This window comes from Mesocricetus auratus, unplaced genomic scaffold (genome assembly GCF_017639785.1).
Source record: "Mesocricetus auratus isolate SY011 unplaced genomic scaffold, BCM_Maur_2.0 Super-Scaffold_100010, whole genome shotgun sequence".
NCBI classification, from domain to species: domain Eukaryota; kingdom Metazoa; phylum Chordata; class Mammalia; order Rodentia; family Cricetidae; genus Mesocricetus; species Mesocricetus auratus.
Window position 1 is genome coordinate 23,443,329 of NW_024429194.1, and position 142,180 is coordinate 23,585,508.

The 142,180-nt window shown below is 47.5% G+C and overlaps 4 protein-coding genes across 8 annotated transcripts; 1 reads left to right on the forward strand and 3 right to left on the reverse strand.

The window, feature by feature from the left end:
• Positions 1–770: 770 nt before the first annotated feature.
• On the reverse strand, positions 771–29,000 carry Cops7b (COP9 signalosome subunit 7B). 3 transcript variants are annotated; one of them, XM_040753122.1, is made up of 7 exons: positions 28,784–29,000; positions 21,046–21,223; positions 16,636–16,711; positions 11,156–11,244; positions 8,497–8,699; positions 6,363–6,468; positions 771–2,573 (listed from the first exon to the last, which is right to left on the reverse strand). In XM_040753122.1, the coding sequence occupies exons 2-7, from the start codon at positions 21,205–21,207 to the stop codon at positions 2,415–2,417; spliced, it is 795 nt and encodes a 264-aa protein (XP_040609056.1). In that variant the 5' UTR covers positions 21,208–21,223; positions 28,784–29,000; the 3' UTR covers positions 771–2,414. The 3 variants fall into 3 exon arrangements, with proteins under 3 accessions (XP_040609056.1, XP_040609055.1, XP_040609057.1); XM_040753121.1 differs by lacking the exon at positions 28,784–29,000 and adding an exon at positions 24,587–24,744; XM_040753123.1 differs by lacking the exons at positions 11,156–11,244; positions 21,046–21,223; positions 28,784–29,000 and having other exon boundaries at positions 16,636–16,693.
• A 356-nt stretch (positions 29,001–29,356) lies between these two features.
• Pde6d (phosphodiesterase 6D) lies at positions 29,357–67,875 on the forward strand. Of its 3 annotated transcripts, none has more exons than XM_040753125.1 (5): positions 29,357–29,666; positions 62,438–62,526; positions 63,454–63,579; positions 64,338–64,443; positions 67,305–67,875. In XM_040753125.1, exons 1-5 carry the CDS (start codon positions 29,530–29,532, stop codon positions 67,384–67,386), a joined length of 540 nt encoding a protein of 179 aa, XP_040609059.1. In that variant the 5' UTR covers positions 29,357–29,529; the 3' UTR covers positions 67,387–67,875. The 3 variants fall into 3 exon arrangements, with proteins under 3 accessions (XP_040609059.1, XP_005082308.1, XP_040609060.1); XM_005082251.3 differs by having other exon boundaries at positions 29,364–29,579; XM_040753126.1 differs by lacking the exon at positions 29,357–29,666 and having other exon boundaries at positions 62,495–62,617.
• Positions 67,876–80,992: 13,117 nt separating this feature from the next.
• Positions 80,993–84,997, reverse strand: Ptma (prothymosin alpha). Its single transcript, XM_005082252.4, has 5 exons — positions 84,777–84,997; positions 82,594–82,665; positions 82,285–82,381; positions 81,929–82,002; positions 80,993–81,727 (listed from the first exon to the last, which is right to left on the reverse strand). The coding sequence occupies exons 1-5, from the start codon at positions 84,819–84,821 to the stop codon at positions 81,680–81,682; spliced, it is 336 nt and encodes a 111-aa protein (XP_005082309.1). The 5' UTR covers positions 84,822–84,997; the 3' UTR covers positions 80,993–81,679.
• A 12,081-nt stretch (positions 84,998–97,078) lies between these two features.
• LOC121142763 (40S ribosomal protein SA-like) lies at positions 97,079–98,110 on the reverse strand. Its single transcript, XM_040753127.1, has one exon. The coding sequence runs from the start codon at positions 98,012–98,014 to the stop codon at positions 97,127–97,129; it is 888 nt and encodes a 295-aa protein (XP_040609061.1). The 5' UTR covers positions 98,015–98,110; the 3' UTR covers positions 97,079–97,126.
• Between the last annotated feature and the right edge of the window lie 44,070 nt (positions 98,111–142,180).

The window sequence follows — 142,180 nt, forward strand, 5'->3', positions numbered from 1 at the left end:
TGGAGGGCAGATTTTTAAACTAGAATGTCACACCAAGATAATGGCAGGACACACGAAGTTTAGAATCTGGAGTCTTCTTTTTTGTCACTTACCTCCAGACCCTTTGAATATTTGAGTTTCCTCCAATGTAAACTGAAGATAACAACAATAACACCGTTACTGGTATCAAAAGATTGGAAAAGGACTGAACATTATGTCATAACTTTGGCAGTGTATTGTCATCAGCATCACTTCCTGGAAGCAGCAAGCCGGGAAGACAACCCTTAGAGTCATAGACTGCCAAACAAATGGGCACCTGAGGCATACAAATCCCACTTCCTGCCCGGTGGTGATGATGCACACCTTTAATCCCAGAGGCAGGCAGATCTCTGAGTTCCAGGACAGCCTGGTCTACAGAGCGAGTTCCAGGACAGCCAAGGCTACACAGAGAAACCCTATCTCAAAAAATGTTTTTAAATTAAATTAAAAATAAAACCATTTCCCAATAGACTTTCCAGTGGAAGAAGAAAGAATGAACAGAAGTTTGCTCACAAAGTGTCCCGTCTGGGGTTCAGAAAGAGTAATGGGGAAAAAAATTCTATGAAAAGCAGAGAATTGTTCTGCATCTCTTAGGGTTTTTGAGAAGTACATGTTTCCCAAAACTTGCCCAAAATGTATCCCATTAGAATACCAATACCCAAAAAAATCTGGTGGAGAAATCAGTGTGGATGGGTTTTAGCCACAGGATGCCTCCAAGACCTTAGTAATGAATTTCCAGTGAGGATATGGGATTCAGGGAGTGCCACATTTATTTAATAACAGGACCCCTCTTCCATAGAGATGTGATCTGGGGATTCATCAGACACACTTTAGGAATCAAACTTAACTTTTGGTTAGGCATAGTGTTATATCAGCAAATGGACCAACATAAAAGGAAAACAATACTTTTAACACTGCATCAACCCACTTTTTAACTATGCTACTAAAACAGAGTCACATTCTCTAAACCACCCAAATTACTGCTCTCCAAACCCACCGGTACAACCCCATAATGCACAGTCACATATGCCAAATCTACACTTCTGTTCTTTTTTTCTAAAATGTGCTTTTTCTTCAATGAAGTTTTCATCAGTTCAGGGCCTCCACCTCCCCTTAGGAAAACAACATACATACATACATACATACATACATACATACACACACACACACACACACACACACACACACACACACACACACTTCTCCTTAGAAAAACAAAACATACATACATACATACATACACACACACACACACACACACACACACACACACACACACTCACACACACTGCCTCCCTCCCTCCGACCAGGTGAGAAATTCCCGGCGATTAGACTATAACAATCATTGACACAAAAGGAGAAAAAAGCATGTTGAAATGTATTAGAATCAACCTGTACAAAAAAAAAATTAAAATATAACCTGAAACTGTTCAAGTTCAGAAAGTCTAGTCAAGTCCTTTTGTCTGGCCAGGAGTATGATGTCATCAGAGGGCTCTGGGTCACCAGCCAGGGAGGGGCAGGAAGGAGAGAGAAAAGCAGCAATGGTCCTTCACCAGTCTGAGGGTCCTCGGCATCACCATTCCTACCCCAGGGGCAGCCGGAGGCATGACAGATCTCAGGAGAGCAAATGTTGGCAGATAATCCCAGTGGGCAACTGGGTCTAAGTGCCAAATCAAGGTTGAGCAGTCAAAGACAGCAGAAGGAGTGGCCAGCAGAGGACACCAGGCCAGGAGAAACACCTTCTGCCGCCCATGGACCCCACGCAACCTCTACTCATACTCAGACACCAGAGGTGAGTCAGCCCAGTGCTCCCAACTTGGTGAGAGATCCTGGCTGGGCTTAAGAGGCTGAAAACCCAAAGGTTTAGTAAACAGAGCCCAGCACCACATCTCTCCACAGCCTGAACTAGCACTGCCAACAGGGGTAAGGCCGGAGAGGGAACAACGTGGCTACCTGACTAGAGACACTTGCACCTTTGTGGGTACCGTGGCACATGGGGCTGGGGAAGCAAGGCCACCTCTTCACTCAGAGTCATCCCTCAGGGCTGGGTAAACTGCCTCCAGCTTAGAACCAGCCTGACAAAATGACACGGAGCAAAAGAACGACTGGGAGGGAGGCAGCCCATACACAGAGACAAGGAACCCTGGAGGGAAGCTGGGCAGTGTCGGACCCTGGTAGCATGGCATCCATTGAGCCCCTGAGTCTGAAGGGGACAACTAGGGAAGGAGGTGAAGGAGGAGCACTCGTTTTCCACAATGGTACCAATGGATGGGGAGGTACTGGTGAGGGGTGGGCAGGTCTGGAACTCACTGCAGGTAGAGAGAGGAGGAATAGGCCCTGGGTATCCCCTCCCCACCTGACCCAGGCCTGGTGAGTACCAGCTGCCCCAGCCAGCCCTAGTGGCGGCTGGAGACCAGACCTTTCACTTTGGACATCTTCTTAGTGGGCTGCCTCTGCTCAGTATGAGGGGGGCACTCTCGCTCAGCCAGCTGTTGTTCCATTTCCTGAGCTGAGGAGGATGCTGTTGCTTTGAGTGTCTTCTTGATGTTGCTAACCTAGAAGAAGAAACAAAACTTGTGTGACCTGCCTATACATACCTGAAACTCACCAAATCCTGCTCACTACAGGACCACCCGGAGAAGCAGCCCAAATCCTCTGCAACAAAATCTAAAATGATTCAGAAACCCAGAAGACAAACAGGCTACTTATAGATGAAATGGAAATGAGTTCAGCAAAAACATGGAGCTAGGAGCTGGAAAGATGGCCTCAGAGACTAGAAAAGGGCATCAGTTCTCGCAGAGCTGGAGCTACAGGGACTTGTGAGTCACCCATGGTGCTGTGAACTGAACTTGAGTCCTCTGAAGAACAGCAAGCATCCTTTCCTGCTGAGCCATCTCCCCAGTCCACATGTTTCTAGTTTAAGAATTAATGTTTCGTACTAGCATAAACAGCCTTCTATTTACCTCACTCTGGGAACATCTCAGAGTAAGCTTTCCAGGTCAAAGTGGATGCAAGTTACATAATGAATCAGTATCACTATGTAGGTTGAGTATCCAGTATCTGAAATGACTCAAACCTGGGATGTTCAAAATTCAGTGCTTTTCAGGATTTGGGAATACATTTTATGATGTTCAAAAGTTTCTTCAGATTGAGGCTGGAGAGATGGCTCAGCAGTTAAGAGTACTTGCTGCTCGCCGGGCGGTGGTGGCGCACGCCTTTAATCCCAGCACTCGGGAGGCAGAGGCAGGCGGATCTCTGTGAGTTCGAGGCCAGGCTGGACCGACAGCCTCGAAAACAATACAGAGAAACCCTGTCTAGAAAAACCAAAAAAAAAAAAAAAAAAAAAAAGAGTACTTGCTGCTCTTGCAAAGGACCCTAGTTCAGTTCCCAGCATCCACATCTGGCAACTCATAATCAACCATAATTGTAGGGGATCTGACAACCTCTTTTGGCCTCCTCAGGTACCCAAATACATGTGGCATACACTCATATGGGCACACAATAGACACATAAACAAAGTGAAATCTTTTTTAAATGTCTTTGGCCAGACATGGTGGCACATACCTTTAATCCTAACGATGGGGAGATGAGGGTAGGCAGTTCTATGTGAGTTCAAGGCCAGCCTGATCTACACAGTGAGTTCTAGGCTAGCCAGGACTACACAGTAAGATCATGTCTAAAAGATAGTCTTTTAATAAAATCACAACTCTGTTTAAAAAAAAAATACACCTAGTAGGGTAAGGCAAAAATATGGTCAAGCAAAGTGCTTACCTTGCAAGCACAAGGGGAATTTGGTTCTAGAACCCATACAAAATACCAAGCATAGTAGAAGACATTTACATTCCAGTGCTCAGGTGGCAGAGATAGATCCCTGGTCCTCATTAACCAGTTAGCCTGGCCTACTTGGAGATTTCCAGGTCAAGGAGAGACTCAGTTTCAAAAAACAGTAGGAAAGTACCCAGGAATGACACCTGAGGTAGTTCACTGGGCACCTGTACCCACAAATATACACACAAAGGGAGAAAAATAGGTGACAGACAGAAAGACAGACAATGACAACTAGTGCTCCAGCCAGGCAGCACCGGACTGAGTGTAGACACTCATGTCCAGTACTCAAGAACAGCTGCCAGGCAGGTTTACCAGCTAAACCCATTTTAGCCTCAAAGACTTGAAGGTACCCAGTCATCTGCAACACATCTTTCTAACCAATTTGATAACAAGGACTCCCACAAGTATGTCTTCTTTGACCTAAATCTTTCAGGTTTCCTTCCTCAAGGACAGGTTTAGAGGCTGCCTCTGTCCCACCCCTACATGGGAAATCTAGAGTTCATAGAGCTTTTCAAAGCACAGGCACCAGGAATTTCTCAGTGGGGCACACCTGTTAATAAAATGTAGCCTGGTACTATCAGAGATCAGAGACCCTAAGACAAGCAAGAGAAATAAAGAGCTCCCCAGGGGAGGAAATTTGGGGAGGGAATGTGAGAGCTTAGGGCAGGTGTGAGAGACAGACAGGTGTGGTGACAGGTAAGTATAGTCCCAGTACTCCAGAGGCTGAGGCAGGAGGATAGAAAGCTTGAAGTGAGCCTGGGATGAATTTTAAAAAGCAAGAAAAAGCAAAAAAGAGCAAACAGAAATCAAGCCCACAGAAAATGCTATAGACACGTGAGCAATGGTAAGAATTGCTCTCTATAAGGTACCCAGGAGGCATGGATTTAGCACACTGTAACAACTTAACTCCTGAGGGATTTTCTACACAATAAAAAATAGCATTTACTCTTGTTCTATTACCTACGTGAGGGGAACATAGCCTATTTTGTGAATGTGTAACAATAGCTATATATTAACATTCCACAGAACACCATACGCAGGCACATTCAAATATAAAGAAAAACAGATTCCAAAGCAAATGTAATGAAGAGGATCTTTTTGGTGCTGCAAGCCATCATTCCTTTCCCCCCAGAATGCCTGCTCAGAGACACTGCAAAGCCTTGGAATGCTACTATATTTAAATAATGTTATTTCTATAAAAGGCTAAAACGAGATAATTCTTAGGCATTCTGTCATAGGTGACTGAACTCGGAGGGAGGCTCTAGAAGGCACAACTCACCAGGAAGTATTTGTTCTAAGATTTGGAAGGAAAACACCAAGTTTCTCCCCTTTGAGAACAGCAATGTAATTTAAGGACAAATGGGAAAAATTATATCTCACCTACTCAGTTGAAAAAATGGTGATAAATCTGAGTCAAGCATAAGAGAAGCAACACCACAGAAGGTCACAGAGTCTCCTTTGCTCTTTGTAGACACGTGTTCAGGTGAGGATACCATAAGCTGAAGCGTGGCTCAGCCAGGGGATGATGAGAACCATCAACAAGGCTCTGTACTCTGCCCTCTCTCCTACATCAGTCTGTCTAAGTTTCCTAGAAAGCCAGTACTTGTGGAACCAGGATTTATTCCCATTGCATGAGCTGGCTTTTTGGAGCCCATTCCCTTTGGAGGGATACCTTGCTCAGCCCAGATACAGAGGGGAGAGCCTCAGTCCTGCCTCAACTCAATGTGACTTTGTTGACTCGCCATGGGAGGAGTAGAAGAAGGGGAGGAAGGGGAACTAGGATGGGTTTGTAAAATAAAATTTAAACATTATTTTAAAAAACAAAATTAAATTTAAAAAAAAGCTAGTAATTAAGGCGAGGTGGTGGTTGCACACGCCTTTAATCCCAGCACTTGGGAAGCAGAGGCAGGCAGATCTCTGTGAGTTTGAGGCCAACCTGGTCTACAAAGCAAGTTCCAGGACAGTCAGGACTACACAGAAAAACCCTGTTTCAAAAAACAAACAAACAAACTAGTACTTAATAGGTTACTTAACTGGTATGAAGAGGTAACCTTGCCCTTTCCTCACATTTCCTTCAAATTTCAATATTTTCTAATATTTATTTTATGTGTATATGAGTGTGCCTGAGCATATATCTGTGTACATGTGAGAGCAAGCCATGGAGGCCAGAAGAAGGCACTGGATCCCCTGAAACTGGAGTTTCAGGTGATGAGCTGCCTTGTGGGTGCTGGTCCTGCAAGAGCAGTGAACCCACTTAACTGCTGAGCCATCTCTCCAGCTATCCATTTTTAAAACACATCTCCAACATTTCTCTTCCTCAGTAGCTGCAAAGTGTGTGTACACTGGAGAATTACGTATCCTATAGTCTCTGCTAAATCCCTACATTCCAGTACCAAACCCAAGGCATATTTAGGGGCTATTTGTTGCATTCACATGAAAGCACATGACAAAAACAAAAACACTGCAAACTAGTATCTAGGCCTAAAGAGAGGAACAAATGTCCCCTTTCTCTTTACCTCTGCCTCCACCTGCTGCTGAGTCCGGTGGTGGTTTTCTTTGTACTGGTTGGCTCTCAGAACTTGCTGTTCAATGCCCAACAGAACTGCCTCACAGCCATCACACCTGCAATGGAGACACCCAGCCATAAACGGCCGTGAAGCCAAATGGTTGCACCAGCCCCTTCTCTCCTTCCAAACAAGTTCATAGACACAGTGGCTTGTGGGGAGTTTCTTGGAATGCAGCTCCAGTTTCCAGCCTTTGCAGCCCACTAGAGACAGCTGTACAGACTAAGTCTGAATGAGGGACAAACGCTATAGGTAACCCTGACTGATCCCTTTCTCCAACAGAGAAAATACATTTTCTGAAAGCATACAATTCTAGAGACTGCCTTTTTCTTGAGAATTTGAAGCTATTTCCTAGTTACCAACAAATTCTCACTTTTATTTTCCCACTTTTTATTTAAAAATTTTAAAAACAGACTGGGCTCGGTGACATAGCCTTTAATTCCAGCACTCAGGAAACAGAGGCAGACAGATTACGGAGTTCAAGGTTAGACTGGTCAACACCAGCCAGGTCTGCAAACTGAGATCCTTTCTCAGAAACAAAAGTTTTGGAAAAGTGATATAATGAATATTCACATACCAGCCATATGGTCAACATTTTGCCATATTTGTACTTATCTCTCAGGACAATAATTCTGTTTCTAAATCACCTCTAACACCTAAATAGGAATTCTGTGAGCTTTTAGTGGCTGAAGTGATGGCTCAATGGTTAGGATACTTGCTGCTCTCACAGAGGATCTAAGTTCAGTTCCCAGCACTCATGCATAAACTCACAAGCATCCATAACTCCAGTTCCAGGAATCTGATGCCCTCTTCTGACCTCTATGGGTGACAGATAAACCCACAGTGCCCTCCTACACATGAAAGGAAGACACTTATAAAATAAAATACTTTTTTTTTTGCCCTGAGACAGGGTTTCTCTATATAGCATTGGCTATTCTGGAACTCACTCTGTAGACAAGGCTGGCTTCCAACTCACAGATATCTTCCTGCCTCTACCTTCTGAGGGACTAAAGGTATGTACCACTAATAAATAAATCTTCAAAAAAAAAATCTGGGTGTGGCAGCACTTGGGAGGCAAAGTCAGAGTTTAGGGCAAACCTTAAACTGGGTTTAAACCATGTATCCCTCAAACCTGGGATACACAATTCCAGGCAACCCTGGGCTAGAGAACAAATCCCTGTTACCCTGCCCCCCCCCACAAAAAAAAGCAAATTTCCCTATCTTCCAGCACAAAGTTGTCCACTTTCCTTAATGATATACAGCATGATACACCCCTATATGGGACACTCTCACCACTCCCAATAATGCTCTCTCCCTCAACTCTTCCTCATGGTACCCTAAGAAGCTCTGGCTTCATAAGCTCCAAATCACTTAAATCCCATAGCAAATCCTTATAGAACATATAACCACTTTTGCAAACATCAAATTCCACTAAAATAAGACTACATCTCAGAGTCCCAGTTCTCTTCCTAAATTAATTTACTTTTGGGGGGCAGGGGGGTCAGTTGGAAACTAGATTCTCCAACTGGCCATCAATTCATAATCCTTCTACTTCAGCACCCTGAGTGCTGGGATTATAGGCATGTACCACCATACCCAGTTGCCCAATTCTTTATATAATCAGACAGTTGTTAAATACTCTATGCATCTGTGTTCCAAATCACAAAGCCTGTTCACTGATACATCCCTCACAATGTGCCACCAGCACTAACTAGCTTAACATTAACTTCCTGATCTTGATCAAACTGAGTTTATGTTTGGAAGGTACAGACTTACTGCCACACAGTTAGGATGCAGAGTCTACCTGCATCTCCACATAAACAGTTTATAGCCCACTGTTAAACAAACCTGCTGCATTTAAAGACAGTTTTACAACCCAGGCACAAGGAAGGCTGGGATGACTCCTTTGTCACACAGCTGTAATTACAAACGCAGCCCTATTCTCTGTCTATGTGTCCTAAGGTCCAGTTTTCCTGGCTGCCCGCAAGGCCTACCACAAACACTTGGCTGACTTCTGAAGGTCACAGTTTTGTAAAGAGAGGCACAAAGGGCACACTAGAAGCTCCCCTCCATCTCCCAGGCTCACCACTCATGCAAGGTCTTGACAATATTATTGATATCTTTCTTTCGGATGTCACGGCCAATGCAGAAATCCACTTCCAGCAGCTGGTTTCGCTGGTCCAACTTGCCCTGGATGATGTCAGTATAGACAGCCTCAATGATAAGGTCTTCTAGCTCCCGAAGATTCCTCATCTCCAGGTCCTTCAGCAGCACAGAGTAGGGGATACACTGTAGATGGGTCATATGACAGTTATAGAAACCACTTGGCAAGCATTGTAAAGAAACAAAAACATTCAAGTATTACCCACAAAGGCAATAGCTGTCTCTCTGTGCTTAGGCAATGCAGGCCAGTGATAATCATCAATATCTTAGACAATAGGAGGTGGATAAATAAACTGTGGAACCTGTGACACCCAAACAAGACCCTACAGCCCCCAAGAAAGCACCTTCCTAGTTCTCTATATCCTGGACTTCACCTAGTTCTCAACCTCCACATTCATACTATGATAGATGCTAAACAAGCCTTCGGCAGGAAAGATATTCAGTATGTGCTACACTGCCACCTAATGGAGGCTTGAAGACTGCATAAAATGCTGAATGGTTGCAAGCCTCAAACAGATGCCAAACACTGAGCTGATAGTTTGTCCAGTAGAAGCATAGCAAAACAAACAAATAAACAAAAACCACACACACTCATACACACCACCAACAACAACAACAAAATCACCTTGAGGCCAGCATATCTACTACCTAGAGTGGCCAGGGAAGCTATCCTAAAGTTTGTGTTTGTTTCTCAAACTCTTGCAACCCATATCAACTCTCCAATACAGCCCTTCATACTAAAAACTGTATCTGAATACATGTACTGTACAAATCCTGAGATACCAGACTAGCTTAGAAATAAAGTGATTAGATAGGTAGAAGGGGGCAGGAGGATGGTGAGCACAGGAGAGAAACACAGCAAGCACACCTACAAGGGTTTTCTGTGGACTAAAGCACACTCTCTGGGGTGGCAGATGGGTATCAAATGCAGGCTTCGAAGGAAGAAGCGGTCTTCCTACTCTTTAGCATGCTTGAGAGTCCATGATCAGGAAAAGAAAAAGGTACTTGTGCCCCCATCCACCAGGAAAACAGGGCTGACTAGGCCACGAGAGTGGCACAATGGTGGAGCAGCAGACAACACACACAAGGCACTGAGCTCCAATCCCGAGTTAATCTCCACAACAAGGAGGGAAGGACAGAAAGCAAGGAGGAGCCTCCCGCCTGAAACACTAGGCTAACAACCGGAAATCCAGGATTAGATCAGATACAATTACATTAACAATGAAAAGACATCAAACACACAGCTCTTGATCACAGGAGAAAAGCCACCCTGTCAAAGGCATATTCTCACAGAGACAGACACAAGTAAGGAAGAGGCGAGCCAAAACCAACTATAAACTAATGGAGTCTGGCCCTTCTCTGTTAAAAGCTGAAAGTTACTAGCTGCAAGGCTTCTTCTAAACTGACCGAAGCAGAAAACCTGCAGTTATGATGTGGTGGAATTTGACAGGATAGTTCCTAACACTGGCATATGAAAATTAAATAAATAAAAACAAAGTTAGTAGATAAGGCATTTTTTAAAAATCCAATTAATGCAGTTAACCCTGAAAATCCCACAGAATAGATATCTATCTTGCCAGGCAAGCACATGCCTTTAACTCCAGCACTTGGGAGGCAGAGGCAGGTGGATCTATGTGAGTTTGAAGCCAGCCAGGTTTACAGAACGAGTTCCATAACAGCCAGAGCTACACATTAAAACCCTGTCTCAAAAGAAAAAAGAAAAGAAATATACCTGAACAAGTGAGTGGTTGTGGCTCCAGGATAAGAAGCACTTGCCTAACATGCACAAGTCTTAAGTTCAATCCCCAGCATCACCAAAATAAGTAAAATCCACTCAGCCAAGCATAGCAAGTCATTCCTTTAGCATTAGTGCAATGAATTTAGTACACTAGGAAATTCAGGAAGCTGTTAACTTGCTGTAAGAAGCCTTACTAAGGCCAAGCATGGTATGACACACCTTTAACCCAGTATGTATGAGAGGCTAAGGCAGGAGGATTGCCATGATTGTAAGTAAGGTCAATTTGTGCAACATAATGAGGATAGCCTGGACCACATAGTGAGAGTGGATATCACCATAACAAAAACAGTCAAAAAAAAGATACCTGCTGTAGACGTATCTTTTAAAAGCATTTAAGCAGCAGGCTCCTCTTAATCTGGCAAAGTGCTTTCCCTGCATGAAGTCGCACAGCTTGCCAGAACGAATCGATCAATGACTGCTGGGCTTGCTTTTCCAAAACAGAACGGGAAGTGACTGTCCACAAATTTTAGTAAATTTTTTAAAGATTTATGTATTTATTATGTATATAGTGTTCTGTCTGCATGAATCCCTGCAGGTCAGACGAAGGCACCAGATATCAGTACAGATGGTTATGTGGTTGCTGGGAATTGAACTCGGGACCTCGAGAAGACCGGCTAGTGTTCTTAACTACTGAGCCATCTCTTCAGCCCCTAGTTGTTATCTTTTTATCTGCCAAGCACATTTCACACATTTAGGATATGACTAGCTGCAAAGTCTTTCTTTGATGCCAATAAGATACCTGAGCTGGGGTTCAGATAAAGACAAGAAAAGTCTGGGACAGTACCTTCATCCTTGATGCCAAACTCACGATGGTAAGATGTTTCAACTTGTTCTGCTGAGCTGCGCTCAGTTCTGGCAGGCTCTCCTTGTTGGCTGCTCAGTCCCACCCACCACAAAAATCAAGACACAAAATAAAATTAGGATTTATTTTTAGGATAAGCTCATAAACCCCCGCCCCCTCCAAATCTACTACTGGATCACTGTCATGACTGTGCGCACTCGCTCAGCAGCCCCTACCTTCTCTGCCAGAACATATGTTCCCAGGGAGCAAAGACTCAGTCTCTACACAGGAGTTTAGTATGAAAGCCAGATATGAACAAACAAATGACATGATGAGCTATCTTAGTGGGAAACTGTTGGTGCCCCTTGTGAAACTCAATTAAGTTCAACATACCTTCATTGAGCATGTTATGTGCAATATACATATGTCTTACAGGGATTCAGGGAATAAGACTCAGGGCTTTGTCCAGGACTGTACCACACAACTCCAGGAGCACCAACTATGTGGAGTGACATAACTCAATAACTCTCGGGTTTGTCTTATTGCTAATTTTTTTTTTTTTGAGGGAAAAGGAGTTGAGACAGGGTTTTACGTTAACACAGGTTGGCCTGACGCTCATGTAGTCAAGGATAACCTTGACTTCCTGATCCACCTGCTTTTGCCTCTGCCTCTCAAGTGCTGGGATACAGGTGTAAGCCACCAAGTCCATCCTCAGTCTTACAATCCTCAGTCTTACAATCAGATGTTGCCCTATCTACAAATGCAAAGATAAAACTACCAGAAAGGATAGGTAGAGGGCAGGGAAGACAAAGAGACTAAAGGAAGAAAAGAAAAAAGGGGACAGAGAAAGAACAAACAAATACAATCTCATTTGGCAAGTACAAAAAAACAAAAAGCTTTCATGGAAGAAGAATTTGAGATGAACCTTGAGGGATGAACAAAATTAGTAATTACATCAATGATCACAGTTACAGCTACACATGACATAGTCACCACGGTCACAGAGCACACCCAGTCCAATTCACCCGTATGCACATGCAGCTCATCCTCACAGCCACTCCGTGAGACAAGACTTCAAATGCCCTCAGCCTCTTTAACCGTAATTCTGAACTCCAAGACACTCAATTTTGTTTTATTTGACTTTTGGTTTTTCGAGACAGGGCTTCTTCATGTAATCTTGGCTATCCTGTAACTTCACTCTGAGACCAGGCTAGACTTGAACTCAGAGATCCACCTGCCTCTGCCTCCTGAGTGCAGGGATTAAAGGCGTGCACCACCATCTGGCTGAATTTTTTTCCTAAGCATCCTGTTGAAATGCATCAAGCAGCAATTCCTGCCCTGAACTGACTCCAGTTTTACCCTACTTGTGAATATGCACCTGCTCTGTGGGAAAATAATGAGTGTGTTTAATGCCAGCTACTGCCACACCCCATGAGTTCACAGAAAAGGCACATCCATCACATTACCTTTCCTTAAAAACATCTTATTGATTGTAGTTATGTGCGTGTGTCTGTGTGTGTGCATCTGCACGTGTACAGGTACCTTTAGAGGCCAGCAGCATTGGATTCCTGGAACTGGAGTTTTGGAGATACTGAACTGCCTGATGTGGGTGCTGGGAACTGAACTCCAGCCCTCTGCAAAAGCAGCATGTAAGGCGGGCGTTGGCGGGTGGTGCACGCCTTTAGTCCCAGCACTCCGGAAGCAGAGGCAGGCAGATACCTGTGAGTTCAAGGACAGCCTGGTCTACAGAGCTAGTTCCTGGACAGCCTCCAAAACAATACAGAGAAATCTTATCTCAAAAACCAAAAAAAGCAGCATGTGCTCTTAACAGCTATCTCTCCAGCCACATGTTACATTTTTAAGTTCACAAAATTCTAAATCCTGAAAATATTTAGCCTAAAGACTCATATGCCAGGACACACAAACACACAACACACAGACACACACACACACCACAGACACGACACATGCCTTTAATCCCAGCACCTGGGAGTCAGAGGCTGTTGGATTTCTGTGAGTTTAAAGGCAGCCTGGTCTACAGAGTGAATCCTAGGACAGCCAGGGCTACATAAAGAAACCCTGCCTTGAAAAACAAAACAAGAGGCTGGAGAGATGGCTCAGTGGTTAAGAGCACTGGCTGCTCTTCCAGATGTCCTGAGTTCAATTCCCAGCAACCACATGGTGGCTTACAACATCCCTAAGTCGATCTGATGCCCTCTTCTGACCTGCAGGCAGAACACTATATACATAATAAATAAATAAATCTTTTTAAAAATTTTTGTAAAATTTCTCTCATTTTACAAATAGGAAAACTGAGGTACACATGTGATCATTTAATTTACTAAAAGACACAACTAGTAGAACTGGAGCTAGAATCTAACGCAGACAGTCTGGTTCTAGAATCTGTGTAATGCTGCCTCCTTAGACAGTGACAAAATATGTCCCGTACCCAGAAGGGGCAAATTCTTCAATGGGACAGTGACACAGAGTAAGTACAAGTGGTCAATGAGAGAAGAAGGAATGCCAAAGAAACAGGAGAGGGAGTCTTGAATACCAGGTTACTTTCATAGTATCAAAAGAGGAGAGAGAGGAAGAGGAGATGAAAGGAAAGGAAAATGAAACTAAGAAAGACAGAAAAATAAAGGTAGTTACAAATAAAGGTAACATTTGTTTTTTTTTTTGGTTTTTTTTTTTTTTTTTGGTTTTTCGAGACAGGGTTTCTCTGTATTGTTTTGGAGGCTGTCCTGGAACTCACTCTGTAGACCAGGCTGGCCTCGAACTCACAGAGATCCACCTGCCTCTGCCTCCCGAGTGCTGGGATTAAAGGCGTGCGCCACCAACGCCCGGCTCAACATTTGTTTTTTGTTGTTGTTGTTGTTTGGTTTTTTGGTTTTTGGGTTTTTGTTTTTTTTTTTGGTTTTTCCAGACATGGCTTCTCTGTATTGTTTTGGAGGCTGTCCTGGAACTCTCTCTGTAGACCAGGCTGGCCTCGAACTCACAGAGATCCGCCTGCCTCTGCCTCTCGAGTGCTGGGAGTAAAGGTGTGCACCACCAATGCCCGGCTAAAGGGTAACATTTGGATATGCAAGTACCTCACTCCTGATTATTTCATGTTTCTTCATATTTTACTTACTACTATTGTGTGGGTGTGCATAATGTGTGTGTGTGTGCACATTTGTGCTACAATGTGCATGTGGGGGTCAGGGAACAACTTTCCAGAGTCAGGGCTGAACAGAAGTTGTCAGCCTTGCACAGCAAGTACTATCATCTGCTAAACCATCTTGCCAGCCCACTCCTGATTTATGATTATAATTTAAATGCCCTATCAGAGACGCTTCTTCTTGGTAATTAACACAGAGACCCACAGACTTGGAAGCACTTGTCCCAAAGGGGATGTCTTCATCAGACTCTTCTCCCCTCAAAGTGCAGGGATCTACACAGAAGAGGAAGTGGAAAGACTTTCAGAGCCAGAAGTGGTAGACTACTCCAAGGAAAAGCTATCACCCAGACAGAACAGGACCACTGTGCATATGAACTTACAGAGACTGACAACAGACACAAAACCAGCACAGGTTCAAAACAGACAAAATCCCAACACTGAGAGGGAAAATAGACACAAGGCCTCGCACCTAACCAAGAAGCTGTTTGTAACTGATGCCTGCTGGGAAAGGGAAAATGAGTTTTCTTCAATGGAGAGTCACTGAGTATGTCAGCCGTACTCCAGGCAGATTCCATGTCCAGGAGTAGTGAGGTAACACAAAATGGACTCCATGGTTTTTTGAGAGCTTTTTGCTTTGTTTTTGTTTTGTTTCATTTTTTATCTTATTGTTTTTTGTTTTTTTCTTTTTTGAGAGAGAGAGAGAGAGAGAGAGAGAGAGAGAGAGAGAGAGAGAGAGAGAGAGAGAAACCATGAAGTTCAGTTCAGTGAATAGGGAGGTAGGTGGAAAGGATCTGGGAGGAGTTAGAGGGGAAAGAATAAGATTAAAATATATTGTATAAGAAATTTAACCAAAAAAATAACAAAAAATAAGTGAATTAAAATAAAAACATTTGCCGGGCGTTGGTGGTGCACTCCTTTAATCCCAGCAGTGGGGAGGCAGAGGCAGGTGGATCTTTGTGAGTTTGAGACCAGCCTGGTCTACAAGAGCTAGTTCTAGACAGCCTACAGAGAAACCCTGTCTCGAACCCCCCCAAAAATTAATTAATTAATTTAGTTGAAACACCAAAATGGGCTAGGAGTGTATCTCAGTGGCACAGTGGTTTGCTATGAAGCAGTAAAAACAAGTGCAGACTTGATGATACACATCTGTAAGATGAGAAACTGGGAGGCTGAGGCAGAAGCAACCAGAGTTTGAAATCAGCAACACAGCAAGACTCAAATTTATTAAATATCTTAAATATGAATGGGACAAAGATCTGGAAAAGGCAAACTATGATGAGACTGCATACACAGTGTAATTACACTTATACAACACAAAACAAGCAGAAGGGGAAAAAAACACCTAGCATCATAATCCTAATGGTAACTTAATGGTCTATAACGTTTTATAATTTTCCAAATTTTCTTCAATATAGTAATCTTATTTGGTAACATTCAAGTTGGGCATGGTGGGTCATCCTTGTAATCTCAGCACTCAAGAGAATAAAGCGGGAGAGTTTTGAGGTCAAGACCATCCTATGTTATACATAAGCCTATCTCAACAAAGAAAGCATAACAAGAACTTTTTTAAAATTGTGTGTGTGTGTGTGTGTGTGTGTGTGTGTGTGTGTGTATGCACATACCACAGTGTGCACTGTAGAGGTCAGAGGACAACCTGCAGGGGTCAGTTCTTTTACCATGTAGGTCCTAGAGATTGGACTCAAGCTATCAGGTGCCTTTACCCGCTGAGCTATCTCACCAGCACCCCTCAAAACACTTTTGATAACATTGAAAACCCTGAACTGACAGGAATGATGAAGTATGCCTTTAGTTCCAGCACTCAGGAGGCAGAGGTAGGTGTATCTCTATAAGTTCAAAGCCAGCCTGTTCTGTATAGTGAGTTCCATGCCAGCCAGGGCTACATAGTAAGACCCTGTCTCAGGTAGGTAGGTAGGTAGGTAGGTAGGTAGGTAGGATAGATAGATAGATAGATAGATAGATAGATAGATAGATAGATAGATAAAACACTGGATTATTTTGCTAGTTGAGTGCCCTACAAACACTAATTCTCAAGACACTGATATGGGAAATAAACAAGGGCTATGTTCATAGATGCACACACACATAATCCCCATTTTATGCCTAGGAAATTAAAAGGTTATCAGGGAAATCCTTTTGTGAAGTTACCTTCAGAACACAGAAGATGGAGATATAGTCAAGTCAATAATTAGACCTGCCTACTCTGCCCACACCCATATATTATAACTCAAACCTTAACTACCCTACAAACAGCTCAACAATTAAGACAATCTTAAGATCTTCTGAAGGATCTTAACCAACTCACCTATGTAATCTGGGTATGTTCCATAGGCAAACAGGTTCAGCAACTGCAAATATGCAGCATTAGCTCCTTCTGCAAGCTGAGGAAGGAAAAGAAAAGTTTACCGCACAACAAATTTCCACTAATCACTACAATATTCTAATAGAGGACATGTGACCAAATGCCAAAGACATCATGTCCATTTCTTCTATACTGTTTGTTTAGGAAGTTCCTAAGGTTCTTTCCACTTCTGATTCTTGGAGAAAAACTAAACAAGATTATTTAATGTCTGTCCTCAGGAAGACATTTTGCACAACATAGAAGACACTCAAGTAGCTTCTCCTCCCTTTCTCCCTGCCCCTTTGCCAGCCACTCCACCACAAAGCTTTATGCACTAGAAGCAGTTCAAGTCTTCTCAGAATCTCCCCTGCCTTAAAAGCAAACCCTGAGCCAGGCGTTGGTGGCGCACGCCTTTAATCCCAGCACTTGGGAGGCAGAGGCAGGCGGATCTCTGTGAGTTCGAGGCCATCCTGGTCTATAGATCGAGTTCCAGGACAGCCTCCAAAGCCACCGAGGAACCCTGTCTCGAAAAACCAAAAAAAAAAAAAAAAAAAAAAAAAAAAAAAGCAAACCCTGAAGGCTGGGGAGTCTTGCCTCGAATGCACGGAGCCAGGTTCAATTCATACTGCATAAACTGGCATGTTTAGTATATGCCTGCAATCCTCAGCAGGTAGACACAGCAGGGCCAGGAGGAGTTCAGCACCACCCTCAGCCACCTGCTGAGTTCAATGTCAGCCTGGGTGACTTGCAAATAGGAACTTGTCTCAGATGAAAAAACAAGAGTGTAGTGGTCCTATCTGCATGCCAACTTGGTATCCTTTTTGTTTGTTTCATTGTTGTTGTGTATGATATATGGATAATGTGTATGTGTGGTCATGTATGCAGTGCACATGTGTACAATCACAGAACAGCTCTGTGGAATCCACTTTCTCCTCCCACCTTTATGAAGGTTCTTGGAGATCAAACGCAGGTCATCAGGCTTATGTGGCACCTTTACCTACTGAACCATCTTGCCAGCCCCCAACTTAGTATTGTGGCATCCACTATCAATCAAATATGAACAAACTGTGTGGCTAGTTCCAAGTCTCAGCACTAAATATGAACTATGAACCCTGGCAACACTAGCACAGCATAAGTAAGGTGTGACAGAAGGGCTATACTGGAACAGTTATTTCCCTGAGTCAAATAAAAATGCTCATTAATTAATTTATTTCACTTATGCTGGTAGCAAAATGACATCCATGGTGGAAAACACAAAAAGCAGCTGAGTTGAGTCACACAAGCCTATAATCCCTGCTACTTGTAAAGCTAAAGGAAAGAGATCACAAGTTCAAAGCCGGCCTGAACTACAGGGTTGGGAAACTTAGCAAGACTCCGGCTCAAAATAAAAGTAAAAGGAAGACTTGAAGACTTGCACATAGTTCAGTGGCAGAGCACCTGCTTAGCATGCAGAATAGTGTAGGTTCAATCCTCAATAACACACACACACACACACACACACACACACACACACCACCTCTTCCAACTCACCAAAGTCCATGAAGCAACACAAGAACAACACTATTCTATTGTAGTTATCTGAAAAGAGAATTCCAGTAATTGCATCCATAATTTCAGAATGCTGAAAAGCAACTAGCTTATTCCTGGCTCAAAACAGGAACAACAGAAACAGCAGGCAGATAAAGGTGATTTGCTAAGCCCCAGTAAGTACCAATGTGAGTGCTAGCATTCTTATATACCTTAAGCTGCCCTTTCAAGTTATCATGAACTTCCTCAAGTCTCAGGATCAGAGTGGAAGAGATACAGTAAAGAACTCTGAATCAAGCCCCTACTTTTCACACAATTACAAAGCTAGCTGGAATAGACTATTTTCTCTAAGGCAGATACTCCAAAACTTTTCTGACTGGCTAAATCTTGCCAGCTTGTTTGTCCACCCATTTCTTCTTAGTTTTCAACAGTCAAAAAAAAAAATTACTTGGCATGTTCATTCAGGTTTTTTATGAATCTGAAGAAACACATTACAGCTGATCAGCTTTTCTATTGAAAAATGAGCCCAGCCAAGCACAGTGGCACACTCCTGTAATCCCAGCACATGGTTGGTAGAAGCAGGAGGAACAGGTTCAAGGCCAGCCTAGGAAACATGAGAGTCAGTCTCAAAAAAATAAATAAATAAATAAAACAAAACAAAAGGCCTAATTCTCAAATCCTCCTCAAAGAATTGATCAAATCTTTACTGAAAGTCTACTATGTGTCAGACCATGTACTCAGCCCAAGGAAGCAACAGTAAAAGCACAAAAGACTTTATCCTCACAGACCCTAGTATAACAAGCAAGAACTACATGAAACAAAAATTTGTAATTGGGCTGGGCAGTGGAGTGCACACCTTTAGTCCAGCACTCATGAGGCAGAGAAAGGCAGATCTCTGTGAATTTGAGGCCAGCCTGGTCTACAGAGTGAGTTCCAGGCCCACCAAGACTTTACTGAGAAACCCTGTCTTGAAAAAAACAAAATCCGATTTGTTACAATTAACAAAATAAGTCAGGCTGGCTGGGAATGTGGCTCATTGGAACAGTGCTTGCCTACCATGCATGCATGAAGCCCTAGGTTCGATTGTCAGCACCAAATAAAACCAGATGTGGTTGTATACATCTATAATCCCAGAGCAGAAGGACTGGAAGTTCAACTCATCTTCAGCTACATGCTAAGCTTAAGGCCACAATACAAACAAGATCCTGTCTCAAAAAAAAGAAAATTAAGTGGCTGTTAGTATTTGGGCATCTGTACTGGCCTGTCCTTGGGGTTCTGACAGAAGACATCTTCAGCTGCAGCCACTAAGAGCACCAGCTTTGCATATTCACTACGTTCCCTTTTAAAAGGGCCCTGCCCACCTCCCATCCTCCTCTCCCTCCCCTCCATCCTCTTTCTCTCCCTCTTTCTTCTCTCCCCTCTCCAGAGGCTGGTTCCCCCCCCCCTTTCCCCTTTTTATGATCCCTTTCCCTAATTTAAAAAAAACAGCCGGGCGTTGGTGGCGCATGCCTTTAATCCCAGTACTTGGGAGGCAGAAGCAGACGAATCTCTGTGAGTTCGAGACCAGCCTGGACTACCAAGGGAGTTCCAGGACAGCCTCCAAAGCCACAGAGAAACCCTGTCTTGAAAAAACCAAAATAAAAAATAAAAAATAAAAAAAAAACAAAAACCCTCTGCTTGAACCCTGTCTCATGGCATCTTTCTCTCACATGCTGCTTTTCTTAAATTCTAACAGTGGCTCCATTTCCATCCTGGCCATCATAGGAAGAAGAGCCACATGCAAGGTTGTCACAGTAACTCTAGTTCCCCAATCAAGAGAAATAAGCGGACAAATAGTACTGAGCCCAATAACCTGAAAGCCAACACCTCAGGTTACAATTGGCTCTGACAATAAAGCTGACAACAGATGGCAATGATGACATGGTGGCCATGAAGGTAAACTATCTAACTAATACCAACACATCCTTTCTGCAGACCACCAAGAACACCAGGGGCCACCTTCAGTGCATCCAAAAATAAAAACAACAAAAGAAAAAAATTCATGTCTAAAGTGAGAAGTAGAGGCTGAGAAGAAATTGTTTTGTCTTTTGGTTTTTCAAGACAGGGTTTCTCTGTGTAGCTTTGGAGTCTATCCTTGAACTAGCTCTGTAGACCAGGTTGGCCTTGAACTCACAGAGATCCAGCTGCCTTTGCCTCCTGAGTACTGGGATTAAAGTCGTGCATCACCACTGCCAGGATTGTTGTTATTACCGTCTACAAAAAGTGGTCTGTTATCAAATTTAATTCCAGCCCTAATATCCATCATCAGGTTTGCAACCTGGAGACCTGTGACCATTCTAATCTCTCCTACTATCTCAGTTAACAATTTCCTTTGTTTAATGACTTTATTTTTTTTTTATGTGCATTAGGTGTTTTGCCTGCATGTATATCTGTGTGAGAGTGTTAGACACCCTAGAACTTACAGGCAGTTGTGAGCTGCCAGATTGGTGCTAGGAATTGAACCTGGGTCTTCTGGAAGAGCAGCAAGTGCTCTTAACCACAGAGCCATCTCTCTAGCCCCAATTTACATATCGTTATTCTTCAACCAATCTCATTTTTAATGTACAATGACCAAAAACTGACTACAACAACACTACTTGAGTCAAGATCATTCGGACTTTCTTACTATCCAAGTTTAAGGGAACACTGGATAAAAACTAAGAGACCTTACCTTTGATCTCCTTCCCACCAATTCCAATTAACAGGGTACCAAACAAATCCACAAGCTTCAATGCTGAAATTTGCTGGAAACCTGGAGAATCAGAAAAATACAGCATAGAGAAGACAAACACTGAAAACTATTCTTACCTCCTGAACATTGGCCAACTCCAGCAGTTCTCCAAACACATATACTCCAGGAGCCTCCAGCACCTGACTTATGAGAGTGGTGAGGGCTGAGCCACTGGTACCTTTGGCTAATAAAATAAACTGCTCCAGGAGGTTGCTTGAGGGTTTCTGTTCACCTGCCATTCTCTGGTCTTGAGATCTGTCCAAAAGGAAAATGTGTCAGTCATTCCACCACCTTCTCCTTTCCAAAGTGTGAATTTAATGCTGGATCAGACACAAGAACACTTTTGTTTCACAACTCTTCATAAAAACAGCCCCTCAGTCTAGATACAATAACTACTTTGTGAAATGGGCATACTTCAAGGTAGAGTTAAAGATATTCTGTCCTCAATCCTGAAGTTGTTCTGAAATACACCTTCTAAATGACACTTCCCTATCTGTGCCCTCAGAAGCATCACCTTCTAAGTTCTTTTTTTTTTTTTTTTTTTTTTTTTTTTGGTTTTTCGAGACAGGGTTTCTCTGTGGCTTTGGAGGCTATCCTGGAACTCGCTCTGTAGACCAGGATGGCCTCGAACTCACAGAGATCCACCTGCCTCTGCCTCCCGAGTGCTGGGATTAAAGGCGTGCGCCACCAACGCCCGGCGCCTTCTAAGTTCTTAAAACTGGCCAGGACACAGTGGAGTTTCTTTATGTGTTGTATCTACCTCATTTCTAGGCTCTGGTTAAGAGACAGAGAATACTGCCCATGCATAGAGGCAATTTTTGTGTCATTAGAATTCTACCTACAGGGGCTGGAGAGACGGTACAGTGGTTAAGAGCACTCGCTGCCCTTCCAGAGGACTGGGTTCAATTCCCAGCACCCACATGACAGTTCACAACTGTCTGTAACTCAGTTCCAGGGAATCTGACACCCTCACACCAATGCACATAAAATTAAACAGTATAAAAAAAAAAGAATCCCACCTACAGCCAGGTACATATTGGAAACAAAGAGGACAAGAGTCACACTTGATTTAATAAAAAACCTCATTTTTAAGGGCTCCACAGTAAATTGATACTTAGCATAACATATAATGTTGTTTTTTTATACTTTGCTCTTACTCTTTGCTTTTTGGTCCTTTGGAGGCCTTCCACCCAGGTCCAAAATTGACTACACACACACACACACACACACACACACACACACACACACACACACACACACACAGTCTTATTCTTAATTATAAGTGCCTTAGGTTAGCTTGTTTCTTGCCAGTTTTTCTTAACTTTATATCTACTTTTTGCCTCTGGGATTTTTCTTTCTTATTCCTGTATACCTTTCTTTGTTTCTTACTCCACGGCTTGCTGGATGACTGGCCCCTGGAGTCTGAGTCCAAGTTCGAGTCCAAGTCCTCCTCCTCCTCCTCCTCTGGCTACTTCTTTTCTCCTTCCAGATTTCTCCTTTTATATAGTCTTTCTGCCTGCCAGACCCACCTATCCTTTCTCCTGCCTTGCTATTGGCTGTTCAGTTCTGTATTAGACCATCAGGCAAAATAATACAGCTTCACAGAGTTAAACAAATGCAGCACAAACAAAAGAAACACACCTTAAAATAATATTCTATCACAACACAAGGCACTGGGTTCCCCAGCAATGGGGAGAAGCCATTTCAGCATAGGAAAGTGGGAAAAATAATTACAAAATTAAGCAATGATAATTCAAATCTAACTAGGTGGTGGTAGTATACACCTTTAATACCAGCACTTGGGAGGCAGTGGCAGTCAGATCTCTGTGAGTTCAAGGCCAGCCTGGTCTACAAAGTGAGTTCCAGGGCTGTTACACAGAGAGACACTGTGGCAAAGAATAAAGGAAGGAAGGAAGGAAGGAAGGAAGGAAGGAAGGAAGGAAGGAAGGAAGGAGAAAAAAAAAAGACAATTCAAATCTAGAAAACACATTAAGCCAGAAAATGCATCTATTTGGCCTCCTGCTGATATAGACATTTTAAGAAACATTACTCCAGGACTGGAGAGATGACTCAGAGATGAGCACTGGCTGGTCTTCCAGAGGTCCTGATTTAATTCCCATCAACCACATGGTGTAGCTCACAACCATCTGTAATGAGATCTGGTGCCCTCTTCTGGTCTGCAGGTGTACATGTAGACAGAACACTAAAATAAATAAATAAATCTTAAAAAAAAAAGAAAAAAGAAAGATGACTTCAGAACTCATACAAAATTCTAATAACATTGTTTTTTAATTAATCAATTTTATCTACAAAAGCATTTCGTCTGCACATATGAATGTAAACCATGCTTGTGTCTGGTATCCACAAGACAGAAGAGGATATCAGATCCCCAGAGACTGCAGTTACAGATGGTTGTGAGCCATCATGTGGGTGTTAGAACTCAAACTCAGGTCCTTCGGAGGAGCAGCCAGTGTTCCTTAAAAAAAAAAAAAAAAAAAAGACAGGATTTCTCTGTGTAGCCCTGGCTGTCCTGAAACTTGATCTGTAGACCAGAGTGACCTCGAACTCAGAGATACGACCGCCTCTGCCTCCGGAGTGCTGGGATTAAAGGTGTGCACCACTGCAGCCTGGCCAGCCAGTGCTCTTAACAGCTGAGCCATCTCTCCAATATTGTATTGTCATGATCGATCAAGATATTAGGTTCAGAAGAGTTCATCAATTGTGTAATGTAAATATATTCTGAGTGTGTATGGGCTCTAAAGGAATGCCACATGACATTTGTTTTCCAGAAATGATACACACTGAAGAGAATGACAAAATAAATGAAAGTGGGTGTGTATGAATGATGAAAAAAATCAAAGAAGAGCCCTTTCAGGATATTAGAAAAAGTGTGTTGCCTCACTTACCGTTACCTAAGATCCTGTCAGAAACAGAAAAAGTGAAGTGCTAGAAAACAAAGAGTTCTGAGGAGAAAAAAGGAAAACTGAGGAATGGAAGAAGAAAATGAGAAGGGGAGAAGAGGAAGTCAGGTGAGAAGACGGCTAAGTTGGAAAATGAGAAACAAAACCTGGTCCGTCTGCCCCCGCCCCAATGCAGACACAACTGAGAACACTGATGGGACTCTCGGCCAACAGACTAAGTGGAAGACACAGAGTGGGAAAGGAGTTGGGGATGGGGAAAAACTCGGGTGCTTCTGAAAGATCTCAATCTCAAGAGCAAAGTCTGTGGGGACACTACGGTGGACGGAATAAGCCGGTGATCGACGTTTTTCTTCTGAAGTGGGAGGCTCCTCATGAAGCGGATAGAGATGGGAGTGGAGATGAATTCCCCTCTAGGGAAGACGCTATTCTGAAGCGCCAAAAAGGGTCAAAGGAAACAGCCTCTATGGGAAGGGGCGCATCGAGAGCAGCTATCCGCGTGGAAGATGACAGTCGCAAGCTAGAGTGGACGTCAGGACTGGTGGGCTTGCTCCTAGCCACCAGTACACAGTGAGGACCTCCCGGCGTCCTGCAACGGGGGCGGGGCGGCGGGGCCATCCGCTTTCTTGGGAAAGCCTGCGGGAAGGAAGCTGGAGGTCCAGCCAAGACCAGCGGGGCCTGCCCTCTTGCCGTCCCCTACCTGTCCGCGCCGACTCTCTGTCCTCTTCGCCGATGTCTCGGCCTCCCAGAGCCTGCCTGCAGGTTGTCAAGCTTCCATGATCAGCCGGGCGTCCGGCGCTTTTCTGTCTCCGCCGACCCGTCACTGGTGCTGTTCCCCCGGAAGCCTCCCACCGCTGCACTCCAGTTCCGCCTACGCAATGTTCCCGCTCGGCTTTCACAACCTCCCACCTAGAGTGATGCTGAGGCGAGAGAAGAGGGTCCCTGCCCAGCTACTGACCCCAAACTGGAACGAAAAGCAAGTAAAACATAAAGCCCGAGGAAAAGAATGTTGCCTAGGCAATTCTCCGGGCCTATATAGTAGCTGATATCATCACTGCCCTGGGCCAAAAAGCACCCCTTTGGCTAAACTTTCTTTACAGGGGACCCCTCAGGTAGCTGCGGCTACCCGGGAGTTCTGATACACTACTTATTGAACTATTTTTTCTGTTTGACACATGTCCATATTTATCTTGTCAGGTTCTCATAAAACTATGACGTAAATAAAATATTCTCATTTTCCTGTATGCTAACTAAGGCTAACAATTCAAGTCAGTAAGTGGCAATGTTGGAATCCAGGCTCATGGAAATGAAAGACGATATTCTTAACCTCTATTCTGATAAGCAGATGTAAGACTGGAGAGAGGGCTGAGCGGTTAAGAGCCTTTGCTGCTGCACAAGACTCAGGTTGAGTTCTCAGCACCTGCATGGCAGCATACACCAACATAGGAGCTTACACCCACAAGGAAGCCCAGACCCTGAGAGATCCAATGCCCTCTTCTGGTTTCTTAGGGACACTAGGCATGCACACGGTACACATTCATACATACAGGCAAAGCATACATACACATAAATAACTTTAAATATCTATTGTGTTGTAGCAGGAATTACAGAAGATTATATGATAACAAAACAGTTATTGCCCTCCAAAAGCTCCAATCTATTAAGTGCCATGAGAAAGATTAGAAGCATAGAAAAGAATACATTGGGGAAGAAAAACTAGATTTGGGGAAAGGGGTTGTTTTGGTTTGTTTTTTTGCGGTTAACACATGGAAATAGCCACGCATGGTGGAACATGGCTTTAATCCCAGCACTTAGAAGGCAGAGACAGGCAGATCTCTCTAGTCCCCCTCCTCCCAGTCTCATTTTTTTAATTTTTACAATGTTCTCTCATATTTTCCTATAAGAATTCTACTAACCATATACTTAATATTTCTTAAATTCAATGAAAAGAGCAATCTTTTTTTAAAAAGCTTAAAGTATTCTATTAAATTAGTCATTTCTGGTTATAGGCAGTACTCTAGTTATTGCCCAGCCTGTTGTTCTCTTACAATGTACTTAATAACTCTTTCTTTCTCTTAGAAATAAAAATGGGACTGGAGAAATAGTGCAGTAGTTAAGAGCTCTCATTGCTCTTGTAGAATACCTAGATTCAGTTCCAACCACACACATGGCAACCATCCATAACTCCAGTTCCAAAGGGATCTGACACCTTCTTCTGACCTCCAAGGAGACCAAGCACACATATAGTGCACATACACACTTGTAAGCAAAACACTCACGTACATAAAATAAATATTTTTGGCTATGAGCCTAGCCTTTAATGGCTGAGCCATCTCTCCAGCCCATACATAAAATAAATAATTAAATCTAAAGCAATTTTTTTAATCTGTACTGAGAACGGAATGTACGTGAATAGTAAAGCTATTGCCTATCATAGGCAAGGTCCTAGGTTCAATCCCCAACACTGACACAACAACGAGAAAGAGATAATTTCTATTTCAAAAAACACTAGTGGAGCCGGGCAGTGGTGGCACACACCTTTAATCCCAGCACTCGGAAGGCAGAGGCAGGTGGATCTCTGTGACTTAGAGACCAGCCTGGTCTACAAGAGCTAGTTCCAGGACAGCCTCCAAAGCCACAGAGAAACCCTGTCTCAAAAAACAAAAAACACTAGTGAGGGGCTGGAGAGATGGTTCAGAGGTTAAGAGCACTGGGGGCTCTTCCAGAGGTCCTGAGTTCAATTCCCAGCACCCACATAGTGGCTCATAACCACCTGTAATGAGATCTGACTCCCTCTTCTGACCTGCAGACATATACATGCAAGCAGAACACTGTATACAAAATATATTTTTAAAATCTTTAAAAAAACACTAGTGAGAAAATAAAGTCATGCCACAGCTTTGGAAAAGATATTTGCAAAGAATATATCAGAAAAAGAAATATGTAAGACCACATAAAACGAACTACAAAACAGTAGAAAGACAAATAAAAAAATAAGTTGGCAAAAGCCTTAGGCAGTTGGCAAAAAGACCATTCAAATAGGCAGTTAAGGTAGTCAGTATCAAAAAAATAGAAATGCATACTTTAAAGAAATAACACATTTAGCCAGATTGGCTAAAATTAAAAAGACTTGTGGCAAAACCCAGTGTCAACAAGAATGAACACCAACTAAAAGTTTCCTACATAGTGGCTGAAAACCTCAGTTCTCAATCACTTTGGAAAACTGGCCATATCTACTACCACTGACCAGTCACATATCTACAAGGCTAGCAACGTTTTTCCTAATATCTATGTAGCATGTCCACAAAAGGAAGCAAACAAGAACGTTCACTTCAGAATGCATTCCTGTCAATGACAAAATGCAGATGCCCATCAATTTTAGAATAGACAAACTGTGGTTTATACATACAAGTTGCCAACATAAAAAAGGTACAAAGGCAAAAATACTGATTAACAAGAAAGCCAGACATAGGGAAATCTACATACAAATTCAAATACAGACAAAATATCTAATAGCCATAAAACCAAGAGAGTGGTTGATTACCTCCAGATATGAGGATGCAGTACTGATTGAAAAGGGCATAATGAGTGCTCAAAATATTCTACATCTTGATTTAGGTGGTCCTGATAGGTTTATGTATCTCCTCTCATCAAATGTATGACATATTTCAGCAACAAAGATAGCTAAGCATAAAAAAAATCTAACATGGGGGAAAATCCTCATCCTTTAAGTCAGTGGTTCTCAACCTTCCTAATGCTTTAACGTATTAATGCAGTTCATGCTGTAGTGACACCCAAAATCACTTTCATTGCTATTTCCTAACTATAGTGTTGCTACTTTCATAAAGTGCAATTAAATATTTTTGGAAATAGGGGTTTGTCAAGGGGCCATGACAAACTGCTGTTTTAAGTTAAAAGGCCACTTTCACCATAAGGTTTTGTCAGCTGTTATAATCACTCCATCAACATCTCTAAGTCTACTACTTGATCTTCACCAAAAGTACAGGAAGTAATCCTCTGTGGTATTCTAATGTCTTTTTTTTATGTCATTATGAACTACATCTTGAATCTCCATATCTCCCTAAACGGTTATGTATCTCCCAAATGACAGTGACACATATCTTTCATTTAACTCAGTACCTGAACCACCAAAAAAAAAATTAAAAAAAGAAAAAGATTTGCTGAATCACTTGAAAGGGAAAAAAATGGGTGGGTGATCAAATGCATATAGTGGAAACAGAAATAGGAAAGAAGGCCTAGGGAAAGACACTGCCATCTTTAAAGAAACCGGGTTAAAATAACTTCACCTACTTTCTGGAAAAATCATATTAAATGTCAACTTGAATGACAAAAAAAGCAAATCAAAATAGCAAGACCTATTAGACTGAGGATATCACACTATCACACCATAGTTCCGTTCAGGAAATCCACCAAATAAACGCTTACCTATTCTCTAGGTGTTTCAACACTAGTTAGGAAAACTGTCATTAAAGAGAAAAACAATCACATTGTCATGCTGCTAAAAATATCGCCTCCCTAGCTAGGGTAGTGAAAAGCGAGTACGCTGCAGGTCAGTAGACTTAAAGCCGAATTCTAACTGTCTCAACTTGCTGTGACCTGTGACCAGTCTCTGCCTCTCCGGTCCTCAATTTTCTCATATTTAAAAACTAAAGATAAAAGTGATTGGGCTGACAAATCTTTTTTTTAAGTCTTCTATACTGACATTGAGTATACAATCCTTGGCTCTCCCAGTCCGAAGCTGAAACACAACATAAACCCTGCAAAACACGTAAAACTGCACCCCAGACTAATAAACTAGCACTATTTGAGGAAGTCATTTTGTTCTATTATCTTTCAAAGCTTAATCCGTGGTTTTGTTAGTTGTTTGCAGTCTTACCATGGTTTGCAGACTTCTGAGTTCCATGTAAACAGAAGTTAACTGTCGGTGGGCTGTCATGTCTCCAGGGAGAATAAGGACCTTCCCGCCGGATTTCAAGTAACGGGATTCAGAAACGAACCCTACAGAGGGATTCCAAATTTGCGCACACTGCGCGGCACACTGGAGCCTAAGTTAGAAAGACGGAGCGCAGGTTGTGCTGGGATTTGTAGTCCCTGGCTTCTAGTGGTGAACTGGGATAGCATACTCCCTGGGAGGCTGGGAAATGTAGTTTCTGCCACCTTGCACAGAGCAGCCTGCCATAGTCTCAGACCGCTAGTGTGCCCGACGACGGGAGCAGGCTCCTCAAGCCTCTGAAGATTTCAAGCCACCGCTCCGCTGGGACAAACTCTAGGCAACAACGCGAATGAAAATTCGGTCCTCCCGGACTCCTCCGGGAGGGCCTTTCCCACTGACGCTCTCCGTCCCTGAGCGAAGCCGCTGAGCGTTGCTATTGGCTATTCGGGATGCCACTCGCCGAGGCTGGCTTGCCATTGGTTTCAGGGCGGGAGCTCCTCGACTAGAGGGAAGGAGAAGGGATCAGGAGCGGGAGCTGAGGGGAGGGAGAGGCCGGTTCGGGTCTGGCCGCTACCGCAGCTTGCCTGAGGTGTCCGGCCCGGCAACAGCTCCGTCCTCGGTTCCTGGGTACCGTCTGCGAGGCCCCGCCGAGCCAGCGTGGGAGGGCCGCAGGCGGCAGGCGCCGCATCATGTCAGCCAAGGACGAGCGGGCCAGGGATATCCTGAGAGGCTTCAAACTGTATCCGCCCGGGAGCAGGGGCGGGGCCGGGGAGGACTTGGGAGGAGGCCGTGGCTTGCAGGAGCCGGGCAGTGGCCGGGGCGCCAGGTGGGCACCGGGGAAGAAGGGCTGCGAGAGGGGGCAGGAAAGAACGGCGTGCGGGCCGCCCGGGAGGGACTGCAAACGGGAGGCGGGCGCAGGGGCGCCCTGAGGGAGGAAGGGGACGTTGACGGAGCCTCAGGGGACGGAGGCGGAGGAGCCCCGGGACTGGCTGCGAGAGGTGTAGGCATCAAAAACCGGTGTCCTGTGAGGGCTAGTCGGGGCCCGAAGAGTGGGAGGGGGCTGTGGTCCGCATGCAGAGGCCGAGGGGGTGCGTCGAGCTGGCCTCCAGCCTGCCTAGGAGCATCTTTGGCGGGAAGCCCATGAGGGAGCCGGGGAAAGTGACCTTGCGTGGGATAAGTGTGCATGCTCTTGGGAACCCCATCTCACTCCACCCCCCCCGTCTCGCTTCCTCAACTTCTTTTCCTCACTTGTGGCTTCTTGTAGAGCATGAGTAGTGGGAAGGTGAGGAAAGAGAAATCTAAGCCCAACCCCACCTTAACATTTTCTTGGCCTTTGAAGCATTGGACGGTCCCTTTTCTCCTCAACCTCTTGAGTTCTCTTTCCAGCACGATGAGGAACATGAGCGTGTGTGAGAAATACCTTGAGGTACTTTGGTTTTGAACTGACTCCTGGCAAAACTTATCTTTGTTCCTTGGCATTGCTGCGGTTAATGCTTTCTTATGGGGGAGCTGTTCACAATTACTTGTGTTGAGGATACAAGCCATTGCCTCGGTGGACTTGGTGTTGAATGCCTGTTATCCCAGTACATGGTAGACAGAAGCCGGAGGATCAGAAATTCAGGTCATCCTCGGCTTCGAGGCCAGCCTGAGTTCCTGGAGACCCTCCTTCCAAAAGGAAGAGAAGTGAGGAGGCAGAGGAAGAAAAGATACAATTGCCTCAGGCCTGTTGTAGTTGTAGTGTGACTTTTGCAACCTCTATATAGTAAGGAAGGTTTGCAGGGCTTGTTTTGTTTTGGAGACAGGGTCACAAATGTGTACCTCTGGCTGACCCAGAACTGGATGTGTATACCAGGCTAGCCTTAAGTAGAGATCCACCTGCCTCTGTCTCCAAGTGCTGGAAGTGCTAGGATTCAGAGTGTGGGCCAGCACCTCCGGCTAGAAGCTTCGTATTTTTGTGGAATATTTGCCACCATAAAATGCAGATGGCGTGTATTGCAGCTTTGCATTCTGCTGACCTTGATCTCTGCTTACATCCCTTCCATACAGTGTGGAATACTCATAAGTTCCTCTCTCAGTGCAGTGTACCCATCTTTTACTGAGTTCCTTCCTCCATGAAGTTTAGGAGCACTGTTCTCTGAGCAACCTGTTGCATCTTCACAGGCCCCATTCCACCTCTTCCAGTATTTAATTGCTTTGTCATAGTTAGAATGGCCGGTCATGGTGGTGCATGCTTTTAATCTCATCACTTGGGAGGCAGAGGCAAGCAGATCTCTGTGAGTTCAAGGCTAACCGGGTCTACAGAGAGTTTTCCAGGAAGACATCCAGGCTACACAGAAAATCCCTATCTCAGGGGGAAAAAAAGCAGGGGGTGGGGGGACGGACCAAGGGTGATAGTAAAATTTAGAATGCTTGGCAAGGCATAATAGATCAGACTTATAATCCCCACACTTGGTGACTGGAGAAGGAAATTGTCATGAGTTCAAGACCAGTCTAGGCTATAGAGTGAGAGACCCTAAGTCCAAAATAGAAAAAGGACCAAAAAACAAAACAAAGCACCCGCATGTTTAAGGGGTGGAGGAGTGGACTGGAAATATGAACAAGGTCTTGAGTTTCACTAGCATCAGGGAGAAAAAGCCAACACAGGAAGTTCTGTGTGCAAAAATGAAAACTCTTGAAGTGCAAACTAATCTTCTGAGGTTTTGATAGTTTGGCCTTAAGGGCAAGCAAGCAGAGTGTGTCGAGAAGAAAAGAAACAGCTCCCTGTGACTGGGAGGGGACTGGAAAATGAGTTTCCTCTGCTATGCTTTTTAAAAACAGAAGGCAGAATCTCCTTACCTATTGCCATTCATGATAAATGCTCAATGTTTTTAGGCTGTGAAGTTTAGTAACAGACACTTTTATAGCTCCATGGAGGTTTCTGTTTGTCTTTATAATAGAACCCCAGATGTGGATAGCTAAACTGTTAGAAAAGCTATAGCATGCCGCCACTACCCCCACACTCCACTCCGGCTTCTGTCTTCCATAGGACATGGGTTTACTTTTAGAATGTTGTTTCATTGGTTCATTTCTTGCCCCATGCCTGTTATTGCTTGGGCTAAACCCCTAGTTTCACAGTATGGTTTCCGTATAGTTTCAGTGGGATTGTCATGACATGAATGTGTATCTATAAAGTGATAAGATCCCAAATAAATATTTGTGTCCCTTTTATTCACACAAAGCTTTGCTCATATGTCCATTATAGATAGCCAATAAGCTGCAAAACTCAGTTGTAGCTGTGAGAATTCATGGAACGTTTTGTATTTGTTATATTACTTCAAAAATAACTTACCAGGATTTCTTTTTCTTAGTATGTCTATCCCATCCCTCCTTACCTGTTTTTTTTTTGGGGGGGGGGGGGTTTTTTTTTGGTTTTTCGAGACAGGGTTTCTCTATAGCTTTGGAAGCTGTCCTGGAACTCACTTTGTAGACCAGGCTGGCCTCGAACTCACAGAGATTCACCTGCCTCTGCCTCCCGAGTGCTGGGAGTAAAGGCGTGCGCCACCAACGCCCGGCCTCCTTACCTGTTTTTATCCCATGTACACACACTAAGAGTCTTCTATTTCTTTGATTGTTAAAAGAACAACATTCTTAATTGTAAACAAAAATTATGAATGAAATATTTTGGGGGGCAAATGTAATTCTTCTACGTAGATTTTGGAGTGGATATTCCACGTTTATTTCATTTAACAAAGGTCTATTGGGTGGCTGTTATGCACAGGATACCCTACAGTTAAAGGCTACCAAATGAATGAAAGATTTCCCCCTTATTTCTATTTAGAAGGGATGTCTTTAACATGATGTTATTAGCTAGGCCTGGTGATTCAGGCCTGTAATCCCAGCGACTCAGAGACTAAGGCAGAAGCATTGAAAGTCCAAGGCCTTCCAGGTCAACTTGGTCTCAAAGTAAAAGTTTAAAATAAAATTAAAAGAGGCCAGTAAAAGAGTACTCACTTAGGTTCAATGTTTAGTACTGAAAGAAAATATTTTTAAATACCATTTTATTTTGCTGTTACATTTTATTGCAGTATTTTAATGTATTTGGTGTAGTTTGCAAATGTGGCTAATGTTTACTGTTACTTGCTTTTATAAAACTTAGAAATTTAGAGAATTGGAGGGAGGGGGCATGCTTTTACTCCCAGCATTCAGGAGACAGAGGCAGGTGGATCTCTGTGAGTTTGAGGTCAGCCTGATTACAAAATCAGTTCCAATAGAGAATTGTTTTGAAATGGTTTTACTCAAGTTTATCATATTCATAATTTCCAAAGATAGGTACTGTCAATTGCCTTCAGTGATACACATTTATCATGGTACTTTTCTGTTTAAGACAGGGTCTATTTGTTGTCTAGACTAGTCCTAACATAAAACACCCTTCCCTCTTAAGCATCCCAGTGACTGCTTCTACAGCAGGTTCACCATAGTATTCTTATACTACTGGGTTTTTCATATGGCTTCTATATTATTTTTACCTTTTTTGTTTGTTTGGTTGGTTGGTTGGTTGGTTGGTTGGTTGGTTGGTTTTTCAAGACAGGGTTTCTCTGTGGCTTTCGAGGCTGTCTTGCAACTAGCTCTTTTAGACCAGGCTGGTCTTGAACTCACAGAGATTCGCCTGCCTCTGCCTCCCAAGTGCTGAGATTAAAGGTGTGTGCCACCACTGTCCAGCTCCCTCAAGCCAGAGTTTTTAAAGATTTTTTATTGTAAGGAAAAAGGCTGTTAGAGAAGATTATGTTTTATGATTTCATTATCTTTAATTCACTGGGAATTTGCTTCTGTGTAGAAGTTTTGCTTTTGTTTTGAGACAGGGTCTTTCTACATAGCCCTGACTGCCCTAGAACTCACTATGTAGAACAGGCTAGTCTTGAACTCACAGAGAGCCTCCTGCCTCTGCCTCCCAAGTGCTAGGATTAAAAGACCATGCCCAACTAGGTTGCTTTTTTTTTTAACTTAGTTAATTATCTCCATTTGTTCATACTCTAGATATTAATACAATGTTCAGATGGAATATGAATTAAGAAAATAAACATTTAACTCAAAATAGAAAAAGAATATATTGGATACTTCCCAGAAGGAAAGAGCAATAAACAAATGAAAACATATTTCAAGCTTATTAAAACTGTCTTCTTGGGCTGGAGAGATGGCTCAAAGGTTAAGAGCACTGACTGCTCTTCCAGAGGTCCTGAGTTCAATTCCCAGCAACCACATGGTGGCTCACAACCATCCATAATGAGATCAGCGCCCTCTTCTGGTGTGCAGACATACATGAAGCAAGATGTTGTATTGATAATAAATAAATAAATCTTTAAAAAAAACTGTCTTCTTGCCTGGGCTACAGAGCGAGTGCCAGGATAGGCTCCAAAGCTACACGGAGAAACCCTGTCTCGGGGGGAAAAAACTGTCTTCTTAGTGACCATTAACTTACTTTGAGCAGCTTTGGAGGGAGAGGAGCACTAATGTGCTTTCTTATGTGTATATATGGAGCCTCTCTAGAGAGTACTTGCTAACTATCAAAATGTTGTATGTAACTGTTAGGCAAATAGAGCAAACTGTAAAATTGTAGGTTCAGACTTACCTGCAGCCTCATGACCTTCAACAGAGCACTCACACTCATCATGCCCCAGTTTCCACAACTCATTCTCAGAGGATTGTTACAAGAATGAGATGAAATTTAAATTTAACACAGTACCCAGCATATAGCAAGTAATAAATATTAACTGCAGTTATTCAATCTATTAATAATTATGAATAATAAGAGTAGTGAACTGGGAATGTAGCTTAGTTAATAGAGTGCTTGCCTAGCATTCGTGAATCCCTGGGCTTCACTTCCGGTACACAAAAGCCAGCCATGTGACACATGCCTGTAAGTCCCAGCACTCAGGAGTTGAAGGCAGGAGGATCAGAAGTTCAAGGTCATCGTCTCAGCTATGTATTAAATTCAAGGTTACCGTGGGCTGCAAGAGACCCTATCTCAAAAAAGTAAGTATTATTAGTGCAGATATGACTGTAAAGCTACCCAATCCTCTGAAATATAAGTAATGCCTTTATGCTATGGAGAACTATAATCTTTCTCTTTTGGGTCTGAAAAAATAATTAATGCGTTGTTGTCTAAGAATGCCATTCCAGTTGATGCTGCCATTTTTAATTAGCTATTTTTTTTAATTGATGCAGTTTGAATTTATTTCCTTGCTTTTCTCAGAGTTTGGTCTTGAAGCCTCTGTGGCCTCTTATTATTTGATCTTTGACTTTGCTTGCTTCAAGCTAAAAACAGTTGTCTTGGGCTGGGTAGTGTATCTCAGCGGTAAAGCACTTGCCTAGCCTGTACAGGGTGCTGGGATCAATTCCTACCACCAAACAAAAGTAATCTTTGCGTCTTCCATTTATTCACTAGGCTTCCTTATTAAGTATAGTATACTACTAAGTAGGTGTGGTAGGTCCCACCTGTAATCCTAGCACTTGTGTGACTAAGAATTGCTACACATTCAATCCAGCCTGGGCTACAGTGTGAGACAGTCTCAAGAATAAAAATAAAAGCCAGGCACTGTGGTGCACACCTTTAGTCCCAGCACTCAGAAGCAGAAGCAGGAGGCTCACATTAGTTCAAGGCCAGCATGGTCTACATAGCAAGTTCCAGGATTCCATATAGAGACCCTGTCTCAAAAAGAAAAGAAAGAGCCGAGCGTTGGTGGTGCACGCCTTTACTCCCAACACACGGGAGGCAGAGGCAGGTGAATCTCTGTGAGTTTGAGGCCAGCCTGGTCTACAGAGCAAGTTCAGGACAGCCTCCAAAACAATACAGAGAAACCCTGCCTCAAAAACCTTTAAAAAAAAGACTAGAACACATAATTTTTCTTAAATGTTAACATTGTCCATGTCAGTGTTGCCTACAATAATTACCTTGTCTAGGTTTTAGAAATGATAGTGATGTTTATGATTTCCTAAAACAAATTTTTAAAATCTGTCAAATTCTTGGAGAGCAACCAAAACATACCACCCATACAACCAATGAGCACTAACCACAGATTGTCTAATCATGGATTATCTTTAGATTGTGTTAGGTAGCTTACTTCCTCAGGAATTGTCTTATTCAGGATTTCTATTGCTATAATGAAACACTGTGACCAACAGTAATTTGGAGAGGAAAGGATTTATTTCGCTTAAACTTCCATATTGAAAGAAGGCAGGAGCTGATGCAGAAGCTATGGAGGGGTGCTGTTTAAAGGTTTGCTCCTCGTGGCTTGCTCAGCCTGCTTTCTTACAGAACCCAGGACCACCAGTCCAGACACAGCACCACTCACAATGGGCTGGGCCTGCCCACACCAGTCACTAATTAAGAAAATGCTCTAAGCCGGGCGTTGGTGGCTCACGCCTTTAATCCCAGCACTCGGGAGGCAGAGGCAGGCGGATCTCTGTGAGTTCGAGGCCAGCCTGGTCTACAAGAGCTAGTTCCAGGACAGCCTCCAAAGCCATAGAGAAACCCTGTCTCGAAAAACCAAAAAAAAAAAAAAAAAAAAAAGAAAATGCTCTACCAGCTTGCCTACAGCTTGATCTTATGAAGACATTTTTCCAGTTGATGTTTCCTTCTTTCAGATGACTCCAGCTGTGTCAAGTTGACACAAAACTAGCTGGGACAGGCATGGACTTAGAAATTGTTAGTCATGCTGAGTGGAATATAATTCTATTGATTTATTACTAGAGATTGTGCATGTGTGTTCAAGTGTGCATGTGTGTGAATACAGGTAGAAGCCAGTCTAAGGAGTTGATTCTCAGGCTTGTCTACCTTGTTTATTTTGAGGCAGGATCTGGAACTCACCAGTTGGCCTAGGTTAGGTGGCCAGGAGCCACCTGTTTTCCTTCTTCCCAGCACTTGGATTGCAAGCCTATGCCATCATGCCCAGCTTTTTTATGTGGATTACAGGATCAAACTTGGTTCGTACATGCTTGCCTGGCAAGCATTTTACCAACTGAGCTATTTCCGCATCTCTAAGAAGTCCTTTCTTGTCTTTTATGATTATTTGTATTTTATGTATATGTTTGGCTACATGTATGTATGGGCACACTGGTACCCTCAGGGGCCAGAAGGGGATGTGCAGTCCCCTGGGACTGGAGTTAGAGGCAGTTGTGAGCCACCTGATGTTGGTGCTAGGAACCAAGCCTGGGGCCTCTGCAAGAGCAGCCATGTTCTTAACTGCTGGGCCATCTCTCCAGTCCCCAGATTCATATTTAATTCAGGAATTATTATTTTCTATTGTACTTACATCCTCTATATTGTTTTTAGTTTTTCCTCGGCTCTCAGCAAAGTTCAGCCTGGGATAAGAAAGAATTTTTTAACAATTAATTGCCTGAGGAGTAAAGAGATACTTCCCCAAAAGTATTTATGCAGCAAATACATCTATTTTTTCAAGATTTTAGTGTGTTTGTGTGTGTGTGTGTGTGTATGTGTGTGTGTGCACGCGCATGCGTGCTCATGTGCACATATGCCTGAGTGTATGTGTAAGTACATCTAAATGTAGGAGCCTGTGTAGGTCAGAAGAGGATGTCACATCCCCTGGAACTGGAGTTAAGTGCAGCTGTGAGCTACCATCTGGATGCTGGCATATTTGAACCATGATCCTCAGAAAAGCAGTAAGCACTCTTAGTTACTGAGCCATTTCTCCAGTCCCAAATGAGTATATTCTTGTTTGCACATTTTTTTTTTTACATTTTAAACATTCTGTGGTAGAGAAATAGCCATTAGGTTTTACAGCAAAATTGTAGTTGTGACAGAATTCCCTTAATAGTGTGTAGTGCAAGAAGACCACCTTGTAAATAGCTCCAGTTATCTCCACTTCCCTCTGGAATCTTGTCTTTAAACATCTGTGAAAAAGTATCATGGTGTGGCACACCTTTAATCCCAGCTTTCGGGAGGCAGAAGCAGATGGATCTATGAATTACAGGCTAGCCTAGTCTACAGAGCTACTTCCAGGACAGCCAGGGCTACACAGAGAAACCCTCAAAACTCAAAAAAATAAAATAAAAGATCCCTTTAAGTATAGGTTGAGATAAGACTATAACAGACCATAACCTTTTGTTTTGTTTTCTTGAGATAAGATCGCACTATGTAGCCCTGGCTGACCTGGAACTTGCTATATAGACCAGGTTGGACTCAAATTTATAAATCGGCTTGAATACTAAGATTAAAAACATGTACCACCACACCTATCTTTTCTATAATTTTCTGTTTTGTTTTGTTTTTTTTTTTTAATGTGGTAAGGGCTAGAGTGATGGCTCAGAGTTAAAAGTACTTACTGCTCTTGCAGAGGACCTGGGTTCAGTTCCCAGAACCCACATGGTGGCTCACAACCATCTGTAACTCCAATTCCTGGGAATCTGACTCCTTCTGGTCTTCACAGCCACCAGGCAACACATGTGGTGCGTATACATACATACATACATACATACATACATACATACAAGTGAAATACTCATACATATAAAATAAAAATAAATATATATATTTAACGTGCCATGTGACAGATGAAGGGAAAGGAATCTTAGTGCTGTCATGGAACTAGAAGTGAGATACAGTAAGCCATAATTGCTCTTGAGCTGTCTTCTACACAAGAGTAAATGGAGAAAGTCTTTCTTATATTTTTGGTTGTGAGCCTAGCCTTTAACGGCTGAGCCATCTCTCCAGCCCGAGAAAGTCTTTCTATAGACTTCCTGACTTCTGCCTCATTTGTTTACAACTGCAAGTGGCATGTCATCCGCTAAACCCAAGAAGTGTAAAAATCATAAGTCTTCGTATCCAAAGATTTCCCAACTGGGTGTGGTGTGCATTTATGTGATATCAGCACTTTGGAGTAAAGACAAAAGGATTGCCACAAGTTTGAGGCCAGCCTAGTCTACATAACAAGTTCTGGACTATCTGGTGGTACATAATTAAGACTCTATCCCAGAAAAAAAGCAAACAAACAAACAAAAAATTATCTCTAGGCTAGGGAGATGGCTCAGTTGGCAAGCATATAGAAGTCCTAAATTCAGATCCCCAGTGCCCATATAAAAGCCAGGTGCAGCAGTGCACAGCTGTAATTCCTTCTCTGAGGATTCATCAGGGTTACTGGCCAGTAAGTCTGGCTACTCCAGAAGGTTCAGTAAGAGGCTGTCTTTAAAAATAAAGTAAATTAGCTAGGCAAAGTGGCACACCCCTTTAATCCCAGCACTTGGGAGGCAGAGGCATGTGGATTTCTGTGAGTTCAGTGCCGGCCTGATTTACATAGAGAATTCCAGGACAGCCAGGGCTACTTGGGGAAAAAAAATCCTGGCTCAAAAAAATAAGATGAAGTGATTGAGAAATATAGTTAACATCAACCTCTGACCTCCCCAAGACTTGTATAAGGGAGAGGGGAAGACTAACAGAATACGGTGTGATAAGTGCATAGCATTATCATAAGTGCTGGAAACACTCAGAGTGATTACTGCTGGGGGCGTTGTGGAAGACTTCAGAATTGTCATCGAAATAGAATCTTGAAAGATAGGAGTAGGTGTGAAGGAGTTTAATGTTTCAGATACTGGGGAATAACAGCAAAATGATGCATGAACAATTCAGAGGAGAATGCCAGGAGTGAGTTGGAGTCGAGCAAGGGAGCATAAAAATCAAAAGTCCTTGGAGTGCTGGAAATTTCATTCATTGACTATTTGAGACTATACTGAGAGTCTGAAAGCTTATACGTTAGTAGTGATCTTCTTAAGAATAATATCTAAGGAAACAAGATTAGCTATAATCTGCCAATATTAGAAGATGGATAATAGAGGAAATAAAGTCAGCAAAGATACATTATTCAAGAAATCTGGTGACAGAAAGCAAAGTTTAGGAAGTAACTTGAATCAAGTTATCGTGACTGGTGGGTGAGTATATGTGAAGTTGAGTGGTAGAACACTAGACTAGCATGAAGCCAGGGAGTCCTTCCCCTGAAGACATCAAGAGGATTCAGTTAAATAGTGAAAATCACTTTTTCAGTTATCCAGTTGTATGTTCATCATTTATTATCTGTAAGTACAGATTATGGCTTTTAAAGTGGGATGGCATAGCTCTTCAAATATATTGTGCTTACTGTTGTCATATTAGTCATTTAACTTTGCTTTAAAATTTAGAATTGCTTTTGCAATTTTGCCAGAGACTCAAAGATTCTCTTTTACACTGTCTTAGACCTCTGAAAGATTCCATTCATTAACCTGGGAAGTAATTGTCTTTTGAGTGAAAACAGATGAACCCCTGGGTCCTCTGGAAGAGCAGCCAGTGTTCTTAACCACTGAGCCATCTCTCCAGCCCCTCCTTTTATCTTTTTTAAGGGTTATAATTTAAGGAAATTGATTCCCCTCTCAGTACTGTAGCTCTTTTTTTTAATTAGGTGAAGTTCAAGAATGCTTGAATGTAGATTTTGATGGAATTCAAGAACATATTTCTATGATTCCAGATAATGTCAAGAATAGAAACCTTTGGAGGTGGGATGCAAGCAAGGTAAAGCTAGTTTCTAAAAACCTTTCAGATGTTTCTTCTGCCTTGTCTGAGGCTTCGGGGACTTACCTGCAAATCACTAGACTAGTGGAGTCTAGAAAAAGAAAGGTTTGTTTCTTTGTTTGACTTTGCTAGTGAGAAGACTGTGTCATGTTTCAAGTGGTGATCGCCTTCTCATTACTAAATTACTTACCTGCAGCGTTTCCCAGGCCAGTCTGGATTTTGATTGTCTCTTTTCCAAGCACAGGAGCGTTGCCAGAGCCAGAGTATTATTTCACAGTGATAGCACTACTTGTTACTGAATATTAAGTTTCAAGGATGCTAAAACCTGGGTTCTCAGGGACCTGTTTATACTTTCTCACCGTATCTCCTATAAACGGGAACACTCCTGAGAAATTATTTAGAAAAATTGGTTTAAATATGTGTCCGTTAGCCAGGTATAGTGGTAGTGGTGTACGCCTTTAGTCCCAACACCTGGGAGGCAGAGGCAGAGCCAGGTAGATCCCTGTGAGTCTGGGGCCAGCCTGGTCTACAAATCGAGTTCTAGAACAGCCAGGACTGTTACACAGAGAAACCTTGTCTTGAAAAATCAAAATAAATAAATGTCAATTAGAATTGGCTTTTAAGAATGTATTAGAAGATGGCCAGCAAGGCAGCTCAGTAGTTTAAAGTACTTGTTACCAAGCCCAATCATCTGAGCTTCATCCCCAGGACGCACGTAGAAGGAGAAAAGAACTGAGTCCCACAGTTGTCCTCTAATTCCACCTATGTCCAGTGCATACACACACACACACACACACACACACACACACACACACACACACACAATGAATGAATGAATGAATGAATATAACTTTTAAATTTTTTTTAGAAATGGCCTGGGGCCTGGAGAGATGGCTTAGTGGTTAAGAGTACTGGCTGCTCAGTGGGTGGTGGTGGCACATGCCTCTAATTCCAGCACTTGGGAGGCAGAGGCAGGCAGACCTCCGTGTGTTTGAGGCAATCCTGGTCTACAGATCAAGTTCCAAGACAGCTAGGGCTGTTACACAAAGAAACCCTGTCTTGAACTCCCTGGCTGCTCTGCTGGAGGACCTAGGTTCAATTCCAGCGTCCACATGGTGCCTTTACTACTGTCTGTACCTCCAGTTCGAGGATCATTTGACCCAGTTTCTCTCTTCTTCCGGCACTACACCAGGCATGCCCATTGTACACAGACATAACATGCAATCAAAATACCACAGCACATAGAAGAAAATAATAATTAAAAATAAAACAAGTACTAAAAGAATATACTAAAGGGCCTGCCCTATGTAGCAAATCCTAGGGCAGAAGCAGCATGAGGGCGCTGACAGAGTAGGTATGAAAGCAAAGAAGTTCAGGTGGAGAAAACATCACCACCAGAAAGTAGAAAAGCATTTCCATAATGAAAATGCTCAGGATGGATGCCACCAAATAGAAGCCTCCTTTGTTCACTGCCAGGCATTGCAGCTTCTCCCACCCCAAAGGAATGAGCAGAAAGGTTTTCTTCATGCCAATGACCTTGGTATGAAGCTTCGCCTCATACTGCTTTGGTCTGCAATGGCAGACATTAGCATATATCATTATATGCTTAGTCAGCATTTTGCCTGAAAAAAATCTACTTACCTTGAAATTACTCAGAGCCACATGCCCATACATAAATTACATATATAATTTACAAGGCCAAGTCTTGAATCAGGCCTAATGCAGAAAAGGCTTTTAAGGTCTGATATGTTTTACCTACAGTTCAGCTGACTTATTTAGCTTTCTCTTTAGAGATAGTGAGTGTTCAAGGTTTTAAGACTTTTCTAAATTAATGTGTGTATATGCATGCACATTTGTGTGCAGGCTCTCACAAAGGTCAGAGGCTCCTTAGAACTGGAGTTACAGGCAGTTGTGAGCCTCCTGATGTGGGTGCTTAGAATTGAACTCTGGTCCTCTGCAGAGCAATATGCACTCTTTTTTTTTTTTCTTTCTTTCTGTTTTTCTTCTGGTTCTTGGAGACAGGATTTCTGTGTAACTGCCTTATCTGTCTTGAAACTCACTCTATAGATCATGCTAGCCTGGAACTCACAGAGGTCTGCCTGCCTCTGCCTCCTGAGGGCTGGGCTTAAAGATGTGTACCACCACTGCCCAGCTAAAGCAGTATGCACTATTAACTACTAAGTCATCTCTCCATCCCTCCTTGGTTAATTAGTTTTTTGTGGCATAGCAGTCTTATTTTTCCCTTCTACAACTTGATGATCCCTGAGTAAGCCACTCCCTGATCTGCTTCTTAGACACTTTTTAGTAAACCTTGCTTTCTGGGTGTTAATCTGAGGGAGAATTCCCATCAACCCTCTGACTTTGCTCTCTGATGTTCACTTGTGGTTCAGTCCATATCTGAGTGTTTAATTGTGTTGAGTACTAAAAGGATGGTCAGAAAACCTGGGTGGAATTTGATTTACAAACTTAGATAGACACAGCACACTGATACCTCTAATGCAGTAAAACAGTTGGCCAGGGTCAGCAGATGACTGGAACAAGCAGCACTCTGCAAGAATGGAATGTATGGCAGAGCCTGGGCTCACTGGCTTTCTCCAGTAAACCTTCATTTTCTGCCTTGACTTCTCCACCCCTGGTTAAAAGCAGCTTGTTAGCCTGCTACCCTCCTGTTGCCTGTGATTTTTTTGTTCCATACCAAACTGCCAAACTGTGCTCTTTTTTACTGGCATGACCTCCCTATTGTTATTGTCTCTTCTATTGTCTGCTTAACCTATTAGTTATTTGTTTAAAAACAAAAGAAGTCATGCCTTTAATCCCAACACTTAGGAAGCAGAGATAGGCAAGCTCTGTGAGTTTGAGGCCAGCCTGGTCTACATAGTAAGTTCCAGAATAGCCTAGGCTGCATAGAGAAACTTGTCTCAAAAAAATAAAACTCTTCACTAGTGGTAGTGGTGCACACCTTTAATCCCAACACTGGAGAAGCAGAGACAGGCGGATCTCTGTGGGTTCAAAGCCAGACTGGTCTACAGAGCAAGTTCTGGGACAGGTTCCAAAGCTACAGAGAAACCCTGTCTCAAAAAACTATAAAAGGAAATTAAATTCTCTTTATGGCCAAGCATGATGGTCAACAGGTAAAGGTACCTGCTGCCAAGTCTGACAGCCTGAGTTCAATCCCTGGGACTTGCATAGTGAATGGAGAGAATTGACTTTTGCAGATTGTCCTCTGTCTCCACACATATGTACATACACAAGCAAATAGACTTCTTCAGCCTACTTACAAAGCCTGAAGTACATGTGTTCTTTAGATACTGAGGCAGACTAGACTGACCTTGTCGAGAGCAAAAAAAGTCTTGTTTTTCTATTGCCTACAACAGTGCTACTTAAACTATATTTCTAGAGAAGAGTCTGACTTTTTTTTTACTTCTTATCCTTCACAAGCTGATGATTCTGTCAAATGAATTATTAGAAGGTAACATACAAAAAAAGGTGAAATTCTCCAATTATTTTTCTAAGTTGTCATTAATTTTTTTCTTGGGTTTTTTGTTTGTTGTTTTTTTTTAAGACAGGGTTTCTCTGTGTAGCCTTTGCTGTTCTGGAACTTTGTAGACCAGGCTGGCCTCGAACTCACCGAGATCCTCCTGCCTCTGCCTCACAAGTGCTAGGATTAAGGGCGTGTGCTGCTACTACCACTGCCCAGATACATTAATTTTTTAAAATTACTGTTTTGTGTGTATGAGATTTTTGCCTGAATGTGTGTCTGTGAACCATGTGTGTGCCTGGTGCTCACAAAGGCCAGAGTGCAGTAAAACAAGTGGCCAGGGTTAGCAGTGGAACAGACAGCACTCTGGATAATGGAGTGAACCTTCTGGAGAAAGCTAGGCCAGGCTCTGCATCTACTCCATCCAGAATAGTGTCTGTTCCAGTGTTCCATTAACCCTCACCACTCGTTTAACTTTGTGGAGATACAGATGGTTGTAAGCCACCATGTGGGTGTTAGGAATCTTCTGGAAGAGCAGACTATGCTCCTAACTGTTGAGCCATCTCCCCAGCACCAATTTTTAAATGTTTTAAAGTTTATTTTTATTTTCAGTTACATGTACATGTATGTCTGAGTGTGGGTCTATACACATGCATGGAAGCTGGAAGAGGGCATTGAATCCCCTAGAGCTAGAGGTACAGGTAATTTTGAGCCATTTGATATGAGTACTGAGGAATCAAATTCTGGTCCTCTGCAAGAGCAGCATGTGCTCTTAACCACTGGGCCTTCTGTAGCCCCTCCATTAAAAATTTAAATACCTGCCTTGTCTGTAATCCTAGCACTCAAGATGCAACAACAGAGGATTGCAATGAATTCAAGGTCAGACTGGTCAACATAGCACGTTTCAAGCCAACCAAGTCTATATAGTGAGACCCTAAATTCAAAAAACTAAAAATAAATATTATCGATTTGTGGCAAATGAATTCATAGACCAGCAACTACATTCTGAGTACACAGCCATGGAATCCCCACACAGTTTACACCTAGGACACAGTAGTATCACTCTCAGTGTTTAGGAAATGAATGTGTGAATGAGATGAATGGTATAATCACGGTAGATGACCAGGTAGAACAGTGGAAAATGTAGGCATGGAGGGAAATGACTGAGACGGTGATGACTGCAGATTGCTATCTCACAGCCAACTTTCTCATCACTCTTAACATCATCCCTTGACTCTGTTAGCGACAGATACATACAGTCTATCCCTATATGGATTCCTGAGAAACAGTTTTGGTTTTGCAGTACTGTGAATGCAGAAAGAGCCCACTTGCTCATTTGAAGTAGCTCCCTAGAGAAGGCCTGTGGTTGACCAGGCTTAGTTTTGGGTATTGACCCCTCTCTGAGAGCCAGTACACTTCTCCATGAGTAAGACAACCTTCTGCCAGATGCTTTCCTCCTGAGATTTTCTGATCTCCTATTTATCTTCTCATAGCATTATCCAAATAGAAGAAGAGGTCTTTTTTTTTTTACCAAATCTTTGTTACAAGCAAACCTCTATGTCAACTAAAGTAATTTCAAGTTGCTTAAACATCAAACACAATAATGCTCAAAGGAGATCATTATTTTCAAATATTGAAACTCAAATATTTAAGTACAGCTTTTAATAAGGAGGTTTTGTTGACATGAGTAGAATTTTGTTACCTGTGTGAATCTGTACAGCTTCAGTAATTTTGTATTCTCTACTAAGCATATCCCAAGAGAATGACATTAGGAATGATCAAAGGACTGTTCCCATTGTATATTTAGGGGTCTGCTTGCATTTCTCACCATCAGTTTTTCTAGCTCTGGTGGCCTGTCTTCACCAAGGGACCTAGCTAGGATCCTGCAGCTGCCGCTCTCTTCCCTGGGGTATTCAGTGTAGACAGACTTGTTTGTCTAAATGCTACCTGTGCTGTTTTTCAGCTACAGTATATTCTGTACTATAGTTTCTCTCTCTGGGACAAATGGCATGCAGGATAGTTGGTAGTGTCATAGATGCTAAGAGCATAGCCATTAGAATGGGGCAGTGAAAAGTCAACTTTAGAGCTAAGCTCCTAGATTAGTTAATGGAGTGTTTAGCATAAATGAAGCCCTGGGTTCAGTTCCCAGCACCACCTAAAACTGGGTATCGTGGTTTATGCCTATAATCAAAGCACTTAGGATGTATGAGGCAAAAGAACCAGCAATTCAAGGCCAGCCTAAGCTACTTGAGATCCTGCCACCAGTAATGGATGGATCGATGGATCGATGGATCGATGCACGCACGCATGCACACACAAAGTGAGTGAGTGAGCTTTGCCACTGACTGGTTTTGAAATTTTGAACTTTCATCCTAGAACCAAAAATTGCTCATCAAAATAAGGATCATAATAATAATGCCTATTCCATAGGATTACAAGGATTCTTATAAATATGGAAAAAGCTTGTAGCATTTTTAGCTGGCACAAAGTACCTACTAGCCATCCTTATACAGTAAATAGAAACTTGAAAGAAGTCTGTTTCTGCCCAGAATTCCTTCTCTTTTTCAGTTTCTTCTGTTCATTTAAACAGAAATTTGCACTGGACACGGTGATGCATGCCTTTAATCCCAGCACTCAGAAGTCAGAGGCAAAAGCGTCTCTGTGAGTTCAAGATCAGGTTGGTCTACTCGGTGAGTTCCAGGACAGCCAGGACAGGTACACAGAGAAACCCTGTCTCAAAAAAAAAAAAAAAAACCAGAAAATTGCTTAGGTGTGGCCCATTTGTTCAGGACAGTTTACAACATGTGCTAACCATGTCATACAATTTCTCTGGATATTTTTTCAGGAATGTTTTCTTAATTTATTGTTTTAGAAATTAGAAGTCGGGCAGTGGTAGCACATTCCTATAATCCCAGAACTCAGAGGCAGAGGCAGGTGGATCTCTAAATTCGAGACCAGCCTGGTCTACAGAGCAAATTCCAGGACAGCCAGGGCTATACAGAGAAGCCCTGTCTCAAAAAAAGGAGGAAAAGAAAGGAAGGAAGGAGGAAAGAAAGAAATATCGTCTGGTAACTTGGGAGCATTTTTGTACTATTTGTTACTCTATAAATTATATGTCAAGCATTTCTAATTTCCATGGGAAAGCCCAGGGAGTGGGCATTTTTCTTCTTTTAGTTTGTTATAGTTTAGTGATTTATATCCAGAAGTTTATAAATTCACAGAAGGGTATTACCTGGAAACTGCCGAGGGACCCCACATTTAAGCTTCTGGGTGTTCTATGCACACAAAAGAGAAGCATCTGGGCAAGTGGTTCAGTTTGTTGTTGGTTCCCAAAGCACTGCCAGGGGAGACTTATACTCCTGGGTCTCTATGTCCTCGGGAGAGAATGATGAAGATGGCTGTTAGTTTGGCCCATCTTCAGTTTGTTAACTAACTGGACTGGTTCCCAGATACATTTCTGACAGGGAATAGTTTCCTACAGGCCTCCTGCATTCTCTATACTTTGCCAACTTTATAGCCAAGGGCTTGCTTTTTTCTGTTTTTAGATTCTTGATCATTGTCCCTCACTGCCCATCTATCTTCTTCCTCACGCCAACTTGTCATTCTTTGTACACATGAATACAAATCCTCTCCATGCTCCCTCAGAAAAATATGCCGTCCTAAATTTTTCTCATCCCTTAAAATCTTGCTTCCTAGAAGCATCTTTTATTCCATAGCCCCGCTTTGTCCATCCACCATGACCTCGTTCTATGTCTGGTGGTATAGTATATAGACTTCAGTGACTGTAACAGTTGTCCTTCTGTTCTTTAAGATAATTTTTCTTCCAGAACCCACAGCTACTCAGAATTTGACCTCCGGGCTATTAGCTTTATCCTCCCTTGGGAACTGGTTAGAAATAGAGAATCACAGTTCCTCACTGAGACCCACTAAAACTGTGATTGTATGAGCATGAGAGTTTAAGAAAGCCAGCCCTAGCCGGGCGTTGGTGGCGCACGCCTTTAGTCCCAGCACTCGGGAGGCAGAGGCAGGCGGATCTCTGTAAGTTCGAGACCAGCCTGGACTACCAAGGGAGTTCCAGGGCAGCCTCCAAAGCCACAGAGAAACCCTGTCTCGAAAAAAACCAAAAAAAAAAAACAAGAAAGCCAGCCCTAGCTAAGCACAATAGCATAAACATACCTACTACTGCTTGGAAGGCTGAGGCAGGAGTATGACAAGTTCAAGCCATCCTGGAAAACTTAGGGAGATCTCTGTTTCAAAATAAAGTATGGATAAGATTAAAGAATGGATCAGGGTGCTAGCTCAATGGTAGAATGCCTGTCTAGCACACTGGAGACCCTGAGATCAGTCCTCGGTACCCAAGGGATTTCAGCTTTCAGCCCTACTGGAAAGCACCTTTGCTCAGGGAGGGAAACAACTCCTGTCAGCTAGTAGTTCCCAGCCTAGCTTGTAGAGTTATTTTGTTTTGAGTTTCTCTGTGTAGCCCTGACTGTACTGAACTTAATCTGTAGACCAGGCTGACCTTGAACTCAGGAATCTGCCTACATCTGACTCTGGGTGCTAGGATTAAAGGTGTGTGTACTACTCCCATCCAGCTGATATTTATTTTTATTGTATGTGTATATGCCTAGAGAGAGAGAGAGAGAGAGAGAGAGAGAGAGAGAGAGAGAGAGAGAGAGAGAGAGAGAGAGAGAGAGAACACCATAAGTGCAAGAGCTTTTTAAAGTCAGAATAGGCATCAATTGAAGTCCTCTGCAGGAGCAGTAAGTAATCTTAACCACTGAACCATCTTTCCAACCTCTACGTGGCAAATCTTGAAAACCACTGATGCCTGAGTTCTGCCTCCAGAGGTTGTAATTTGATTGGCTTGGATGGGGGTTTGAAAGTTCTGATTGTAACAAGCAACCAAGGTTGAGCCACTGATATTATCAAAATTTTTGAATAAATCTCATGTGACCAAGGCTGGCCTCAAATAGGCTATGAACCAGAGATGTTCTTGCACTCCTGATTTCTGCCTCAACTGCTGGGATTATAGGGATGCTGTACCACATCCAACAAAGGTGTTGAGTTTGAAAGGTTTTCTTTTATTTTGTTGCTGTTTGTAGCTCTAGGTATTGAACTTGGGGCTTCACACATCTTAGGCAAGTACTGCTATACCTCTGAGCTATATCCCCAGCCCAGGTATTATTAATGACCTTTAGATCGTCACCTGTGTGCCATTAGAGGGAATTATGTTTCTAATTTTCCCTTCCATGTCCTTAGTTTAGTTGGAATTGTGTTCAAGACTAGAAATACTTCACAATTTAAGTTCTAGCATAGAAAGCTAGAAAATTCCGAGCAAGATATTTTGGAAAATCTTGATAGTTTGTGGTTGGCTGAACTGTGTGGTGATCCTCGAACATCAAAGCAACTGAGAGACTGGGTGCTTGCTTAATGTGCAGAGGGCTCTGGCACTGAAAAACAAAAAGAATTAAAGATACCCTCTTTGGCAAACCTTTGGAAATAAATGTCAGCCTCACAAACACTGATCTACTGCCAGGTGTGGTGACACACACCTTTGATCCCAACACTCAGGAGGCAGAGAGAGGCAGATCTCTGAGTTTGGTCTAAGTATCAAGTTCCAGTACATCCAGGACTATACAGAAAAACACTGTCTTGAAAAGCCAAAATGAAAAAGAAAGAAATCAGTGATCTACTTATAAAGCCATTCTGAAATGAACATGTAGTTCTGTGGCAGAGTATATATAAGGCCCTGGTTCCACACTGCTCAGAAATGGACAGTTCCAGAAAATGTGTTTGATTGTGTGTGCTTACGCATGCATTATGCATATTGTGGGGTGTGCCACAGAATACTTGTGGCACTCAGTTCTCTCTGCCTTTTCACATGGGTTCTTGGGATCAAACTCAGGTCATTAGACTCAGGCAGCAATCATCTTCACTCACTGAGCTGTCTCCCCAGCCCTCCAGCAAAACAGTATAATCCTCCTGTCCACCTCCTCAGTGTGTGGTTCAGGAGCTGGGGAAAGTGTAAAAGTGGGTTTGAACATATTCTCACTGTGTAGATCAGACTGGCCCAGAACTCATTATCCAAACTGCCCTGGCCAGGCAGTGGTGGCACATGCCTTTAATCCCACTGCTCCGGAGGCAGAGGCAAGTGGATCTCTGTCTAGACTACAGAACAAGTTCCAAGACAACTGTTACACTGAGAATCTCTGTGTTGAAAAAAACAAAACAACAAATTCACTACAGACCTTTGCTTCAGCCACCCAAGTGCTGGGATTACAGACATGAGCCACCTTGTCTAGTTTCTTTAGTTTGCTTTTGTTGTTGTTTTGTTTTGTTTTGTTTTTTTAAGAAAGATCATACATTTCAGTGCAGAGAGACTTCTGCAGCTGTATACCTATTGTATAACATATGGACAAGATGTGAGACTGAGTAGTGCTTAGAGTTTGTCTTTACCTGAAACTGTAGCTCTATCTACTTGGCTATCTTGTCCAGATATGCACATTGGATTGGGAAGAGAGGAGACACCTGGGTATGGCACAGGCCTGAAAGGTGATATGAGTTAGTGAGTGGATCCTCAGCCTCAGGCATGTCTTAGACACCGATCGTTATCTTATCTCACGAGGCCTCCTCACAGGCAAGCCAAGAGTGGTACTCTGTACAAGCCTCTTTTATAGATCAGGCTTCTCAGATCACTTTGTAATTATCCTCTTGCCTGGTGGTTTCTCTACCTGGAGAGACTCTAAGAACCATCACAAATCATACCTTATTAATCATAGCCTGTCTTAGTCCTGAGCCCAACATTCATAATTGTTTAGTAAATGCTAGATGAATGAAATGCCCAATTAACCTTTAGCAACATGGCTTGGTCAATTTCAAATCAGGATTAATACTACCTTTTTTAAATTTTTATTTCAATTAAAACCAATCTTATTTTACATACCAATCCTAGTTCTCTCTTCCTCCCATCCTCCCATTCCCCCCCACTAGCCCCCCATCCTAACCCCCATTCACACCTCAGGTAAGGTGAGGCCTCCCATGGGGGATCATCAAAATCTGTTAAATCATTTGGGGTAGGACCTAGGCCCTCCCCCCATGTATCTGGGCTGAGAAAGTATCCCTCCGTAGGGAATGGGCTCCCAAAAGCCATTTGTGCACTAGAGATAAATACTGGTTCCACTGCAGAGGCCCATAGACTACTCAGGCCCCCCTACTGACACCCACATAATACTACCCTTTTTATACCAATCATTGTTTTATACCATTAAGGGTTTAACAGCTGTAAAGTAGTTAAGTATTCTGGAATTGAGAGGGGGAAAAATGGCCAAAAATTGTGAACTTTAAAATTCTATCTAATCTTTGAGATTCTGTTTGTTTTTCGAAACAAGAGTTTCTCTGTAACCATGGCTGCCTAGAACTCCTCAGACTCAAAGATCTGCCTCCCACGTGCTGGGATTAAAGGTGTGCAACACACCCTTCATGTTGTTTGTCTTTTTTTTTTCTTTTTTAAACATGTCTTGCTAGCACTCTGGAGGCAGAGGCAGGCAGATCTCTGTAAATTCAAGGCCACCCTGCTGCTATGCACATCAAGTTCCCAGCCAGCCCAGCCAGAGTCACATAGTAAGACCCTAGCTAAAATAGATATATAGGTAGGTAGATATAGACAGACAGGCTGGCATAGTTGCTTATAAGTATATATCTATGTCCTGTATATTGATTTCTGACTGGAAATCGGTTTATGAACATAGATATATTATCTAACAGTTTAGTTTCATGTTCCTTTCATTTCAAAATGAATTATTGATACATGAAGTTACATTCTCTGCACCAGTTCAGATCAAGAAGACATACATAGAGTGAAGACTGTCCTTCCCATACTCTTTAAGGTATGTCTTCCCAACTCTGGAGGCTTGTTCTTTTAAGGTTACTTTAGGGAGAGCTGGGGGCTTGGCTCTAACAAGAGCTTATCCCTTTTGCCTCAGAAAACTGAAAGGATAAAGAGAGCTCTTTGCTGTTAGAAACTTGGGATTCATTCTTGATGCCCAGTGGCATTTCTGACCTGAACTGATCTTTCTTGAAATAAAATGCAGGGTGTCCAGGATGCTTTCTTTCTGAGAGTCGGAGGTTAGTGGCACTCCCTGGAGGAAAGCCTGGGTTCTTACTGTCTGGGGAGTGATGTTGGAGCCAGAGCTGGTGACGGTGCTCAGCTCTCCCTGGGGAAACCTTAGAAGGGAAGAACAAAAGAACTGGCCCTAGGGTTACCTGATGCTAATTCATAGAAACACTAGACACTTTCAACCGTAAAATAAATCAACCCAAAGTATCTCCTTCATCTTCCTCCCACTACTTACTAGATTTTTAGTAGTAGGTAAAGATTTAATATCTCCAAACTTAATTTTCTCGTTCAGAAATTAATGCTAAAGGTAATAAAACCTAAAAGATTTTTGTGGTTGTAATTCATCTACTGCAAGGTTTGGGACAGCATCTGTTAGAGATAAAACGTAAAGTATAAAACAAGATCTAGAATATAGATGTTAAAAGTTTAAATATTAGAGAAACATAACTATACAAGCCAATACAGCAGGCTTTGTGCCAGTACAGTGTGAATCTGCTTTCTGTGTTCCAGGCACTCGTAACTCAAGAACTTGCATGTACTGAGCAAGTGCTCTGTCACTGAGGTGCATCCCCGGTCTTTCATTAGTTTTAATACACTGAATCTTGTTTAATTTTTACAAAAGTCATGTAAGTACACATTACAGTTTCGAGTTTAAGCAAACTAAGTATCAAAAAGTTAAGGGGCTAGAGACATGGCTAAGTGCATGTGTTGCTCTTGCAGAAGTCTGGGTTTGTCTCAGCATCCACATGGTGGCTCACAACCATCCATGACTCCAGCTCCAGGGAATCCATTGCATTCTTCTCACCAGGCACATGAGTGGTGCAAAGACACGTGTATGTAAAACACTCATACACATAAAATCTTTAAAGAAAAAAAAAGTTAAGCCCTGGGGCTGGTGAGATACTCAATGGATAAAGACACTTGCTGCCGGGCGGGCGGTGGTGGCGCATGCCTTTAATCCCAGCACTCGGGAGGCAGAGGCAGGCGGATCTCTGTGAGTTCGAGGCCAGGCTGGACCGATAGCCTCCAAAACAATACAGAGAAACCCTGTCTTGTAAAAACAAAAAAACAAAAAAAAAAAAAGACACTTGCTAAAAAGGCTGGCAACCCGAGTTCAATCCCTATAGCCCTCATAAGGTGGAAGGAGGGAGAACTCTATAAAAATGTCCTCTGGCCCCTACATGTGCTCCCCCAGATACTTATGATGGACTCACACAGTAATAATTTTAATTTTAAAAAAGTTCCAAATTGCAAAACTATTAAATGACAGAGCCATGATTGTACCCAAAGCTAAGACTCTACATTGTGCTGTGTCTGATGGAAGAGAAGTAAAGCTGAATGTGAAAGACACCGGAATATAGATGAGTAAAGAGAACAGAAAGGGTGAGAAATCCCCACTAGGAAAGTATAAAAAGGATTAGGGAGCTTACATGGAGAGAGACTGGTCAGTAGTTAGCCCTCTGGCTAGAACAGATGATTTTTGAGCTGAGGTAGAAACACCCTAGTCAAAGGTGCTGACCTGTGGAATCTGGACCTACAGTAGAGAAAGGGACAGGGCATGCACTGGAAGGTCTGAACAGTGAACTGGCATTAGACAAGTGATAATTAAGAAAGACTGCTCTGAGTTGATGGCAAAGGCAGAGGTCAGCTGGGTCCACAGAGCAAATTCCAGGAGAGCAGGGCAACACAGAGAAACTCAGTCTCAGAAAGAAAAGAGAAAAAAATCTGGTGGCACTGAGTTAAAATGTAGAGGAAAAGAATGAAGGGACAAAAGCAATGCTTGCAAAATCCCAATAGTGATTTGGAAATGTAACACCATTTCAGGGGGAGAAATAACAGGACCTGAGATACTGTCTAGGTCGGAAAGTCACAGGGAGGTCATGCAGTAGCCAGAGAGACAGTATGAAGAGCAGCTTCAGCACCAAAATAATGTAATCTCATTTAGCAGACCGGACACCTTGAGAACAGTCTATAAATGATCATCACTACTCTTTCCATAAACTGCCTGTACACCCAGCCCCCAGCCTCTGCAGGCCACAGTCATCTCTGATACTTCTCCCACAAAGCCACTACCCATCTAAAGAACTTGCACTATTAGCTGGACCCTGCCTCTCCAGCTCACAAGTCCCGCTGCACCTGCCCACCCTCACTGCAGCAGGTGAAGCTGCATTTCCCTCATGTCTTGCTGATGATCATGCTGTTCTTTCTTGTGTTAGTGTTCTTACAGTAAGCTACCGGCCCTTTGCCTGTCATCTTCCAGTTATTTTTCTCATTTTTCATTTTATTTATTTATTTTTTTGGTTTTACGAGTCAGGGTTTCTCTGTATTGTCTTGGAGGCTGTCGGTCTAGCCTGGCCTCGAACTCACAGAGATCCGCCTGCCTCTGCCTCCCGAGTGCTGGGATTAAAGGTTGACTTTGTTTTAATTTGCAGGTTTTCTGTTTTTACTTTCTGAAGTACTTTCAAAATTAAAATTACTTACTTAGGTAATACACAAATATATTCTCCTTGGAAATTTTTAAAGGTTTTTTTTTTCCTCGTGTATGAGTCTTTTCCGTGTGTGTGTGTGTGTGTGTGTGTGTGTGTGTGTGTGTGTGTGTGTGTGTGTGTGTGTAGAGATGTTTTTCTGAGACAGGGTTTCTCTGTGTAGCCCTGACTGTCCTGGAACTCGCTCTGTAGACCAGGCTGGCCTCGAACTTAGAAAGATCCACCTGCATCTGCCTCTGGAATGCTGGGATTAAAGACATGCCACCATGCCTGCTTAAAAGAAAAATGCATAACTACTGTTTTACCTAGCTAATATGTGCCCTATAATTGTCCCACAAGTTCATTCAGTGACCAGAGGTCACAGACTTTGGCTTCCATAAGATCTTTTTTTTTTTTTTTTTTTTTTTTTTTTGGTTTTTACGAGACAGGGTTTCTCTGTTTTGTTTCGGAGGCTATCGGTCCAGCCTGGCCTCGAACGCACAAAGATCTGCCTGCCTCTGCCTCCCGAGTGCTGGGATTAAAGGCCTGCGCCACCACCGCCCGGCAAGATCTTTTAAGTGAAACAGTGTTTAATGAGGAAGAAGGGAGTTAGAAGTTGAGCAAAGCTAAGTGTGAAAGGAACTTGGTAGACTTCCCTGCCAGAGTCAGATCTACAGAATTTCCTTCTCCCCTTTCTCTTAATGATACTTCCATGTTTGCCAAGTAGCCACTACCAGTTTCAGGGCATATCGGATTGCTTGGATTACTCTGCTGTTTGGCTTGCTCTGTTTCCAGGGGAAGAGCAGGGGAGGGAATCCACAGCCTCTGCTGTTGTTACGAATCAAAAGCAACCAACTCCATAGCCCTCCCCTGTGACTCTGACTTAAGGCAGAGGAAAATAATGGTGACAAATTGACGGAGGCCACGTCATTAGGTTACCATAGAACTCTGGGTTCTTTTGGTCATAAGGTTAGTGTTATTCTGGAAGTGGTTTCAGGTACAGATAGTTTTGTCTTGCTGCACAAGGAGGTACTGGGAGTAAGAGTGTGATTATTTACGGGCACTCTGTAAGCAATGGTGCAATTTAGATTCTATTGCTTTAAAAAGGGAAAGTGCAATTTATTGAGGAGATCAGATGGGGAAAAAAAATAAGTGTGGAAGAAAAGGTCCGGTGTTGGTGGTGTATACCTTTAAACCCAGCACTCAGGAGGAAGAGGCAGGCAATCTGAGTTCAAGGCCAGTCTCATCTACAGAGAGAGTTCCAGGAGAGCTAAGGCTACACAGAATAACCCTGCCTTGAATCCCCGCCCCCTCCAAAAAATTTTGTGGGCAATTGTAGAGGTCATTTGGACTGAGGAGTGCCTGAATATACCACTTGTTTCTAAACTGCCAGGGATCAATCTCAAGGCCTTTGCAGGTGTCTTACGGTGACTCTGGCTGTGATAAAATGCCATGGCCAAGGTGGTAGCACACACCTTTAATCCCAGCACTTGGGAGGCAGAGGCAGGTGGATCTCTTAAATTTGAGACCAGCCTGGTCTACAGAGCAAGTTTCAGGACAGGCTCCAAAGCAATACAGAGAAACCCAGTCTCGAATCCCTCCCCCACCCCAAAAAAAAGCAAGCAAGCTGGGCAAATCACAAGCAGCAAACCAGTAAGCAGCACCCCAAACCAGTAAGCGTGGCCAACAATGCCCAGCCCAGCTTTCTTATGGAACCCAGGACCACCAGCCCAAGGGTGGCCCCACCCACAATGGGCCACAATGGGATGGGCCCTCCCAAATCAATCACTACTTAAGAAAATGCCCGACAGGGGCTATAGAGTTGGCTCAGTGGTTGAAAGATTGAGAGCTCTTGTTGCTCTTATGAAGGGCCTGGGTTCAATTCCCAGCACCCATACGGTGGTTCACAACCATCTGATCCAGGGATCTGATACCTCTGTGGTACTGGGCACACATATTCATGCACATAAAAACAAAGAAAGAAAATGCCCTACAGCTTGCCTACAGCTCCATCTTATGGAGGCATTTCTCAACTGAAGTTCCTCCTATCAGGTACCTCTAGCTTCAGTCAAGTTAACATAAAAACTAGCACACACACAAGCACACCACTTATTAAGACATACCCTTTCCTTTCTTGTTGTTTCCAAGATCTCATATTAATGTTAACATCACCACAATATAGAATGTTCCAACTCTTTAAAAATTCAAACGCTTAAAAGTCCAAAGTTGGCTGAGAGGCCAGCATGGGACTGATCCAGACCCCCTGAACATGGGTATCAGTGAGGAGGCTTCAGCAACCTATGGGGCCTCGGGTAGTAAATCAGTATTTATTCCTGGCATATGAATGAACTTTGGGAGCCCATTCCACATGGAGGGATGCTCTCTCAGTCTGGACACATGGGGGAAGGCCTAGGCCCTCCCCCGGATGATATGACAGACTTTGGAGATCCCCCATAGAGGGCCTCACCCTCCCTGGGAAGTGGAGGGGGGATGGGTGGGTGGCTAGGGGGTGCTGGTGAGAAATGGGGGAGTAGGAGAGGGAGAGGGAACTGGGAGTGACATGTGAAGCAAACTTGTTTCTAATTTAAAAAAAAAGAAGAAAAGGAAAAAAAAGTCCAAAGCTTCTTTAAGATATTCAAAAATCTCTCTAAAACTAAAGTCTCTTTTAAGAGTTCTGAGTCTCTCATTTGAGGTCTCCTATAAAATCAAAGTAAGTTAAACGTTTTCTCATTTCGAGAGAAGAACCAGAGCACTGTCACAATCTGAACAAAGAAAACCAACTCTCAACAGTGTAAATATAAATAGTTCCAATGTCTGGAATTCACTTTTTTTTGTGAGGGGGTTATTTTTTTGTTTTTTCAGGACAGAGTGTCTGTGTAGCTTTGGAGCCTGTTCTAGAACTCATTCTATAGATCAAGCTGGCCTCGAACTCACAGAGCTCTGCCTACCTCTGCCTCCTGAGTACTGAGTTTAAAGGCATGCACCACCACCACCACCTGGCTAGGTAATTCCAGTATCTGGGATTCACAAGCCGTCTTCTGGGCTCCTCCAAAGGCTTAGGTCACTTTCCTGGTTCCACTCTGCAGCACACACAGCCTGTCTCCTGGGCTCCAGCTGGTCCCATTCCACTGGTGCTGCAGTTCTTGAAGGTCATCCCATGGTATTGGCATCTCCAAAATGCTAGGATCTCTGCTATAACTGGGCTGTACTTTCACCAATAGCCTCTCCTGGGCTCTATTCCAAGACCAGACCTCAACTTCTGTGCATGACCCCTTCAGTCCTGGGGTTTCAACTTCTACTAAGGCTTCACCTTCACCAGTGGCCTCTTAGAGTGCCAAACTTGAGCTGCTCTCCATGAGTCCTTCTTGCCTTCAAAACCAGTACCACTTGAGAGACTCTTACACATTACTAAGTTCAAATGTCAGCACAAGGTACAACCTTGACCACCTCTGGAACCACAGGTTCTCTGTCCTGATCCTGAGGAAACAGTTCGCAAAAGATTTCACCTCAATGCTGGCTGGTCTCCTCTTTTTTTGGGGGGGGGGCAGATTCGAGGCAGGGCTTCTCTGTGGCTTTGGAGGCTGGCCTGGAACTAGCTCTTGTAGATCAGGCTGGTCTCGAACTCACAGAGATCGCCTGCCTCTGCCTCCCAAGTGCTGGGATTAAAGGTATGTGCCACCACCACCCAGCAGTGTCTTTTCTTAATCACTGCTAATTTCTCAGCATCAGCAGCCCAGCAGCAATTGTCCCAGTAAAGCTAAGGTTTAAGGTTTCACTTAAGTGGTGCTAGTCTCTGGTTACTCAACATACACACACACACACACACACACACACACACACACACACACACACACACATATATGTATATATACATACATTGACCAGAACCTAACAAAAGGCCATCCCCCCCTCCTGCCCCAAGAGTTTCTCTATGTAATTTTGGAGCCTATCCTGTAACTAGCTCTTGTAGACCAGATCCACCTGCCTCTGTCTCCCAGGTGCTGGGATTAAAGGCATTCTTTTTTTTTTTTTTAAGATTTATTTATTTATTATGAAAACAACATCTTGCCTCATGTATGTCTACACACCAGAAGAGGGCACCAGATCTCATTACGGATGGCTGTGAGCCACCATGTGGTGCTGGGACTTGAACTCAGGACCTCTGGAAGAGCAGCCAATGCTCTTAACCTCTGAGCCATCTCTCCAGCATGAGACTTATTTTTTTATGTGTATTGGTATGTGTGCATATATGTCTATGAGCATGTGAATGCCACAGCTCACATACGATGTCAAAGGACAACTCGTGGAAGTGGTGTCTCTCCTTCCACCATGAGAGTACCCCAGGGATTGCACTGGAATCACCAGGCATAGTGGCAAGCTCCTTCACCAGCCCTGAAGCTTGTTTTAAAGCTGTTGTGCTTTTACATGTAAGAGCATTTGACTTGACCTGGTCCCAAATAAGAGAATCCTAATACCAAGACATGCTCTCCTCTAAGGGGAGACTCCCAGTAGCAAAGGAGTGTTCCTCTGCTCACCCTCCTTACAAACACTAGGGAGCCTTTAAAAGCGATGACCTGGCTGACCCAGAGGGTGGTGAATATAAATAGTACCCAGCACCCTCCTTTAAAGCCTGTCTACCTAATCCTCTCTCTAAACTGTAAGTGACTTGACCTTTGAGCCTTAAAACTTGGGGTGTTTTTTCTATGAAAATTCTGCTTAACAAAATGCTGTTGAAGCAAAAATGTTTTCTTTATTTTTAATTTGTAATTTAATGTGTTTGAGTGTTTTACCTACATGTATGTCTGCATGCCACTTACATGCAGGACTCACTGAAGTCAGAAGAGGGCATTGGATCCCTGGAACTGGAGTTAGAGACAATTTTGAGCTGCCATATGGTGCTGGGAATTAAACCTGAGACTTCCGGAAGAGCAGCAAGTGCTCTTAACTGCTAAGCCATCTCTCCAGCCCCAAAGCAAAAATGTTTTCATTCAGATGATCAGTCATCAGATCTTGTCTTTCACTTTTGAAAGGCAGCTGTTCTCATTGTTTGGGGAATTTTTGTTTGAATTTTTTAGCTTGTTCTGTTTTTGTTTTTGAGTCAAGGCCTCGAATTTGAAGAAGCCTTAGTTACTTCTACTCCACCACCTTTGGATAGAACTCTCTTTTGTATTTCTCTGGTTTCATATTGTTTATAGTAGATACAATCTAATAAACTCCTATGACTGTGGAATGAAACATTTGATATAGACACTGGCAGTTTTCCAATTAGAGTATATGAAAGAAATGAAAATTGTTGAGTTGGGCTGGAGAGATGGCTCAGTGGTTAAGAGCACTGACTGCTCTTCCACAGGTTCTGAGTTCAATTCCCAGCAACCACATGGTGGCTCACAACCATCTGAAATGAGGTCTGGCGCCCTCTTCTGGCATGCAGGTAGAACACTGTATACATAATAAATAATAAAATCTTTTTAAAAAAAAAAGAAAAAAATTGTTGAATTAATCAAGAAATTTTTTATGTGTTTGAGTGTTTGCCTGCATGTATGTATGTGCACAATGTGTGTGCAGTGTCTGTGGAGGCCAGAAAAGAGTACCAGATTCCCTGGAACTGGAGTTACAGGCAGTTGTGAGCCACCAATAACTTCAGTTTTAAGAGAGCCAATGCCTTTTGGTCTGTCTAGGCACCTGCACTTGTATACACAGACCCACACAGAAGCACACACACAAGAGTACCTAATTAAAAATAAGGTATGGGGGAGATGGAGAGATGGCTCAGAGGTTAAGAGCGTTGACTGCTCTTCCAGAGGACCTGAGTTCAATTTCCAGCAACCACATGGTGACTCCCAGCCATCTGTAATGAGATCTGGTGCCCTCCTCTGGCGTGCAGACAGACATGGAGGCAGGCTGTTGTATTCATAATAAATAAATCTTTTTAAAAAAAAGGTGTAGGAGAATTAACTCAGCCATTAATAGCACAGGCTTCTTCTTGCAGAGGACCTGAGTTTAGTTCCCAGCATCCACATCAGGCAGCTCACAACCACCTTTAACTCAAACCCCAGGGGAGATACCTCTGGCCTGTATGGACACCCACAGAGACACAGAAACATGCATAACTTTATTTTTGGGGGGTGGGGGTTTCGAGACAGGGTTTCTCTGTGGCTTTGCAGGCTGTCCTGGAACTAGCTCTTGTAGACCAGGCTGGTCTCTAAGACACAGAGATCCACCTGCCTCTGCCTTCCTAGTGCTCAGAGTAAAAGCATGCACCACCACCGCCAGGCCATTTTTTTTTTTGTTTTTTTGTTTTTTTGTTTTTCGAGACAGGGTTTCTCTGTATTGTTTTGGAGCCTGTCCTGGAACTCACTCGGTAGACCTGGCTGGTCTCGAACTCACAGTGATCCGCCTGTCTCTGCCTCCCGAGTGCTGGGATTAAAAGCGTGTGCCACCAACGCCCGGCCATAATTTTATTTTTTGACATTATAACTACATCACGCCCACCTTCCCTTCCTCCAAACCCTGCCATGTACCTCCCTACTTGTCTCTTTCAAATCTATGGCCTCTTTTTCTTTTCTTTTCCTTTCTTTTGGTTTTTTTTGAAACTGGGTTTCTCTGTGTAGCCCCGGCTGTCCTGGAACTCACTCTATAAACCAGGCTGATCTCAAACTCAGCCACCTGTAATAGGATCTGATGCCTATTTCTGGCCTGCAGGTATACATGCAGAGCATTCATATACATAAAGTATAAATACAATAAAATCTTTTAAAAATAGTAAGCTATGCCGGGCGGTGGTTACGAACGCCTTTAATCCCATTACTCGGGAGGCAGAGGCAGGCGGATCTCTGTGAGTTCGAGGCCAGGCTGGTCCGACAGCCTCCAAAACAATACAGAGAAACCCTGTCTCGTAAAACCAAAAAAAAAAAAAAAAATTGGAAGCTATGACTTAAGTAGTAATATATACACTGAAGTTGCGTTTAAATTCGGTTACTTAAAGGGTGGAAGTTTAGCTTAGTTGCAGAGTGTTGACTTAGCATGTGGAAAGCCCCGGATTCCATCTCCAACACAATAGACTATTAATTCACTTCAAATGTGGAGCAGAGGAAGTGAACCAAGTAGATAAAGAAGAGCTCAGCTCAGTGGCCGGGCGTTGGTGGCACACGCCTTTAATCCCAGCACTTGGGAGGCAGAGGCAGGTGGATCTCTGTGAGTTCGAGGCCAGCCTGGTCTACAAGAGCTAGTTCCAGGACAGCCTCCAAAGCCACAGAGAAACCCTGTCTCACAAAACCAAAAAAAAAAAAAAAAAAAAAAAAAGAAGAAGAAGAAGAAGAAGAGCTCAGTGGCCGGAAACACTGGAGAACTGGTTAAGACCGCACACCCAAAGAGGGAAGGCTTGCATCACACTGGCTCCTGGCCTAATTAATAACCCTGGGCTGCTGAGCAACCAAGTTTGTCTTGTGTGTCTTCTGTGTCACAGCAAAACATAGACCTTCTCCAGGTGCATGTCATCCTGTCACCCATGTGGGAGAAGAGAGATCTGCATGTGCTAGCTGCTGAGGTGCGGCACAGCCCGTGCCTCCCAGAGGAGGGTGGTGACAGTGTTGTTGCTCACAGAGAAAAGCACATGTAAGCTCCCTCTGCTGCTCGGCCGCTCTGCAGTTACTTACTCCATCACATCTTTACAGACTTCACTTCTTTGCTTCTGTAGCACTAATTTTCTTTGTCTATCTTTTTTTTTTTTCAAAGAAAAGCGTTTTTGATTGAATTTTCATGCTTTTGTTTGTGTTTTGTCTTGTTTGAGAACAATAAAAGTCAGACTGGCCTCCTGCTCACTATACAGCCCAAGCTGCCCTCATACTCAGTATGTAGACAAGGGTGACCTTGGATGTCTGATGTCCCTCATAAGCACTGGGATTTTAGGTCTATGCTACCATGTTCTGTTCTGTGTAATTCCTGTTATTATGTCTTTGACAATTCTCTACTTCTCATATCTTACTTTTCCTTAATCATATTTGATCAGAAATTGGATGAATCTACGGGATGCTGAAACAGGAAAGATACTCTGGCAAGGGACAGAAGACCTGTCTGTCCCTGGTGTGGAGCATGAAGGTACTTTGCAGCCCCTTGAATGCACAAGCTGTGCCCGGTGCCAGAACAGACTGGCATCAGGGAGCTAAGTAAACCCACAGCCAGTAGACAGGTGAGCCCGATAGGCAAATAGAACCCTTCCTTTTCCACTTACATTTCTTTCTCTCACTTCACCAAATCCACTTTAGCACTGGATCATACCCAGATCTGGATGTGATGGCTCATACCTGTAATCCCAGTGCTTTGCAGATTGAGACAGGAAGATCAAGAGTTCAAGGCCAGCCTCAGCTATATAGTCAATTCAAAGCCAATCTTGAACCCCATGAGACCTTATCTCAAAAAAGAGAGGAAAAGCTATAAGCTAAGATTTCAACTTTTTCCAAAAGAAAAATTTCATTTTTATCTCTCAGGAGAAAAAAAAGAAAAAGAATTTCAGGGAATTGGAATATAGAGAAGGAACCCACACAGCCTGCTTAGAATGCACAACCTGAGCCTGCCAATAGCAGCCAGGTGAGGACTATGGAGACACCAGATCTGGTGTTCCTTGGCAACGTATCACATGTGTTGACCCTTTAGATCTCCGCCTTCATCTGGAATATAATGCAGTTACCAAAGCATTTAATGAAATTTAATAAACATAACACATTTGTAGGGGTGAGCCCACAATACTATCCATGCCCCAGAAGGGGCGTGGACAGAGGTACAGACACAGGTGAGGGTAAAAGGAAAGGAAAAGCAAAAGCTCTCTCTCTTGAAAGCAGGCCACACTTCTGATCTCCAGCTTGTGTGAAAGTTCTTTCTCTGGTGAATAAGTAGATGAGTTTCCATATTGCATTGATTCCCGTCTCACACATTCTCTAAGGCAGCCAAAGGAACTCCCAGGAACCTAAAGCATCGTCCTGTGGTTCTCATTTACAAAGGTACCAATATCTCTCTCTCTCTCATCAGCCCGTGTGCCCAAGAAAATCCTCAAGTGCAAGGCAGTGTCTCGAGAACTGAACTTTTCTTCTGCAGAGCAAATGGAAAAATTCCGCCTGGAACAAAAAGTTTATTTCAAAGGGCAATGCCTAGAAGGTATTCTGCTACATGTGTGCCTGGAATCAGAGTGTAGGAGGACAGGGGCAAAAGGCAGATGCTTTGAGAATACTAATTTCATAACTAGTAGAATTTCTACACCCTGCAACACTGGGGATCCCCAGTGAAAACAAACAAGGCTGGACACAAAAGTGGCTTCCGGCTACCTGACTCCGGAAGCTTGATACCTGTGCCTGCATTTGGTGTGGTATTAAAATGTGATCTTGGAAGAAGCAGCTATAATGAAATGTAGTATAGAGCTGTACCTACACATCATAAGCTGACACTAGTAGGGACTCTGCATTGAGTTTTCAAAATGTAAGAGAACATAGGCACCATAAAGCTAAAATTCCGAAGACCTTTCATCTCTATTTTAGTGCACTATCTTGCTACTCCTAAGAAAGCACTGCCTAGCTGGGCAGTGTGGCACACACCTTTAATCCCAGCACTCAGGCAGCAGAGGCATGTGAATTTCTGAGTTTGAGGCCAGCCTAGTCTATAGAACCAGTTCCAAAATAGAATAGCCAGGGCTACACAGAGAAACCCTGCCTTGGGGGCCGGGGGAGCCTGTGGCACAAATCAGAAGATGGTCTGTGAAGGTCTGAGTCCTTCGTATGCCTCTGGTTTAGGAGGCATCTGATAAGTCCTATCATGGTTCTGGATAGAAAGAACCCACTCTAAAGGAGAGGGACAAATAGTCTCTGGTTTCCCATGCCCACAAATAGCACCTGCTCACTAGCTTTTTCTTCTTCCTTCAGAGTGGTTCTTCGAGTTTGGCTTTGTGATCCCTAACTCCACAAATACCTGGCAGTCCTTGATAGAAGCAGCACCCGAGTCCCAGATGATGCCCGCCAGCGTCCTAACGTGAGTGAGGTCTCAGGGAATTTCAAAGTGTGTCTCAAAACAGACTTTCAGGCAGGTGGAACTCCTGGTCCTGTTCTCAGGCAGAGATCTGGAGAGAAGTGAGAGCAGAAGAGTGCCCAGGGCTGTATCAGGGTTACTGACTTTTGTTCTGTGGAAAACAATAGGTTCAAAAATCTCTAGACCACATTTTAAATTTCCAGCTCACCCTGATGACTTGTCTTTGGGTGACAATGTCTCTGTTTAGTTGGTTGGTTGGTTGGTTGGTTGGTTGGTTGGTTGGTTGGTTGGTTGGTTGGTTGGTTGGATGGTTTTGGTTTTTTGAGATAGGGTTTCTCTGTGTAGCCCTGGCTGTCCTGAAACTCACTTTGTAGACCAGGCTGGCCTCAAACTCAGAGAGATCCACCTGCCTGCCTCCCAAGTGTTGGGATTAAAGGCATGCACCGCCACCACCAGGCTGGGTGGTGTCTTACCTTGCAAAGCCTTATTTTCTCAGATACAGTGAAGGTAAAAAATGAAACAATGTGGAAAGGAGCCAGCACAAAACAGATGTCAAATCTAGCAAGTTCACTCTCTCACCGAGCCTCTGTACACTCTTTGGATCCCCTTACCACATCTCCAGAGTGCTCCATCTTAGAGGATAACATCTGGGCATAGGCTTCCAGAGACTGACCTATAATTCACTAACTGCTTCCTGATCAAAGAAAAGTTCCTTTGTTTGTCAGAACTGCCGATGGCCAACAAGATGTCTCAGCTGGTGAAAGTGCTTAGTGGGACAGACCTGGTGGTCTAAGTTTGATCTCTGGAACCCAAGCAAGAAGGAGAAAATTATCTCTGAAAGTTGTCCTTTGACATTCTCCCGCACTAACACACACATCATATACAGATAGATACACAGTAATAATAATAATAAAATAAAAATCTAAAAACATTGTCAGTAACTGCCCACTTAGCATTTTCTCTTGGGAAAAGATTGAGTCTTTCAAATATTTCAGTAGACCTGGGGATGTATCTCAGTGATAGAGAGCTTGCTCAACATGTGTGAGTTCTACACCCCGCACTCCCAAAAAGAAGCTTCAGTAGTCATATTATATAGAAGTTTAGACCCACAAGTAATTGTGTAACCCTAGGTCATCTGCCAGGATATCCTTCATTAAAGCCATAGCAAGTGTATAAAAGAGACATAAAGGAGCTGGAGAGGTGGCTTAGCAGTTAAAAGTACTGGCTGCTCTTCCATAGAACCCAAGCTTGATTCCCAGCACCCACATGACAACTCTCAGCTCTCTGTAGCTCCAATTCCATGTGATCTGATACCCTCTTACAGCCTCCAAAGGCACCAGGCACATGTATGTTGTATAGATTTACATGTAAGCAAAACATCTGTACACATAAAATACAATATTTTTTTTGAGACAGGGTCTCTAATTAGACCTGGCTGTCCCGGAACTTGTTATCTAGACCAGGTTGGCCTTAAACTCAAGATCTACTGACCTCTGCCTCTCGAGTTCTGGGATAAAGGGCACATGCCACCACACCCAGTCTTTTTTTTGTTTTGTTTTGTTTTGTTTTTTTGTTTTACGAGACAGGGTTTCTCTGTATTGTTTTGGAGGCTGTTGGCCTCGAACTCACAGAGATCCCTGCCTCTGCCTCCCGAGTGCTGGGATTAAAGGCGTGTGCCTCCAACGCCAGGCTAAAATAAGTATTTTTTAAAGTAAAATATGAAAACTGTCAAAAGTGATTTGGTATGGCAATAATATTCCATTTTATAACTGGGAGCACTGCCATTTATGGTTCAGTGGGGATGTTCTTTCCTGCCATGCACAAGGGTCTAGGATCACTCTCTGACACAGCCAGGAAAGGAAAAAGCAAACAGAATGGGCCACCGAGATAATCATCCAACCTCATCCTCATAATTCAGGTGCCTCATTTAAGGTTCTTTGGTTGCAAACCACAGAAACAAACCCTGGCTAATTGACCTGAGTTAGACCAAGCAAAAACCTCGCAGCTTGGAAGGGACAAGGGCGAGAATCTATGATGTCTTCCTAAGGAGTAACTAAGGAAGGATGCTACTTAAGGGAAAGAATCTGATTGGCATAAATAGAATACTGTGACACCTCTTTGCAAGGTGAGAGAAGGCTCACTCAGCTGATCCAGAGACCAGAAGAGGGGATTGACCACAAAGCAGGAGCAGGATGCTTCTACCCAAAGGCAAAGGAGTGCTGCAGGGCAGGTACTCTGGCTGTCTGCTTTAGTTTGTATTACAGGACAGAATGTCTCTCTGATGTCAGCCCAGGATCTGTAGAGACAGTAGTGTGCCAAGACAAAAGGCATTCCCTTATTTCTGACTTCTGTGCTTGATGAGAAAAACTAGTCACATAAGTCATACACCGTGTAAGACTCTCTAACCTTTATAGACAACACTTGAATTTAGTTTTGCTTTGCTTTGCTTTGCTTTTTGTTGTTGTTGTTTTGTTTTGAAATAGGGTCTCACTTTGCAGCCCTGGCTGGCCTGGAACTTACAATATAGACCAGGTTGACCTAGAACTCACAGAGATCCGCCTGTCTTTTACTCTCTAGGACTGGGATTAAAGGTGTACACACCATGCCTAGCCTTGTTCTCATTCTGAGATAGAACCTCACTATATAGCCCAGACTAACCTTGAACTCAGATCCTCCTATTTCAGCCTTGTGGATACTGGGATTATGGGTATGCGCCACCACAGAACAAGGATTGTGATGGCCCAAACTGAGGCTCTAGGTGGTACATGTGTTCAGCCCAGAGAACCCAGATGGACACCATCTGTGGAGGTGGTACCATGGCCTGTGGCGCTCACTCTGTCTGCCCTCTCAATTCTCTCCCACAGGGGCAATGTCATCATAGAGACAAAGTTCTTTGACGACGACCTTCTCGTCAGCACGTCCAGAGTGAGGCTTTTCTATGTCTGAGAGAAGAGCTTGTGTGCACTTGAAGAATTTGGACCGGGGCAGGAGGAAGCTTTACTTTTTGCTCCACTCGCTTGATTTTTGATACTTCAGCTGATTCCTCGACACAGAACCCACCTGTGACAGCAGGAAACCAGCTCTGTATAGGTAGCCAGCTGGCTTTTTCTCCCACAACCTCCATGTCCACTGACAAGACTAAACTCCCAACCCCAGCTGAGCGCAGGGGACAAGCCTCGACTCCTTCCTGGTGCAAGCATGGGGACAAACCCATACCAGGAGCCACAGTGCGCCCGTCACCTGCCCCGCCTCCTCCTTGGGCCCTACAGGCTTTCTTTGGCCTCTGGTTTTGAAAAAATTTACCTTCCTGACCCATTTAATTTTTTTCCTACCACTTCTATTTCATACATTCTCATACCTTTAACTTGTAAAATAGACTATGATATTATTATTACATAATGTAATTAAAGCATTAAAATATTCCTACTGTCTTTAGCATGGCACTGCTTCCATCTCTTTTCTGCTGTGACTCTGTCTTCATGAAGGAAGACAGATATTTACCACACTTTAGGACTACAAACTGTCACTCCAGAATAGATGGATAGCCCTCAATCCCAAACGCCCCCGCTGCTGCTTCTAAAAGTGCACGTCAGAAGAGCATGCTGGGAAACTCGGAGCTGGGGCAAGCCTGAGCTGCTTCAGATGACATCAGAGAAAGCCAGCATGGGAGGAACACGGTCCCTGTGCAGTGCTCTGGGGTCTGACACGGAAAACCAAAAGGAGTTCTTTGATAGGGACTCGACTCTGGGCCACAGTAGAGTCCTTTATAAAATATCAGCAATTTCAAGTTGTCTGGCAACCAGGATGGTAGACCTGAGGCCAGAGGGCACTACCTGGCTCTTTGGGGTAGCCCAGTTCTCAGGTTCCCACTTTCCTTCCCAGCCCGAGTCTCTGGGTGAGGAGGAGACACCAAAGATTCTGAGTGTGCCAGCACCAACTTCCAGTGACAATTCTCTTGTCATGTTACCTTGCAAAGCTCGTTTTGGTTTTTTTTTAGGCAAAGTCTCACATAGCTCAGGCTGGTCTCAAGCTGACTATAGCTTCAAAGATGACTTGAACTTCTGATCCTATTTCTACCTTCTCTGTAGTGAAACACAGGTGTGTAATGCCACATATGGTTTACAGAGTTCTGGGGTTCAAATCCCAACTTTTGTGCATGCTAGACAAGCACTGTACCAACTGAATTACATCTCTCCCCCAGAGAACTATATTTTTAATATCCAAAACTAAATTATAAAAAATAAGGTGAGGGGCTAGGGATGTAGCTGGGTGTGGTGGACACGCCTGTAAGCCTAGCACTCCAGAGAGGGAGATGGGAAGATGAGTTCAAGGCCAACTACAGGTACAGAGAATGTTTAATACTGCCCAGGTATATGAGACATCACACACACACACACACACACACAGGTGGAGAAAAGATGAAACTGAATGAATTTTTCTTTTGTCTTTTTGAAGCCCCATCTCCTGTTTTCCTGAACCATACATGCTCCCCATAATTCCCTTGGGTGCTGGACATATGGCAGTGAAGAGAGTAAATGCCTGGACGATGCTTCCTCAGGGCAGGCATGATGGCTCACTTAGCACATGGGAGACGAAGGCAGAGATGCTTCAAGGCCATCCTCAGCTACATAGCAAATTTGAGGCTATGGCCTACATGAGACTCAAAATGCCTTACCTTTCTCTCATCCAGCCAAAACATTCAGATCAGATTCTTTGCTGACTTCTCTAAGAAAAACACAAAAGGAATTACATCCCAGTCATCTTTTGAAGACACCTGTTTCTCTGAGGAAGAATACATATGTCCAAAAAACAGTTATCCAGAAATCCAAAAACAGCATTGGGGACACTGCCATGCCGTGAGGTTTGAGCAACAGGACAGCAGGGTGCTGAGGGGTTGGAGGAGAAGAGGGGGTTAACACAGACTACGAATGAGCTCATGAGAACTGTAGGACTGTACCCCTAAGTCAGCCATCAGCATCATCTTTTTTAATATTTATTATTTTTAATTATATGTGTATGTGCACATGAGTGTGGGTGCCCACAGAAGCCAGAGGTGCCAGATCCCCCTGGCACTAGAGTTGTAGTTCTGATGTATGCTAGGAATAGAACTCAGATTCTCTGCAAGAGCACTCTTAACTCAGGAAGCCACCTCCCAAGCCCCCAGGCAGCTTCTATAGGGTGAATGAAGACTGAGGTTGGAATTGATACCCAGTCACCTGAAGGCCTGAGTTTTTTCTGGGTACTCTGAAACCTCTGGAACTTTATTGGAAGAAACATGCAGACAAAGCCTGGCGCAGGATGTGACCACTAGTTTTCAAAACCTGGTAGGCACTTGCTCAGGTCCCCAGAGAGTCTGATTCAGATGTGTGTGGCATGACACCCTGCACACAGAAGCACCTCAGGCTGGGGCTGTCCTCTGCTCGGCAGTAGAGCTCCAGGGTTCAATGCCCAGCACTGCAGAAAAAAGAAAGCACACTGGTGACGGGTGTAGACAGTTGGAGGCTGCTGTGGGCCACCTACTGCAGCCACTGAACTGCTGGAGACACACAGTGTACATGAGGACAGCCCCAACCTGGCCCAGCTCTCTGTGCAGTGCGCAGGCGCAGGCCCACTTCTGTCCTGTGCAAGCGGGAATAATTAGCTCAGGTCACTGAGGAGAGGAGGAAGTCTCAGAGCACAAAGCCCCGGGCAGATTTGAGGGAGAGAACAGATCTCTTCAGAGGAGATTGGCACAGCCATGCAATAAGCCCTCTTACCTTCATCCTGGTTATGTTGCTTGCCAATATTTTGATGCCTTTAATCAATTTTGGGGATACTGGTTTTTTTTTTTTTGCAGCAGTGTTTTAGAGTCTCATTATGTAGACCAGGCTGGCCTCAAACTCGCCACTCTCCTAACTCTGCCACCCTCCTACTGGTGTTACAGGTGCAGTCACCACAGCAGCTGGACATTTTTCTTTGTAAGTTTTGATGGTTGAATGAGTTGGATATCTCTTCTGCTATGTGAGTCCAGGGACTAAACTTACATTGTTAGGCTTGGCAGCAAGTACCTTTGAGGGCCCCACATGGTCTTCTGCATGGGGAATGCCACACTCAGAGGCCCAGTAAGAGGCTGTGCTCTGTGTAGGCCTGTGTTGACTAAACCCCATAAGTAGCAGGAGGTATGAGAAATGGTTTTCATAAGAAGAGAACTTGTAGGAAGAGATGTCCCTGAGGACAAACAGAATCCAGAAAGCTTTCTCTGTGCTCACTGAGAGCAACAAATTGGTTGGCTGTTTGTTGGTTTTGTTTTTTAAGATGCTAGGGACGGGCCGGTTGGTGGTGGCGCACACCTTTAATCCCAGTACTCAGGAGACAGAGGCAGGCGGATCTCTGTGAGTTCGAGACCAGCCTGGTCTACAAGAGCTAGCTCCAGGACAACCTCCAAAGCCACAGAGAAACCCTGTCTCAAAGAAGAAAAAAAAAAAAAAGATGCTTGGGATGGGCCTTGCACATGCTAAGCATGTGTTCCATTGTTGAGTGACAGACAGCCCCAACCCTGAATATATTTTTGAAAACAAGAGGGTCAGCGGGTGGTGGTGGTACACACAGAGGCAGGCAGATCTCTGTGAGTTCAAGGCCAGCCTGGTTTACAGAACTAGTTTAAGGACAGTCAGAGCTGTTACACAGAAACCCGTCTTGGAAAAAAAAAGAGAGGGGGAGAGGGAGAAGAGGGGAGGGGAGGGGAGGAAGAAAAGGAGGAAGGCCTGAGACACGGCTTAGCAGTTAAAATCGCCATACTCTTTCACACGCTTGCAAAGGAGCCAAGTTCTCTTCCCAGCACCAGCACCGGCCGCCTCACCACTGCCCACAGCTCAGGCTCAGGGTAGCTGATGCTGTGACCTCCACAGGTACCTGCACTCACATACACACAACTTAAAAAACAGGGGACTGCTTGGCAGTTACTAGAGGACCCCAGCTCAGTCCCCAGCATCCACATGGCAGTTTGTACCTGTCTGCCACTCCAGTTCCAGGAGATCCACGCCTTCTTCTGACCTCCACAAGCACCAGGCAGGGACATAAGTAGTGCACATGTATAACGATAATCGAGGCTATATAGGGAAAAACAATATATTTATTTATCAGGGAAAGAGAGAGTCGCACATACCAGGAGTTAGAAGCGTGGCTGGCTTCCAGGAGAAAAGAGAGAGGCCCCTTTTCCTTTCACTACCTTTTATCTCTACCTTGACCCCGCCCTGTTGGGCGGGTAGCTTTGTGGGGTTCACTCCTACACACATGCATATATGCCGGCAAACATACATGCTAGAAGAAATCAACCTAAAAAGAAAGAAAGATGTGACTGGAGGCGTGGCCCAGACGTTAAGATGCAGTTCCCATCATCCACAGGGCAGCTCACAACCATCTGTAATTCCAGTTCCAGGAAATGAGAACTCTACTTCTGGCCTGCATGTAGAGCTCATGTGCACATGCAGGCCAGATACAAAGAACTGTTCTCTAAAGAAGAGGGAGGGAGGGAGGGAGGGAGGGAGGGAGGGAGGGAGGGAGGGAGGGAGGGAGGGAGGGAGGGAGGGAGGGAGGGAGGGAGGGAGGGAGGGAGGGAGGGAGGGAGGGAGGGAGGGAGGGAGGGAGGGAGGGAGGGACGTCTTAGCTCAAACTCTGCATCACCTTCCACTTCTGTCACTGCTCTGTGTTTCAGGCTTTCTAGAAGTGTCTGGCCTTCTTACTCCAAAGCCACTGCTGCCCCTCTGTCTCCCCCTAGTGGCTCCTCCCAGACTTCTAGACTGCACCTGACCTTTGCCTTCCATGGAGAATCTTCCCTGCTCCCTTGACCCAGTTGTTTTTGCTTTTTAAACTGTTGTGTATCGAGAAATATAGAAATATAGTGTTGCCGGGCGGTGGTGGCGCACGCCTTTAATCCCAGCACTCTGGAGGCAGACGCAGGAGGATCTCTGTGAGTTCAAGACCAGCCTGGTCTACAGAGCAAGTTCCAGGACAGCCTCCAAAACAATACAGAGAAACCCTGTCTCACACCACCACCACCCCCAAAAAAGAGTATACTGTTTGACAATTCATTAAGCCCTAAACCCTGACTCATTTTTCCTGAGCACATCTTCAGGTCCTGAACGGTGGAGATACCTTGCTGGAAGAAGGGAGCCCCTCCCTCACCTCCCGGTAGATTCCAGTGGGGAGAGGCAGGAAGCAAAGAAGTAACTTCAAGTTCTGAGTGCTGCACTTAGGAGACGGAAAGAAGCCTGTAGCAGTGGCAGACCAGACCCATAGGGCTGATGGGTCCCCGGCAGGCAGCCGACTGAGCCAGCGTTTGCTCCGTCTCCTTTGCAAAGTTTACTTGTCAGCAGCTGTGAGTATGTGAGTGTGTGTGTGAGTGTGTGTGTGTGTGTGTGTGTGTGGCCCCGACTCGCCTCTGGACCAGAGCGAACTTAGTGGTGGTGGAAGGCAGCCACTACCAGGCTGAAAGGAAAAAGGAAGGAGTTGGGCCCAGGACGTCCTGAGAGGGCTTTGCCTTCCCACGCCCAGATGGGAGGGTAGATGGACAGACACCTCCCTGTGCATGGCTGGGGCTTCTATAAGCATCACCCTCTCCATCCCCCCAGCCCTTACTTTGGTCCCCTTAGCCAACTGGTGACTAGGCACTGGCTGATCCCACCCATCTCGTTCATACAGCAGTGACAGCCAGAAAGAGTACCCAGTGCAGAACTGATCATCAGTTCCTTCTAGGGAGCCTTCCTGTGGCCTTAGCCTAGAGGCAAAATTCTCTGTTTGTTTTGTCAAGTTTTCTTTTGGCCCTTGCTAGTGACCTAGTGACTGTTTCAAAGCTCTCAAACCTGTGAGTTCGAGGCCAGCCTGGTCTACAAATCGAGTTCCAGGACAGTCTCCAAAACAATACAGAGAAACCCTGTCTCGAAAAACCAAAAAAAAAGCTCTCAAACCACAGGTGTGGTGGTGTGACATGGAGGCAGAGGCAGGAGAATCTGAGTTCAAGACCTGCCTAGGCAACATAAGAGAGACTGTCTCAAAATAATGTTCTTTTCTGGTGGAGATGGCGCAAACCTTTAATCCCAGCACTAGGGAGGCAGAGGCAGGTGATCTCTGTGAATCTGAGGCTGTACTCGTCTTCATAGCAAGTTCCAGGCCAGCCGGGGCTACAGAGTATGAATCTGTCTCAAAACAAAACAAAAAAATTACTTTCTACAATTAATATGTGTGTTTATGAGTGAGTGTGTGTGTCCATGGGGGGGAGTGGGGGCGACAGACACATGTGTGCATTTGTGAGTCTTGGAACTCACTCTGTAGACCAGGCTGGCCTTGAACTCACAGCGATTCACCTGCCTCTGCCTCCCAAGTGCTGGGATTAGAGATGTGCATGCACCGCCAATGCCCAATTTAAGATTTATCTATTACACATACAGTGCTCTGGCATATATGCCTGCCCACCAGAAGAGGGCACCAGATCTCATTACAGATGGTTGTGAGCCACCACGTGGTGGCTGGGAATTGAGCTCAAGACCTCTGGAAGAGAAGCCCATGCTCTTCACCTCTGAGCCATCTCTCCAGTCCCTTCTCTTGATATTTTTAAATGAGCTTCCCCCCTACATTGTTCAAAACTATTTGCACTGGGGCTGGAGGCATGGCTCGGCAGTTAAGAGCACTTGTTGCTCTTGCAGAGGACTCAAGTTCAATTCCTAGCATCTACTTGGGGGTTCACAACCATCCCTAACTCAAGTTCTAGGGGATCTGATACCTTCTTCTGGTCTCTGCAGGCACCAGGCATGGGTGTGATACACATACACACATTCAAGCAAAAAGCACAAAAAGTAAAAAATTTACAGAAACAAACAAACTTACGTGTGGTCCTAGAAAGGTACTTGTTGGCCAGACATTGGTGGAGCACAACTTTAGTCCCAGTACTCAAGAACTAAAGTCATGTGGATATCTGTGAGTTCAAAGCCAGCCTGATCTACAGAGGGAATTCCAGGATAGCCAAGGATACACAGGAAAACCCTCTCTTGAAAAAGAAAGAGGGGGGGGGAGGGAGAGAGGGAGGGAGGGAGGAAAGAAGGAAGGAAGGGGGGGAAGGAGGGAGGAAGGGTACATGTCTTACACTGACAGTTTCTTGTCAGGCATATAATGTTTCATGCCTACAATCTCAGCACTCAGGAGGTAAAGGCAGGAGGATCAGCCTGAACCACAACAAACACTGTTTCAAAAAACCAACCAAGACTGGAGAGATGGCTCATTGGTTAAGAGCACTGGTGCCAGGCGGGGTGGTGCACGCCTTTAGTCCCTGCACTTGGGAGGTAGAGGCAGGCAGATTTCTGTGAGTTCCAGGCCAGCCTCATCTACAGAGTGAGTCCCAGGATGGCAGGGACACACCACACAGAGAAACCCTGTCTCAAGAAAAAAGAAACGAGGGGCTGGAGAGATGGCTCAGAGTTTAAGAGCACCGACTGCTCTTCCAGAGGTCCTGAGTTCAATTCCCAGCAACCACATGGTGGCTCACAACCATCTACAATTCAATCTGGTGCCCTCTTCTGGAGTGTAAACAGAACACTGTATATGTAATAAATAAATCTTAAAAAAAAAAAAAAGAAACGAGAGAAAGAAAAAAGCCAGCCAACAAATCAACCCAGTTCCTGAGTTTATTTCTGGACTGAGCCACGATTGAGGGCACAGAAAGCAATCGCTTAATGTCCCCGACAAGCACTCTGCTACCTGTGGAACAGTTCACCATTTAGCCCCTTTTAAATTGGTGACTCTGGTGAATAATGGTGTGTACACATCTTTGAGTCTAGTCCCTGCCCCAGCAGGTCTGCTGGCCCCAAGATGGTTTCCTGGTGGTGTAATTTCTTGGTAAAGAGTGCGTATTTGGGGCCAACAGGATAGCTTAGTAGGTGAAGGTGCTTGCTGCCAAGCTGATGGCCTGAGTTCAGTCCATGGGACCAACTCCTACAAGGTTCTCTGACCTACACATGTGTTCCTTGGCGCACACACCTCCATGTGTGTACCCAAATGCATGCCCACACACAAATTAAATACAGTTAAGGACATGCGCATATTTCCTTTTCTGTTGTTTTATTTTTGAGACTAGGTGTTACCATATAAGCCAGGACAGTTTAAAACTCCTAGTGATCCTCCTGAGTATGGGTTACAGTCGTGAACCACCCTTCCCAGTGTATGCTTTGGACCTTAACATAGAGGGTCGGAATGCTTCCCAGATGGGTCTCCCCAGCCTGCTGACGGCAGATTACTTCCCTGCTCAAGGGCACAGGAGCCTCTCTTCACGCCACACGCAGCCCCAGACTGCCTGCGACCACAGAAAGAGGCAGCCCATGAAGGGTTCTAAGCTACACTGTGGGACCGATTTCCAAAGGAATCCACCTCCTGTCTAGGTCAGCACATATTCCCTGAACCCTGGTGAGGGTCTGTGTTTTGCAAGATCAGCTTTTTGGGGACGCCGGTGTCCTTCAGTATGTTAATAGGCTCTATTGAAAAAAATCTAGGTCAAGTAAATTTAGAGAAAACTACATGCTAAGCCTTCTTGGAGACTCAGCACTCTCAGGTCTGTTAAAAGCCCCGTGGGCCCTTTACAAGGGGAAAAAACAAACCTTTCCTACCACCTCAACAAACAGCATGGCTCTCCCCTCCCATTCCTCAGGTGTGCCTTCTTCTGGTAGACTTCAAGCGCCTGACCATGGCGGGGTGGGGTGGGGTGGTGTTTCCTCCCTTATCCTGGAGCATCTCCAAGCTACTGTGTCAGCTGCGGGGTGAGGACCTGCCATCCAAAGCAGGGATAAAGCCGTGACGTCCAACACCAGAGGCCGAAGAAAGTGACGCAGAGGGCACAGGTAGACCAGTCGGCACACCCCGTCAGCCGGGAAGGGTTTGAGAAGAACTAGAACGCTGTGAAGATACGACCTTTGAAGGGCAAAGAGACAGCTCAATGGTTAAGGCAACTGTGGCCTTGCAGAACACCCGGGTTCCGTCCCCAAGCCCCACCCCTGTGGCGCCCTATGACCTGAACCTCCAGGTTCAGGGGATTCAACACCCTCTTCTGGCCTTTGGAGGCACCAGGCACACACATAGTACATGGACATACATACATGCAAAACCATTCACCCATATAAAAAGTAAAAATAGGGCCTGGAGCCGGGCGGTGGTGGCGCACACCTTTAATCCCAACACTCGGGAGGCAGAGGCAGGCGGATCTCTGTGAGTTCGAGGCCAGGCTGGACCAACAGCCTCCAAAACAATACAGAGAAACCCTGTCTCGTAAAAACCAAAAAATAAAATAAAATAAGGCCTGGAGTCAGGCATACTGGCACAGGCCTTTAATTCCAACATTCAGTAAGCAGAGCCAGGTGGATTGCTGGAAGTTTCCGGCCAGCCAGGGTTACATAGTGATATCCTGTTTCAAAAACAGGGGTAGTAGCATGGAGAGATGGCTCAGTGGTTTAGAACGCTGTTTCAGAGGACTCGGGTTTGATCCTCAGCACAAGCATGGTGGTTCACAACCATCTATTACTCCAGTTCCTGGAGACCCAATACCCTGGTCTAACCACCATGTGTTACATAGACAAAACACCCACACAGATAAGAAATAAATATGTGGTGCACACCTTTAATCCCAGCACTGGGGAGGCAGAGGCAGGCAGATCTCTGTGAGTTCCAGACCAGCCTGGTCTATGAGAGCTAGTTCCAGGACAGCCTCCAAAGCAACACAAAGAAACCCTGTCTCAAAAACAAACAAACAAACTCTGGTTCTGGGGTAATCTAATGCCACTGGCCTTCATTGGTATCTACACTCACATGTGTTTATCCACATATGGATACATACACAAACACATAGGTGAAAATACAAAGTATTTTTAAAGGAGAGATGACTCCGTGGTTTAGAGCACTGGCTGCCCTTCCAGAGGCCAAGTTTGGATTCCCAGCACCCACACTTCAGCACACAACCCATCTGTAACTTCAGTTCTGAGGGTGGGTGTGATGCCCTCTTCTGGCCTCTGTGGGTACTACACACACATAGTGCACATACATTCATACAGACAAAACACCCATACACATAAAAATAACAAAATAATATTTTAATTACAAAGAAATAGAGTGGCTAGCTCAGGCCTTTAATCCCAGCACTCACTTGGGAGACAGAGGCAGGCAGATCTCTATGAGTTCAAGGTCAGCCTATTCTACAGAGTACAACCAGGGGGGGCTACACAGAGAAACCCTGTCTTTTTTTCTAGTGTTTTAAGATAGGGTTTCTCTGTATTGTTTTGGAGGCTGTCCTGGAACTAGCTCTTGTAGACCAGGCTGGTCACAGAGATCCTCCTGCCTTTGCCTTCCAAGTGTTGGGATTAAAGGCATGTGCCACCAACACCCAGCATAGCCCTTACATTTTAAGTTAACCCTATTCCTTGCTTATGGTCTGCCATATGGCTGCACCTTTATTAGCATGGTATATTTATCTCCTGCCCTCTCTGCATCTGGCTGGCAACTCTCTGGCTCCACCCTTCCTCATCCCAACATTCTCAGTTTGGCTTTACCCCCTAACTTTAACCTGTTAAGCTATTGGCCAGTCAGCTTGCTTATTAAACCAATCACAGCAACATATATTCATACAGTGTACAGAAGGATTATTCCAGAGCACTAGGGCTCCCTCCGATTGGGTGTCTTGGCCAACTCTGAACCACTCAGTGCAGCCAGTACCAACTCTAATATTCTACCCCAGACTGGCCTAAGAGTTATATGAGGAACATTCTCCAGGAGGAAAAGGAAACACTCTATTTCGGGCAGTTATCACCAAAAGGATGGAGGATGCAAGTGTCTCGTGACCAGCTGGCTCCCGTTGTTACTATGGGAGCAGCTTTGATGGAGAGCCTCTGGGTATGCATGCTCCAAGCCGGGTTCCTTGCTTCTGCTAAGAATATCGTGGGATCCACACCAGACACCAGCTGGCAGCATTCACTCCAGGTTATGCACGTAAAGGCCAGCGCATGAGTACTGTGGACCAGATGGCCTTAAACCCTTTCAGCTATTTCCCAAGTTAGCCATCCATAACTCCTACAAGCTCAAAGTTACGGTCTCCAGAGAGGAAGGTCTCAGGTGACGGGTGGTCCTATCCTTGTGATGAGGACAAGCTGGTCATGGTGCAAAAACCTTAAATACACTTGATCAGGGCTCAGCTGCTGGGTAAGTTTGTCAGAGGCCAGGCTTGTGAGACCACACCAGACCAAGAGAAGCCCCAAATAAAACTGGTCACAGGGCTTCTGTCTCCAAAAATCACTTTCCACCAAGAGGGGGCCACAGAGAAGTCGGAAGCCTGGGGCAGGCAGGGATGGCCCATTTCTAGGACAGGGACACTGACAATCCAGAGCTGGGTTGGCCCCAGGAGGGCACTGTGCATGTAGACCATCTGCAGTGAGCGACAAGGGGGTAAGTCACTGCCATGCTGGTCCCTGAGAGCAGCCCAAGACGTAACTCTGGGGAGGCCCTAGCACCAGACAAGTCTTTTGGGGTCTCAGCTGTCTCTTGGGAAGCCTAGAGTCTCCCCTCCAGAAAAAGGACCAGGTCCTTGGAATGAGACATTAGCTGTCCTGAGGGGGTGGCATGGGAAGTGACACTAACTCCACACTGACTCAAGTTCCAGCAAGGGAGAGGGAGGCACCTCCCCTGTGCCTGGCCCATTGAAAGGCTCTTTCCTAGACCTAACAAATCTTGTGAGCCCCTGAAGCCCTGTGACCACCAGAGGGCGCCCGTTGTTCACGAATCTTCCAGTCCTTTCCTAGGCATTGGCGATGTCAGCAGCGGGGGCTTGGTGACCCTGAACCATTTGGAAAGGTCCCTGGGCAGTGACTAACTGTGTGCTTTGCACAGGACCAGGGAAACGTGTACTCAGCGAAGGGTGGCAGTTCCCGGGGCTAATCTCTGGAGAAATAAGGACGTTATCTGATGGAACAGGATGCAGGCTCAGCGTACGTCTGGTTGTCTCAAAGAACTAGCAAGTCAGCAAGGCCTTGGCTCAAGCCTCAAACTTTTGTCCTCGTCTTCCAGAAGACACGATTGATACTCCAGCAAGACTCACTCACTGGTTCCCTATTAACATGGCTGTCAGGCCAGTACTCTACACGTTGGCTGCAGCCTCAGGGAACAGGTTTAGCTGCTGCCAACTAGCTCCATCATGCACAGCTGTTACACATGGATCACAAAGCCCTCAGACCTGCATTAGAGACCTCCCCTTCCTGGACTCCCGGTTTGGGAACACCACAAGAAGGACCAACTCTCCTGGGTAGTTTGGATTTCTTTCCTGGAAAAACCGGCCTAGAAGGGTACACAGGGTTCCACACCAAAGCCCTGATCTGGGATATATTCATGCTGAATGGTGAACAGCCCAGCCAATGAGCAGGACTGTCACAGCTGCGGCAAAGAAGTCCTGTCGGCCTCAAGGTGACAAGATGGCCGCATGTACACGGGTGGAGAGACTGCACCTGTTCTACAGGGGGAGGAGCCGGGTCTCTCCCCTGCTGCCTCACCTCTCTCCCTGAATCACCCTAACCCTTCCTTAAATCCATCTTTCCCTGTGCACCGCTTCCTAAGTTTCACATAAGTCTCCTCTGTAGTTATTGGGGTCCAGGGTTCGAGTCACTAAATTTGTTGAGACAGGTTTTCTGTGTAATGGCTCTGGAACTTGCTTTTGTAAGCCAGGTTTACCTCCCCAAGTCCTGGAATTAGAGTGAGCCACCACACCCAGTCAGGAATTTTTAAATGAATGCACTGGCTTGCTATTTATTTACTCCAGATTAAATGACTCCTTAATGCAAATGCAGAGGAACTCAAACGAACTGCAAATGAGGGTACTACCTACAGGACCCACAATGCTTCCATTGGAAGCTGGATCCCAGGAGTTGGAGTTGAGGCGTTAGGGTTAGGGGCCAGTGATCTGAGCCCAGACTTCTCTACTAGCTATGTTAACTGAGTCTCAAAAGCTGTGACCACTGTTCTCCCTATGGAGTCAGTGTCCCTTCCCTCAGTCACCCACCGCAAGCTAGGAAAGCTCATCTTTACACTACAGCCCAGCCTTCAACCACCTTGAAGAGCTGTGTTCCACATCCCAGGTAGTTGGGCTCCAACCCAACCTAGCATAGCACCCCCTACAGAATGCTCTTCTCACCCAAGTCTGGAAAACAAATCGCCCACCCTCTTCCACAATGTGTTCCTTCAAGGGCAAGATGTATACTTGCTAGGTTACTCGAGCCCCATAATGTAAAAAAAAATGCTTTAGAACCTAGAGGCTCAGCTGGCAAGTACCATGAGCCACCACTAGGGGGAACCACTAAACAGTACCTATTAGAAGCCCAGGAAGAACTTGGCACAGGTTCTTACTTGACCTGGGCCACTAACAGACTCCACATGCAGAGCCATCTCATCAGCAGGACTGCCCTAACATCTCCCCCAATGCCTGTGGTCATTCAGGAGGCTCAGGGGATGATACAGTCTCGAAGAACTACGTACACAAAGAATGAGGCTCAAGACACCATTGTTAGAACAACTCAGCAAAATAAAATTCCGGTTTATTGTTGGACATTGTTTCACACATACATCAAACAGGCCAAAAAAAAAATAATAGAACAGCAACTTCATAGACAAAAAAAAGGAAGGAAAAAAAAAGAAACCTTTTATCTTTGGCCTTTTTAACCATCTCATACAAACCAACTACTTATAGTACAGCTAGGTACATACACAAAAAAAGTTACTGGAATGCTCGGAATAAGATTGTTTTTTTGTTGTTTTGTTTTTTTTACAAGGTTTTTTTTCTCCTTTGAGATTATAATGAACATGGTCACACCACAAGTAAGGTCAGAAGTAGGACAGAGGACGCTCTGAAGGCTGGCTTGGTCACCCGTCATCATTAAAAATGGCTGACCCCCTAACAATATGTACAAAAATATAAAATGTAAATAAAAAATACAAACAAATTTTCCTTTTAAAGTATTTTTTAAGAAAAAAAGCAGGGCCTTGGAAGTTTTGGTTTTTTTCCTCCCCTGTTGCAAATTCATGTTGTGGTTTTGGTGGGTGGTGGAGAGCGCATGTCATTTGTGGGTGGCACTGCCCGCTATGGGCGGGGCCTGCTCCTCTACTCGAAGGTGACCACGTTTAAATTCTGAGACGGGAAGTGGAGGGTGAATAGGTCACGGCGGCCTTAAGTTTAGCTTTTCCTTTCTGCTGTCTAGTCATCCTCATCGGTCTTCTGCTTCTTGGTGTCAACGTCATCATCCTGCACAGAAAACAGTTATCAGCCCTGTCACTGCAGGTCAGCTGTGTGTAAACAGCAAGACTGGTCCAGGGTTCCTGGCCACCCCCCCAGTCTTACAGGAGAGCAAAGCTGGGATGTCCCACACAGAAAGCCAGAACCAGCCTCAAGCTTTTGTACATCAGGAAACATACCTCATATCCCAAACCCCAAGCCAAGGCCTACCTCATCATCTTCAGCTACCCGCTTGCCCGTAGGAGCCTCAGCCTCCTCATCTTCATCTCCATCCTCTTCCTCACCTGGAAAGGATAAATCAAGAGCCACATAAACCACTGTCCTCCAATCACAGCCATCGTCACTGGTCCTGACCTGTCTGTGCCACCTGCCAAAGTGGACAGGCCAGGCAACAGATTAAGTGTTCGAATGAGGAACTGTCCAACAGAAGATGGTGGAGCACTCGACTGACACAAGGCCTTGCCTCCTCTGGAACACTACAGGGGGATGTGGTGCACTTGCCCAGAACCCAACCACTTCTTAAAGCAAAGTCCAAGGAAGGAACCCGAGAAAATAAGACTACTCACCATCGCCTTCTTCCTCCTCCTCCTCTTCCTCCCCACCTTCTTCCTCTTCTTCATCTACCTCATTGTCAGCCTCTTGCTCCCCATTTTCCTCATTTTGCTAGACAGAAAAGACACCTAACATTAGCCACCTCCAAAGCAGAACTGCACGTCCAATGCACTTTGCCCTCAGAAATGCCCACCATACAGCTAAACATGCTACCTCCCAAGCCCTGAGATTTTACAAGGATATGCCTGATACCGACACCATTCACCACAGAATTATGCTGAAATTTAAGAGCAAGAACAGAACCCTGAGCGGGGTGCACTTACAGCATTCCCATTGGCAGGTGCGTCTCTTCCATTCTCTGCCTCCTCCACAACTTCCTTCTTCTCCTTCAAGTCCTTCAGAAGGAAGAGGAAACCCGTTAGACTCCAGCACCGTTAAGACTCTCAGCCAAGGTGCTGAGAGTTGGGTGAAGCTGGCCCATGACCAATGCTGGGAGTAACTGGCTACGGCGGGGAAACGTCACAAGGATGGGTCACAGCAGGCACCGAAGGCCTGCAGTCCATCTCCAGCACACAGAATGAACTCAGGCTTCTTTCTCAGCTACCATATGGCACCACAGCCACAAACCCGACATGCCGGGCAGGCACGCTCGGGAGCTGCCGCCCTCACCTGCCCGCCCTTCGCTGCCCGTTTCCAGCTAGAGGGAGCTCCACCCCTCAGATCCCCTTCTTGGAAGGCGGTGGCTGTGCCGTGCCATAAATAAATAAGGTAGTGGAGGGAGGAGCCTGTCGATGGGGGGGCGCTCGCTCAGGGATGGATGTGCGAGTCCGGATGGGAGCCGGAGGCGCCTCGGCCAAACGGCTGCAGCCCCGGCGGCCACGGTGGGCACTAAGGACCTCCCGGCTCCTTAGCCCAGGGAAGTAAAGCTGGCACTCTGCACACTACAGCGTTGCGGCCGCGCCGCTGGGTAACTTTTTCCACTCGCGTGTCTGACTCGACCGCCCAAGGGGACAGGCACAGGACGCGGCTAGGCCTCAGGCCAGGCTGCCTGGCTCACCTGCCGGCGTTGGCGGGTTCGCGCCCACCAGACGCCTGCCCAGGACCCCAGGGCGCGCGCTCCCGCCCCCTAGCGGCCGAAGCCCGGGGGAGTCAGTGGGGGCGGGGTGGCAACGGCGCGCAGGCGCACAGCGCTCACCCAGCCAACTCCGCGCTCGAGCCTCGGCACGCACCGCGCGCAAAGAGCACGTGGCCCGGGGCAGCGGAGTGCGCCTGGGCTCGGGACCCGCGGTACGCTCGCCTGGGCGAGCGCGGGTCTCAGGCTGGAGAGCGAGCTACGTGACGCGCCCCGTGGCCGCCACCGCGAGGGTCAACACGCGGCTTCCGCCTCCAGTTTTGGCGCGCAAAGTCCCGCGGGAGGCCGCGGGGGGTTGCGAGCTTCTCCGCTCCAAGCCGAGGCCGTCGGGGGCGCACTCCCCGGGGCGGCGCGTCGAGCCTCGAGGGAACTCGCCGTAGACTAGCGAGGCCGCGTGGGGGAGGGCGGGTCAGCGCGCAGGAGCGGCCGGGCAGCGCTCCAGAAGAGCGCCCTGGGTCCCCTCAGCACGGGGTCGCCCGCGCGGGCGAAGGCGCCGGGCACAGACTCAAGAGACACCAAGGTGACTCGTCTCGAGCCTCCGCCGCAGGAGCGGGGCGCGAACACGGAGACGTTTGAAAGCAAGGCGTACCGGGGCCGAGGGCGGAGACAGTGCGCCGGGCGAGCGGCCGCCCCGGGTCTCGGGAGCCAGGACGGCGAGTGTGCGCGGGCTGCTCGGCCGCCGCAGGATCGCCGCCCCGCGGTGCGGCCGCCCCGCTTTCCGCTTCCTCCCCCCGGCGCGCGGGCTGGCCGCCCGGGCCCACTCTCCGCCCCGCCGCCCGGGCCGCACTGGAGCGGAGCACGCGCCGCCGGCCGGACCACCCTCCGCGGCCGGGGCCCTGGCTCGAGACTCGCGCCGCCCCACCCGCGCCACTCCGGCCCCGGTCACCCGCTGCCGGGCCGCGAACCCGGGCGCCTAACAAAGAGCAGCGCGGCCCCCAGAGCCCGCAGCCCGCCGGCGCCGCACACGCGCCCCCCGCACTTCCGACGCGCCCGAGTTTCAAAGTTATTTCCGTGCGCCGCTGCCCCGCGACCCCGGCCCGGCCCCGCGACTCCCGCTGCCGCGCCTCGCAAACAAGTTTCGAGGGTGCGCGGCCCGAGCCTCCCCGTCCCCCCCCCCCGCCCCGCCAGCTCCGCGTCGACCCCCAGGCCATTGGCCCGCTCCCGACGGCCGCACGGATGCCCGCCCGCGCCGCGCCCCCTCCCCCGCACACAAAGAGTGGGTGTCCGCAGCCGCCGCGCCGCGGGAAGCTGGCGGGGTCCCCCCGGGAAGCCCGCACGTCACGGCGGGCTCGGCCCAGCCCGGCCGCCACGCGCCCCGCGCCGCGCGGGCGACGGCGCGCGGACCCCGAGGGGGCGGGCGGCGTCCAGCCTCACCTTGGTGGTGATCTCGGAGCTGGTGTCCACGGCCGCGTCTGACATGGTGGGGCACGCCGGTGATGCGCTGCAGCGAGGGAGGAGAGAGACCGAGCTCGAGGACTCTGGCGAGAGAGCTGCCGGAGTCCGCCGCGGAGGAGGAGGAGGAGGAGGAGGCGGGCGGCGAAGGCGGCTGCAGCGAGCGCGGAGCAGGACCCGGGAACAATGCAAAGATGGCTTTTCGGAGCAGCCAGTGGGGGACTCACGCGGCGCCAGAACCTTTAATATAGATTAGTGGGCGGTACTCAACCACCCTGGGCCCAACGCCATTGGCTGGCTTCGGGGAGCGGGCGGCCTCTCATTGGCCCGATTCCGAACAATGGGCAAGCGAGCTTAAAGCGGCAGTGCCTCAGCTCGGCGCGCGCTGCGCAGCGCCCCGCCGCACTGTCATTCAGCGTCTCGGGTTCGTCGGGTCCCGGCGACGCCGAGGAGGGGGGGGCTCGCGCGCGCGCGCTCCCCGCCGCGCGCTCCCGAGGCTGTTTTGCCAGGGCTTCTGACGCAGGCGACCAAAGCGCGGCAAAGCTGCCCGCCCAGCCCCCGTCCTCCCCCTCCCTCTCGCGACTGCTCGGAAGGAGGGGGAGGGGGCGGCGGGCTGCCCACGAGGGGGAGGGGAGGGCGAGCGCTGGGCGGCGCTTGCCCCGGGCGGTGCCCCGCGTGCTTCCCGCGCCCACGGCCGGCCCGCACCTTCGACCAAGAGTTGTCACAGTGAAAGTGGGCGTGAATTCACGCGGGGCAGGGCGCTCCCGCCCCGTCCTCTCTTCCCGCCGCCTCGAGGGCGCTAATGCAGCGACCCCCCCCCGCCCCCCACACGTCCCGCCGTCCAGGGCCAGCCGATGAGTGGTCCTCGCGCCCAGCACACGCACGCACTCGGGGACAAATGCGAGGAGGGACCGGATGCCCTCGAGCGGGACGGCCCCTCGGGCCTCGCCACGGAGCTCGGGAGCTCTGGTGTCCGTCTGCTGGGCAGGTCACTGCCGTCGCGACAGCCCCTGGCCGGTTTCCCCTCTCCCTCACACCCCAGGGGCTCAGGTGGGCACTGAAGGAAGGCAGCCTCGTAGGTCACTGGGGCTAGTCCTTGCGGGGCTCCTTCAAACTTGAGCCACTTTAGGAACCACGCGGGGCTCCGAGGAAAGAAAACCCACAAAGATGCCACACTCAAGATGGCGATGGGCTCGGCAAGCGTGGCGCGACGCGGCGAGCCGGCTCGCACGAACAACTTGGAAACGCTGGGTTGCTCATTTGTTTAATCGCCGCCGCGGCTGGCTGTCGAACTAAGAAGTCCGTTGCGCGAGAAGCAGAACTGGAGAGGCTGTAAACGGTCCCGAGGGGCGACCCCCGCCACACACAAGATGGCGGCAGACGGCGTCCGACAGAGTGCTGCCAGAAGGGGGCGCCCGACACGGAAGGCGGGACTTGGGAGAACCCCGCGCGCACTGGCTGAGCGTGGCGGGCGAACACAAAGTTGACGCTTTGCGCCCTGCCATTGGCCGTGCCTGCCGCCTGTCTCCTGAGGGCCGTGGACTCGGGCGTGGGGAAAACCCGGAGCTGGGAGCCGGGGCCAGCGGGCGCCGAGTGCCGTGGAGCTTTGAGGTCGAGGCGAGGAGCCTGAGTGGCCCTTTCCGGTTCCCTTGGGCGCCTTGGCCCATGCCCAGCGGGAGGGCACTTTCCTGAGCTTGCGGAGAGCGGCGGGACGCGCAGTGTCGGGGGACGGCCGCAGCTGGACCCGGGGTCTCCCCGCCAGCCGCACGTGGCGGGCCCGCATCCCCGCGCGCACGTGCCGGTCGCGCTAGCCTTTGGGCCTCGGCGAGCGACTTGTCCTTTAAGGAACCGAGTGCCTCGCCGCCACCCTTCGGCCTGCGCCCACGCCCGTCGTCCCGCGGTCGCTCCGGCCCCGCGAGTCCCTCGGCCTCGCTCTCGCGGGGTCCGGCTCTTCTCGGAGCCCACGAGTGGCTGGAGACGGGCAGCTCCCCAAGTTGGCGCCTCAGCGCCCTAGGTTACCAGGCTGACCCTGAGGCGGACCCCTGCCCCACCCCTGCCAGCTGCCTTTACTGTGACAAGGCCTGGGGCCACTCTCCGTGAACTGAGAGGGGCCTTTGAGCCTCTTGTAGGAGCTGTGGGGGGCGTGTGCCTCACGGGAAACGGAAAGGACAGTGCCCACTGAGCCCCGCTACTCTCCCGGTACTGCTCCCCTGCAAAGCCCAGATGTGCAAAGAGCTTGTCTCAGCAGTTGTGGCTTCTGAGTTCACACCTGAACAGTACACCGGGTTCTGGCTTGGGGAAGCAGAGGGAGGTGGGGTGGCCGTCAGTGAGAAGCTGGGTGAGTATGAATTTCCCTCGAAAACTGCTTTATCTGGTCTTGTGCCCCTGCCTTCCAAGAAGGGGGGGGGGCAGGCTCAAACGTCCAGCTCCGGAAGCCACCTAAATTCAAGCGCTTCCCTACCACCCCCTGTATTCGTGACAGTGAGTGTTTGACTCGTACAGAGGTTCTAGAAAGGGACCAAAGTTACCAAGTAAACCCTGCCTGGAGCTCTGGCTGTCCTGGTATGGTTGAGAAGACCCCGGGACAGAAGTCACCCCTGGGCCAGGGCTGCAGCGGTTACTGAGACAACAAAGAACGTTGTCCTACCTGCTCCAGAGGAGGAAGCCATGTCTGTGGTGTTGCCCAAATCTCTTGAAGCAAGCTAAGGAACTCTAGTAGGCCACATTTCTCCCTCCAGGTCAGTTCAGACAGACCTGGGGTGTTCTGCACCTGCCTTAAAGCTGATCTGTGGAGGTGGCCCAGATCGCCTCAGGCAAGTTCACTTTTAGGGAATTTTCCTGGGCACACCCCTTGTTGTTTTATACATTCCCCAGTAGGCCAGACTCACTTTTTATTTTAACCTACCTGGCCCTATAGGTGCTTAGCCCGCAGCCTAGGCTGTCTCCTAAGCCATTTCCAACATATGCATTCCTTATTATCTCACAATTTCTGTCTGATACCCAGAACATGACATACGTATTTGGGTATTGGCTCAGATTTGGGGGCTGCCAAAATGATGACCAGGATGAAGTTGCTACAAGCCTGAAGACTTGATCTCAATCTCTAGGGTCCACCTCGCTGAAGGAGAGAACCACGAGACTCCACTGACCTCCATGTGGGTTCCCTTTCCTAGCATACATACATACATGTAGCTTTTTGTTTGGTTGCTTTGATTTTTCAAGACAAATTTTCTCTGTGTAGCCCTGTCTCTGTAGGTCAGGCTAGCCTTGAATTCAGAGATCCACCTGCCTCTGCCTCCTCCTACTGTGATTAAAGGGGTGTACCACCATGCCTGGCCATATACATGTGGGTTTTTTAATTAAAATGTATATTTGGCCACCAAAGCCACAGAGAAATCCTGTCTCAAAAACAAAACAAAAATGTATATTTGTGTTAAAGCTGGATGGATTCAGCCCCAGCCTTGCTGTTTGCTGGTTGTGTGAAATCAGGTGAGCCTCTTCCTCACCTCCAAACCTAGACAGCATAACAGTTCCTGGGAACTGAATAACTAGATAATCAAAAAGAGCTGAAAACAGCGTCCAGCACATTCAGGGAAACATGCTCTCAGGACAGCGCCTTCCATCTGCCCTCTGTGTGTGTAAGTGTGTGGTGTGCAGGACTCTGGCAAAAGGAACAGCAGATTTCTCCCATGTTCCCTGACAAACGAGGACGATGTCTTCACTGGGTTTCTAAAGCCTGTGATTCAGTGCCCAGCATGGTTGGCAGTGCCTTGGCCTCCGAGGAATGATGGAGTCTGGGAGGCAGCCACCGTGGAACAGGCCTCAAAAGCTCCCGCCTTCCCGCCCTTCAGAACCCCTGGAGTTTCAGGCTGTGGCTTCCTTGCTCAGGCGTCAGGGCCTGGGGAGCTGCCAGCTGCCTTTCAACCCTCCCGCCTCGCCAGCGGCAGGATTGTGTAAGAGCACTGCCCCCCAACACACACACACACACACTCCATGGCGGCTCTCCCTAGCAGGCCTGGACTTGCCCGCCCTCGCTGTCCTCCCTGGGGAGCTGGCCTAGAGGCCCCACTGCTGGTACTCACACAGGTCTGGCCACCCGGGGAGGCTCCTAACCAGCAGGGAGAGGGTGGGGAATGTCTTTTGACATTTGAGGCCTGCTCTCAAAACCAGTGCCAAAGCCAGCAGAGCCAGGGTGCTGGTGGGAGCCAAGTGAGGTAAGGAATCAATCGGGAGTAGGTGAGTATGCAGAGGCCAGAGCTGCAACCCCTGCTCGAGTGCTGAGTGCTGTCCGGCAGACTTCCTATACACGTGCCCCCCGCAGACATCCAGGAATCTTAGCCTGCCTGTGCCATTTCCTGGCCTCCTTCCCTGAATCCCAGCGCCTGATGTACCTATTTGCATAGCTGAGCTTGTGGGTGTTTTTTGCTTAAGCTCTGCTTACACTGGTGAGTGGGTGGGCCCAGCCTCACCTCAGGATGGCACAGGAAGATGCTGGCAGCAGAAGCTCAGGAGCTGGCGCACCTGGGTTACCACCTTCTAAGGCCCATGAGCCCGTGTCTGACGGGGACCTTAAATTCAGCAGAGACTCCACACTTCTGCCTTCCTGCTACACCACCCAACTTGGGAGCACAGCAGGAGCCCCCAAGGTGGGGGGGGGGTATTGAAGTCACACTGAAGAGCTAGGGCCACTGAGATGAGATGCTTCTGCCCCACGACGTCCTGTAAGCGGGTCCCAGCTCAGAGATGTCTCTCAGGCTCTTCTGCAGCATAGTCAGGCCTTCCAGGAATGTTCTCTGGTTTTCACAGGAACAAGAAGAGTCAGGTAAATGTCTCTCCAGAAAAACCTCAAAACCGAACTTAAACCTGGCCAGGGAGGGCAAGGCCTGGTGGGTACTTTTTTGTAGAAGTTTGCGCACCATGCATGAGAAGTCCAAAATAAGGACTATCCCACACCATGTTGTCCTGCCATCCCTTAGCTACTTCAAGCTCTCTCAGGCCTCAGAAGCTGTGGCAAGTAGTCCCTGAAGTGTGACCACTGACTGGCTTTTGCATCAGCTTTCACTTCGCTTGTGGGACTCTGTGAGAAGCTGATATGTACGGTTTCCTCAAGAATACCGATGGATGCTTCCCATGCACATGGCTTCTGGAAAATTCTCATAATTTTTGGTGGCACATGCCTTGGATCCCAGCACTCAGGAGGCAGAGATAGGCAGGTCTCTGTGAGTTTGAGACCAGCCTGGTCTACAGAGTGAGTTCCAGAACAGCCAAGACTGTTACACAGAAAAACACTGTCTCAAAAAATCTTTTCAAGGTAATAAAGTATATTACAGAACGTTTTTTTTTTAACAGAAATCACACAATGCTCAGTAAGACTGAGTCTGGGGACTGAAGAAATGACTCAGCTGTTAGGACCACTGGCTGCAGTAGACATTGTGGTACACACTTAAATCTCAGCACTCTGGAGGCGAGCCAAGTGCAGTTCTGAGTTCAAGTCCAGCCTGATTTACAGAGAGAGTTCCAGGACAACACTGAGAAAACCTGTCTCAAAAAACCAAAAATAGTATAAGAGCCTGGCTGCTCTTTTTGAGGACAGGGGTTTGATCCCTAGCATCTACATGGTAGCTTACAACCATCTGTAACTCCAGTCCCAGGAGATCTGACACCATTTTCCGACTTCTGGCTTCCATGGGCATCAGGCATGTATATGGTACACAGATATACATGCAGGCAAAATATCAATACACATAAAAATAAATAAAAAATCATTAAAAAAGACTGAATCTGGATAAGGGACATCCGTGACAGAAGTAAATATGTTCTGAAAATCTACAGCCTGGTCTACATAGTAAGTTCCAGGCCAGCCAGGGCTACATAGTGAGACCCTGTCTTTAAAAAGGAAAAAAAAAATGGTGCTCGCTTCGGCAGCACATATGCTAAAAAAAATGTTAAGCCGGGCGGTGGTGGCACACGCCTTTAATCCCAGCACTCGGGAGGCAGAGGCAGGCGGATCTTTGTGAGTTTGAGACCAGCCTGGTCTACAAGAGCTAGTTCCAGGACAGTCTCCAAAGCTGCAGAGAAACCCTGTCTCAGAAAAAAAAAAAAAAAAAGACAAAAGGACAAAAGGGTCAAGGAGATGCCTGCTATGCAAGCATGGGAATCCAAATTTCGATTCCCAGCACCCACACAGAAGCTGGGCAAGGCAGGACCAGACAGACATGGCAGATCCCTTGGGCTCACTGGCCAGCCACCCTGGCCTAATCAGTGAGTTCCAAACTCAGAGGAAGATCCTATCTCAAAAATAAAATGGAGAGTTACCAGAGAGGACACCAGTGTCAACTTCTGGCCCCCAGGCACACACATTCACACTCTACAAACGTACACAACACACCACAGAGAGAAATGGGTGGGAGTCACCTCAGAACCCTAGCTTAGGTTACTTAATGCTTTCAGCTCCTCGGAAAACTCACCTGGCCAGAGTCCCCAGGGCTCTCCCAGCCCAGCCTCAGCCTCCTTGTGCCTCCTTTCTGGGCCAGCAGGGGGACTGGAGACTCATTCCAGGCTCTACGGACCAAGATTGTCAGCAGCTCCCTGCCCTTTGCTGCCTGGTTCCCTGATGAGATGAAAGGGGATCCCTGGCCCTGACAGCCACTTAAGCAACCTGCAGGCCGAGTGCATGGGTAAAGACCAAGGACCAGTCTGGTTGTGTTCCCCACCTGGTGCTGTAGGTACTCTGTCCTATTCTCCAGCTAAGTTTCATCAAGAAACGATCGTTCGTGGATGGGAGTGTGAGTGCAATGGGTGGGGTGTGTTCCATGGATAAAGTACTTGTTGTGCAATCCTGAGGACCAGAGTAGGATTTCCATCACCCATGTAAATGTTGGGTGGGTGGCTGCCCGCTGAAGTCCCAGCTCTAGGGAGGCAGAGACAGGATGTCTGAAGCAAACTAGCCAGCTAGACCAGCGAGAGACCTCGCCTCCTAAAGAGGAGAGTGATTAGGAGGACACCTGATACCAACCTCTGACCTCCACATGTGTGCACTTACACACTTGTGAATGCATTCCCCCCCCCCCCCCGAAAACAAAGAGGAAACGATTGTTCAGACTGAACATGTAACTTGACAATAAGAACATCTCTAGCAGCCGGGCGTTGGTGGCGTGGCGCACGCCTTTAATCCCAGCACTCGGGAGGCAGAGGCAGGTGGATCTCTGTGAGTTCGAGGCCAGCCTGGTCTACAGAGCGAGTTCCAGGACAGCCTCCAAAGCCACAGAGAAACCCTGTCTCGAAAAACCAAAAAAAAAAAAAAAAAAAAAAAAAAAGAACATCTCTAGCAAGCATAAAGTCCTGGGTTCAATACCTAAGACTGTCCTCAGCACAAGAAGTTCTAGTCTAGCACAATAGTTCATGCCTATATTTCTAGCACTCGAGAGGCGGCGGGACGGGGGGCATTACCAATGTTTCTATGCCACTATGAGCTACAGAGAGAGTTCTAGAATTCCAGACAGCCTGGACTATAGGATGGGACTGTCTCAAAAAAAAAAAAAAAAAGAGGAGGGATAAATCGTTCAAGTGCTCGGAATAAGAAAGGGAATTAGTTGGTCTTGATGTTCTATTAAGAGCCCTCCCTCCCCAGGGCACTGAGAACTGTGTTATGGAGCTGTGTAAGAGAAGAGATAACCATGAGAGGGAAAATCGTGGCTTTGAGATGGTTTAGCAGGTAAGGCCCTTGTCACCAAACCAGACGAGCTAAGTCAGTGCCTGGGCCAGTGTGGTAGAAGGGAAAACAAGTGACATCTGGGGAGTGTCCCCTGAGTGCATGCACTGTTAGAACACAATAAATAAATAAGACCGAAGGGAAATGAATGACATCCTATGGTTCTGTGGTGAACCTCTACAGTGAGGGCACGTGGGAGAGTCTCTGCGTAGAGGATGGAGGCCTAATAAGTGTGGTGGCACACCATCTATAATCTTAGCACTGCCAGCACTTAAGAAGGAGGGTCACAAGTTCAAGGCCAGCCTGGACCACATAGCAGGGAGGGAAGTGGGGAAGAGAAGAGCTGGGGAAATGGAAGGACAAGCATGCTCAGAAACAGCCCAGTTCCCTGATCGCAGGTCACATGCCCCTTACACTGTCTTCCAAGTGACTGGGACTGTGGCTGACACCAGCTCTGAAAACACAAGAGACCAGACCAGACCTACGTGGCCAGGAGTACTTCCTGGCAGAAGGCTTAACCAAACCTAAAGGCAGAGCACAATGTCGGCAGCCCAGGAGACATCCCTGTGTCTTCCCATGCCACAGGGTCCAGCTCTGTCCTTTCGGAGGCGTGGAAACTGGGTCAAGAGTAGAGACGATGGCACTTCCCCCTGATCCTTGGTAGCCCAATACCTGGGGCAAGTATCCAGCTGAACTCTGGACACATTTAAAACTTCTTTTTCTTTTTAAACTAAGGGTCCAGTCCACTCTCCAGGGAGCCTGTCCTGAGATCAAGAGTTTACTGGAGCTAGCGATGGGCTCCCCCCAGCTTTCCATTGAGTTATTTGTGAGTGTGTGTGTGTGTGTGTGTGTGTGTGTGTGTGTGTGAGAGAGAGAGAGAGAGAGAGACAGAGACAGAGACAGAGACAGAGAGAGAGAGAGAGAGAATACATGAAAGTAGAAGCCAGAGAACATTTTCAATTCTCCTTCCACCGAAACAGGTCCCAGGTATCAAACTCAGTTTGGCAACAGATACCCTCACCCATCTGCTGAGCCATCTCTTCAGACACATTGTTTCTCAATATTCCCTTAGGAGAAGGAAACTAAGGCTCGGGCATTGTTCAGAGCCTTCCAGTAAAGGGCAGAGCAGGGAGTTGAGTCCCGGCAGCCTGGCTCCAGAGCTCAGTGTTACTGGAGATGCAGACACAGCCTCAACTCTCACAGCAAGGGCGTTTCTGTCATAAGCAGTTCAGCCAACATCATGTGCGTGCCCTCGTTCCCATTCCCCTGCCTCCCAAAGGTGAGATCTCCTGGTTTTGTCCATTAGTTGGTAAGAAGTTTTGTTCTCACGAAGCAAAGCCTTACTCCCAGCAAGTACTCCTGAGGAGATGAGGGGTGGGAAGTGTTCTCAGTACTCTCCACCTGAGAGTGGAACCAAGCGATCAAGTGATATACAAGCTTAGGGCGCTTTCTTTCTTTCTTTCTCTTTATGCGTAGGAGTGTTGTTAGGTTTGTTTGTTTGTTTTTCTAGACAGGGTTTCTCTGTGTAGTTTTGGAATCTATCCTGGTACTCACTCTGTAGACCAGGCTGGCCTCCAAACTCACAAAGATCCACCTGCCTCTGCCTCCTGAGTGCTGGGATTAAAGACATGTGCCTTAGAGCACTTTCTTATTGTCACCAAAAGCATACCAGAAATATTCTACTCTTCAGACGTCATAGGATCACAAGTTCAAAGCTAGCTAGCCTAGGCTACGTAGCAAGTACTAGGTCAGCCTGGGCTATCACACCCTGCTTCAAAAAGGAGAGAAGAAAAAAGAAAGTTTATTAAGAAACAAATGTGCACAGGATGGTCCCTTGGGGACTTCCATGGCATCAGCAAACAGTGGGTCTGTCGCACAAGTTCTCCAGGCCAGCCAAAGTTATTCCCTGTACAACCCTAGCCTGGCATGGTGGCATACTCTTTTAATCTCAGCACTTGGAGGGCAGAAGTAGGGGGCCATATGAGTTCAAAGTCTTCTTATCTACACAGCAAGCTCAAGGACAGCCAGAGAGACCCTTTCTCAAAAGAAACAAACCAAAGTCTGAGGAAGTCAGCCCCTTATTTCTTCACAGAACCCCTGGGTCTTATAACCACGTAATTGCATTTCAGTGTCCTGTGTCAGAAACCCAGCCTTGAGTTGCAGTTCATGGACCTGGGACACCACAAGATTGGCAGGTCTCACCCCCACCCCCACCCACCCACACATCCTACCCTACTCTCCTCAGAAAAACTCTCCGGGGTTTTTCTCTCCATTGTCCTTTAAGTCTTTTTATAAATTTTAGAGTCTAGTCTAAGTTAATGAAAGTGGTCATTAACCAAACTGGAGTCCTTTATGCCTAAGCAGTTTCTCACAGGTTTAACGCTCTGGCTTCGAGCCAATCTGGAGAGGTGGGCATCATTTCAGGGAAGAGAAAATGTAGCTGTCAGAGGGCACTGTTTGGGGTGAAGATGGGTCATCTGATGCCCTCAGCCACGCAGCACCCCAAAACTGGCTGTCCTAGCCTCAGTGCCCTCAGTATCCCCTGACTGAGCCCACGCAGCTGGGAACTCTTAGCCTCAGCGCCCTCAGTATCCCGACTGAGCGCACGCAGCTGGGAACTCCTAGCCCTTTTCCCTTTCTTCCGTCCAGTTCCCTTTGCTTTTCTCCCCACACTTTGCTATAGAGCGAGCGTGTGTGCCCTAAGCCCAGAGCCCTAAGCCCAGAGCCCTAAACCCAGAGCCCTAAGGCCAGCGCTGTTGCATGCTAAGTAAGCATTCTATCACTAAGCTGCCTCCTAGCCCCCACTTCCTTGTTACGATTCTCTTCCCTCTGGGGGACTTTCCAAGAGACTGTAAAGTTCATTATTTAAGAATGAGTGAAAAATCAGGAGCCAGGCATGTTGGTTCATGCCTGTAACCCCAGCACTTGGGAGACTGAGGCACAAGGGTTGCCAGAAATTTGAGGCCAGACTAGATTACATAGTGTGTTCCAGGTCAGTCCAGAGTAAGGACATATCAAAAAATAAAATAAAACACTCCTTGATAGCACCCTTCCTTCCTCCCACGCATGCATTTATATCAAATAGACGGTGTTGGCTCTTCATCAGACAAAAGCAATGTGCCTGGATCCAGCTGTGGCGGCTCGGAAGGCTCAGGCAGAAGGAGGGTCTCTGAGAGTTTGAGGCCAGCTCGTCTACCCACACAATGAACCCTGGACCAGTGAAGGGTCCCCATCTTTTAAAAAAATAATCCTTGAGCTGTCACAAGTCACAGAAGCTTGAAGCAATGGGTCATCTTATAGTCTCCCTGGCCATTTCCTGGGGCTATCAATCTGAATATTCCATGGCAAGACTTAGGCAGCCCTTCAGAGAACCTGATGTGGGAGCCAGAGACTGGAGGATGACAAGTTCCAGGCCTGCTGAATAGTGGTGGCTCACACCTTTAATCCCAGCACTTGGGAGCAGAGGCAGGCGAAAATCTGTGAGTTCAAGACCAGTCTGGTCTACAAGAGCTAGTTCCAGGACAGGCTCCAAAGCCACAGAGAAACCCTGCCTGGAAAAACAAAAATACAAAAAAAAAAAAAAAAAAAGGGGGCTGGAGAGATGACTCAGAGGTTAAGAGCACTGACTGCTCTTCCAGAGGTCCTGAGTTCAATTCCCAGCAACCACATGGTGGCTCACAACCATCTACAATTCAATCTGGTGCACGCCCTCTTCTGGCATGTAGACAAACTGTATCTGTAATTAATAAATAAATCTTTAAAAAAAAATCAAAAAAAAAAAAGAAGTTCAAGGCTATCTTCAGCTACATATCAAGTTCAATTTCACAGCCAACCCAGGATATATAAAACCTTATTGAAAAATAAATAATTCAGAAAACCACACACGCACACACACACTCACGCACACACTCACACACACACACTCACGCACACACACTCACACACACACACTGAAGCCCAGCTGCCCTTGAAGCCTACAGTCTGTGTGTGCTGCTGAACCCCTGCAGCTGGGTGCACAGCTTGGCCAGGTGAACGAGCATGGACAAGGTGGAAGGGAGCAAAACTGCTGTGCAGACATCATGGGCACCAGCTGGCTTCTCCATCACATCTGGGTAACTGAGGACCACAATGCGTAGACCAATGGCAATCACCCTTCTTGACATTCAGATCTCAGGACTGTTGCTCTTTTTGTTTCTTTCTGTTTTGTTTTGGGTGTTTGTTTGTTTTGTTGAGATAGGGTCTCATTCTGTTAGCCAGGCTAATCTTCAACTCATAGCAATCCTGCCTCTGCCTTCCAAGTATCGGGGTTACAGACATGCCCCACAACACCCAGCCTATGACTACGGGCTTTTCGAGAAACTGTAGCCCTGTGATTGGTTCTAGCAACGCTGAGGTCATTTCACTCTGCCCTGGTGTTTCTAGCCCTGCCTTTGGTGCCCTCCCAGGGGTCTTCAGTCATCTCTGGGCCCTGTGCCAGGCCTCATCAGATGCTGGACATGTTGGCCTCCTGAGCTTTCTCCCCAAATTCCCATCCAAAACACTCTTTTTTTTTTTTTCAGCTTGTAGAAACTTTATTTTCGTTCCACCTTTTTTCCCTTTGCTCGGGTGTCCCCAGAGCAGTTCAGGACCACTCAGTGGTGGCTCCAACCCACTCAGTGGCCTGCGCCGTGGGAGCTGCTGACCAGTCCTCAGTGGCTGGCTGGGCACTCCAGTCTTCAGTAGGAAACTGCTGGATGGGTACAGAGGGCACCTGCACACCTTCAGACCAGTCGGCCACCTCTGGCTGAGCAGCAGTGAACTCAGGCGCTGGCGCCGTCCATTCGCCCTGAAATTCCTCCTTGGTCACAGCCTTCTCGGCGGCAGCCTGCTCTTCCTTCTCAATCTCCTCTGGGTCTCTGTAGAAGTAAAGGTCAGGCATGACCTCCCTTGGGTGCTCTCGGGAGATAGTGCCACGCATGCGGAGTACTTCCCGGGCCAGCATCCACCACATCAGACCCACTGAGTGAGCTCCCTTGTTGTTGCACGGGATGGCAATGTCGACGTAGCGCAGAGGAGAGCCTGTGTTATACAGAGCAATGGTGGGCAGGTTGACGTAAGACGCCTCTGTGAGGGGCTGGTGGTCAGCCCTGGGGTCAGTGACCACCAGAAGCCGAGGCTCCCGGAACGCTGCTTGGATCTGGTTGGTGAAGGTGCCAGGAGTGAAACGGCCAGCAATTGGAGTGGCTCCGGTGGCAGCGGCAAACTTCAGCACAGCTCGCTGCCCAGTGTTCCTGGAGGAGATGACGCTGACATCAGCGGGGTTCTCAATGGCAACGATGGCCCGGGCTGCCAGCAACAGCTTCTCCCATGTCCTCTTCAGATTTATGATGTAGATACCGTCACTTTTCCTTTTGTAGATGTACTGCTCCATCTGAAAGTCAAGGTTGGTGCCACCTAAGTGGGTTCCTGCAGCAAGGAACTTGAGGACATCTTCCTCCTTCATCTGCAGGACGTCAAGGGCTCCGGACATTGTGTAAGTTTCCCTTTTAAGTTACGACGGGAATCAAGAACAACGCCGTATGGACCCGTCCCAGGGCAGCGCGGAAAGGCCAAAACACTCTTTCTAGCAATGCTTCATGTGTGTACACATGGGTGTTAGCTCCACTTCTGTTAGCAAATTTACATCTGCGCACCCAGACTGCTTTGCTGCTTGTGAGAAGTGCCCCGGGGGGCCAAGGTGTGCTTGCTGGAGGTGAAGCCTGTGATGGCAAAGTCATCAACCAGAAGCCTGGGAGAAGAGCCAAGTGTCAAAACCCAGAACCCTGGGAAACAGAGCTGCGGATCCCAGCCCTCCATGCTCACCTGAGGGCTCCCCGTAACTGAAGGAACTTGCAGAGTGTCTTCTGGAGGTGAGGTGCAGGCCCACTGTGGGCCCAGAAAGCTCAGACAGGGTAGGCACACACGGGCCACACCTGGCTTCCCATCTCTTCTCTGGAGTCGGTTCTGGTTCCCACCACAGTCTGAGCTGTAGATGTGCATTGTTAACACATACGTGGAACCCAGAGCACACACTCTGAGTTACACTCCGAGCTCTCTTCTAACTTTTTTTTCCCCCAAGACACAGTCTCACTACTTAGACTACTTTTAGTGTCCAGGAACTCACGGAGATCCCCTTGCCTCTGCCTCCTGAGTGCTAGTATTAAAGGTATACACCAACAAATTTAGTTAGTTAGTTTGTTTTTTCTGGGGGTGGGGGTCATTTTGTTTTTTTCAAGACAGGGTTTCTCTGTGTAGCCCTGGCTGACCTGGAACTCACTCTGTAGATCAGGCTGACCTTGAACTCAGATATCCTACAGCCTCTGCCTCCTATGCTGGAATTAAAGGTGTGGGCCACCACTGCAGGTCTTTCTTTTTATTCTTTGAAAGCCTCAAAGTTACCCACAATCAACTGTTTGGTCAGCGCTTGGGAACCAGGAAGGTGCATGGGCTTGTCCCATTGCTAGGGTGAAGGGAGAAGAGGAGACAAAGACAAGAAGCAGGGACCCTGGGACCGGGGAAGCTGCAGGGCAGCAGCAGGGCAGGGAGGCCCAGAAGCCTCTGGTGCCCAAACGTCTGGGTCCTCAGAGAAGAGGCAGAGGAATGGGTAGGCTCAGTTTATCAGGAACCCTGTACCCCTGAGCCCCAAAGATGAACGGTGCTGCTCAGACTGGGGACTCATCTCTTAGGTCACTTTGTGAAGGGTATGTCCTCTTGGAAGCCCCCCAGTGACTTAATCACAGCTCAGTCCCTGTGTGCCCCTCCCTCTGCACACTGTGTGGTCCTTCGGGCCAGCTCTCCCACTCTCCTGCTGGGTGAGTGAGGCACAGGGAAGGGAGTCTACGTAATATATACATGAGTGGTTATCTTGAAAAGTTAAAAAAAAACAAACCTAGAAGATCCAGGCACAGTGGCCTATGCCTGTAGCCCCTATCCAGAAGGCAGGAGGACCACTTGATCCCAGTTTTCAAAAAGCAAAAATTAAATCCAGACATGTGTGTGTTACACACGTGGGGAGGGTGGTATGAAGAGGGTGTGTGTTACACACGTGGGGAGGGTGGTATGAAGAGGGTGTGTGTTACACACGTGGGGAGGGCGGTATGAAGAGGGTGTGTGTGTTACACATGTGGGGAGGGGCGGTATGTGGGTGTGCACGCATGTCCCCCTCCTCTCACCCTTTGCCCGATGCATCCCTTTGACACAAGGTCTCTCGCCAAGGCTGGAGGCTAGCTGGAATTACAGGCTTGTGGGAAGCCACACCCAGCTTTTCTGTGTTCGGATTCAAACTCAAGTCCCTCACCCTGGTACAGAAAGCACTCTTCTCCATGGAGCCAGCTCTCCAGCCCTTTCCTTCCCTTTCTGTAAGGTGGGACCACAACAGGAAGGATCACTTTCTAAACTAAACAGAGCTGCAGATGCTGTGTATTAGGATGGAGCCATTGAGAACAATTATAGAACAACACATCAAGGATTATAGGACAATGCAGGGGAAATTGCACACATGTGTAGGAGCACCCCCTCCCCGCACAAAGAACCCTGCCCTGTTCCCTGCATCAGAAAGGGACCCTAGAACCAGCTGGGGAACGGGGGTCAAGTCCAACAGCTTTTGGACGAGGGCCCGTGTTTAGAATTCAGGTCTGCAGACCCAGATAGTGGATGTTTTCCGCTCTGTGGATACAGGGGCTGAACATATTGAGACATAAATGGTAGGAGCTGGTGAAGAGATGCCAGCTGCTGTGGTGGGAAGGGCACTCTCTCGTCAGCCCTGCTACGGAGCACGCGCCTTCTGTCAAGTAAATGAAGATGAGGTCGGGGCGATGCTGGGGCACGCCTTTAATCCCAGCACTCAGGAGGCAGAGGCAGGGAAATGTCTGTGAGTAGACCAGTAGACCATTGGTCTACAGAGAGAGTTCCAGGGCAGCTGCCAAAGCTACACAGACAAAACCTGTCTCAAAAAAAAAAAAAAACTGAGGAAAGGGATTTGTTGTAGGGAGTATGATGAGCTCCTAAGTGTTTAGCATCAGGAATCGAGAGGATAGAGGATTCCATGGCCAGAGGTCAGGTCCCAGCAGCAGCCCTATTCATCAAGGTCAGTCAATGGGTCCCAAGGCTGAAGATCCCAAAGGAAGGGAAGAGCACAGACAACCTCCCTTGGTCCCTTTAATGCCAACAGACTGAAGAGGCCAAGGGATGGAAGCTGGCAGGTTGGGCCAGGCAGAGGTGAGCGTGGGCATGCCATAGGCATTTGGGAGGGGCTGGCAGATGGAGGCAGGCAGCCTGATTGACAAACTGCAGGGGGCAGGTGAATGGGCAGCCAGGGCTGTTCTGGGCACCAGCGTCCTGCTGCCCAGTGCCAGCCAGCCCAGTGGCCTAGGGGTGGGGGCATGGCTGGCCTCTGGCAGAGGTTGTGGTGAATGAATCACTGGCAGTGCCAGGAGCCTGCAGGCCTTCATCCTGTGCTCCCTAAGGACCAGCTAATTCAGTTGGAGAGGGGCTGGGCAGCTAATGAAGACAGCAGCTGGCAGCTGCCCCGCCCTACTGAATCCCACACACAACTGACCGGTGGGTGAGGGGGGCAGGTGGGAAGCTAGCAGATCCCCCCCCCCAACAGACTTGGCCACCTCACTGTCTGCTCTTGAAGAGGCAGAAGGACTTGAGAGAGAGAGAGAGAGAGAGAGAGAGAGAGAGAGAGAGAGAGAGAGAGAGAGAGAGAGAGAGAGAGACCTCCCTGTGATTGACAGCTGGGGAAAAGAGGAAGAGACATGCCACCCAGAAGATAGCTGGGAGGGGACATGGGGTTACCCTGGTGGGAGGAGGAAGAGGAACTCTGAACACAGGGTGTCTGGAGGACTTGGCCCTCCCAAGACTGGAAAGTGAAGCCCCAAAGAACAAAAACTTGGACAACAACAGTGTCTATCCAGGCCCTCTCTGACACTGGCTGTCTGCTGATGTCACAGGTGTGGCATTCCTAGCTTAAATCCTCATTGACTCCTTTCACATACTGGGGTTTCGTGGCCACAAGTTGTGTGAGTTTCTGCTGGGCTCCACACCTGCCCCAAATCCACCAGAGGAGTCAACTCATAGGAAGTGTACTAGAGACAGTCCCCAACTCCTATCTATCAGGGACCCAGGCCAGGGTGCCTCATGGCCCTCAAGGGCACCTGAAAGACAGAAACAGTGTGCTCAGCCTTCAATAGTCCCTCCTGGGGAGAGGAGCCCCAGCCTTCTGGGGCTGTGTGGTCCTGCTGGGAATAAATAGTGGGTGATGGGTGGCTTTTCATTACTCTGGTGGCTGCTTGCTGCTTCTGGGTATGTCGCCCAGGTTCATTTCCTGAGCTGAGCTGAGCGTGACTGAGCACAGCCTGGAGGACTCTGGCTGGGCGGTCCTCAGGCATGGTTGCCTCCTCCTGGGACCTGGGGAACAAAGGGGAACTGGCTTGGGAGGGCAGGTGGCAACCACGTGCTCTCCCAGCTGCGGCCAGGCCTGGTTGGAAGGGGACTTGAGCGCCCTCTGCTGATCTGGGTGCTCCTGAAGGGAGGAAGTGGCAGTTTAGGGTTGCAGCGGCCATACCTTTTCAGTAAGGAAGGGCTGGCTGGTGCCCCACAGTGCGTCCGGGTGTATGTCTGGGAAGGTGTGCCTGCTTGTGGCTGGGTCTTTGTCTGCAGATAGATGTGGGGATGCCTCTGTGGTGTGTATGGTAGGCATGTGTGTGCATGAGTGAGTGTGCCTGTCTCTGGATATGCAAATCTGTGTATTTGACCACGTATGCATGCAGTGTGTGCAATGTATTTTCTGCTTACGTGTGTGTCTGCACCTGCTCTTGGCTGAATGTGCATGTGTTATAGCATGGTCTATCTGAGTGAGTACACACCTCTTTGAGTGTAGGTAGCTATGTCCACTCTGTCCACTTGGGTTGGCCCTGGCCTGGGCATGGTTAGAGTCTCCGGGGATTGCCGGGGAGGTTGCAGAACAGGCAGCGGAGGGAGACTTGGAGAAGTGGCATTAGCCATGCCAAGTTCATCCAGAGTCTTGTGGGAAAAAGGAGGAAGCTGAATGAGGTAGGGGCACAAGTCTTTTAACCTCAGCACACCGGAGGCAGGGGCAGGTAGATCTCTGTGAGTTCGAGGACTGCCTGGTCTACAAAGTGAGTTCCAGGACACCCAGAGATACATAGTGAGACCTTGTCTCAATTAAAAAAAAAAAATAATAATAGAGAGCTGGCTGTTCTTCCAGAGGACATGGGTTCAATTCCCAAGATACACATGGCAGCTCACAACTGTCACTCCAGTTCAGGGGATCTGGCACCCTCACACAGACATACATGCAGGTAAACCACAAATGCATTTCAAATAAAAATAAATAGGTAAATGACAGGCATATGCCACTAAGATCCACCTTCCTATCCAATACTCTGCCTGCCTCTGTTATTCACAAATCCTTAAATCCTGAAATGCCAGGAGGTTAGTGTGGACCCCAGAGTAATATACCTGAGTCCTGGAACCTTCACTGATGGCCTGGGGGCTCATCCAAGGCTCAGTGCTGATCATACCATGCCAGCTGCAATAGCCTCTGGGTGCCTCTTATGCCATCAATGCCTCCTCTGTGGACTTGGGAGGTTGGCCTGAGAAAGGTCCTGGGTCTGGGCCAGCCTGGTCCTCTCACCGGGTGGCACCAGACTGGCCTCTTCTTTGGCTCAAGCCAGAGACTCTTCATGGTAATCTGCAACCTAGAGCCCAGTGCCCTTGAAGGCCCCTACTCACGGAACTGAGCCCGGAAGGGACCTCTGCATATACATCCATTCTAGCTCAGCAAAAATGGGCCATGTCTACACACACCTGCACAGGGGGAAGTAGAGTCAGCTCCTGGCCCCACCCAGCTAGGAGGTTCTTAAGGTGGCTGGTCCTGCTCTGACCCTTGTTCCTGCCACCCTTCTACACTTGCTAAGGCCGAGGCCCTCCCCCTACACCTGGAGCCAAGGTATGCTCATCGCTGTTCCCTAGCCCAGAAAGGGGAGTAAGCAAAGGTGTCCACAACCAACAAGAGTGTAGTGTCACCTCATCCAAACCTCCCAACAGCCTGGGGGCACAGGGAGTCAGCTCCTGTCACAGCACGGTAGCTATTGTCAACCTACTGCCCTGTCAGTGCACGGTTCAGCATTGTCAATGGCTCCTACTGCCCCGGGGAAACTGCCACTCACAGGTGCTCAAGGCCCTCAGCTGCCTAACCTCATGCTTCCTCCTCTTCTCTGCCCTCCTCCTCCTCTACCAACACCTCTGTTTATTTATGTATTTATGTGAGTTTCATGTCACTGGCCTCACAACTTGCTATGTAGCTTGATTTCCTAGCCCTCCTCTTTGCCTCTTGACACAGGGATTACAGTACAGGCATGTACCACCCAGGACAGTTCACATGGTACTGGAATCCAGTTCACGGCTTTGTGCATGCTAAGCAAGCATTCTACCAGCTGAGCTACATCTGCAGTCCTCCTCTTTCTCCTGCTTTAATTCCCCCACTAATTCTCCATTCCACTCATTGCCCCCCAGGCCTTGGCCCTGCTCCCCCCTCCCCGTGCTCCCTGCTGCCCTTGTATACACCCTATGTGCTCTGCTCTGCCAGGACTCCTGTTCCTCCCCGTGGGGAGTCCTCCCTGCTGCTCCCCACACAGCTAGGCTCTGGCTCTTTAGGGATGAGGACAGAAGCCTAAAGTGTCCTCCCCGTCCCTCCCCCCAATCCTGCACGCTGCCTCAGTCCTTGCTCCAGGCTGCCTCTCTCCTGGAGCAGGTGCTGGCTCAGAGCTCCAGGGCCCAAGGGAACAGGCAGCGGTGCTAAGGGGATCGTAGGGAGCTGCCAGCCCCTCCTGGCACCAGCAGCTCCTAGCTCCAAGGGGCTTTGCCAAGCCGGCACATGTGACAGCAGGAATGCACACGCCTGTGTACACGTATTGCCTGCAGGAGCACATGCTCATGGTACCCTCAGCCTGTCTGCTGTGCCCTCCAGCCCGCATGGCAGTAATGGCTGTGGGCATGAGACAGATCTTTACCCATGAGGTACACCGTCAGACAGGCCGACCCCGAGGTCAGTGAACACCGGCACAGAGCCGGGCTCCAAGACCGTCCCTTCTGGGAAGATCCATGTGCAGGTGGCCAGTGGCAGTGTGGTTCCTCGTCCTCATTTCCCGGGCCCTCTGGCCTTCCTCCGCTTGTTTATCTATGCCCCCACCTACGGTCATCCTGGGGCCTTCCTGGCATTACTGTCAGCTTAGGTGTTAACAGGACTCTCCTGACCTCCCCAGCTCTGGTCCTGCCCCTTACTCCTGGACAAGGCCCTGACAGAAGGAAGACTTTTCTGGGCCTTTCCTCTGGGCACCGCTCTCTTCCTGTCCAAGGATGTGCCATTTTGCTTTCACAAGCTCCTTAAGGACCCTGCGCTCCACCAGCAGAGGCCCTTCCTCACTCCTGAGGCTGCTCTCAGGCCTCAGCACTCCGGGCAAGAGACGCTTTAACTACAGAACCCCATCACCACTCACCCAGAGCTCTGTTCTGAGAAGATTTATGCACTGGGCAGGAGTAGAGAGCAGAGCAGGGCCCGCAGAAGGCCAGTCATACTCTGGACAGCCTCTGGAGCTGGCAGCAGCCCCAGCCAAGCCATCACCCTTCCCTTCCCCCACCCTTCATCATTATCAACTTAGGGCTTGTGTACAAACAGCAGCTGGCCTCTTTTGTCAACCTCTCCACCCTCCGTGCCCCTCCCGGAAATGCTTCCCAACGGGTTCCTCCAATGCTCCCCCCAAGGTGATTTAGAAGCTAGAGCCTTGGGAAACCCTTGGGGGAGGGGAGGCAGCCGTTGGTGGTCTTGGTCTTAAGTTCACCTCCAATTTGGTGATAGTAATCCATCCGGGACACTCTAAGAACCAGAGGGGGGCTAGGAACCAAAGGCAAGTCACACAGTGAGCAGAGGCATGAAGCAGGCCTCACCCACCCTTGCGCCTGTTTGCAGAGCATGTTTGCAGGAACGAGTCGGCTGCCCTGTCTCAGTCGTCCTGACTGTCCCCACTGCCTAACTGTTGTAAGAGAACAGGTGATCGCCCAGGTAGTCTCCAGACCCCTGTAAGGCTTCAGCGAAACCAACTCTACCTGCCTGGGGTCAGGACGGAAGACTGGCAGGGTGGATGGCACGGCCCCAGTTGTCAGCACCCAGGTGCTATGACCGGATGAACCAGGGCTGTTCAGCAGAGCATAGGAGGCAAAGCTCTAAGTTCGAGGCCAGCCTGGTCTACAGAGCCAGTTCCAGGACAGCCAGGGCTACACAGAGAAACCGTCTCAAAGTAAGAAAACAGTGACTCCAATTCTGCCCTTGAGAACGCCTCTGCTCAGTCTCGGGAGGAACCAAGAAAGGCCTGCCAAAACTGAGTTGGGGGTTGAGGTTTGGCAACCCTAGGAGCCGCCCCTGAGGGTGGGCCCTGTCATGAGCTGGGAACCCTATGTCAGGGTACCTGCGGGGCTCACTGTTAGGGATACTCCAGACTCTCGGACAAAAGGGGACCGCGGCACCTGCGACTTCCAGGAACGTCACAGAATACACCCCAAAATCGGCCAGGAGTTCGCCGGCAACTGGATACGAAAGCTGTGTATCGGGGGAAACCCCGCAGCACTGGCAGCGCCGCTGGGAGGACGAGGAAGGAAAGGTGGAGCCAGCGCTGGACCTCTGCCCAGATCCCGTGCTCCTCCGTGCCCACCGCCTCAAGCCAAAGCCCGCCTCCCAAAGCGCTTTGTCCCGACCCTCCAGAGCCACTCGGGGCAGAGGAGGCTGAGTGTGCAAGGCCACGAGCAAGCGGTCTGACGGCGAGGCCAGGAGGCCCCCTAGCGGGCCCTGCACACGCATGCACATGGCCTGGTCCGCGCGGGCGGAAGTCGTAAGGCCGGGGTCCCGCGGCGGCCACCGGGCCAGCGGGAACAAAGGACGCGGCGGGCGGGAGGGGCTGACCGAGCGGTGATTGGCGGCTGGTAGGGAGTCCGGGCCGAACCGCGATTGGTTGCAGCCTCGGCACCAACCCCGCCCCTCGAGGCCCAAATCTGAGCCCCCCCAGCAGTCCCCCTCCCCCGCAGAGCCCCGTTGCGGACCTGCTCCGCAGGCGGCCATCTGCATCCGCGAGGGCGCCTGCCCAGACATTGGGTCTGCGTCCCTGCGGAGCCTGGAAAGCAATGCACCGACCCCCACCCCCGTCCGGCTGCGCTGCACGAGCGGGACATCGGGGCTTGTGTAGGGAACCCCAGACACCGCCTCCTGAGGAGGCTCGACGGCCACTTTAGTGCCAGGGTGCATGTGTGGAGAGGGGCTGGATCACAAGCAGCCGTCCCAAGGGTGGTGGCTGGACTGGGAGAAGGACCAGAGAACAGGGATCACTTAAGGAGTGAAGGCCAGGAGAGGACGAGGAAGTGGAGGAGGCCACAGGCTGAAAGTCAAGTCAGGGAAATCTCACTGAACAGCCGGAGCCCCGCAACTCCGAGAACAGTGATGGGGCTCTACCCTAGGTTTGGGGTATGAGGAGGAGCGAACTGGACTCAATGCTAGCCAGGTCACAGCATGGTGGTTAAAAACGTGCTGAGGGGCCTTCTCAACACGGTTCCCCTTTCCCAGATGCTTGAGAGGTGAGGGGTGGGGCTCGGGGCCGGGCCACCAATCACAGCCTCCGCTGCACTTTGAATCTGGGTTGGCGGGCGCGGGCTGCGGGCCTCCAGGTGTGCTGGGGCCCTCTTTGTCCCCTCTTTGTCTGCCCAGGCACGTTCCGCTCCACCCCCACCCTTCAAAAGCCCCAGGGCACTGTCCCGCTGGTTCCTCTGTCTCCCGGTACTCCTTCCCAACCCACCCCACCCCACCTCCGGCAGGAAAGTAAAACTGGGTTCAGGTCGGGGTTCCTTGCAAAGCTGGTGACGGAACCAGTCTGGATTCCAGCCTTGCAGAGGGATCATAATCCACTAGAGACAGGTAGTTTCTCCGAAGCCGGCCACCAAGGGTGGTGGTGCGGGGTAGAGGTGGATGGGGGAGTACTTTGTATCATAAATCCTTGAAGAAGGCCGTGAGACTGCCACACTCGTGAGTTAGATCCCCAGGACTAAATAGTGAAATTGGAGAACTCTCAGAAATTGTCCTCTGAACGCCACACGGCCTCTGGTGTGTGTATGTGTGTAAATATTTGTAAAGAAGAAACTTTTAAGCCCTAAGAGAGGGCTGCCGTGTGCATAAGATGCATGTGCCTATGTGACCTCACACAAGCCTATTAAGAATGTGCGCTTCCTCCGCCATGAGCGAGCCTGAGGTAAGACAGGCCTGTGTTCCAGGCTGCTGTGAAGATTGAGTGGGAGCCTGAGGAGGAAGCTTTGTCAGAGGAAGGCCTACATGTATTCAAGCATGAAGTATGTTATCAGAGCCTAGATGCATGCTAGGAGCCAGAGCCCAGCAGCCACCCAGTGTGGGCTCAGAGCCTGGCCCATCCCAGAGGGAAATGGTGCCAGGTCTTATCAGAGAGGCCAGTAAGTCCTCAGCCAAGTTCCATGAAGCCTTCCCTGACTCCCTCAACGCTAACAGAAGGAAGCCAGAGTCCAGGTTCCTGTTCTCACACCATTTCCAAGTGTCGAGGTTAGGTAGGGCAGAGGAAATGGGGGCTACTTTAGCCCTGAGGGTATTTGGCTCCTCTCCCAGATAATCTGAGCACAGGCCTGGAGGCTGCATGCTCCATGCCCTACCCCACACCCAGCCCTCTTCCTCCTCCCTACTCCAAGCTCTGGCAGAAACACCCCCCAGGCCCTCCAATTAGTTCCCCCAGCTCCTTGAGTCTGACTTCTCCCAGGTACCACAGCAACTGCTGTTTGACTACGCCATGAGCTGACCAGTCCTCCATTACTGCTTGGCCCACCTTGTAGCCAGAATAAAGTGAAGCTAGATTTTGTCCCTTCTCTGATAAAAATGGTCTAGAATTATGTACGACCTGGGTGTACTCCTATGGTCCCAGAACTTAGGAGATAGAGACAGAAGGACCAGGAAGGAGTTCAGGGCCATCCTCGAAGCCAGCATGGACTACAGAAGACTATTTCCAAAACAAAACAAAAATTAAAAATTAAGGCCACAAATTGCCAATCCCTCTAATCTGTGGATATATGCTTCCTTCAGTCTCCTAGTCATCTTTTCCCCTCTAGTCCCCTCTTCCACCTTCCTTCTGTGTCCCATTGCCTGTCACAAAACTGGGATTAGTGCTTCTGGTCTGGTGGAGTAAGGGTTTTTGTTTGTTTGTTTGTTTTTTGACTGGAGACTGGATTGACCAGATTTTCCAGTGCTCACCTGCCCCCTGGTGGTCATCATGAACATTCCAGGCCTTAGCAATCTTCCGAATGAGATGGCAGAAGATAGCCTCAGGGCTAGGAAAGGTAAGGAGGCTACATTGCAAACTGCAACTGTCTGCAACTCAAGACGGGGTGGGGGGCAGGATCCCAGAGCTGTGGCCCTACAGGAACTTGGAGCGGCAGGGCTTTTCAGATCCTCACAAAGATCCCTTTTATAGTGTGTGTGTCTGTGTGTGTGTGTCTGTGTGTGTGTGTCTGTGTGTGTGTGTGAGAGAGAGCGCCCATACACACACTCACACCCATATGCACTTGTTAGTGTGAACTGTTCCCTGTGTGCAGGAGGCTAAGTGTTCAACTGTGTCTGCACAGGACAGATGGCAGCAGCAGACTCTGCCTTCCGAAGATGTTCATGTGGGTGGAGCTGTGTGTGATCAAGCCGGCATTCATGTGTCTGTTCCCAGCCTTTGAGACTGTTACCAGGAACCTGGGTCTGAATGCTGAGGTTCAGTCTGCCAGTAAACCAAATGCAGGCTGCAAGCCTTTCACTGGAATAGATGCAATTGTCATTGGTTCTAGGTGTCTGGGGTCTAGAAGGATGGACACCTAAGTCCTAAATCTTCTTGAGCACATCCTGCTGGTGCTGGAGAGAGGCTGGCTTTCTCCCTTCCCCTCCCAGAAATTGGTTACTGTGTTTGTGTGACCGGCCTGTCATTGTTCACAGGCTGTTCTTCCTGAACACTTAGTGGGCATGTTCCCAGGGTAAGGAGTTCAAGTCCTGTGTCCTTAGTTACGAGTTTATACATCTGCCCAGTCTTCTGGTTATTTTGTATCCCTGTGATTCATCTTAGGCTGTCATGAAAGTAAGGGAGAGTGAGCCAGGTTCTGGGAGTGGCGTGATTCAGACAAGTTCAGCTGCTTTTAGTCTGTTGCCTCACTTGCTAGACAGGGGAAATCCGAGCACACACCTCCTGGGGGTTGAGCTAGGTGTGGTGGCACACGCCTGCAACCCCAGCACTTGGGAGACTGGGATAGCATGGTCTGGAGTCCACGGCTATCCTGGGCTACAAAATGAATTCCAGGCCAGGTCAGTCTAGGCTACAGCATGAGACCCTGTTTTTAAAAAAGAGAAGGAGGCCGGGCGTTGGTGGTACACGCCTTTAATCCCAGCACTCGGGAGGCAGAGCCAGGCAGATCTCTGTGAGTTTGAGGCCAGCTTGGTCTACAAAGCAAGTTCCAGGACAGCCTCCAGAACAATACAGAGAAACCCTGTCTCAGGAAAAAAAAAAGAGAGAGAGAGAAGGAAGGCTGGGCGTTGGTGGTGCACACCTTTAACCCCAGCACTTGGGAGGCAGAGGCAGGCGGATCTCTGTGAGTTCAAGACCAGCCTAGTCTACAAGAGCTAATTCCAGGACAGCCTCCAAAGCCACAGAGAAACCCTGTCTCGGAAAATGAAAAAAAAAAAAAAAAAAAAAAAAAAAGAAGGAAGAGCACAGTCTGGTGGTACAGCCCAGTAGCTACTTGGGAATCTGAGGCAGGAGTGTTCAAGGCCTACCTGAACTATAGAGACCCTGTCTCAAAGAAAAGGGGGGGGATGGGTGGCAGGGTGATATACACCTTTAATCCCAGCACTCGCACTTGGGAAGCAGAGGCAGGCGGATCTCTGTGAGTTCCAAGCCAGCCTGGTCTACAGAGCGAGTTCCAGGACAGCCAGGAGTACAGAGAAACCCTGTCTCAAGAAAAGAAAAAAAGAAAGAAAGAAAGAAACCCTTAGGTTGGGTGGCCACTCTGGAGCTCTTTTAGCTTCTCCCGGGGCTCTGTCCTGTGCTTTCCATCCCATGTCTCCCTGTCCTGTGACCATGACCACACGTAAAACCACCCCCTGCATCTTTAGGGACTGACAGCAGCTCCCCTAGTCTAAGAATAATACAAACTCCTGAGAGGCTGCCTTGTCTGCTTAGTGCAGGCACCAAAGACACAGACTTGATTTCCTAACATCTACACTGAAACACCTGCTCTGAGTAAGCTCACGTGCCCAGGAGAGTGAAAGGCCTGAAGTTTGAAGCAGCTCTCTCCAGCTTCCAGCCTTGGCATTTTGGCCACCTGGGGGAGCCCTCTGTCCCTTTCAGCCAGAGGAGTGGGAGGGTGTGTGTGGAAATAGCCATCTGTTGTCAGCCCCCACCCTTAGGACACACGATTCTGAACAAAGATACCTAAGGTGGATTAGGACTGCTGAAGGTGACTTTCTTAGGAGCTGTGGCATCAGAAAGAACATGCACCAAGCGCCTCAAAATGTGTCCACCTATTGTTCAGGAAGAGTGATTAACTGAGACATGAAAGTGGGTCCCCAGATTCCTGAAGCTTTTTGAAGCTCTGAGCTCAGCCTTGGTTCTTTGACCTTGTACTTCTACTAAGGGGTGGAAGAACCACTAGATCCTGTCTCAAAAGAAAAGGGTCCACGCAGAGACCTGGGGATACAGTTCAATTGGTAAAGAGTTTACATGACGGTCTGGGTGTGGTCCCCTAGCACCACATCTGTCTGGGCCTGGTGGGACAGGCCTATAGTCTCAGCATTTGGGAGGGGGTGGCAGGAAAATCAGAAATTTAAGCGCATCCTTAGCTACACAGTGGGTAAGAGGTCAGCTTGGAATACTTGAGACCCTGTCTCAAAAAAACAAGAGATGGTTCAGTGGTTAAGAGTATTGGCTACTCTTACAGAGGACCAGGGCCTACGCAGCTGCTCAAAACTGTCTGCCTGCAGTTCTGGTTCCCGGGGATCTGACACCCTCACAGACATTTATGCAGGCAAAGCACCAATGCACATTAAAAAATCCTCGGATAGAGGACGGCTAAAGATGTGGTAGAGGGCTTGCCTAGTGTGTACACGGTTCTGGGTTCCATCCAAAATACCATTTTATAAAAAGAAGAAAAAAGACCCAGGTGTCCCAAGAATGGAGAGCAAGAAGTAGAGATTGTTGCCTGACACCCCCTTCGAGGTGAGACAAGTGGGTGGTGCCTCATATTACCCAACAGAAGAGGGCTCTGGACGGCTGCAGACTGCCAACAGGCAGCAGACAGCCTGGGGACTGGAGTCAATTGTCCTTGAATGGGGACAATAGAGGGCGGGAGCCAAGCCCAACAGCAGCAGCTGTTAGAAACTGCCTCCTCCACTGGGTGTTCTGAGAACTGTCCGCAGGCACAGACTCAGGAGTGATAGACTAAGGGAACCTCATTCATGGTTCAGCGATGATGTAGTAGTGTCTTAATTTCCTTCTAACAGGCAGAGGGAGCTCAGGTCTGCCCTTCTTCCCATCTCCCAGATTTCTACTGAGGTTCCTCTTCTCTGTCTCTTCCTCCGTCAGCTTGGCAGGGAGCTCATTTTGTAAGCACAGAACAAAGGTGGTGCTGCTGACTGGCACTTGGGAGTCCCTTGCCTGGCCCAGTTTGCCCCTGAAGCTGGGGAAGCAGATGGCTTCCCTGGCTGCTCCACAGTAAGCCCCAGGGGAGCCCCTTGCTCCTCCTCTCAGCACCCCCACACCCTTAGTCTTACTTCTAACCCTTTAGGAAGCAGTGAAAGAGAAAACATCTGGGGCTCCCCAGGGCCTTCGTGGCCCAGCTGCTTGCCTGCCTGCCCTAGTGCTGGTGTCACCCTGTCTAGCATCTTTAACAGAGTCCTAAGCTTGGCTCACCACTACTCCAGGGTATTTCCTGGGGTTGAGGCATGGGTCTAGCCTTTAACTGCCCTGCCTGAATCTGATATTCCCATTAGAGAAGGTGCCAGCCAGCTCCCTACCCACAAAGCCAGCTACTCCCCAGACTGAAAAGCATTTCTCTCAGATTCTGGGAGACTGCCAGGATGGTAGTCTATAGGATGACATGGGACGCATGTGAACTTCAGTGATCAGGGAATCGGCCTGAACTCAAGAGAGTAGACTGGTTCCCTGAAGGTCAGCGCCACTGTGCCTCTCCAGGAGCCTGGCCCATCGCTGCCTGAGGACACTCTGGTATCAGGTCATTGGACACTTGTTTGGACATCTGGGTGTGGCTGGACATTGTCAGAAAAGGAACTCACACTGATTTACATATGGGGCTACATTTGCATTTCACACCCAGATTCTCAACTTGACATTCCCATCTAACCCAGCTCAGACAGCCTGCTCTTTCAGAATGGGAAAAGTTACACTGGCAAAGCCTGAACCCATCAGCACAGTGAATTGCCTGAGGTAACCCAAACAGCCAGGACCAGAGGCTGACCTCAACCTTAGCTTTGGGAGTCCCACACAGGCCCTTTCAGACCAGGTGGCCTGCCTCTTGGGAGTGCAGATGTTGGGGAGTCAGAGAGAATCCAGTAGCCCTCTGATCTGCACGTAGTTCCCTGAAGCTGGGGGACAACAGTGACAACTACAAGGACAGCAGAGGTAATTTGTCTCCCGATCTGGGGACCAGGGTATGGAACAGAAGCCTAGGCTTTAGGTAACACATGTGGCCATCAGTGTGGGAGCTGAGTTGGTGTCCTCCCAGAACTGGAATGAACCAGCCACCCTCCCCCAAAGTAGACTGGTCCAAAGGGGCATTGGAGGGAGCTTAGGAGCCAGGAAAGCTGTCCTCATAGGGCCTCTCTTCAAAGCCTTCCCTTTACTGCCCTGCATTGACTTGCTGGTTTCTGCTGTCAGTGATCTTACCATGCAGTGATATTCTACTCTTCCCAACCCCTCAACTCCACACCCTGTGACACACCTCCCTCCCAGGACCCTGCCTGAGGCTCCCACTTACACTAGGCCTAGACGGAATTTTCCAGGGAGGACAGCTTCTTTGGCCAAAGGTCTCCCAGGAAGACTTTGTCCACTTGTCCTTGGTCACAATTTCAAGTTATCCTGTGGGGTTCTTGAGTATGTTCGAGAAAGCTTTAGGGTCTGAACTACGATCCATGAGCCAGAGTGACACACAGGAATTGAACTCAAAGTTGCAGAGGGAAACAAGAGTCCCAGGCCAGGTGTGATGGTTACAATCTCTGGTGCAAGTTGTTCCTCTCCTCCTAGCTTTCAGGAGTCAGTCAAGGAACACTGGCCTGGAGCCCTGTGCTCACAGTGGGAGGGCAACCACTGCTCTCAGAGGTCTGGTACCCTAAGGGCCTCCCACAACCAAGGTTAGGTACCTACTGATTATCCAATTATGGTCATATAGCTTGGGAGGTGGGAAGAACCACCTTAAGCTAGGTCTGACTTGCTGAGGAGGTTAAGCAAGAACACACTCTGGCTTTCTTTCTCCTCAACTAGAATCTTCGGCCCTTTACAGGGTCCACCCAGAAAAGACTGGGTTACCCATTCCTCATCCCAGGCCTCTTGAGATGCCCAGATAGCATGAACCCTCCTAAGACAGTTTTTGGCTGACACTGAAAGTTCACAGGGTATGCCACTGAATACCTATAATTCCAGCACCAAGAGGATCATGGCTCAAGTTCATCCTCCACTACATAACAATCAAGTCTGAGCCGGGCGGTGGTGGCACACACCTTTAGTCGTCCCCGCATTCGGGAGGCAGAGGCAGGCAGATCTCTGTGAGTTCGAGACCAGCCTGGTCTACAAAGTGAGTTCCAGGATAGTCTCCAAAGCTACAGAGAAACCCTGTCTCGAAACCCCCCCCCAAAAAAAATTCCAAACAAAACGAAAGGTAGTGGTGGTAAGTGTAGTGACAGAGGTGGTGTAATGGCATACCGATTAAATCCTAGCAATCAGGAGGCAAAGCAAACAGATCACAGAGTTCAAGGCCAGCTTAATCTACACAGTGAGTTACAGGCCAGCCATATACATAAACAAGGGCTGGAGAGGAGGCTGGGAAGTCAAGAGCACTTACTGCTCTTGCGGAAGACCTAGGCTCAGTTCTACACACGTGACTCAAAACTACCATAACTCCAGTTCCAAGGCTACCTATGCCTTCTGATCCTTGAGGGCACCTGCACATACATACATGGTGTGCATAAACTCATAAAAATACATATACACAGGGCTGGAGAGATGGCACAGTGGTTAAGCGCACTGACCACCTTCCAGATGACCCTGGTTCAATTCCTAGCACCCACATGGCAGCTTACAACTGTCTGTGTGTAATTCAAGTTCCAGTGGATCTGACTCCCTCATACAGACATACATGCAGACCAAACACCAGTGCACATGAAATAATAAAGTACATATACACATAAAATAAATCCTGGGCTGGGTGGTAGTGGCATGCCTTTAGTCCCCAGCACTCTCAAGGCAGAGGCAGGCAGATCTCTGTCAGTGCCAGGCAAGCCTCATCTACAGAGCGAGTTCCAGGATAGGCTCCAAAGTGACAGAGAAACCCTGTCAGGGGAAAAAAACAAAAATAACCAATGAAACAAATAAATCTTAAAAGAAAAAGAAAAATTAAAAGAGACGGTCAGTTAAAAGTTGCAGCTGTGCCCATGGCCAAGACAACCACAATGCAATACAGAGAATGAGGCCTCGAGGGACAGGCTGTGGGAGCACAGCAGAGCTCCCCACTTCACTTCTGTGTTGCTCAGCATACAACCGACAGCCTTGCTTACTTTGGGCTTGAAGGCTGACCCTTGCTTGACTCTTGAGAGTTGGTGGAAGGATGGAGTAAGTGGTCCAGAAAAGCATCACAGGTGCATGGCTTCTGGGTCCCTCAGCTAACATTCAGTACCACTTCATCTTCATGAAAGGCATGAGCCATCATGCTCCGCCCAGGCTTTGGGTTTTCAATAACTCATCCCCCTTCTCCAAGAGTCCTCAAAACCTTTTCTCCAGTGTAGAAAGCGAACCCCAGGAGGTAGTGAGATGGTGCAGTAAAGGAGCTTGGGCCCCCATAGTGAGAGGAGATGTGTGCTTATACACACAGACACACACACAACCTTTCATTCAGACAAAGTCACTCTATGTAGTCCTGGCTGGCGAGGAAGTCATGTAGACTGGGCCAGTCTCGAACTCATGGAGATCCACTTGCTCTGCCTCCCATACTCTGATTCAAGGCTCATGTCATCTCTTAAAAAAACATGTTCAGGGGACTGAAGAAATAGATCAGTGGTTAAGAACACTTGATCTTGAGAGGACCCAGGTTCAATTTCCAGTACATACATGGCGGTTTAAAACAATCCCGTTTTAGGGGATCTGATGCGCTCTTCTGATTTCCTGCAGCACCAGGAATACACACATAGCTGCAGGCACAACTTCCATGCACATACAAATTTTATATCTTTTTTTTTTCATTTAATTTAGGCACAGTGGCAAATGTCTTTAATCCCAGCATTAAAAGGGCCAGGCATAGCCGGGCGTTGGTGGCGCACGCCTTTAATCCCAGCACTCGGGAGGCAGAGGCAGGCGGATCTCTGTGAGTTCGAGACCAGCCTGGACTACCAAGTGAGTTCCAGGACAGCCTCCAAAGCCACAGAGAAACCCTGTCTCGAAAAAACAAAAAAACAAAAAACAAAACAAAACAAAACAAAAGGGCCAGGCAGCCATATCTCTGTGAGTTCCCAGCCAGTTGGGTCTACATAGTGAGACCCTATCTCAAAACATAAAGAAGGGAACTCCTGAAATTATAGTCTGTCCACTGGTACTGAAACTGTGCACTGTGTAAAGTTGGCTACTGAAATCTTATTGCTTTTTTTTTTTCAGAGACAGGGCTTCTCTGTATTGTTTTAGAGGCTGTCCTGGAACTCTCTGTAGACCAGACTGGCCTTGAACCCACAGAAATCCGACTGCCTCTGCCTCCCAAGTGCTGGGATTAAAGGTGTGCACCACCACCACCTGGCCTGAAACCTTATTGTTTTTTTTTTTTGTTTTTTTGTTTTTTGTTTTTTTTGGTTTTTCGAGACAGGGTTTCTCTGTGGCTTTGGAGGCTGTCCTGGAACTCGCTCTGTAGACCAGGCTGGCCTCGAACTCACAGAGATCCACCTGCCTCTGCCTCCCAAGTGCTGGGATTAAAGGCGTGCGCCACCAACGCCCGGCCAACTTGACCCCTCTTAAGAGGTTTTTTATTACAGATGTAAGAGAGAGCAGAGGCATCTAGAGAGTCCAGGGTGGACATGGTGGACATGTGAGGACTGCCAGGCCATGTGAGGAGGGGGATGGGAGAGCCAGAAGCCTAGATGTCAGGAGACCTGGAACCAAAAGCAAGAGATGGTCAAGAAATTGAAAGGACCAGTAGCAAAAATGGTTGAGATTAAGTAAGGAAGAGAAACTGGGGTAAGGAGCACAGCCCAATCTCTGGGCTGGAGAGTTTGGGGTGGGGGTGGGGTATGCCAGCCAGGATGACTCCAACAGGTACTGAGAGAAGCTGGGAGAACCTGGAGGTCAGATCCACTTGTATATGTAAACTAGGCACCTCAGTTTGAGCTCTAATACAGTGCCCCACACATGTGTCTATCCCAAACTGCTGGTCTTGTCCATTCTCAAAGATTTGGATGAAACTAGCTGGACTAGGCCCAGGAGAAGCTCAGGCAGTTGGTGAATTTTCAGTGTCATGGAGTAGGAATAGTGTCTAGGGGAAAGCAGAAGGCATGGGAATCCCTGGGGTATTGGTGGGGAGGGCCAACCAGAACCCAGCTTTGATACCAGCCTGGCAGAATGGAGAGCAAAAGCTTCCTGGACCTGGATCATGTTTCTGCTGCAGTTTCAAATGATACTCCCTAAGATCAAACCAGGTGGACCGGCTCAGAGAGGAGCTCCTCCTGAGAGCCCTGCTTAGAAAGGACTTAGGGATGGGACTGGGGATACAACGCAGTGCCATGGATTCTGGGCCAAAACAGCCCCCGCCATGTCCTGACCCCCACCAAAAGAAAGAAAATACCAGGCTGGAGATGCAGCCCAGCCGGTAGAGTGTGTGCTTCAGCATGCTACAGTCTATAGGTTTGAAGCCCAACATCACGTTAGCATGGTGGCAGACATCTGTAACATTTGTAATTTCAGCATTGAAGAGATACCTACAGGAGGATCCTAAGTTCAACTCACCCTCATCTATACAGTGAATACGGGCTGGGTTACATGTGACCCAGTCTCAAATAAATAAATGGGTTTTTGTTTTTCAAGACAGGGTTTCTCTGTGTAGCCCTGGCTATCCTGGAACTTACTCTGTAGACAAGGCTGGCCTCAAACTCACAGAGGTCCTCTGCCTCCCAAGTACTGGAATTAAAGGTGTACCCCTTCACTGCCAGAGAGACAAGAAATAAAAATTTTCAAAGCTAGGTGTAGCAAGACTTTAGTGCCAACACTGGGGATGAAAGGTGGGGCAGGTGGACCTTTGTGAGTTCAAGGCCAGCCTGGTCTAAATAAGAGTTCTAGACCAGAAAAAAAAATCCCTCAGTAACTTGTGAAATTGAACACTGCTGAAATGCTGTATTGCCCAGTGAGAGGCTGGCCTTGGGCAATTGGTGGGGGAGGACACAGTAAATGCCAGACCTGAGTTGGAAAGATATAGGAAGATCAAAGTGGCGGGACAAATACTAGACTCTGGGCTGCTTGGAGCCCCTTCTCCTAGACCCAGAGCAGGCACAGAGAGCCTGAGGTGGGCAGTCCCTTCCTGTGGGACAGCAGTCCTGCCAGCCTTTGACTCTGGTATGAAGCAGCTGAGTGTTGGAGCTGCAGCAGACCAGGAACAGAAACAACCACATTTCCATTCACACAGCCCCAACTTCCTATCCCAGGGCTGCCCGCTCAAGAGTCACCTTGTATCCCCACAGTGGTCAGAAATAGCTTCCAAGGCTCTTGAAAAGGAGGGTTCTGTACTGGGCCTAGTGCCATAGGGCTGAGAGGCAAGGAGACCTAACCTCCCATTCCTGGGCTTTTCCCCATGCAAGACCTTCGAAGTCTGGCTTACCTGCAGCCCCAGGAACACTCCCACCAACACAGGGAGAAGTTGAGGTCACAGCCAAGCAGTGACCACTTCCTCCTGGGGCCACCTGTGAGGGCTCTAAGAAACAAAAGGAAAGGCTGGGCCTTTATCTGCAGATAGGGATGAGGGCCTGATGGGCAGGGCCACGGTTTCTGTGAGCCAAGGTCACTACAACTATCCAGGGTATGTGCTATATAGTCCTTCTCAGGCCCCTGGGTGCAGCCCTCGCTTCCAAGGCACCACAAAAGGCAATGTTTGTATCCCTGGCTAGCAGCCTCTAGACAGTGGGTTGACCACTCCCTCCCTCCCTCCCTCCCTCCCTCCCTCCCTCCCTCCCTCCCTCCCTCCTGGCTAAGGAGGCTGGACCTAGGAGGAGTCACCCAGATGCCTGGGTAGGGAGGTCAGCCCAGACTCAGGAAGGCCAGGAGGAACAGAAGCCTGTGTAGAGGTCCTCCAGTTGCTTTTTTTTTTTTTTTTTTTTTTTTTTTTTGGTTTTTTGAGACAGGGTTTCTCTGTATTGTTTTGGAGGCAGTCCTGGAACTCGCTTTGTAGACCAGGCTGGCCTAGACCTCCAGTTGCTTCTTTTGTAGATCCACCCTGAGAAAACCTACCTCAGTTCACATTCATGACAAATAAGCTGCCTGGTCACAGGGCCAAGGACCTCCAAACAGCCACCCCAGGTCAGGACTCTTAAGTTGCCGAAGCACTTATCTGAAGGGTGACAGGGAAGGCTGTTCCCTGAGGAAATCCCCCCATCCAGTCACATGCAGCCTCCAGAGGCAGAGCCCAGAGCAATGGTTTATTTCTCAGGATTGTCACTGTTGCACCCCACTCCTAGCTACAGCTTAGGAAAAAATTTCATAAGCTGCCTTCTGGTGGGTGAGGTCAGTTTCCCTCAGGCTGCCTTCCTTCCGGAGTTTTCCATTAAATAATTTTCTCTCTCTCTCTCTCTCTCTCTCTCTCTCTCTCTCTCTCTCTCTCTCTCTCTCTCTCTCTCTCTCTCTCTCTCTCTCCGGAGTTTTCCATTAAATAATTTTCTCTCTCTCTCTCTCTCTCTCTCTCTCTCTCTCTCTCTCTCTCTCTCTCTCTCTCTCTCTCTCTCTCTCTCTCCGGAGTTTTCCATTAAATAATTTTCTCTCTCTCTCTCTCTCTCTCTCTCTCTCTCTCTCTCTCTCTCTCTTCCTCTTCCTCTGAAGTCTGCAGGCACAAGGCAGCATTCATTTCTTCACTGAACAGTCTCACTACGGGGCCCTTTCTTCCTTACATGTGGACGTTAGAAGCAGCCACAGTGGCACCTTCTAGGTCTCTGTGGTTTACTTCTAGGTGCCAAAGAAACTCCTGCCAGGGATTTCCTGGGCATGGACCCCAACCCCAGGTGGCAGCAGCTGGAGGAACTGGAGAGGCCTACACTGCTGGAGGGAGCCCACAGAGGGTAACATAACCCTGACTTTTAAGGAAAGCATGAAACCTAATTTTGTGACTTGAGAAGGGGGAGGGGGATGAGACTACCTAACCTATTTCCCATTGGCCTTTTATTTCTTTGAAATACTATGTAGTCTTTTTTTTTTTTTTGGTTTTTTCGAGACAGGGTTTTGCTGTATTGTTTTAGAGGCTGTCCTGGAACTCACTCAGTAGACCAGGCTGGCCTCGAACTCACAGAGATCCATGTGCCTCTGCCTCCCGAGTGCTGGGATTAAAGGCATGCACCACCCGACTACTATGTAGTCTTTTATTTATTTACTTATGTGGCCTTTTAATTTTTTGAAGCACTATGTACTCTTGGCTGTCCTGAAACTTGCTATGTAGACCAGTCTGACCTCAAACTCACAGAGATCCACCTGTCTCTGCTTCCCAAGCACTGAGATTAAAGGTGTGTGTCACCACAACCAACCTTCCCACTGAACTTTTTTTTTTTTTTTTTTTTTGGTTTTTCTAGACAGGGTTTCTCTGTGGCTTTGGAGGCTGTCCTGGAACTAGCTCTTATAGACCAGGCTGGTCTCGAACTCACAAAGATCCGCCTGTCTCTGCCTCCCGAGTGCTAGGATTAAAGGCGTGCGCCACGCCACCAAGGCCCAGCCCCACTGAAGTTCTAAGTCAGGCCTCACATTTGGCTTTCTGGGGCCCCAGCCTGTGTCCCCATTGGCAGGATGCTAGGCTGACAACACTTGCCTCCCAGGTTTGCCCAGATGTCCCGAGGCGACGACTTAGCAGGCTACACCCACCCTGCTGGACAGCTGTGGTAACTTCCTTGCACTAACACCTCAGGAGGGCTCCCAGCTGGTCCCCTGGGAGCATGGTCAATTTCTCTACCCCACAGTATAAACATGCCCAGACCTGGGGCCACTGTGAGAAAAGTAGGAGGGCCAGTCTGAGTCCCACTAAATCACTCTCTTTATGGGGGAGGGACATGCCAAACATGCATAATCCACCCCTCCATATTTTGTTTTCTTAATATAGAGCCTTGGCTGGCCTGAACTCACTACATAGATCAGGCTGGCCTAGAACTCAAGAGATCTGCTTACCTCTGCCTCTGGGGTGCTGGGGTTATTTTTTAATCTTTTCCCAAGTGCAGGGATTAAAGGGGTGCATCCAGCTCAACCCTCCATGTTTTAATTAAGGAGGTGAAAGGCCAGTGCAGCGGAGACCTGCGCTCTCAGCTAAGGTTCTGAGGTGCCTGATCACTCACGTTAGCCTATGTGGGAAACAGTGAAACCCTGTCTCAGAACAGACCTTGGGCCACATTGTCTCAGACAGGTGAGCTGCCTGACACCTGACACCCCAACACTTAGAAAGCTAAGGCAGGAGAATTGTCGAGAGTTCAAGGCCAGTTTACATGGTAAGTTCCAGAACAGTCTAGGCTACCGGGTGAGTTGAAAATGAACAAAAACGAAACAAAACAAAGCACCTTGGTAACAGGAAAGGACCCTTCAATAATAAGGTGAGATGGAGAGGGGAAAAGAGGAGAGAGAGATCACTTCCTGAGAGACGGCTTGTAGGATTAACTGTGTCCATGTCTGACATTCTAAGTGCAGTCTCTCAGCCCCACCAGACAGATGGAGACCCAAAATCTGCAAGCTTTGGTGAATTCTACATGGACACACAATAAATGAATGTAATTAAAAGGAAGAAAGGGAGCCAGGGGTAGAGATGGCTCAGCAGTTTACCCCACTTATTATTTGTACAGAGGACCCAGATTCAGATGTCCAGCACCCACATGGTGACCCACAAACATCAGTAACTCCAGTTCCAGGGGATCTCATGCCTTTTTCTGGCCTCCACAAGCACTAGGCATGCAAGTAGTTCACTTACCCACATGCAAGTAAAACATACATTACAAATAAAATAATCTAAAATAAGGAGACATCATTTCAAATGAAGTGACTGACAGGGCTTACAGTGATTGTCCCTGAGACCCATTCACACAGGAGCTCCAGGATATACTGGGGATATTTGTGAAGGTTCTCAACTAGAAGTTATGTGAAAAGCCAGTCGGTGGTGGTGCACGCCTTTAATCCCAGCACTTGGGAGGCAGAGGCAGGCGGATCTCTGTGAGTTCAAGACCAGCCTGGTCTACAGAGCTAGTTCCAGGACAGCCTCTGGATCCACAGAGAAATCCTGTCTAGAAAAACAAAAAACAAAACAAAAATCAATCAACTATTTATTTTGTATACAGTGTTCTGCCTGCATGTATGCACAGCACCAGATCTCATTACAGATGGTTGTGAGCCATCATGTGGTTGCTGGGAACTGAACTCAGGGCCTCTGGAAGAGCAGTCAGTGTTCTTAACCTGAGCCACCTTTTCAGGCCCGTGGATTTATTTTTAAGAGAGAGAACACGGTTCCTTAAATGCAGTATGGGGCTAGAATCCATAACAGACTACAGAGAAAGCCAGAGGCATGTGGCCTCCCAAGAGCCCAGAGCTACTGCTCCTCCACAGGGATGCTGGTCTGGGATGAACTCAATTTCAGCTGACCTCCTGAGACTTCTCTGGGGATGCCACAAACAAGTCTCCTTCCTCCACACAACCTCCTCTCCTACTGCTCCCTCTGCTGGGACTCTCTTAGATTCTTTTAATCTAACTGAAAGATCGGGAGAGAAGTCCTCCCTCCTGCAGGATGGCGGGGTGAGGCCAGGTCTGTTACATCTTCCTCCAGGACACTTTTTTGACCTTATAAGGGAGTCCACCTCCTTCCCAGGGACATTAAGACACCTTTAATTGCCTATTTACCCATGGGCCACACTCCCAAGTCACTGTATGTCCCTTGTGCAAAAGCTTTGCCCAAAAGAGAAACTTAAATGTAAAGATAAAAGTTGAGACCGGAGTGGCGGCACACATTCTTAATTTCAGTACTTGTGAGACAGAGGCAGGTGGTCTCTATTAAGTCAGAGGCCAGCCAGGGATATGTAGAGACCCTGTCTCTCTCAAACAATAAAATAGAATCTCACGGGATATGGGAGGCAGGTGGATAACTATTGTATATAAACTCGTTAGGAACTATGGATTCTGTGTTACAAAAGGGAGTTTTTCCCAGACACAGAATACGGAGACAGGGCTTGTATTGGCAACTCCTTGAGGCTCGCAAAGGGGTTCTTGAGTCCAGACCCGCATTCAGGTATCTATAAACAGTCAGGAGATGCAAACACAACTGTAAACAGATTTAGGTCGAGCGCATTCTCCAAACTAATGCACACGATAAGTGGAACCCGTGAGTTCCTACACTCAGAAGTGGGCAAAGACGACTTTGGGGGTGCAGGTTAGGAGAGTGCAGACTTCTGAGGTTGGGCACACACGAGAAGGGCCCACGCTGGGGTCCTGTACACAGCAGGCCGTGCACGAACCGGTTGGCCCACAGGCCCATCCCGGAGGCGACACAGGCGCGCACCTGCCCCGTACTTGGGCGCCGCTAGCAGAACCCGCAGCCCGCGAAGCCCCAGTACCACGGCCTTTGTTGTACCGGCTTCCGGGCGTCCATCACACGGAGGCCGCGCACATCGACCCAGGAAAGGCGCCGAAGCGCGAAATGGCGGGCAGAGGCGGGGCAGAGAGACAGGCGAACCCATTCTCAACTATGGGCGGGGCGCGTCTGCTTCTGCGCAGGCGTGCTGGCGGCACGCCCTCTCGCCTTGCGCAGGCACCAGATTGGGCGTGTCTTCCCTTGCGCAGGCGCCTCGCTCAGCGCGCGTTCCCGCGTTCCCCGAGGCGCGCTGGGACACAAAGGGCTAAAGGGAAAGCACGGAGCACGGGCGAGGTCTGTGGAGCGGCTTCAGGCCGTCAGCGACCTGGAGCGGATTCGCGGCGCGGGAGCCGGGCTCGCCGGAACCGCGGGCTTGGTCCCTCCCTCCGCTTCCTTCCCTTCTTCCCTTTCACCTCCTTTCCCTGTTCTAACGGCCTCGCGGGATGCATCGCGTGCACAGGGCGCAGGCGCGGAGCTCGCAGGCGGGATGGGAAAACTCCATCTTCTCTCGCGCGCCCTAATGTTTCGGGTGGGATTTTTCCAGCCTGTGGGGACGCATTCGTCCGCAGGATAGCCCATGGTTCTCCCTTTCCTCATTCTCTACCCTTTCCTGTCCCCTTGATTTCCAAGATGGTAGTTTAACCCTAAAGTGCCTCCACCGAGCGGTGAGTTTTCCTTGGATAAGGCAAAATCATAGCGGACCCAGCCTTTTGCAAGGTGCTATTTCATATTGAGAATGCCTTTGAGGGAAAAAAAAGTTTTCTGTTAAAGAGACTTTCATTGAAGGGGGTGACAAGCCATTTTTAAAAGTGTTTTAACCATAAAACCTGTTCGTGTTCTTTCTGGCAGAGCAGGCAAGAGGGTCAGGAGTTCAGGGTCAATCAACCCTTGGTTACATAAACGCTCTAAAAGGTAAAGAACAGCGATCTGGAGCCAGACGGCTCCGTGGTTAAGAGCACTTGTGCTAGGACCCGATTTCTATTCTCAGCACCTACAGGATGGCTCACAAATAACTATCTGTTACTAGTTTCAGGGGCTCCGAGGTTCCCTTCTGTTCAGTCTCCATAGGCACCAGGCAAGAAAGTGGTGCATAGATACATGCACAGGCAAAATAACCACGTAAAAAAAAATTTAAAAGACAAAATTAGCTAGTATGGTGATTTCTGCCTTAATCCAAATACTGGGGAAGCTGGGTCGGGTCTCTCAGAGTTCCAGGCCAGCCAGGCCTATATGGTGACAACGTGGCTCAAAATAAATAAAAATGACTGTAGGGAGGCATTTCAGTATCCCAGCACTCAGGAGGCAGAAACAGGTAGATTTCAAAGCCAGCGTGGTCTAGACAGCATGTTCCACAAAAAGAAACGTTAATTTAGAAAAAGTAAGAGAGGTTCAGGGAGATGAGCACACATGCCACCAAGCTTGATAACCTGAGTTCTAGCTTACAGATCCACATGGTGGAAGAGAAGTTTAGTTCACTAAGTTGTCCTCTGCCTTCGACGGGTGTGCTGTTGCAACGCGCGCGCGCGCACGCGCACACACACACACACACACACACACACACACAAACGCAAGTAAATAAATGTAACAAAAAATAAAAACAAGTACACATTCCTGGTACAGAATGTTGAAAGAGGGCATGATAGCTGATAGTCACTAGCACACATGCCAGGCCCCATTTTAACTGCCTTGTTTATAAGTTGGTAAAGGTGGAAACAATGAGCTGGATATCGCAAGGTAAGTAAGCACCAGTAAGTACTTAAAAGTCAACAGGCAGTGGTGGCCCATGCCTTTAATCTCAGTATTTATGTGGCAGAGGCAGGCGGATCTCTGTGAGAGTTTGAGGTTTACAGAGTTCTAGGATAGCCAAGGCTACACAAAGAAACCCTGCCTCAAAAAACAAACAAAGGCAGTAAATGGAAAAGTCATTAAGACTCACTTTCAAACAACTGCTGTTTAGTAAGCAGACATGGCTACTGCCTTAGGGAAATCTCAGCTTGTTTCACATGCAAACTGGGTGGGTTGTGATTGGTCATATGGATATTAGCCAACTGTTAGTGCCAGGGATGAGGAGCTGGCAGACTGCAGGAATTCACTATCTGGAAGCAGCTAGTTTATTCTGGGCAGTTAGGAGAATGTTCTAGAAGCCACTGCATCCTCTCCTTGCAGAATATCGGCACCTTGTGATATATCTGGTCACCTAACTCATGATCAGTTCTAGGGAATGAAGATTTCTTCCTGGCCCCAGCCCATCTTGCTGGACTCAGGAGTCTAATCTGTATCATGTTTACAGTTCATAAATTTAAAATTGTTTAAATTCCACCCCCCCAAAATAAAACAGGGTCTTACTATATAAAGCTCTGTTTGAGCTGGAACTCACTCTGTAGACCAGTCTGGTCAAGGATTTACAGAGATCCACCTGCCTCTGCCTCCTGAGTGCTGGGATTAAAAGTGTATACCACCAATGCCCAGTTCCATTTCCAAATAGCCCTGACTATCCTGAACTTATTCTGTAGACCAGCCTGCCCTTGAACTCTGAAATAGGCCTGTCTCTGCTTCCTGAGTCCTAGAATCAAAGGTGTGTGCCCCCACATCCAGATGAGATAGAGGGTCTTATAGCCCACACTGGCCTTGTACTCACTGTGTATTGGAGGCTGATTTTAAGATTCTGATCCTCCCACTTCTAAGTGCTAGTGTCACTGGCCTTTACCACCAGACCTGATTTATCTGGTGCCAGGGATCAAGGCTGGGGACTTTATGTGTGCTAGGCAAGCACTAACAACTGTGCTAATTCCCCAGTCCTGACTTAATGATGTTTTTGTCTATTAACATTTATCTTTATGCCATATCTAGTGTTAAGTTTGTCTTCCTTAATCCTAGTACAGGAGAAAGGAGGGCTCCCTTAAAAAAAGAGACTTTTTAATCCCAGCACTTGGGAGGCAGAGGCAGGAGGATCTCTGTGAGTTCGAGGCCAGCCTGGTCTACAGAGAGAGTTCCAGGACAGCCTCCAAAGCCACAGAGAAACCCTGTCTCGAAAAAAACAAAAAAAATAAAAAATAAAAAAAGACACTTTTTTAAACAACAGACGGTCCATAGTTCACCTAGATGGGGGAGGCATACCCAGTGAATAGAATCTGTATTGCAAGGACCTGGGGAAACTGGTTTTATGAGCAGGTTGGGAAATCCAGGCTTGTCTAGGCAGCTGTGGCACTTCTTTAGGGAGGGCGGCTGGCAGGGCCACTCTGCTCCACCAGGACCCCTCTGTAGTTCCGGGCTTGGATAAAAAGGCTCACTCTGAGGGTGGGGAATAGAGGAGGTTTACATCAGTAGCTAGTGAGCCTGTCACCTTCCCCTTTCCCTCTTAGCTGTAGTGACAAGAGGAGGTTAAAGAATTCAGTGGTAGCCGGGCGTTGGTGGCGCACGCCTTTAATCCCAGCACTCGGGAGGCAGAGGCAGGAGGATCTCTGTGAGTTCGAGGCCAGCCTGGTCTACAGAGAGAGTTCCGGGACAGCCTCCAAAGCCACAGAGAAACCCTGTCTTGAAAAAAACCAAAAAAAAAAAAAAAAAATCCTGGCTGTCCTGGAACTTGAACTTTCTTTCTTTTCTTTTTTTTTTTTTTGGTTTTGCGAGACAGGGTTTCTCTGTATTGTTTTGGAGGCTGTCGGTCCAGCCAGGCCTCGAACTCACAGAGATCTGCCTCCTCTGCCTCCCGAGTGCTGGGATTAAAGGCGTGTGCCACCACCGCCCGGCTTGAACTTTCTTGGTAGACCAGGTTGGTTCAGAGATTCACCAGCCTTTGCCTCCCAGAATGCTAGGATTAAATGGTAGTGCCACCACCAACCCACTGACTGCCTTAAACCGTGTGTGTGTTTATATACACATACATGCGCCTGTTCACCCATGGTTCTAGGCCTCCAGCAAATGGAAGCCAGAAACAACTTGCAGGAGTTACTTCTCTCCTTCTATTCCACCATGTGGTCCTGAAAATTAAATTCAGATCCTGGACTTGGCAGTAAGAACCTCTGCTTGCTGAGAAGAGAGCATGTGTGTTGTATACATCCATGTATTCCTGTGTATTTACCAGTGTGAGTGCATGTGTAGGCCAGATGTCAGTGAGATAGCATCCCTTACTGATCCTTTTCAGCCAGATTGGCTGGCCAAGACTCTGCTGGGTTTTCCAGTCTCTGACTCCCCAATGCTAGGATTACAGGTATATGCTTTTTTCACTGGTGCCACATATTCAAACTCAGGCCTCACTCCTACTGGCCCAGCACTTGACAAGGCCATTCCTCCTTCCCTAGGCCTTAGTTTTAAATGGTTTTTGAGACGGGGTTTTACCGTAGAGCCTCACTGGCCTAGAATTTTTTTTTTGTTTTTTCGAGACAGGGTTTCTCTGTATTGTCTTGGAGGCTGTCCTGGAACTTGCTTTGTAGACCAGGCTGGCCTCGAACTCACAGAGACCCACCTGCCTCTGCCTCCCGAGTGCTGGGACTAAAGGCGTGCGCCACCAACGCCTGGCCAGATTGAGTTTCTTATTTGCATATTTTAGGCATAAACTGCCTAATGAGGCCTAAGGGCCCCACATTTTTCACCAACAGCTAGTTAAAAATATCCTCTTCAGAGTCAGGCAGTGTGGCCCATGCCTTTAATCCCAGCACTCAGGAGGCAGAGGCAGGCAGGCTCTCTGTGAGTGCCAGACCAGGCTTCAAAGCAATACAAAGAAACCCATCTGGAAACACAAAAACAAACAAAAAGCAGTGTAGTCTCTGCCCCCTGTCCAATCCACTGAACCACAGTTTGCATTATAACAAGGGCCTTGACATTCTTTACCCAGTTACCACTGAGTTAATGCACGGAAAGTGTGGCCTGGAGGAGGGTAGGCTTCAGGCCTGGATCTTAGCAGTTCAGGGTGGGCCAACCCTAATCCAGTCCTTTCCGAATGATGCAAGATTCCCTGAAGTGCACAGACCAACATCTGAAGACTGGCCCAGCTGTCCTGGACACTTTGCCCTGGCTGGAAGAAAGCCTGTATGAGTATGCATTGATGGGTGCTCTAACCTATGCCTCCAGGCCCTTGGGTGACAAAAGCATTCAAGGGTGGCTGGCTGGGTTCTTCCTCCAGGTGTCCTGGGTCATCTCACTTTAAGACACTGACCTTGAGTCTCTGCAATCCAAAAATATCCCAGGGGCCTCTTGTCTTTCATATTGCTTCACTTGATAATGGTCAAAACCACTTCGGTGATTGCCTTTAATCCCAGCACTTGGGAGTGGGGATCTCTGTGAGTTTAAGGCCAGCCTAGTCTACCGAGTGAGTTCCAGGACTGCCAGGGCTACACAGAGAAACTCTTTGTCTTGAAAAAAATAATCAAATCAAAACAAAATATTATTAAAGAACATTAAACCGTGTGTGTGTGTGTGTGTGTGTGTGTGTGTGTGTGTGTGTGTGTGTGTTCATGTCACAGCAAGATGGATTGAACTCAGATTATCAGGCTTGCACAGCAAGTACCATACCTACTGAGCTACCTAACTAGCCCCCTTTACTGTTTGCAACAGAATGTCAGTCACTGTGCAGCTCAGCCTACCCTTGAACTCCTGGTTTGTTTGCTCCAGTCTCCCTAGTGCTGAGATTACAGGTATACAGCACCATGCCTGACCTATTGCAACACTCTTAACATAAGGAAATAGGAGAAAATAGTCAAATAACCCAAGGTTGTGCCCCACACATCTGTAGTGCCAGCTACTCAGGAGGCTGAGCTCTAGGAAATCACTTAAACCTAGGAGTTGAGGCCAGTTGGAGCAACATAGCAAGACCCTTTTTTAAGTTATTACAAAATTTGTTTAAGGAGCTGGAGAAATCAATCAGTAAAATGCATGCCTCAGAAGCAAGAGGATTGGATGGGAATCTCCAACACCCCCAGTGCGTTGAAGGTATATATTTATAACACAGCTGGGGGCAGAAAGAAGGCAAGGGGTAAGGAGTGGCATGTGGACACAGCTAAATCCTAGGAGTTTGCTGGACAGCCAGTCTAGCCAATCAGTGAGATCTAGGGTCAGTGAGAAACCGGCCGCAAAAAATAAGATGCATAGCCAGGCAGTGGTGGCACACACCTTTAATCCTAGCACTTGGGAGGCAGAGGCAGCCATGAGTTTGAGGCCATTCTGGTCTACAGAGTAAGTTCCAGGACAGCCATGGCTATAGAGAGAAACCCTGTCTCGGAAAAAAAAAAAAACACCTGACATTGATCTCTGGCTTCTATAGTCAACTGTGCACACATATGTACACAAATAAACTACCCACACATATAAAAAATAATAAATAATAAAGAAACAAAAACTAAGCCGGGCGTTGGTGGCGCATGTCTTTAATCCCAGCACTCGGGAGGCAGAGGCAGGTGAATCTCTGTGAGTTCGAGACCAGCCTGGTCTACAGAGCTAGTTCTAGGACAGCTTCCAAAGCCACAGAGAAACCCTGTCTTGAAAAACCAAAAAAAAAAAAAAAAAAAAAAAAAAAAAGAAACAAAAACTAGGAAAAAAGCCAGGTGGTGGTAGCACATGCCTTTAGTTCCAGCACTTTGGGGGCAGAGGCAGGTGGATCTCTGAGTTCAAGGCCAGCCTGGTCTACAGAGTTCCAGGACAGACTCCAAAGGTACACAGAGAAACCCTGTGCTGGGAAAAAATAAAAAAACTGGAAAAAAATAAAGTGAGGTTAGGATATGAGGGCTTGCTCCTGTAATCCCAGCATGTGTGAGGCTGAGGCAGAAGGATCGCTGAGAGTTCAAGGCCAGCTTGGACTACAGAATTGAGAACTTGCCCAAAAGAAAAAAAGAAAAGGGATTCAAAAAGTAGAAAATAGTGAAAGGGTTCCTTTACCTCCTTAACCAGATTTTACAACTTTCAACCTTTGGCCACTCTGGCCTCTCTCCCTTTCCAGAATAATTATTAGCACTGCCCTCTTTATCCTTCTAGTTGAACAACTTAATGTAAAATTTGACCCAAGAGTGGATTTTGCACTTCGTAGCAATTATGTAAAGTAAGAATGCTCTGAAGTGTGAGGGCTAAAGTTATGTTTCAAGTTTAAATTGCTGTGCTTAAGTAACCTGTAAAACAAAAATGCCTCTAACCTGTAAGCTCCACTTGCCCAAGGGCACATAACTTCCTGGAATGCTGGGAGCTGTTGCTCATGGAAGATAACAAGTCGCCAGTTTTTTACTTCTGTAAACAAGGTTGGTTGCCCCAACCTCACAGGCTGTGCTTGATCACCCTTAAGTGGGAAGTAGGTAGAGAGGAAGTATGTTGGGATGTATGCTTGTCCCAGATTGGGTGAAGGCAGGGAGAAGGTAGCCTGGTGGGGTTTTTGCCTTTATTTGCACTGGACTGATTCAATGTGTGACCATTCTCTGGGAATCTTGAGTATGGACCTGGCCAGTGACCATTACCTGGTCAGTAATTTAAAAATGTTTGCTTCAGATTTAGCTCAAAAACTATGGTAGTGGTCCTATTCTCGGCTGGTGGGATTAACATTGAGGACATCCTTGGATCAATAGAGCCAAGCTGCAAAAAAACTGGAAATAAGTACAAGTCTCATGTGAAACTCAAATGTGCTGAAGCAGATTTTAAAGTTGTTCGATCTGGTGGTGAAGCACAGTGGTTCAGAGTTACGACTCAGCTATCACGAGGCTTGGTAATCAGATCACAAGAAAATAGGAGCTGGGAGTGTCCTTCAGTTGGTGGAGACCTGTTCAGCATGGATGGGGTCCTGGGCTCAACTCTCAGTTGGGCATGGGGCTGGAGAAGTGACTCAGCAGTTAAGATTGCTGCACAATCTGGCTGCAGGGATGGCTCAGAGGTTAAGAACACTAACTGCTCTTCCAGAAGTCCTGAGTTCAATTCCCAGCAACCACATGGTGGCTCACAACCATCTGTAGTGAGACCTGGTGCCCTCTTCTGGCATGAAGGCAGAATGTTCTATACATAATAAATAGATCTAAAAAAAAAGATTGCTGCACAATCATGAGTAGTAGAGTTTAATTCCCTAATTCTGACATATGCTAATAGTGTCCATTTATATTTCTTCTTCCACATAGCAAAATCCAAGAAGTTTAAGTTCTCTTCCTGTGCCATTCCAGATAGCTTCAAAGACAGCAGGAGGGAATGGCAGACAGAGCTGTCCAGAGGCTCTTTACCAGAAACCATCTGGAAGTCAACAAGCCCACTCTGGAAAAGAGATAGTCCAAAATTTAGGAGTCTCTGTTGTTAATTATGGAATAAGGACCCGTGCGATGGACGGAGCACAAGCCATGGAGAGCATATTAACCAAAGTTTATTATAGCCGACTGAGAGGGGGGAGACAGACATGAGAGAGAGGGGGGGGGAGGGAAGGAGGGAGGAAGGGAGGGAGAGAGAGAGACAGAGAGACAGAGAGACAGAGAGAGAGAGAGAGAAAGCCGGCTGGGGTCTGTCCTTTAAAGGTTTAAAGGGGCCCTTTGCACCTGTGAGCAGACTGGTTCCCATGGAACTCTGAGGTGGCCAGAGTGTTGCCTGAGTGCATTCTGTCAGGTAACAGGGCAGGCCAGCATAATGCCTGAACCTTTCAGTCTCCATGAGTGCAGCCTAGTGGGCATTACATGGGCATAGCATGGACTTGGGGACAGGGTTCAAGCTTAACTGTGACCTGCCTGGGCTTAGGAAAACTATTTTATGTTTTTGTCTTTAAAAAATTTCCCAGCACTCGGGAGGCAGAGGCAGGCGGATCTCTGTGAGTTCAAGACCAGCCTGGACTACCAAGCGAGTTCCAGGACAGCCTCCAAAGCCACAGAGAAACCCTGTCTCGAAAAACCAAAAAAAGAAAAAAAAATTCCTTTAATTCCAGCACTCGGGAGGCAGAGGCAGGTGGATCTCTGTGAGTTCAAGACCAGCCTAGTCTACAAGAGCTAGTTCTAGGACAAGCTTCCAAGCCACAGAGAAACCCTGCCTCGAAAAAAAAAGTTTTTTTTTCATAAACCAGGCCTAGTGGCGCATGCCTTTAATCCTAGCACTCAGAAGACAGAGGCAGGTGGATCTTTGTGCGTTCCAGGCCAGCTTGGTCTACGAAGTGAGTTCCAGGCCAGTCAGAGCTAGATAGTGAGGCCCTGTCTCAAAACAAACAAACAAACAAACAAAATACAAATAAATCAATGTACTTATTTGATTTGGAGACAGTTCTCACTTTACAGCCCTGGCTGACCTGGAAGTGCTTGGTAGACCAGACTGGCCTTGAACTCAAGAAGAACTTACAGAGATCTATCAGTCTCTGCCTCCCAAGTACAGTGATTAAAGGCACGTGTGCCAGCATGCCAGTCAGGAAAACTGTAGGCTCTCAAACTCCTGCCTTTACCTCCCCAGCAATTATGCTCCTTTAGGAAAGCTATTAAATTCCTTTTTTCCTTGGTTTCCTCTACATAGGGTGGCCTAAGGTATAATGAGTCACACCGAGCTGTGGCTGCCTACAGTGCACACCCTGAGGGCAGGTCCTCAAGCAGACAGTTAGGAGAAAGTGCAAAGGCTGTGAAAGAGATAAAGGTGGGAGGCAAGTTTCCCTTTTCCGGAAACCTGCGGAGGGTGTGTGGGCTTTTTAAACGCAAGCAGAACCAAGCAGGAACATTCGCAAGGACTCACTCTTTCCTACTGCAGGAAGTCACTTCAGGTGGTCGAAGAGGGCCAGCCAGCTGGTCTCACCATCTCACCGTGTGCGCTCTCTCTCTCTCTCTCTCTCTCTCTCTCTCTCTCTCTCTCTCTCTCTCTCTCTCTCTCTCTCTCTCTCCCTCTCCCTCTCTCCCTCCCTCTCTCTCACTCCCTCCCTCCCTCTTTCTCTCTCATGCACACACATTGTGGAGTATTATTTTATTATTTTAAGATGCCTTACATTTGTTTTTGCTGTGGAATACTGGTTTAATGATGCAAAGATGTGTTGCATTCCTTTATGTTGTATTTGTTTGACTCTGTGAACTCATGTTATTTTGCCTGTCTAAAACACTCAGATTGGTTTAAATAAAGAGCTGAAAGACCAATATGTAGGCAGGAGAGAGGTTAGGCAGGGCTGCCAGGCAGAGAGAATAAATAGAAGGAGAAAATAGAAGAATAGGCTGGGCGTTGGTGGTGCACACCTTTAGTCCCAGCACTCGGGAGGCAGAGGCAGGCGGATCTCTGAGTTCGAGGCCAGCCTGGTCTACAAAGCGAGTTCCAGGACAGCCTCCAAAAACAATATAGAGAAACCCTGTCTCGAAAAACCAAAAAAAAAAAAAAAAAAAAAAAAAAAAAGAGAGAGAGATGGGATGATTTAAGAAAATCTGGCTAGAAACAAAACAAGCTAAGGTTGAGCATTCATAAGAAAGAATAAGACTCTGTGTTTATTTGGGAGCTGGTGGCTTCCCAAAAGCCAAAAGAGTAAAAAAAGAAAAACTATATATACATATATGCACACACACAATTAGTAAAAGTAAGAAAGTCTGCTAAATGCCTTGTGTTTCTTTGTGTTTCCCTGTATTGTTTTGGAGGCTGTCCTGGAACTAGCTCTTATAGACCAGGCTGGCCTCGAACTCACAGAGATCCTCCTGCCTCTGCCTCTGGCGTGCGCCACCAACGTCCGACTGACCTTGTATTTCCTGAGCATGGTGACACAGGCGTGTAATCTCGGCAGTTGGGAAGCGAAGGCAGGAGGATTGTTGATTTACTGTAACCTGCTCTATAAAGTGGGGTTTCCTGTGCACCAGACAGATGAAGTGAGGACATGATGGCTCCAAGGCATGGTTGAGGGAAGGTTTTTACTGCAGATATGAGAGCACAGCCTGAGGCATCAGGAAGAGTCCGGAGCTAGGAAACATGGCCTGCAGACTGAACAGGACCATGGGGGGTGAGGGGGGAGCTGGAGAAGAAGAGAGAGAGCCAAAAGAAAAGGGGTCCAAGAGAACTAAGAGAGAGCCAAGAGCCAAGAACCTGCACGGCCAAAAAGGCAGGCTGTACGGGCAGGAGGAGCAGGGGAAGAGAAACCCAAGAGCCAGAAAAGTTTAGAGTGGGGTGGGGCAGGAACAGCCAGGATGTCACGCAGACTGCGACAGGTACTTGTGCTGCTGAGAGAGCCTGGGGGTCAGGGAGAACTCTAGTATGCTAATACGTACCACAGGTAGCCATTTGTTTCTTCTGAATCTGACACCTGCTACCTACCTGATGTTTCCACCCGTATATTTTTTGTTTTAAGTTCTAGATTTATGTGCAGGAAGCACTGGAGTTACCAATGGTTGTGTGAATGGACTGAGCGGGTTCCCGCATGGCGATACAGCTCTGGCAGGCCTTGCCCTTCCTCCGGATTCCCTGTGCCTTAGTTAAAAAGAAAAGAAGGCCAGATTACATTACATTCCTAAAGCTGCCCCCAAGGTCTAGTCCTATGTGGCCACTTCCCCCTCCTGAGGCTGACCACCAAGGTCCAGCCATCAAAGTTTTAAAGTCAACCAAAAGGCCCTTGGGCTCACCTAATTACATACCTAATTAAAGTTAATCACCTCATCCTGACAAGGTGTTTCCCCTCTTACATTTATAAGCCACCTTTTCTGTGGAGCACTTCTGTCTCCTGTCTACCCAGAGGCAGTACTCATACCTCCTCCTGGGCAAGCATCCCCTCCCTCTCCTGTCCTCTTCCACTTCTCATCCTATATCTTCTTCTGTCTTTGTCTCTTACTCCCTGCCCTCTGTCCCTCTGGGGCAAATAAATCTCCTTTGTGCTGAGGACTTGGTCTTGGAGCTTCTTTGCGTGGTCTGCCTCCATGTGAGTAAGCACTGGGAATTGAACCTGGGTCGTGAGCTTCAGCAACAAGTGCTCAGTCACTGAGCCATCAAAAGTCTGCATTCCATGTATGACTTCTTTTGTTCTGTTACTACATTCACCAAGAAAGTGTTATAGCAATGAAATATGGTGCCTGGGTGGGTCCTGAATAGGTCCTGGCCCATGGCCACTCAGAGTTAGCACCAGATTAAACTATCTCCAATTCCTTTCTTTGCTTTTTTTTTTTTTTTTTTTTTTTTTTTGGCAACAGGGTTTCTCTGTATTGCTTTGGAGGTTGTCCTAGAACTTGTTTTTGTAGACCAGGCTGGCCTCGAACTCCTGCCTCTGCCTTCCGACTGCTGGGATTAAAGGAATTAAAGGTGTGCACCACCACCATCTCCCCTCTTTCTTCATTTTGAGACCCACCAACCAGTCTATTGAAAAGGAATTGTCCAGCTGTCGGTGGCGCACGCCTTTAATCCCAGCGCTCAGGAGGCAGAAGCAGACAGATCTCAAGTTCAAGGCCAGAGTGGTCTACAGAGCCAGTTCCAGGGCTGCCAGAGCTACACAGAGAAACCCCGTCTTTAAAAAAGGGAAGAAAAGGAATTGTGGAGACTTAAGGCCTCATGCAAAGCTGTAGCAGTCAAGTGCTCTACCGCTGAGCTTCATCCTCAGTCCAACGGTTAAAGGACTTTTTGGAAACTCCGCTTTTAAACAAGGGAACTCAGCCGGGTGGTGGTGGCGCACGCCTTTAATCCCAGCACTCGGGAGGCAGAGGCAGGCGGATATCTGTGAGTTCGAGACCAGCCTGGACTACCGAGCGAGTTCCAGGACAGCCTCCAAAGCCACAGAGAAACCCTGTCTCAAAAAAACCAAAATAAATAAATAAATAAATAAATAAATAAATAAACAAGGGAACTCAGGGGAGAAATGGCTCATCATAAGATTCTGGATCTGGGGTGGGGATATAGCTTGCCTAGCTTACTTTAAGCCCTGGGTTCAAACCTTAGTGAGAGACCGGGGACAGGGGACGGTAGGGAGAATATGAAGACGGTTGACAGAAACTGCCTATGCAAGGCCTGGAGAGGTGTGGAGCCAGGTCCCAAGGAAATACTGACTGTAGAACTGTAGGGGCAGTTCTTCTAGAATCGTCCAGACGTACTGTGTGTGTGTGTGTGTGTGTGTGTGTGTGACCACACCCACATTTGTTTTCTTTTTCTGAGACATCACCCTCAGGGAGTCACTCTGGCCAGGTCCTTGCCACAGTCCTTCCTACCTAAGTCTCCCCGGAGCCGGGACTCCAGGCATGAAAGTACCGCACTCAGCACTTGGTGCTTTTCTTCTCTGGATCTCCCCTGATTCCCGTTCCATTTTGTTAAAGTGACTGACTCTCTGCAAATGTCCAGGAGCAAATATTTTCTGATCAGTGAAGTGAGTGGAGTGTGCCCTGGGTCGGGCTTGGAAGCATGTGAAGGTGATGGGGGTTTCTGTCTGGGAGCTCTTCGCTGTTGCATTTCTCTCTATTTCCACCGGTTGGCTCCAGGACCAGGGCAGGGCAGAGACCGGAATAGAAGAGCTAAATTTATCCTGGGAGCTCGGGTGTGGCTGCCGCTCGGGCGGCCCAGCCTGGATGGAGGCGGTGCTCAGTGGCCGCCCGCCCGCAGCTGGTTTCCTCCCTGGGAAACAAGGTCTCACCGCGGCGGAGGAGCTCCGGGCTGGAATTTTCCCGCAGCGCCGCCCTGCTAGGAGGGACCAGGCACGATCTGCCCGAGCCCGATGAGCAGCCCAAGGAGAGGAGTGAAACCCAGAACCGGCTCCCTTCCCTGAACCCGTTTTCACACCTGCGCGTTAAAATTGAAAAGTTTTTTTTTTTTTTAACTTAAGGAAGATTGCCGAGTGCCACCGCGCACTTTTCTCTCCTTCCATCTTGACAGTCCCAGGGATCGAATTTATGTGGTCTGGCATGGTGATAAGCGCCGTTATCCCGGCTGAGCCATCTCACTGGACCCCATTTTTGTTGTTGTTGTTGTTTTCTCATTGCAGAATATCGAAGCCAGGACAGACTCGCCAGCACCTAACTGTGTCGCCAGACTATTTGAGATAGGATCTCACGTAGCCCTTCCTGGCCCCAAACTGGCGTCATAGCCAGGGCGGAACTTAAAATCAAAATGGGGAGCAGGGCGTTGGTGGCGCACACCTTTAATCTCAGCACTTGGGAGGCAGAGGCAGGTGGATTTCTATGAGTTCGAGGTCAGCCTGGTCTACAAGAGCAAGTTCCAGGACAGTCTCCAAAGCTACACAGAGAAACCCTGTCTCGAAAAACAAAACAACAACAGCAAAATCTAAATGGGGTCTGGTGCGATGGTTCAGTGGTTAAGGAACCTGGGTTCGAATCCTAGCACCCACATGACAACTCAGGATTATCTGTAACTCCAATTCCAGGGGATCCGACGCCCTCCTCTGGCCTCCTTGGGCACTGCAGGCAAAATATACATATTAAATATTTTTTAAATTTATTTAGTTATTTATTAAATATACAGTGTTCTGCCTGCATATATGTCTGTGTGCCAGAAGAAGGCAGCAGATCTCATTACAGATGGTTGTAAGCCACCATGTGGATGCTGGGAATTGAACTCAGAACCTCTGGAAGAGTAGCCAATGCTCTTAACCTCTGAGCCATCTCTCCAGCCCCCATTTTATTGTTGTTGTTGTTTTTTTTTTTTTTCGAGGCAGGGTTTCTCTGTGGCTTTGGAGGCTGTCCTGGAACTCGCTCGGTAGTCCAGGCTGGTCTCGAACTCACAGATATCCGCCTGCCTCTGCCTCCCGAGTGCTGGGATTAAAGGCGTGCGCCACCAACGCCCGGCTCCAGCCCCCATTTTAAATAATTAAAGGTATACATAAACAAACAAAAAAACTACATATAACACATCTACAAGGGAGCTGGAAAGTTTTCTGACAATTTCAGTTGGTGCTTTCATTGTCCAAAGTTTTAAAATGCCTAAAAACAGGACAAAAGTCACCAAACATAGTTGTAGGAAAAAAAAAACCTCTGCTCAGGCAAATTCAAAAGAAGGGTTGTACTGTATGTACTACCTCACCCAGACATCCCTGTGAGAATAAGTTCTTTTCGCTAAAGTCGGTCGAAGGCAGGGGCTGACTAGGGTCCTCCACAGTTCAATTCTCAGGGAGGGCTCGCCTCAAGGCCAGATGGAAACTTCCAGTTCTAGCAACAGCCTGCTGAGGTAGCAGCGTGACTGAACTCATGGCCTGCATCCTAAGACTAGGAGACAAGAGTGGTCACAGGCTGGAGGTGTGGCTCAGTGGTAGTGTGTGCCTAGCATGCACGCGACCTTGGCTTCCATCCTTACTACTCGGAAAACAGAGCGGGAAGAGTGAATGGGAAAGCATGCTAACTCGTGAGGGCATCGCCAGCTAGAGACACCGGCAAAGCAGGCGGTGCATGGGCTGCTGAACTCCAGAGAGCATTAGGGGACACACCCAGGCCCAGACACACTTTGTTGCCTGGCAATACATCAGGGATGACACACTCTCACTGTTTGGGTACAGACAGAGTTATGGGAGGCAGCTGGCGGATGTAGTCCCTGACTGGGCACTTGTCCACTGGGAAAAGCCTCCCAGTCACAGGTCACAAGCAGCTAGGTTGCTGAAGAACCCGCTTAACCCCACCCAGACACGGACATTGTCCACACCAAGCCCCCACCCACCGATGCTTGGTCTCACACACACACTTCTGAGTGGCCAGTCTAGACTCCATGCCTCCTCTTGTTTCCTTTTGGAAAACCTTCAGCTTTTCCATTTAACCAGGCAGTGACACAACAGTCTATTTCTGTCACTTCTGAGTGTTAGCCAAAGATTGTTCTTTTGAAAGCCCACAATAAGTAAGGAATAATGCTTCTGACCTTTGCCCTAAAATTTTACTATGCTAAAACCGAACACACCGTTTGAATGCTTAGAGGGCAGTTTTGGTTTTGTTTGTTTGAGTTAAAGTCTCACTTCGTCATCCTGGCCATCTGGAATTCACTGGCTATCATCTGTCTCCTGATCACAGATGCATATCACCTTGTCTGTTCTTATGTGGTGTTTGGCATGAAACCCTGGAATCCGTGTGTGCAAAACAAGAACTCTGCTAATTGAGATACACCCCCAGTCCTCGTTTTATTTTTATTTTTTTGAGGCAGCGTTTCAGTATGCAAGCTCTGGATGGCTTTGAACTTGCTCTATAGATGAGGTTAGCCTAGAAGTCATAGATCTACCTGTCTCTGCCTCCCAAATGCTGGGATTAAAGTCCTGCACCACCACACCAGGTCACCCCCGCCTCCCTTTTTTTAAAGACAGGGTCTCACTGTGTACCCCTGCCTGGCTTGGAACTCAGTGAATATAGCAAGCTGGCCTTGAACTTAAAGAGACCCACCTGCCTCTGTGTAGGGAGAGAGGAAGCCCTGAGTGAGTGACATCCTGAGTGACTGTGTGTTATTGACATGGCAAGACCATGGGACCCACAAAAGTGAGCAAAGCTTTAGCCATGCTGAAGAGGGGGTCAGAGCTTTCCTAAAAGATGGGAGTGGGTGACCAGCGTCCACAGCTAGTAACTAACAGCAGGTTCTCCCCTGAGCTGGACCTAACGGAGGTCTGCTCTCTTCCGGGCGGCAGTAGGTGTGCTCCAGGTGCCTCTGCCACCGAGCACACTGCCACCTGGGTGCAGCTTTCCTCATTTCCTCACCCCTCTCAGAGTTCCAGGACCCAAGGCTCCCTGGGCCAGGTACCTCTGTCTCCCTAGTGAGAGGACTGGATCAAAGGTGTGAGTTATCATGCTTGGCAAGTCTAAGTGTTAATAAAAGGTGCTTGAGGGCCGGGCATTGGTGGCGCACGCCTTTAATCCCAGCACTCGGGAGGCAGAGGCAGGCGGATCGAGGCCAGCCTGGTCTACAGAGCAAGTTCCAGGACAGCCTCTAAAACAACACAGAGAAACCCTGTCTCGAAAAACTAAAAAAAAAAAAAAAAAAAAAAAAAAAAAAAAAAGGTGCTTGCGGTATGTCTGTGTTTAAGAAACAGACGAGCTCATCAATTTTACAGTATTATTACAATTGCCTGGGCTAGAGATGGCTCATGGGTAAGGAACACTGGCTGCTCTCCCGGGGAACCTGGCTTTGATTCCCATCACACACGTGGTAGCTAACAGTTGTCTGGAACACCTGTACTAGGAGATCTGACACAGCCTTCTGGGCTCCACAGATACTGGCACACATGCACAGACTACGCATAGGCGAAACACCTAAACACAAAAACGTATAAATGATAATAAAACTCATTATTATGAAGATGGGAAAGAGGGGAGAGAGTGTAAAGGGAGGCAGGGGGGGAGGCAGGAGGAGGCAGGGGGGAGGCAGGGAGGAGGCAGGGAGAGGCAGGGAGAGGCAGGGGCGAGGCAGGGGGAGGCAGGGAGAGGCAGGGGGAGGCAGGGAGAGGCAGGAGGAGGCGGGGGAGGCAGGGAGGAAGCAGGGGAGAGGCAGGTTTTCTCACTGATTGCTTCAAGTAAATGGAAGAGAAACTTTATATGATTATTATAATGAACATCCTTAAAATAATTTTATTCAGTGTGTGTGCATGAATGAATGAATGAAGTGTGTGAGTGAGTAAATGTACGCAAGTACTCTGGTGTCTATGTGGAGGTCAAAGGGCAATTTTTTGTTTGTTCTCATGTTCTTTGCTGCTCCCCACACCCAGCAGAGGCAACCACCCGCTTTTGTCTTTCCCGATAAATTTCTTGTGTGAGGTCTGTTGTGTAGTGTAACTTTGTGGTATTCCTTGGCTCCCAACTGCCGGGATACCATTCCCTTCAGAACTACAATACCATGTAGTCCCTCAATTCTGCCCTGAAGGATTTTTTAAAAAACCAAATAAAACTCCCAACACTTGGGAGGCAGAGACAGGCAGATTTCTGTGAGTTCAAGGCCAGCCTGGTCTATAAAGTGAGTGCCAGGACAGCCTCCAAAGCCACAGAGAAACCCTGTCTGAGGAAAAAAAAAAAAAAAAGCCCAAGAACAATTACTTTAGTGTTTAGAAGAAATCCCAGTTGCTGCCTAGAGGAGAGAAGAAAAAATAAGCTAACATGAAGGACTGCCAGGCACATGGCAGGAGAACGTGGTGGAGAAGGGAAGGAAGCCCACAGTAGCTGTGGAGCTGGTGGTCTGCAGGAGGTCTATTCCCTATCTATTAACGCACACTTGTACACTTGACTCCAGCTGTACTATGTGAGTGTAGGAAAAGGACCAGCCAAAGAAACACCCTGAGCAGAGCCAAAGAAACACACTTTGGTCCTGCAACCAGAACCAAAGAAATGCACCCTGACCCTGAAAACAATGCCAAAGGAACACACTTTGTCCCTGGAATCTGAGCCAGTGAAAGAAATGCACCCTGGCCCTGAAAACAGTGCCAAAGAAACACACTTTGGCCCTGGAATCAGAGCCAGTGAAAGAAATGCACCCTGGCCCTGAAACTGGAGCCAAAAGGCTAAAAAGGACCAGGGAAAGAAACACACTTTGGCCCTGAAACCAGAGCCAAATCTGACCCTAACCCTGTGCAGAAAACTAACCAATCCCTGAGCAGAGCTCTAGCCAGTCTGAGCTCAGCACTAAAATCTGACCAGTTCCCACCCTGGAAGCCCTATATAAACCCCGTGTCTGTTTA

Coding starts and splice junctions, on each gene's coding strand:
- Pde6d (XM_040753125.1), top strand. CDS start 29,530: ATGTCAGCCAAGGACGAGCGGGCCAGGGATATCCTGAGAGGCTTCAAA. Junction 29,667..62,437: donor GGCAGTGGCCGGGGCGCCAG/GTGGGCACCGGG, acceptor ATATTTGATCAG/AAATTGGATGAATCTACGGG. Junction 64,444..67,304: donor ATGCCCGCCAGCGTCCTAAC/GTGAGTGAGGTC, acceptor TCTCTCCCACAG/GGGCAATGTCATCATAGAGA.
- LOC121142763 (XM_040753127.1), bottom strand. CDS start 98,014: ATGTCCGGAGCCCTTGACGTCCTGCAGATGAAGGAGGAAGATGTCCTC.
- Cops7b (XM_040753122.1), bottom strand. CDS start 21,207: ATGGCAGGTGAACAGAAACCCTCAAGCAACCTCCTGGAGCAGTTTATT. Junction 8,700..11,155: donor GTTTGGCATCAAGGATGAAG/GTACTGTCCCAG, acceptor ACCCATCTACAG/TGTATCCCCTACTCTGTGCT. Junction 2,574..6,362: donor AGCAGCAGGTGGAGGCAGAG/GTAAAGAGAAAG, acceptor TTCTTCTTCTAG/GTTAGCAACATCAAGAAGAC.
- Ptma (XM_005082252.4), bottom strand. CDS start 84,821: ATGTCAGACGCGGCCGTGGACACCAGCTCCGAGATCACCACCAAG. Junction 82,382..82,593: donor CACCTGCCAATGGGAATGCT/GTAAGTGCACCC, acceptor TTTTCTGTCTAG/CAAAATGAGGAAAATGGGGA. Junction 82,003..82,284: donor GGAGGAGGAAGAAGGCGATG/GTGAGTAGTCTT, acceptor TATCCTTTCCAG/GTGAGGAAGAGGATGGAGAT.